Source organism: Erythrolamprus reginae, chromosome 4 (genome assembly GCF_031021105.1).
Source record: "Erythrolamprus reginae isolate rEryReg1 chromosome 4, rEryReg1.hap1, whole genome shotgun sequence".
Classification (NCBI taxonomy): domain Eukaryota; kingdom Metazoa; phylum Chordata; class Lepidosauria; order Squamata; family Dipsadidae; genus Erythrolamprus; species Erythrolamprus reginae.
Window position 1 is genome coordinate 113708034 of NC_091953.1, and position 144179 is coordinate 113852212.

Consider the following 144179-nt stretch of genomic DNA (forward strand, 5'->3'; position numbering starts at 1 on the left):
ATTATGTTAACATCTGTGTTGCAAAGAACTGTAGCTGCTGCCAAAGTCAGTTCCAACCTCTTAAGTGCTGACAAATGCGGCCAAGCTTGTTAGAATATTATAACTTAATAGTAAGAGAGTCTATAAAAAGAAACACTTAACTGAGAAATCTAAATGTCAAGCACCTCAAAACAACTTAATTAATTTATGGAACAATAAGCAAAAATTAAGAAGCTGTGAGTTCTAGTGGACAATCATTTAAATATGAGCCAGCACTATGTGCTGCAGATGCCAAAAAAGCCAACACAGTTCTAGGCTGCATAAACAGATGGATAGAATCAAATTCACTTGAAGCATTAATACCACTTTAAAAGGCCTGGGTAAGGCCAAACTTGGAATACTGATGAATTCCTAAGCAGGGTGGGTGATCATGCGACCGAGTATTTTGGGTTACTCCAATCAAACTGGTGCCAAACTGGTCTAGGTAGAGATTAAGGATTTGGAGAATCATGGCATTTGACTCAGGGGTGGGCTTCAAAATTTTTAGCAAGGGTTTCTCTGCCCAGTTGTTGGATGGGCGTGCGTGACCAGTAAGGGAACCCACCAGGTACGAATGGGATCCGCGATCTCTCATAGGTACTGTTTTTGAGCCAAATTTCACCTAATGGCATTGGGCCAGAATACATCCGGAACCGCCTTCTACCGCACGAATCCCAGCGGCCAATAAGGTCCCACAGAGTTGGCCTTCTCCGGGTCCCGTTGACCAAACAATGTTGTTTGGCGGGCCCCAGGGGAAGAGCCTTCTCTGTGGCGGCCCCGGCCCTCTTGAATCAACTTCCCCCCCAAGATTAGAACGGCCCCCACCCTCCTTGTCTTTCGCAAATTACTCAAGACCCACCTTTATCGCCAGGCATGGGGGAGTTAAGATATTCCTTCCCCCTAGGCCATTACAAGTTATGCATGGTATGTTTGTGTGTCTGTTTGGTTTTATTATAAGGGGTTTTAGTTGTTTTATTAATTGGATTGTTACATGCTGTTTTTTATCATTGTTGTTAGCCGCCCCGAGTCTGCGGAGAGGGGCGGCATATAAATCCAATAAATTAATATATACTTGTACCTTCGTTTTTTTCTGCCCGATTATAAAACCTTGCTTTTCTCCACATTAAATTTCACGTTGTTGGATACTGCATTTCGTGTTGATGTCTAACAAGCATCCAGCACAAAATGCATTTGCATATAGAGAAAATGAGTGGCATGGCATTTATCATTATGATCAAGGAATACAAAATAGGTTCAGCGTTCAGTCATTTGGCACTAAGCAACTGAGCTCAGAACCACATTTGTTCAGGCAAGGAACAATTCATTCTTGCATTGTTAACATCTGATTCTTTTTTATTGCCGTGATTTACAGTCAGACTTTCTGGATCACTAGGTTTGCAAGGCTATAAAAAGAAAATGGGCGACTATGCAGAGATATGTTAGAACAGTAGGGATATATTGCCATGTATACCGTGCAAAGCTGCAGCCCTATAGCCTTTTATCTGGCAACACGTCTATCAAACACTGTAGGACAGTGATGGGAAACCAATGGGACAGGGGCCACAGGTGGCATGCAGAGCTATATCTGCCGGCACGCGAGCAATTGCCCTAGCTCAGCTCCGGCACACATATGTGCACTTCGGCTCACAGGAAGGTTCTGGGAAGGCATTTTCTGGCATCGGACCAGAATACCTACAGGACCCCCTTCTGCCGCACGAATTCCAGCAGCCAATTAGGTCCCACAGAGTTGGCCTTCTCCGGGTCCCGTTGACTAAACAATGCCATCTGGCAGGACCTAGGGGTAGAGCCTTCTCTGTGGCAGCCCCGGCCCTCTGGAATCAGCGCTCCCCGGAGATTTAACATCCGTAAGATGTTAAAGACCCATCTATGCCGCCAGGCATGGGGGGACTAATCCTCCCCAATCTTTCTGACTCTAGCATTTGAGAATGGTGTGATTGTGTAGAATTGAATGGGGTTTTTTTTAGTAATAATGGGTTTTTAAATTAGCTTTAATATTGGAGTTGTATCATATTGTATTTTGTTGCTGTTGTGAGCCGCTCCGAGTCCTCGGAGAGAGGCGGCATACAAATCTAATAAATTATTATTATTATTATTATTCTGGAGGGCATCTGGGGGGGATGGGCTCCATTTTCACTGGCAGAGGGCAGCAGGAGGCCAAAAACCAGGATATCTGCGAGACCACCTTCTGCCGCATGAATCCCAGCGGCCGGTTAGGTCCCACAGAGTTGGCCTTCTCCGGGTCCCGTTGACTAAACAATGTTGTCTGGCAGGACCCAGGGGAAGAGCCTTCGCTGTGGCGGCCCCAAGCCTCTGGAACCAGCTCCCCCAGAGATTAGGATTGCCCCCACCCTCCTCACCTTTTTTAAACTCCTTAAAACCCACCTCTGCCGTCAGGCATGGGGGAACTGAGATATCTCCCCTTGCCTATGTAGTTTAATGTATGGTATGTTGTATGTATAATTTTTAAACAATGGTTTTTTTAGACTTTTAATGTTAGATTTATTATTATAGACCTTTAATATTAGATTTGTCACTGTATACAGTTTTTATCACTATTGTGAGCCGCCCCGAGTGTCTGCGGAGAGGGGCGGCATACAAATCTAATAAATAATAATAATAATAATAATAGTAATAATAATAATAATAATAATGTCTATGCTTGTACTCAGCTGCTGCAAAAAGATCGCACAGACTGACTACAAGCATAGACATGATGCTGTGGCACAGATGATCCACTGGAACTTGTGCCGGAACTACCATTTACCAGTGGCAAAGAACTGGTGGGATCATAAGCCCGAAAAAGTGGTCGAAAATGAGCAAGCAAAACTACTGTGGGACTTCCGACTTCAGACTGACCGAATTCTGAAGCATAACACACCAGACATTGTGATCATGGAGAAAAAGAAAGTATGGATCATCGACATCGCAATCCCAGGAGACAGCAGAATTGAGGAGAAGCAGCTAGAGAAATTAGTGAAATACGAAGATCTAAAAATCGAGCTGCAACGACTCTGGCATAAGCCCGTGAAAGTGGTCCCAGTGGTACTTGGCACGCTGGGCGCAGTGCCAAAGGATCTCAGCGGACATTTGAAAACCATCGGAATTGACAAAATCTCCATCTGTCAATTGCAAAAGGCCGCTTTACTGGGATCTGCAAACATAATTCACCGCTACATCACGCAGTCCTAGGTGCTTGGGAAGTGCCCGACTGGTGATGAAATACGAAATCCAGCATAGTGATCTCGTTTTATTATTTTTATTTTATTTATTTATTATTTGGATTTGTATGCCGCCCCTCTCTGAAGACTCGGGGCGGCTCACAACAAGTGAAAAACAATCCAATACAATCCAATTAATTAAAAATATTACAAGTTTAAGAGAATCCCCAATACTAACATACACACATACAAGCATACCATATATAACTTCAACGTGCCCAGGGGGAGATATTTAGTTTCCCCATGCCTGACGGCAAAGGTGGGTTTTGAGGAGTTTACGGAAGGCAGGAAGAGTAGGGGCAGTTCTGATCTCCGGGGGGAGTTGGTTCCAGAGGGCCGGTGCCGCCACAGAGAAGGCTCTCCCCCTGGGGCCCGCCAACCGGCATTGTTTAGTTGACGGGACCCGGAGGAGGCCCACTCTGTGGGACCGAATCGGTCGCTGGGATTCGTGCGGCAGAAGGCGGTCTCGGAGATATTCTGGTCCAATGCCATGAAGGGCTTTAAAGGTCATAACCAACACTTTGAATTGTGACCGGAAACTGATCGGCAGCCAATGCAGACTGCGGAGTGATGGTGAAACATGGGCATACCTGGGTAAGCCCATGACTGCTCTCGCAGCTGCATTCTGCACGATCTGAAGTTTCCGAACACTTTTCAAAGGTAGCCCCATGTAGAGAGCATTACAGTAGTCGAACCTCGAGGTGATGAGGGCATGAGTGACTGTGAGTAATGAGTCCCGGTCCAGATAGGGCCGCAACTGGTGCACCAGGCGAACCTGGGCAAACGCCCCCCTCGCCACAGCCGAAAGGTGGTTCTCTAATGTCAGCTGTGGATCGAGGAGGACGCCCAAGTTGCGGACCCTCTCTGAGGGGGTCAATGATTCCCCCCCCAGGGTAATGGACGGACAGATGGGATTGTCCTTGGGAGGCAAAACCCACAGCCACTCCGTCTTATCCGGGTTGAGCTTGAGTCTGTTGACACCCATCCAGGCCCCAACAGCCTCCAGGCACCGGCACATCACTTCCGCCGCTTCGTTGACTGGGCATGGGGTGGAGATGTAAAGCTGGGTATCATCGGCATATTGATGATACCTCACCCCATGTCCTTGGATGATCTCACCCAGCGGTTTCATGTAGATGTTAAATAGCAAGGGGGAGAGGACCGACCCCTGGGGTACTCCACAAGGGAGAGACCTCGGAGTCGACCTCTGACCCCCCACTAACACCGACTGCGACCGGCCAGAGAGGCAGGAGGAGAACCACTGAAGCACAGTGCCTCCCACCCCCAACCCCTCCAACCGGTGCAGAAGGATACCATGGTCGATGGTATCGAAAGCCGCTGAGAGATCGAGGAGCACCAGGACAGAGGATAAACCCCTGTCCCGGGCCCGCCAGAGATCATCCATCAACGCGACCAAAGCGGTTTCCGTGCTGTAACCGGGCCTGAAGCCCGACTGCTGGGGACCTAGATAATCGGCTTCTTCCAAGGACCGCTGGAGCTGGAGTGCCACCACCTTCTCGACAACCTTCCCCATGAAGGGAAGGTTGGAGACTGGACGATAGTTGTTAAGTACTGCTGGGTCCAGGGAAGGCTTCTTGAGGAGGGGGCGCACAAGCGCTTCTTTATAGAGTGATGGAAAAACTCCCCTCCCCAAGGAAGCGTTGGTAATCTCCTGGGCCCAGCTCCGTGTCACCTCCCTGCTGGCCGAGACCAACCAGGAGGGACACGGATCCAGTAAACAGGTGGCGGAACTCACAGCTCCAATGGCCTTGTCCACTTCATCAGGTGTCACCAGATCAAACTCTTCCCAGACAGGTGGACAAGTACGTGCCCCAGTCACCTCGACTGACTCGTTGTCAGCCGACTCTGTTTTACAATTGGAGTCGAGGTCGGCCCGGATCTGAGCGACTTTATCAGCGAAAAACGTGTTAAACTCCTCGGCACTACTCTGCAAGGGCTCCCCAACTCCCCCCTGGTTAAGAAGGGAGCGGGTCACCCTAAACAGAGCGGCCGGGCGGGATTCCGCTGATGCAATCAAGGCGGCATGGTACGCGCATCTTGCCGCCTTGAGCGCCACTTTGTAAGTCTTAATAAAAGCTCTTACAAGTGTTCGATCAGATTCAGACCTACTCTTCCTCCATCGCTTCTCTAGACGTCTCTTTTGGCGTTTCAACTCCCGGAGCTCCTCGTTGAACCATGGAGCTCTACGGGGTCTAGCGCCACGGAGAGGTCGCAAAGGCGCAATCCGGTCGAGAGCCTCCGCAGCAGCCGTATTCCAGGCCTCCGCAAGAGACTCTGCCGAACTGTGGATGAGTGCCTCTGGAATAACCCCAAGCGCCGTCTGGAAACCCTCTGGATCCATTAGGCGTCTGGGGCGGAACATCTTCATTGGTTCCGCCTCCCTGCGGGGAAGGATTGGAGCCAGGAAGTCAAGCCGTAGTAGAAAATGGTCTGACCATGACAAAGGCACTGTTTCTAAGCCCCTTAGTCTCAGACCATTGCTCAGTTGCTCGGAAAGGAATACCATGTCAGGTGCGTGCCCCCCCTCATGAGTTGGACCCCGTACTACTTGAGTCAGGTCCATGGCTGTCATGGTGGCCATGAACTCCTGTGCCAACCCCGAGGTTTCGCCGAGTGACGGCAGGTTGAAGTCCCCCAAGACAATGAGTCTGGGGAACTCCACCGCCAACCCGGCTACCTCCTCGAGTAGCACAGGCAGGGCTTTTGACACGCAGCTGGGAGGCAGGTACGTGAGAAATAAGCCCACCTGAACCCCTAAGTCCAACCTCATCAAGAGTGACTCGCAACCCGCAATTTCCGGAGCAATGAGTCCACGTAGGCAAAGGCTCTCCCTGGCTATAATAGCCACTCCTCCCCCCCTTCCCTGGGGTCGAGGTTGATGCCATATCTGAAACCCAGCTGGGCAAATTTCGGAGAGAGGAACACCTCCCTCCGGGCCCAGCCAGGTTTCAGTGATACATGCCAGGTCGGCCTCCTCATCCAGGATCAAATCCCGGATGAGGAGAGCTTTATTTACCACCGACCTGGCATTAAGGAGCAGCAACCTGAGTCCAGGGCCAGAGTTACACTCATCACCAGTACCCAAGATTGGGCTCACAGAGTTGGAACAAGGGACCGTTATTAAGCAACGGTCTCTCGTTCCCCTGGAACGGCTAACTCTGTGACCCCCGCCATATCTGCCTCTCCCCAGCAACACAGGGATATTCCGGCCCTCTGCCACCCCAGAGATCAGTGCCCCTTCCTCCCCTGCCTCCCGAGCGTCAGGTGGGCCAATTCTGTCACTCATACTACTGTCACTCATCCCATCCATACCATATTCCCACCCACCCCAACCATCACACTCATACTCATTCATTCCATATACAGCATTGAATCTACTCCAGTCATCCATTAATTAGAAACCCCCCCCAATATTAAAAGAGGATTAAATTAATAATAGATAAAAATGCTGATAGAATATAGCACAATATAATACATATAAATAGAATAAAAAGTTCACAAGATTAATAATTGATAAAATAGTATAAAATGTTAAAAAATGGTATAAATCAGTTCTTAATATTAATTATTAGCTAATCGTCGGTTAATCAATCGGCCCAGGTGTAGTGTCTTTATAGGTCTTCAATATAACTTAGATCTTTAAAAAGTCTTAAAAAGCTGTTGTTGTTGTCGTTGGCTGTGTTGTACTGACATAATAATAATAATAATAATAATAATAATAATAATAATTATTATTATTATTATTATTATTATTATTATTGTTGTTGTTGTTATAATAATAATAATTATTATTATTAATAATAATAATAATAATAATAATAATAATAATAATAATAATAATAATAATAATTATTATTATTATTATTATTATTATTATTATTATTATTATTTAAAATAAACGGGGCTGGGGAAGGGTGTTTTCACCCTCCCCAAGCTCCAGGGAGGCCTCTGGAGTCTAGGGAGGGTGAAAAACAAGCCTACCAGGCCCACCAGAAGTTGTGAAATGGGCTGTTTCCGGCCTTCAGAGGGCCTCCGGGAGGGCAGGGCAGGCAATTTTCACCCTCTCCAGGCATTGAATTATGGGTGCGGGAACTCCCACAGGCGCGATAAGGCGCACGTGCTTTCGGCACCCAAGGGGAAAAAGGTTCGCCATCACTGCTGTAGGATTTAGCTGTGAATGTTTTTCATTGACGTAACTTGGATGAAACGGACTCTAAAAATGCCCTGTGCCCTAATAGGTATGAGTTTTCTAAAAGGCCAGATTCTTTTCTCTTTTAAAAAAAAAAATTTAAATTTATTTTATAAATGTGATATACAAGACAAAGGAAAAAACATACATAAAAACATATATATACAACATTTGGGAAATGAAAGTTTCCCCCCCTTTTTTTTTTTTATATTTGATCAGAGAATTACACTTCTTTTACATAATATTAATTTTTGAATTCTTTTATTTGACGTTGCTTTGCATAAATTTTTATTTATTTATTTCTTTTAGCCAATCATAAAATTTTGCCCATGTTTTATAGTTTTCTGATTCTTCTTTTCCCTCTAATCTTTTGGATAACCTGTCCATCTCCGCACAGTCTAGTATTTTTTTTTAATTATTATGTTTTCTTCCGGTATTTTATCTGTTTTCCACTGTTGGGCATATACTATTCTGGCAGCTGTTAGTATATGTATAACTAGGTATCTTACTTCTTTTTCTATTTTTTTATTAAAAATACCCAATAAATATAATTCTGGGGTTTTTTTCGATTTCTTCATTTGCTATTTCTTTTAACCAATTTGTTATTTTATTCCAAAACTTTTTTGCCTGTGTGCATGTCCACCATTGGTGGTAGAACGTGCCTCTTTCTTTTTTACACTTCCAACATATTGGAGAGGTTTTTGGGAACATTTTTGCAAGTCTTTCTGGCGATAGGTGCCACCTGTAGAACATTTTTAATTGGTTTTCCTTGAATGCGGTCGGTCTTGTCATCTGCCAATTGTTAATCCATAATTTTTCCCATTTTTCTAGTTCAATTGTCAGATTCTTATTGGTCCTTTTTTTAAACATGGAACTGTGTGTGCTCACCTGCTGATTGCATGGCTGGGTTTCCAATGGGGCATGGATCAGTAGCAGTTCACGGACCAGGGATTGGAGACCTCTGACATCCATTCAGTTTCACCATACTTAGAAATATTTTACCAACAGAGATTTAAAAGATGAGTCACTATATCCTAACTGTTTTGAAATAAAATTATAATTACTAGAAATTATGTTAAAATAAAAACGACTATAAATTTATGGAAAGAATATTTATTTATTTATTTATGTAAAAAAGAGCTTATAAAAAGCAACGTTGCATTAATACTGCACAAAAGAGGGCATCCAGATGACTTCACTCTCAGTAACTTATTACCCTCAGAAGGTGATTAGGTAAATATTTCCATCCACGAGTTTTCCTCTGTTTCATCACAGTTCTTCTTTGACCTGCAAATAAGAAGAAACTTGGGCATCAAAGCTTGCAATATAGATTTATTTAACTTTGTGTGTGTTTTAAATGCAGTGGTGCCTCTACTTAAGAACTTAATTTGTTCCGTGACCAGGTTTTTAAGTAGAAAAGTTTGTAAGTAGAAGCAATTTTTCCCATAGGAATCAATGTAAAAGCAAATAATGCGTGCAAACCCATTAGGAAAGAAATAAAATCAAGATATAATAAGGATAAACAAATACCAGGTATAGCAAATTCCACCCAAACTCTAGACAAGATCTTAACAGGAAACGCTGAAAAACAGATAACCAAACTATACCAGATTTTACTAGAACACGAGAAAGAAAAAGAGATGATTAAAAATCCAATGTTAGCCTGGGAGAAAAACCTACAAAGAAAAATCCATATAGCAGAATGGGAGAAAACATGGAATACAATAACCAAAATTACCCTATCATCAGCCTATAAAGAAAACTATTACAAACTATTCTACAGGTGGTATCTACCACCGGCAAGACTTGCCAAAATTTACCCAGCACTACAAAATGTATGTTGGAAATGCAATAAAGAAAAAGGAACTTTCTTCCATATGTGGTAGTCCTGCCCTAAAATCCAAAAAATTTGGGAAACAATTTACAAATGGTTAAAGGAAATCACGAAGGAGGAAATAGAGTACTCACCGGAGGGGATGCTCCTCGGAATTTGGAAAAAATCTTACTCGAAACAAACCCTTTTTTTAGTGACTCACATAAATACAGCTACAAGAATTGCAATTGCGCAAACATGGAAGAACAAACAGACCCCCAATGTAAATTTAATAATAGAAAAAATATATACATGTGCAGAAATGGATAAATTGACAAACCTACTTAAGGGAAACAGAATCAACGAAACTAAAAGCATGTGGAACAATTGGCACGAGTGGATTCAAAGGAAAAGATTTGTATAACCTTATACAAAATAGCAGTACAAACCTTAAAAAAAAAATATGAAAATACCATTTGAATGTTTTTACCCTGTTTTGCATTGCATAGTATTAAGTTAATATTATCCATACAACAACTGTAACCGGTAAAAAAGTTGGATAAGACCTGTAAACTGCATAAACAAATTGTGATATATGTATCTATAAAACAATAAAAAGATTTGCAAAAAAAAAAAAAAAGGAAAGAAATAAAAGCTCGGAATTTGGGTGGGAGGAGGAGGAAGAAGAAGAGGAGGAGGACAGTCACTGCCAAAGGAAGAGGGTGAGGTGAGGGGAATCAAAAAAATTCAAAACTTTAAAGCTTAAAAAAAAAAAAAAGAGGGACTCTGAGGCAGCGAGGAGGAGCACACGCCTCTCATACACCTGGCGCGAGGCTGCCTACCATACACTGCGCCAGAGAGAGAAACTCAGGGGGAATGGCAGGAAACTGGCCAGGCCTTCGTGCCACTCTCTAATTTCACATGGCAGGGTTTAGCTTATTTATATCTTGAGATTCAGTTTAGATGTATTAGAACCTTTCTTTCTTTCTCTCCTGGTACATGAAAAGCAATGAAAAATTCCATTTTGGCCCGGAGACATTTGTGTTGCGAAGCTAAGAGTGGCATAACAGTGTTCTCATTAACGTCAGGTCAGCATACCCAACACCCAACTTCTAAAATATTAACTTGTACATGCTATACCTTTGTTCGGTGGCAATTACAGGGGAAGAGGTCATCATCAGGCTGTGGCACTTTTTCCATGCCATCTCTCACTTTGGGATCGCTCACTTGTAGTTTGGCATATTCCTAATGAATAAAGTAACCATTAATGTAATGCACAGAGAGGGAAACTTGATCTACTACATAAAATAGTTGTAAGGATAAAAACGAGGAAGAAGAAAATTAGATATACAGTGGTACCTCTATATACGAGCTGCTCCACATGCGAGTATTCCAAGTTACGAGCCACGACGCGAGCGAAATTTCTGTTCGACACCCAAGCTCAAATTCGGGATACGAGCCGAGCTTCAGGATGCTACCGCTAGTTGGCGCATCGCCTCTCTGACCCAGAATCCCCTTACTTCCGCTTATCTCGGGCATTGGCACATGTTAGCGCGCATGTTAGTTTACAAGTTAACAAAGTGTATATTTTTACAGTGTTATACCATTTAACTATGGAATTGTTGTTTTGTTTATGTTTTTGATAGTTTAAGAAAGTGTTGTTTACGTAGCCTACAGTACACAGCTGCACTCGTCTGTCACCAAGGTAAGGTTATTGTACCGTGTTTTATATATTTTCTTATTGTATTTTGTATACAGTCATCCCCCGTTTATTGCGTCCCCGACCATTGCGAACAGGGTACTTCGCGATTTTTCAACCCGGAAGTCAAAATACCATCTACGCATGCGTGCCCTTTTTTTTTTCTATGGGCACGCATGCGTAGATGGCAACTGGGAGATCAGCTGCTGGGCAGCTTCCCTGTGTCTTCCCCTCTTGCTGGCATCAGCGAGGAGTTTCCCCACCGCCCACGCAAACTCCTCGCTGCCGCTCGCCCGCCCTTCGCCTGCCCACGCTATTCGCTCCCCCTCTTGCTGGCGGGAGGGCGAGAAGCCCTCCCCAGCACCCGCTCGCCCGCCCTTCGCCGCTCGCCCGCCCTTCGCCCTGGCGGAGAAATTCCAGCCCCCACCTGGTCCCGCCCGATCCTCCTCCCTGAGGCAGCTCGCCCTCCCATGGCCGCTTCCTCCACCCTCCATCGCAAGCCCTCGCCACCGCAGCCAACGCGCGCTGCGATCTTCAAGCCCGGCTCCTTTCGGCCCAGCATCCCGGGCAAAGCAGCTGCCTTCCGTGACTGAGCCTGGCTGGCCCGGAAGATCGTAGCGCGCGTTGGCTGCAGCGGTGGCGACATTGCTGCCGGCTTGGCTTCGCTCGCTCGCCGCTGAGGAGCCGAAGATTGGGGGGGGCGCGGCGAGCGAAGCCAAGCCGGCAGCAATGTCGCCACCGCTGCAGCCAACGCGCGCTACGATCTTCCGGGCCAGCCAGGCTCAGTCACGGAAGGCAGTCGCTTGGCCCGGGATGCTGGGCCGAGAGGAGCCGGGCTTGATCCGCTGAGCCTGGCTGGCCCGGAAGATCGTAGCGCGCGTTGGCTGCAGCGGTGGCGACATTGCTGCCGGCTTGGCTTCGCTCGCTCGCCGCTGAGGAGCCGAAGATTGGGGGGGGGCGCGGCGAGCGAAGCCAAGCCGGCAGCAATGTCGCCACCGCTGCAGCCAACGCGCGCTACGATCTTCCGGGCCAGCCAGGCTCAGTCACGGAAGGCAGTCGCTTGGCCCGGGATGCTGGGCCGAGAGGAGCCGGGCTTGATCCGCTGAGCCTGGCTGGCCCGGAAGATTGTAGCGCGCGTTGGCTGCAGCGGTGGCGACATTGCTGCCGGCTTGGCTTCGCTCGCTCGCCGCTGAGGAGCCGAAGATTGGGGGGCAGCGCGGCGAGCGAAGCCAAGCCGGCAGCAATGTCGCCACCGCTGCAGCCAACGCACGCTACGATCTTCCGGGCCAGCCAGGCTCAGCGGATCAAGCCCGGCTCCTCTCGGCCCAGCATTCCGGGCCAAGCGACTGTCTTCCGTGACTGAGCCGGCTTGGCTTCGCTCGCTCGCTCGCCGCTGAGGAGCCGAAGATTGGGGGCGGCGCGGCTCTTTTAAAACATCGCCGCCGACATAGGAGGCTTGCTAGCACCCCCCCAAACCCGGGTTGGGGGTTCGGGGGGGTGCTAGCGAGCCCCACATGTCGACGGCGATGTTTTAAAATAGCCGCGCCGCCCCCCAATCTTCGGCTCCTCGCTAGCGCTGCGGAAGTTTAAAACACCATCTGCACATGCGCAGATGGTGTTTTTACTTCCGCAGCGCTACTTCGCGAAAACCCGCTCGTTGCGGGGGGTCCTGGAACGGAACCCTCGCAACAAGCGGGGGATCACTGTATTGTATATTGTATTTCTCTTTTTATTATTTACTTTATTGTTTATTTATACGTGTTGCATGTATATTTATTAATTAAAAACATGTCTTTTTTCATAATTTAGGTTAACTTTGGGACTTTTTTGAGGGCTGGAACCAATTAGAATTATTTGCATTAATTCATATGGGGAAAATTCGTTCGAGATACGAGTTGATCTACTTACGAGCTCAGGTCTGGAACGAATTAAACTCATATGTCGAGGTACCACTGTACAGTAGTACCTCTAGATACGAGCTGCTCCACATGCGAGTATTCCAAGTTACGAGCAGAGAGGCAAGCAAAATTTCTGTTCTACATGAGCTTAAATTCGGGATACAAGCCGAGCGTCCACTAGGTGGTGCAATAATTCCATTTTTTCCAGTTATCTCTGGGCGAAAAGCCAAATCTAAATGAATTGGTTCGAGATACGAATTGATCAACATACGAGGTCGGCTCTGGCACGAATTAAACTCGTATGTCGAGGTACCACAGTATTGTCTTTGCTCTTAGGACAGAATGTGGGGATTGATGGAATTAATAAATGAAGGTAATCAAAAACATGGAGACCTCTTGGAGTTCTCCACTCACAAAGACTTGTTGCCATCATGCAAGATCTTTCAGTGAAAGCTATGACAATTAATGTCAAGAATGGAGAACATTTTTCACCAAAAGGTGACTCTACATCTAATGATAATATTACTAGTATAGGTTGATAATCCATCATTCACAGATAAAAGAACTCAACACTTTTCTTAAAAAGTATCCATTTGCTATTGAGGTCCAATAACTTTTTCTGGAGTTCTACCTAACTATTGAGATACACTTAATTAATTAGTGGGGTCAAATAAAAAATAAATAAATAAAACTGTTAAACCTGTTATTATTTTCTACTAGAAACATAGAAGACTGACGGCAGAAAAAGACCTCATGGTCCATCTAGTCTGCCCTTATACGATTTCCTGTATTTTATCTTACAATGGATATATGTTTATCCCAGGCATGTTTAAATTCAGTTACTGTGGATTTACCAACCACGTCTGCTGGAAGTTTGTTCCAAGGATCTACTACTCCAAGGATCTACTACTCTTTCAGTACTATAAGTTTTCTAAAAAAAATCAGCTCCAAAAGGATGAAATAAATATTTTCTTTTGAGCAATTTTTACTCTTCAAAATGCTACAGAGCCAAGAATCAATTTGCTTTTAAACCTAGGAGTGCTGATCATAATATTAGGAAACCCTGGCGTAAAATTTAACAGAAGCCTAATATGCTTACTTGAAAGTAAATAATGTACGTTTATTGTAATGTGTGTTTATTGTAATGTAATGATAGTAAATAATGGAAGTGATGCAATATATTTCAGCAAAGATTCTCCCCCCTCAAATGAGAATTATTGAAATTAACATTAAAGCTGTAAAGCTTTTCCATTCATTTTTACACACATGGGTTTTTATATTTTTTCATGTGTTATTTTTCATTCCCTGCTTTCACAAATTACTGGGGATATAGAAGAGGCTTCAATAAGCTTATGCATTTGGTAGTTTCACTTTATCATAGAGAAATGAAACAACTCAAGACAAATAGTGCCATAACTGTTAGCAAAATGAAGTACTGATTTTTAATGCTAGGGCCCATTGTTAATCCCCTATCTCAGGATATTTCAATGTTAAATTCAACAAAAGAAAGATAAAACTGACCTGAAATAGTTTGAAATAATAACAGAATATATGATCTCCCATGAGGGTGTTTCTTGCAAATTCTTGTCCAGTTTTTGCAATGTTCTTTGCCTACCAAGAGGAAAATTGAGGTGGGGAGACAGATGGAATAAATACTGAATTAATGTATTTTCATATTTAAACTTTAGTTTTCCTAAATTTCCTTTTCCAACCATTCCCTATCTACATATTAATCAAGTTTCCAATTATCATAGTTTAAAATAAATCAAACTGGAAGAGTTCTTGAAAAAGAAATCTCAAAAAACTAGCATTCCTTAGTTAGCAGTAAGATTTAAGATTTATTAGATTTGTATGCCGCCCCTCCCCGAAGACTCGGGGCGGCTCACAACAACAACAATGCAATACATAGAATATAAATCCAATAAAGTTTAAAAATGAGATTTAATGATAGCAATAGTGGAAAATACATATAGCTCAAAGTTGATCTGTGGGGTTCTTGGTGATAGTTCACGACCATGCCATTTATCGGAAATCCTTGACTTACAACAGTTCATTTAGTGACTATCCAAAGTTACAACGGCCCTGAAAAAGGAGACTGAGAAATGTTTTTCAGTTACAACCTTTGCAGCATCCCAATGATCATTTGATCAAAATTCAGATGCTTGGCAACGGCTTCATACTTATGACCGTTGCTGTGTCCCAAAGTCATGTGATCATCACCTCCAGGTTCAACTACTTCAACGCTCTCTACATGGGGTTACCTCTGAAAAGTGTTTGGAAACTTCAGATCGTGCAGAATGCGGCCGCGAGAACTATTGTGAGGTTACCTAGGTTTGCCCATGTGTCTCCAACACTCTGTGGCCTGCACTGGCTGCCGATCAGTTTCCGGTCACAATTTAAAGTGTTGGTAATGACCTATAAAGCCCTTTATGGCATCGGACCAGAATACCTCTGAGACCATCTTCTGCCGCACGAATCCCAGCGGCCGATAAGGTCCCACAGAGTTGGCCTTCTCCAGGTCCCGTCGACTAAACAATGTCGTCTGGCGGGACCCAGAGGAAAAGCCTTCTCTGTGGCAGCCCCGGCCCTCTGAAATCAACTCCCCTCAGAGATCAGAACTGCCCCCACCCTCCTTGTCTTTCGTAAATTGCTTAAGACCCACCTTTATCGCCAGGCATGGGGGAAATGAGACATCTCCCCTAGGCTTATACAGTTTTATGTATAGTATGCTTGTGTTGTATGTTTTTAAAATAATGGGGGTTTAGATTTTTTTTTTAAATATTAGATTTGTTCATTGTACACTGTTTTATTATTGTTGTGAGCTGCCCCAAGTCTGCGGAGGGGCGGCATACAATTCTAATAAATTATTATTAATTATGATCGGTGCCGCCCAATGTCATTCACTGAGATGGGAGGCTATAAAAATTGAACTAACTAAATAACTAAATAAATAACCAAACCATCTAACATGGCTATAAACACGAACAAGAAAATGCCAGCAAGCTCACAGCGTAGAAGAAGGCCACAATAATGATCCCAAATGAGAATTACGAATCAAAAACTAGACTCAGTTTTACATGATGAGACAATCTTCCACGAATCAAGCTTAACTCATCGGACTTGATGGATGCATTCATATGGTTGGGGACTGCCTTCTTTTTAGCAATGTTTTGACTCCTGGGCTAGCCTACAGACCTGGTATTTCTGGCTATCTTCCATCAAAATACTAACCAAATCTGATCTGCTTATTTCCAAAGCCCATACTAAATCAGACAGATGCCGTCATCTGCTGAAATAAATATAAAACAGTGATATCATTTCAAGATGGGGGAAAAAAAGTTCCTTTAGGCCTGATGTTCCGGAATAAATAAAGTGTTCGGAAACTTCAGATCATGCAGAATGCAGCTTCCCCAGGTATGCCCATGTCACACCAACACTCCGCAGTCTGCATTGGTTGCCGATCAATTTCCGGTCACAATTCAAAGTGTTGGTTATGACCTATAAAGCCCTTCATGGCATCGGACCAGAATATCTCCGGGACCGCCTTCTGCCGCACGAATCCCAGCGACCGATTAGGTCCTCGAGAGTGGGCCTTCTCCGGGTCCCGTCAACTAAACAACGTCGGTTGGCGGGACCCAGGGGAAAAGCCTTCTCTGTGGCGGCCCCGACTCTCTGGAACCAGCTCCCCCCAGAGATTAGAACTGCCCCTACCCTCCTTGCCTTTCGTAAACTCCTCAAAACCCACCTTTGTCGTCAGGCATAGGGGAACTGAGATATCTCCCCTGGGGCTATACAATTTATATATGGTATGTTTGTATGTATGTCTGCTTAATAATGGTTTTTTAAAAAATATTTTAAATTGTAAATTATTAGATTTGTCATGAACTGTTTTATTGTGTTGTGAGCAGCCCCGAGTCTACGGAGAGGGGCGTCATACAAATCTAATAAATAAATAAATAAATAAATAAATAAATAAATAAATAAATAAATAATAAACACACAGGATGGGATGAGGAAGAAAACTCCGCTCACATTACAGAATACCAAATTCGAAGCACTTTCCAGTCTTAAAATGATAATTTGGATAGTTCTTGCCATGCTAATGAATTAATGGCCGGTACATAATAGTTCTGTTTATTTGCTTGTTTCAACTTGGATGCTGACCAAGGAACTTCATAATGATAGTCAGGGTACAAATAAGCAATCAAATCATATTAGAAACCAGTCAATGTAAATTGTAAAGATACAAGCCACAAAGTGCAGTCAGGCAGTAGGAAAAGCAAGTACAATGCTTGGCTGCATAGCTAGAGGTATAACAAGCAGGAAGAGGGAGATTGTGATCCCCTTATATAGAGCGCTGGTGAGACCACATTTGGAATACTGTGTTCAGTTCTGGAGACCTCACCTACCAAAAGATATTGATAAAATTGAACGGGTCCAAAGACGGGCTACAAGAATGGTAGAAGGTCTTAAGCATAAAACGTATCAGGAAAGACTTAATGAACTCTATCTGTATAGTCTGGAGGGTAGAAGGGAAAGGGGGGACATGTTCGAAACATTTAGATATGTTAAAGGGTTAAATAAGGTTCAGGAGGGAAGTGTTTTTAATAGGAAAGTGAACACAAGAACAAGGGGACGCAATCTGAGGTTAGTTGGGGGAAAGATCAGAAGCAACATGAGAAAATATTATTTTATTGAAAGAGTAGTAGATGCTTGGTTGGTAAATCCACAGTAACTGAATTTAAACATGCCTGGGATAAACATATATCCATCCTAAGATAAAATACAGGAAATAGTATAAGGGCAGACTAGATGGACCATGAGGTCTTTTTCTGCCGTCAATCTTCTATGTTTCTACGGTCTAAATCGGGGTACCAAACTCAATCTCATTGAGGGCCACATCAGGGTTGTGTTTGACCTCGAGGAGGTGGAGTGGGCATGGTCAGCTTGACATCACTCACGTTGGGGCACTCGTGGTGGCCTGAGAGTGTGCCAGCAGGCTCCCGAACTCCATTTTCAGCTGTGATGGCTTCCTGCAACACTCTTCCAGTAAAAATGGAGTTCTGGAGGGCCATGGAAGCTCCGTTTTCGGCTGCGGCGGCCTCCTGTAGTCCTCTGCCAGTGAAAACGAAGCTTGGGAAGGTTGCCTCCCAAGCACCATTTTCGCTGGCAGAGGCACCATGGGCCGGTTTTTCCAGGACAGCCCGTTGGCCAGATCTAAGCATTCCACAGGCCGGATCAAGCCCTGGGCCTTGAGTTTGACACTCCTGATCTAAAGTAATTCTGAATAGTCAGATTCCTCTGAATCACAGCCTGTGCTTTGCATTCAGAAAGCTGAGGAGGGAACAATTTCTGCCTCAAACCTTGGACGCCACTGCCAGTCAAGATTAATAACAGTTTCTGAAATGTTCACATCACAGCTATCATTGGCAACTTCTACAGGATAAACTAAATATAACCAACTGCCCTCTTTGCGAGTTACACAATAATCATCTTTCATAATACCAAACTATATAGATTTGTATTATGGCAATCAACGGATTTTTATTAATTAAAAAGCTATAAAGCCCTTCATGGCACCGGACCAGATTATCTCAGGGACCGCCTTCTGCTGCACAAATCCCAGCGACCAGTTAGGTCCCACAGAGTGGGTCTTTTCTGGGTCCCGTCAACTAAACAATGCCGCTTGGCGGGACCCAGGGGAAGAGCCTTCTCTGTGGCGGGCCCGGCCCTCTGGAACCAACTCCCCCCAGAAATTAGAATTGCCCCCACCTTGTACGTTGTACCTTGCCTTTCGTAAGCTACTTAAAACCCACCTCTGCTGCCAGGCATGGGGGAACTGAGATATTCTTTCCCCCTAGGCCTTTACAATTTATGCATGTTATGTTTGTTTGTAGGGATGTTTGGTTTTACAATAAGGGTTTTTTAGTTGTTTTAATATTGGATTTATATTATGTTTTTTTATTACCTAGGCCTTTACAATTTTATGCATGGTATGTCTATATGTATGTTTGGTTTTTATATTAATGGGTTTTTAATCGTTTTTAGTATTGGATTATTATTGTACGCTGTCTTATTATTGCTGTTAGCTGCCCCGAGTCTCCGGAGAGGGACGGCATTCAAATCAAATCAAATCAAATCAAATCAAAAACAAACAAATAAATAAATGCATTTTTACCTCTTCGTCATGATCTTTCGCCCACTGCAGTTTTTCAATAAGATCGCTCAGGTCACTCTTAAATGGAACAAAGTGCTTCCAAGGTTGTAATTCGTTATAAAAATGTTCGTAGTAGATGGAATCCTGCTTCAATACTAAGCTGTTTCCTGCCAGCAAGTATGGTAGCCGATATGCAGCCACTGTGCCATCAATATTAATTTGATATTTAGACTGCAAAATACAAACCATATACCATTAATAAAGATATCATTATACTGGAGGTTCTTACCACATCCACCCAAGAATTAAACTCTTGACAAAGGTTTGTGGAATATTTGGGTAGAGGATATTCCACAGATAGAATCACTCCACTCATTATTTGATTATCAAACTTTAAATTCCTATTGGAAGTGTGGTAAATAAGGAGCTTTTAACCAATTAAGTTCTCTTTAGCACAGGGACAAAAAAATGCATCCATAAGATTTAAGTTTCACAATACCCTGACTTAAATTACAAGTCGGGGTAGAGAACCTGTGGGACTCTAAATTATACCCCATTACTCATCCGTTCTTGCCACAGAGAATAAGTAGAGATGATGGGAATGAATATGACATATGTAAGGGCTGTAAGTTATTGAGCAAAGATAATGTATCTCTTGATTTTAAAAATGCTACCTTTATTAATAGCAATCAACTATAAAACCAAATAAATCAAGTTTCCGATCAGTTTCCGATCACAATTCAAAGTGTTGGTTATGACCTATAAAGCCCTTCATGGCACCGGACCAGATTATCTCAGGGACCGCCTTCTGCTGCATGAATCCCAGTGTCCAGTTAGGTCCCACAGAGTGGATCTTCTCTGGCTCCCATCAACTAAACAATGTCGCTTGGCGGGACCCAGGGGAAGAGCCTTCTCTGTGGTGGCCCCGACCCTCTGGAACCAACTCCCCCCAGAGATTAGAATTGCCCCCACCCTCCTTGCCTTTCGTAAGCTACTTAAAACCCACCTCTGCCGTCAGGCATGGGGAAATTGAGATCCTCTTTCCCTCTAGGCCTTTACAATTCTATGCATGGTATGTCTGTATGTATGTCTGGTTTTTATATTAATGGGTTTTTAATCGTTTTTAGTATTAGATTACTATTGTACACTGTTTTATTGTTGCTGTCAGCCGCTCCGAGTCTCCGGAGAGGGGCGGCATACAAATCCAATAAATAAGCAAGCAAGCAAGCAAGCAAGCAAGCAAGCAAGCAAACAAACAAACAAACAAACAAACAAACAAATATCCAAAGCCCCAGTAATATAGTATAGCATTTCTATCTCTCCCATTTACAGACCTCACAAAACATTATGTGTAGATGGGATAATTGAAATTTATGTATGTGTGCTATGTGTGTATGTTTGCGTGCACACACACATAGAAACATAGAAGACTGACGGCAGAAAAAGACCTCATGGTCCATCTAGTCTGCCCTTATACTATTTCCTGTATTTTATCTTACAATGGATATATGTTTATCCCAGGCATGTTTAAATTCAGTTACTGTGGATTTACCAACCACGTCTGCTGGAAGTTTGTTCCAAGGATCTACTACTCTTTCAGTAAAATAATATTTTCTCATGTTGCCTTTGATCTTTCCCCCAACTAACTTCAGATTGTGTCCCCTTGTTCTTGTGTTCACTTTCCTGTTAAAAACACTTCCCTCCTGGACCCTATTTAACCCTTTAACATATTTAAATGTTTCGATCATGTCCCCCATTTTCCTTCTGTCTTCCAGACTATACAGATTGAGTTCATTAAGTCTTTCCTGATACGTTTTATGCTTAAGACCTTCCACCATTCTTGTAGCCCGTCTTTGGACCCATTCAATTTTGTCAATATCTTTTTGTAGGTGAGGTCTCCAGAACTGAACACAGTATTCCAAATGTGGTCTCACCAGCGCTCTATATAAGGGGATCACAATCTCCCTCTTCCTGCTTGTTATACCTCTAGCTATGCAGCCAAGCATCCTACTTGCCTTTCCTACCGCCCGACCACACTGCTCACCCATTTTGAGACTGTCAGAAATCACTACCCCTAAATCCTTCTCTTCTGAAGTTTTTGCTAACACAGAACTGCCAATGCAATACTCAGATTGAGGATTCCTTTTCCCCAAGTGCATTATTTTACATTTGGAAACATTAAACTGCAGTTTCCATTGCTTTGACCATTTATCTAGTAAAGCTAAATCATTTACCATATTACAGACGCCTCCAGGAATATCAACCCTATTGCACACTTTAGAGTCATCGGCAAATAGGCAAACCTTCCCTACCAGACCTCCCCCTATGTCACTCACAAACATATTAAAAAGAATAGGACATACATACACACATGCCCATTTCACTTGTGAGCAACTCTGGGCAGCTTAAATCATTAATAAAATAGCAGTGTAAAACCATTAGAATGTTAAAACACATTGAGCATTAAAAATGAACAAATAAGTAGAAAAGAAAAGGAACCAACAGAAAGAGTCATCGAGGTACGATCGGAATTGAGCCCAAAATTTGTTGCTAAGTGAAACAATTAGGTGAATTTTGCCTCATGTTACGACCTTTCTTGCCATAGTTGTTAAAGGAACTACTACAGTTGTTAAGCTACCAATAGGGTTGTTGAGTGAACCTAGCATCCCTATTGACTTTGCTTGTCAGAAGGTCGCAAAAGGGAGTCATACGACCGCAGGACACGTCAGCTGTCATAAATGTCAGCCAGCTGCCAAGCATCTGAAATTTGATCGTATGTCTATGGGGATGTTGCAATGGTCATAAGTCTGAAAAACAGTCATAAGCAACTTTTTCAGTGCCGTTATTTCGAATGGTCCCTAAACAAACTGTTATAAGTCAAGGACCCAGAGTGGGATGGCCCTTTGGGTTTTCAGGCCCTTTTCAGAAGGCCAAGAAGATGGAGTGGGCCTCACCTCAAGAGGCATTATGCTTACTTTTATTTATTATTTATTTATTGGATTTGTATGCCGCCCCTCTCCGTAGACTCGGGGCGGCTAACAACAACAATAAAAAACAGGATGTAAATCCAATACTAAAACAACTAAAAAAACCCTTATTGTAAAACTAATCATACATACAAGCAAACATACCATGCATAAAATTGTAAAGGCCTAGGGGGAAAGAGTATCTCAGTTCCCCCATGCCTGACGGCAGAGGTGGGTTTTAAGGAGCTTACGGAAGGCGAGGAGGGTGGGGGCAATTCTAATCTCCGGGGGGAGTTGGTTCCAGAGGGCCGGGGCCACCACAGAGAAGGCTCTTCCCCTGGGCCCCGCCAAACGACATTGTTTAGTTGACGGGACCCGGAGAAGGCCCACTCTGTGGGACCTAACTGGTCACTGGGATCCGTGCAGCAGAATCCCAGCTAACATACCTGATACTGCCTCCTGTTTTCCCCACAACAACTTTGTGAGGTGTGTTGGGCTCAGAGTGTGACTGGCCCCATGTGATTTGTAATCCCAATCTATCACCATCCAAATGCCAACATTTGACAGAAATTTCTTCAGGGTATTACTTGGAAAGGGAAAAGCCTCAAACATTTAGAGATTCAACTGTCACATTTTCTGAGTTGGTTATGACACTATTTCTCTGATGTGGGCAATGTACTTCAATTGTTATTTATTTGTTTTTATTATTTATTAAACAAATTTGTATGCCGCCCCTCTCCGCAGACTCGGGGTGACTAACAACAGTAATAAAACAATATAAACAAATCTGATATTTAAGTTAATTTTAAAAAGAAACCCCAATTTAAGAGACCAATCATACATACAGACATACTATGCATACATTTTTTATAAGCCAAGGGGGAAGGGAATATCTCAATTCCCCCACGCCTGACGACAGAGGTGAGTTTTAAGGAGCTTACGAAAGGCAAGGAGGGTGGGGGCAACTCTGATATCTGGGGGGAGTTGGTTCCAGAGGGCCGGGGCCGCCACAGAGAGGCTCTTCCCCTGGGTCCCGCCAAACGGCATTGTTAAGTCGACGGGACCCGGAGAAGGCCAACTCTGTGGGACCTAACTGGTCGCTGGGATTCGTGCGGCAGAAGGCGGTCCCGGAGGTATTGCCCATTGTGGCATTTATTAATTTAAATTAGCTATTAAACAGCACAGTTTGTTTAGATGCAGTTTAAACAAGTTGCAAATGTAGCTAATGACTTTTATTGTTATCTTCCTTAAGATAATGGTGCTCCTAAGGATACAACAGCAGAGGCTCCCAAACCAGGGCAACCAAAAGACTACGGGTGTTGCTGAAATGTTATATTGTCTCTTTTTAATCGCTTTGCAGAACAGCTGGATTGCAGAGGAATAAAATTCCAGTCACGCCCTAACTAAATTACTAAAAGGAATTTCAGCAACCATGGATACTGCTGATTCCACTTATTTCACAAGATGAGGTTGTGGGGGGAAAGTAATAGGGGCATTAAAAAAAATCCTATCCATTCCAGAAGCCTTCTCAGTCCTGAGAATATGAGAACTAGGAGGCTTGCAATATTTCATTTTATTCCAATATATTTTTGCAATACATTCTGCCAAAATTAAACAGAGTGGGCCTTCTCTGGGTCCTGTCAACCAAACAATGTCAGTTGGCGGGCCCCAGGGGAAGAGCCTTCTCTGTGGCAGCCCCGACTCTCTGGAACCAGCTCCCCCCAGAGATTAGAACTGCCCCTACTCTCCTTGCCTTTCGTAAGCTCCTTAAAACCCATCTTTGTCATCAGGCATGGGGGAACGGAGACATCTCCCCTGGGCATATACAATTTACGCATGGTATGTTTGTTTGTATGTATGTTTGCTTAGTAAATGGGTTTTTAAAAAATATTTTAAATAATAATTTAGATTTGTCATGAATTGTTTTTGTTTTGTTGTGAGCCGCCCCGAGTCTGCGGAGAGGGGCAGCATACAAATCTAAATAATAATTAAATAAATAAATAATAAATATGGATGGATGGACGGACGGACGGATGGATGGAAAGATGGTAGATAAAATAGATTGATTGATGATAGATAAATGCACCTTGAAGAAATCAAAAAAAGAAATATGTTTCACAATTGGGCCGTAGAGGCTTTCATCATGCTTGAAAAAGAAGAAATTTGTAAAAGCTGCATCGATGATTTCTGGGAACTTTCGGCTCATTTTCACAAGTTCAAGCCTCTCTTTTCGACTGTCACGACCCCTCCAGATTGCTGTGGTGTTTTTCTCTTCCCATGGCGGACCAGTATTTGCTTGAACAGACATCATATCCAGGCTGACTCTTAGGGAGGAAAAAAATGGGAAAACTTCATAAGAAAGGGAGTTTGGGGCATAAGTTTCAGGCTATACCTTTCTTCTATTCCTATATCTCTTCTTCTATTCTTTCATTGATATGTTCTATTACTATATCTTCTTTTCTATTCTTTCTTAGATATATTTTACTATGAGTATCTCCTCTATAACCTTCATCATGCATTTTATTATGTGTGTATATATATATACCCACTAAAACCCTCATTGTGTATTGTTATTATATAGTTATTAAAAGATTTTACAATTGAACTAAGGCGTTTTATTTGTTTCCTAATGGATTTGCAAGCATTATTTGCTTTTACATTGCTTCCTATGGGAAAAATTGCTTCTACTTACAAACCTTTCTACTTAAGAACCTGGTCACGGAACGAATTAAGTTCTTAAGTAGAGGTACCACTGTACTGCCATTTCCTTTGTAATTGTCCAGCTTATATTTAACATCCTATTAGTTTCCTCTTGCACCTCTTTCTAGAATTTTTGCACTACTAGACATTCTCAAAACATATGTATCAACACCCCTCTATCTTGGCACCTATGCCAACAGGCACTTTTTAACATTCTGCTGAAAATGCACAAGTTGAGCCGGTGTATTATGATGATGATGATGATGATGATGATGATGATGATGATAATAATTATTATTATTATTTATTAGATTTGTATGCCGCCCCTCTCCGAAGACTTGGAGCGGCTCACAACAATAATAAAAACAATGTTACAGTGGAATAAATCTAATATTAAAAGAAAAAAAGACATATAAAACCCTATCATTTAAAACCAAACAACACATACATACCAAACATAAAATATAAAAGCCTGGGTAAAGTGTCTCAGTTCCCCCATACCTGGCGATATAGGTGGGTCTTGAGTAATTTATGAAAGACGAGGGTGGGGGAGTTCTAATCTCCGGGGGGGGAGTTGATTCCAGAGGGCCGGGGCCGCCACAGAGAAGGCTCTTCCCCGGGGCCCGCCAAACGACATTGTTTAGTCGACGGGACCCGGAGAAGGCCAACTCTGTTGGACCTTATCGGTCGTTGGGATTCGTGCGGTAGCAGGCGGTTTCGGAGGTACTCTGGATGATACTACTTATGTAAAATTTTCCTCCTCATTTCTCTCAGCCCACTATGGGGCCTTGAACCTTTTGGAACCGGGTCACATAAATGCACATCCCCCCTTGCCTGAGCAGTGGGCGGCATGCACACAGTATCCCCATTTATATGAATATTGGGTGACTTCATGCATGCACGTTTATCTGCCGCACCCCCCCAGGGCTATCCCCCCCCCCCCCCCCGGCACGCTGGTGTGTAAAGTTGAAAAAGTTGGGGAACTCTGGACTAAAGAAGAAATGCCACAGACGGGACAACACTTCGAGGAGAGATTTAATACTAGAATAATTTCAATGTGTGCAATAAACCCTGCAGACATAGATTACGATGGAAACCAATCATGCTCAGCTAACAATAATTTTAATGATTTCCTATAAACAATAGTGACATTCTTACCGTCCCATTGTTTCTAACACAGAATCGGTCAGGTCGTAAGTTGGCATTACGATATCTTTAGAATCATTGGATCCACACCAGGAGAATATGGGTTGGATATCCTGGGAAGATTTCCTTTTTTCCAATGGCCAATCTCCCAAATTCACAAAAAACTCTACATCTGGCATTTTCACCTAAAACACAATTTTTAAAAAAACTTTATTTGTATATTAATATTTGTTACTATTTTTTTTCTTATTCAGTTTCTCCCGATGGCAATCAAAAGATTCTTAGAAGGTTACCAAGAATATGATTTTAAATTTGATGAATATGACTTTTTATTTTACTTATTACATTTTTATGCTGCCCGTATCCCTTTTAAGGTGACTCAGAGCAGCCGACTTTTCCCATATATACTTGATTTCTGAAGTGGATTCTAGCTATTAAACAACATTTAAGTGGAACATTAAATGGTATATGTTTCCTGTATGAAAGATCATTAGCGTAGAAGATAATTAGTAAACATATGTTATGTCATGTTGGAATTCCTGAGCTTCACTGACCTTCTATAATTTTCTGGCATTCATTTTTATTCATTTGCCAAAGAAACAATATAAAAAATGTGCATTTGTGCAATAGTAATCGGTACACAGTAAATACAGTAAATGCTGTATGTAAATTACACTTAAAATAGTGGAAACTTTGGCATTTTCTGAATTTGGTTGCTTGCTTGTAGACATTACATAATATCATTTGTGTAAATACGTATTCAGAGAGTACTGAGAACCTCACGTTCAACTTTGAGCTATATATTTCTCTTCAATTGGAACTCTTAGGATAATACCGCAACATACTAGGTGTGTATTACTATTCTCAACTTTATAACTAAATAAAAATGATAATTTTCTTAAATCAATGTATTTGTCAAATCTGCATTTCCCCAACTGTTTTTGTAAAAAAAAAAAAAATTAAAGCATTATTTACTATCTCTTTTACAAACACCAGAACATTTAATTCAAAGCCAAACAATTTATGAGTACAATGCCATCTAGTGGCTTACAGTTCCAATCTATAGTTTTCAGCAACTATGCATCAACATTTCAAAAGTTTTTAAACAGGTTTCCTAAAGTGGAATGCTTCATTTCAAATTTGTAAAGTCCTTTGAAGCTGCTTTCTGTTCAAACAGGGACAAATGTTGGGGTTTGTGCTGGAGCCCATCCTAAGGGAACTTCTCTATGAGTAGTAGTAGTAGTAGTTTGGCCCTGAATGGTATCTTGAGAGTTTCTACAAATCCTGTATTATACTTTTAATTAGGAGATCCAAAAACACTGGTCATAGCCCAGGAAGAACTGTGTACACAGTCTAGCATTGCCAGAATATACAGCTTCAATTTTAAGATCATTATGCAAACTGCCATTCACATAATGTGCTAACTTCCAAAAGCTGTCCTAGTTAGATAAAGAAGCATAGAACTTATTACTATCAAGTCAATGATGATGATTATTTGGATAACAAGGGATAACTCAATGGGTCAGGCCCAAAACAGCTACCAAAATAATTCCTTTAGTAACAGGGGAAAGGACATCTTTTTCAGGACTGAAGTGAGGAGTGGGCTAAGACAGCAGAACAAATTGGCTAGTGGTTATTTTCTACCATCTAAATACAGTGTTCCCTTGCTTTTCGCGGGGGATGCGTTCCGAGACTGCCCGCGAAAGTCGAATTTCCACGAAGTATAGATGCGGAAGTAAATACATTATTTTTGGCTATGAACAGTATCACAAACCTTCCCGTAACACTTTAAACCCCTAAATTGCAATTTTCCATCCCCTTAGCAACCATTTAGATTATTACTCACCATGTTTATTTATTAAAGTTTATTAAAAAATATATTAATTAAAAGCAGACGAAAGTTTGGCGATGACATATGACGTCATCGGGTGGGGAAAAAACCCGCGAAGTATTTTTTAATTAATATTTTTGAAAAACCGTGGTATAGACTTTTCGCAAAGTTCGAACCCGCGAAAATCGAGGGAACACTGTATGCCCATTTTGGGTCTTGAGGCTACAATACATCAAAGCAGCATCTTTCATTGTCAGGTATTCAGTCATGGAGATACAATTGGGCTTTGGGGCGAATACATCTTTAGGCAACTTTAACGCGGACTTCGAAGACTTAGGAAATAGAAGGGATGATTCTTCATGCGTATTAAATACTAAATAAATACTAATAATAAAATGATTTATAACATACTTAAAGCAGATACTCACTTTTCTTGTCAAAGAAAGTAAAATAGCATCCATGAAAATTCTGAAGCCAACATGTTCACCATGGGTCTTTATATAAATCTAAAGTAATTCAAGAATCACAAATTAGGGATTTGTTTTTCCTTTTCCAAAAACAATATTAGGTCATTTCCATTCTCTTACTCCCCCCCCAAACCCCCGCCCCAAAAAACCATAGAGTTCACTTTCTATAACTTTGGATCGTGAAACTCTTTTTTAGAACTATTGTTTATCCTTATCCAATTGGTACTTTTTACAATAGCCATGGAGCATAGTTCTTATCATTCCCAGCAAGAATGACTTTGCTGGCTAAGGTGATAGATATTATCATGCTGCTCCATAGGATTAGAAAGGATCCAATCATCAAGGAATAAAACTAGTTCCATATTTCCTGGAAGTTTAAATAACTTCTATTATTCTTATTATAATGCCTTTAACTTAGAACGGTTCTTCAGTTTATGGCCAATATATTGCATGAGCTTCATAATTGCTTAGTGTTTATTGTTGCAAGCTATAGCGATGGCCATTATACCAAAAGACTTTGCAGACACCTATGGGAGAGGGGTATAGGAGTAACTATATAAGTGCAAAACCTCTATGTACAGATTTTGCATCCTGTTCATCTGCCAGCTTCCTTGAATCCAAAAAAATTATACTGCTCAAAAAACTAAAGGGAACACTTAAACAACACAATATTATTATTATTATTATTATTATTATTATTATTATTATTATTATTATTATTATTATTATTATAGTTTACACAGCAAACGAGATCACTATGCTGGATTTCGTATTTCATCACCAGTCGGGCGCTTCCCAAGCACCTAGGACTGCGTGATGTAGCGGCGAATTATGTTTGGCGATCCCAGTAAAGTGGCCTTTTGCAATTGACAGATGGAGATTTTGTCAATTCCAATGGTTTTCAAATGTCCGCTGAGATCCTTTGGCACTGCACCCAGCGTGACAAGGACCACTGGGACCACTTTCACTGGCTTATGCCAGAGTCATTGCAGCTCGATTTTTAGATCTTCGTATTTCACTAATTTCTCTAGCTGATTATTAATATTATTATTATTATTATTATTATTATTATTATTATTATTATTATTATTATTATTATTATTATTTAGATTTGTATGCCGCCCCTCCCTGTAGACTCGGGGCGGCGCACAACAATAATAGTACAATATATAACAAATCTAATAATTAAAAGTCATTAAAAAAACCTTATTTAAAAAGAAACATACACACAAACATACCATGCATAAACTGTATAGGCCCAGGGGAAACGTCTCAATTCCCCCATGCCTGGCAGCAGAGGTGGGTTTTAAGAAGTTTACAAAAGGCAAGGAGGGTGGGGGCAGTTCTAATCTCCAGGGGGAGCTGGTTACAGAGGGTCAGGGCCACCACAGAGAAGGCTCTTCCCCTGGGTCCCGCCAAACGACATTGTTTAGTCGATGGGACCCAGAGAAGCCAACTCTGTGGGACCTAACCGGTCGCTGGGATTCGTGCGGCAGAAGGCGGTCCTGGAGATATTCTGGCCTGATGCCATGAAGGGCTTTATAGGTCATGACCAACACTTTGAATTGTGACCGGAAACTGATGGGCAACCAATGCAATATAATTCCAAGTAAATCAAACTTCTGTGAAATCAAACTTAAGAAGCAACACTGATTGACAATCAATTTCACATGTTGTCAGCACATTCAACTTTGTACAGAACAAAGTATTCCATGAGAATATTTCATTCATTCAGCTCTAGAATGTGTTATTTGAGTGTTCCCTTTATTTTGTTTTGAGCAGTGTACTTTCCCCTCGTGCTTTGGGCTTCTTCTTTAAAGACATTAACTTGCAGGACAGCCATTATTATTTGTGGTACTGTAGCACAGGGTGTACCTTGTTGTCTTTTAGGGTATAATGGCACAAGCTTTGCCTCTGTCCAAACCGTTGTGGAATTTCTTCGGCGATTTTATCCGGATCAATGGTGGGGAAATGAGCCAAATCCTTTTGAATCTGCTCAATTTTTTGAGGACAGCTCATGACCTCCAGCCAAGCGCTCCCATCTTCCTGAGGGCAGTCACAGTTTTCATGATAAACAGGTCCTGGGCACAATACAGGGTTATTCAAAAAGAGTGAACTGATTTTGTGATGCGATATTTTATTAAGGAAAAGTAATACAAAACTCCAGCCAAGTCACAAGGGTTCGGTGTGGCCACCACCTGTAGCATGAGCAATATCAATGCAATAAGAGAATCCCTCAGATTCTCACAATCCACTGAGTTGACTGCTGTTGCTATTCGATGTTTAAGGTCATAGAAACATAGAAGACTGACAGCAGAAAAAGACCTCATGGTCCATCTAGTCTGCCCTTATACTATTTCCTGTATTTTATCTTACAATGGATATATGTTTATCCCAGGCATGTTTAAATTCAGTTACTGTGGATTTACCAACCACGTCTGCTAGAAGTTTGTTCCAAGAATCTACTACTCTTTCAGTAAAATAATATTTTCTCATGTTGCTTTTGATCTTTCCCCCAACTAACTTCAGATTGTGTCCCCTTGTTCTTGTGTTCACTTTCCTATTAAAAACACTTCCCTCCTGAACCTCATTTAACCCTTTAACATATCTAAATGTTTCGATCATGTCCCCCCTTTTCCTTCTGTCCTCCAGACTATACAGATTGAGTTCATTAAGTCTTTCCTGATACGTTTTATGCTTAAGACCTTCCACCATTCTTGTAGCCCGTCTTTGGACCCGTTCAATTTTGTCAATATCTTTTTGTAGGTGAGGTCTCCAGAACTGAACACAGTATTCCAAATGTGATCTCACCAGCACTCTATATAGCGGGATCACAATCTCCCACTTCCTGCTTGTTATACCTCTAGCTATGCAGCCAAGCATCCTACTTGCTTTCCCTACCACCTGACTGCACTGTTCATCCATTTTGAGACTGTCTGAAATCACTACCCCTAAATCCTTTTCTTATGAAATTTTTGCTAACACAGAACTGCCAATACAATACTCAGATTGAGGATTCTTTTTCCCCAAGTGCATTATTTTACATTTGGAAAGATTAAACTGCAGTATGCGGAGAGGGGCGGCATACAAATCTAATTAATAAACAAACAAACAAACAAACAAATAAATAAATAAATAAACTGTTCAAGCAAAGACCCCAATTGTGTTTCCATTTGGCCTCCTACATTTGGGCTCAATCAACAGGTAGTTCTTGACTTAGAACAGTTCACTTAGTTACCGCTCAGAGTAAACCACAGCATTGAAAAATGTGACTTGCGACCGTTTTTCACAGTTACAACCTTTGCAACATTCCTGTAATCCTGTGATCAAAATTCAGATGCTTGGTAACTGGTTCATATTTATGATGGTTGCAGTGTCCCGGGGTCACATGATTCCCTTTTACAACTTTCTGACAAGCAAAGTCAATGAGGAAGCCAGATTAATTTAACAACCAGTTTACTAGCGTGTCAACTGCATTGATTTACTTAACAATTGTGGCAAGAGGCAAGGTCATAAAATGGGGCAAAACATTGAAGAAATAGTGGAACAGAATCATAACAAAGGATACCAAAGAAGTGACAAAATGAAATATGAATGACAAAAATTAAAATATTTTTAAAATTATTTCAAATACAGTGATACCTTGTCTTACGAACCCCTCGTCATATGAACTTTGGATACAAACCTGGGGTTTAAGATTTGCCTCTTCTTCCAAACTATTTTCACCTTACAAACCCACTCCCGCCGCTGGGAAACCCCACCTCTGGACTTCCATTGCCAGCAAAGTGCCCGTTTTTGCGATGCTGGGATTCCTCTGCAGCATCGCAAAAACGCAGAAGTCCAGAGGTGGGGTTTTTCATGGAAGGGAGCCTCACGGGAATCCCACCAGCGCGAAAAAGGGCGCTTCGGCTGGCAAAAGGAGTGAATTCTGGGCTTGCAGCATTAATCACTTTTCAATTGATTCCTATGGGAAACATTGTTTCATCTTACAAACTGTTCACCTTACGAACCTCGTCCTGGAACCAATTAAGTTCGTAAGACAAGGTATCACTGTAATTAAATTGAATTGTTGAATGAGTTATCCCATGGAAAATTGCCCACGGTGAGTTGTACCACATTGAATTGGTCACAATGAGTTGTCTCGTTCCTTAGTAAATGCCGGTATTGGCAGAAACATCATAAATCATGGTCTTATGACCCCAAAATATTACCAACAGCCATAAACACAGACTAATTACTGATCACCTGAAATGTGATCATGTAACTGTAGGAAGGAAATTTAAAACCAGCTCGTAATAACCTTTTGGAAGATCCACTGTAATTTCAAACAGTCACTAAGTGACTAGTAGTAAATTTAAAGACTACCTAGTATTCCTTTCTGTTCTTTTCTTTGTTCATGCATAAAAATTAATACTTCTGCATTTTCAGTACCTCTCAAGATGTAGTTTCACTCTCATCCTCTCTTGGAATGGAAATTAGCAGGGGACCAGGAAGATTAAAAGAAAATATTGATTCTAAACAAGACTAATTGAACTGCAAAACATTTGCACATCCTTTGACTGAAGGTTGCATTGAATTTGGTTTTCAAGGTAGTATTACACCATTTCTGTACCTTTTAAAATATATGGAGATTCAGCAACCTGATTGCCTTTTGCCAAAACCTCAATTCTCAAGTTTTTGTAGCTTGCATACATTCTATATCGCACGATAAAGGTGCCATCTTTTCTGTCCAATACTTGCACTCCGACGCGTGTGAATTGCTCCTCAGGTGCTGTGATCTTCACCTGAAATGCTTTTTCTCCAGGGGAGGTGGTAAATCTATCCAAGGGATTTAAAAAAGACAATTATTTGGGGTGGGGGGGAATGACCCACCTAGGGTTTTTTTGGAAATTCATTTCCACACATGGAAATATTTCAGAATTCTTACCAAAAGAATTTATTTATTTATTTATCTATCTGTCTGTCTGTCTGTCTGTCTATGTATCTATCTATGTAATGTATGTATGTATGTATGTATGTATGCATGTATCTATCTATCTATCTATCTATCTATCTATCTATCTATCTATCTATTATCTATCTATCTATCTATCTATCTATCTATCTATCTATCTATCTATCTATCTATCTATCTATCTATCTATCTATTAGATTTGTATGCTGCCCCTCTGCGGAGACTCGGGGCGGCTAACAGCAACAATAAAACAGTGTACAATAGTAATTCAATACTAAAAACGATTAAAACCCCATTAATATAGAAACCAAACATACATACATACATACATACATACATACATACATACATACATACATACATACATACATACATACCATGCATAGAATTGTAAAGGCCTAGGGGGAAAGAGGATCTCAATTCCCCCATGCCTGATGGCAGAGGTGGGTTTTAAGTAGCTTACGAAAGGCAAGGAGGGTGGGGGCAATTCTAATCTCTGGCGGAAGTTGGTTCCAGAGGGCCGGGGCTGCCACAGAGAAGGCTCTTCCCCTGGGTCCCGCCAAGCGACATTGTTTAGTTGACGGGACTCGGAGAAGATCCACTCTATGGGACCTAACTGGTCACTTAATTTTAATTTTAACTCTATATTTTTGATATTAAACTTATTAGTTAAATTTTTTTACATTTTAAAATATTCTATGCTTATACAAACAAAAAAAGAAAAGAAAAAAGTTATTAGTAATACTATTTACTATTTCATTCTATATTATAGTTAATTGTTAATACCATTTTTAAAATTCCACCAATCATATACTTTATCCCATATTTTATAATATTCTGTTTCAGTTTGATTGTTTAAACGTTTAGTCATCATATCTAGTTCTGCACATTCTATAATTTTTTTAAATACTTCAGTATCTTTTGGTATTGTATTTTCCTTCCATTTCTGTGCAAATACTATTCGTGCCACAACCAATATATGTATTATTAGATAATAAGTTTCTTTTTTATACTTTGTATTTGAAATACCCAATAAAAACAGTTCAGGAGATTTTTTAATCTTCTCCTTTGTTATTTCATTTATCCAATTCTCTACTTTGTTCCAAAATATTTTTGTCTCAGGACATGTCCACCACGCATGATAATATGTACCAATTTCTTTTTTACATTTCCAACAAATAGGCGATACAGACGGAAACATTTTAGAAATTCTATACGGTGGAAGGTGCCATCTAATCTCTGGGGGGAGTTGGTTCCAGAGGGCCGGGGCCACCACAGAGAAGGTTCTTCCCCTGGGCCCCGCCAAACGACATTGTTTAGTTGATGGGACCCGGAGAAGGTCCACTCTGTGGGACCTAACTGGTCGCTGGGATTCGTGGGAGGCAAACAAATGTAATAAGTAAATAAATAAAAATAAGTGTTTGCAATATTGATCCTTTTAGCTCACTATATTTCAAGCTTATTGCAATAAAGGAAAAGCAATTTACTATTATTTCCATGATTTCTTAATCCTAAATTAGGATGCCTAACAGGATCATCTCATTCCCTGCATTTTAGATACTTCAGGTGGTCCTCGACATACAAGAGTTCGTTTGGTGACTGTTGAAAGTTACAACGGCACTGAAAGAAACATGACTTATGACCATTTTTTTGACAGTTACAATCTTTGCAGCATCTCCATGATCTTGTGATCAAAATTCAGGGGGGGAAATCTTGTATTTCCCCCACTGTATTTGTTCTATCTGTGTATAACTTCTTTTGTTTTCTTGGATGTAATATAATGTATAGTTGTAAGTCAATCTATTTTTTTTCAATAAAATATTTTTAACTTTAAAAAAAAATTCAGTTGCATTGGCTGCCGATCAGTTTCCGGTGACAATTCAAAGTGTTGGTTATGACCTTTAAAGCCCTGCATGGCATTGGACCATATTATCTCTGGAACCGCCTGCTACCGCACGAATCCCAGCGACCGGTTAGGTCCCACAGAGTTGGCCTTCTACGGGTCCCTTCTCTGTGGCAGCCCCGGCCCTCCGGAATCAACTCCCCCCGGAGATTAGAACTGCCCCCACACTCCTCGTCTTTCGTAAATTACTCAAGACCCACCTATACCGCCAGGCATGGGGGAGTTGAGACACCTTTCCCCCAGGCTTTCTTTTTTTATATATTTATGTTTGGGTATGTATATGTTGTTCGCTTTTTAAAATATGATAGGGTTTTATGTGGTTTTTAATATTAGATTTGTTTTCGCTGGAATATTGTTTTTATTATTGTTGTGAGCCGCCCTGAGTCTTCGGAGAGGGGCGGCATACAAATCTAATAAATAATAAATAATAGTAATACAGTGTTCCCTCGATTTCCGCGGGTTCAAACTTCGCGAATAGCCTATACCACGGTTTTTTAAAAATATTAGTTGAAAAATACTTCACGAATTTTTTTCTATACCATGGTTTTTCCTGCCCAATGACATCATATGTCATCACCAAACTAATAATTTTTGCAAATAAATAACAAAAAAAAAATTTATTGTTAATAAATAAATAAATCAGGATCACTAAGTGTCTTATTCAATGGTGAGTACCAGTAATAATGATGAGTAAACGGTTGTTAAGGGAATGGGAAATGGTAATTTAGGGGTTTTAAATGTTAAGGGATGGCTTGTGATACTGTCCATAGCCAAAAATGGTGTATTTACTTCCGCATCTCTACTTTGCGGAAATTCGACTTTCGCGGGCGGTCTCGGAATGCATCCCCCGCGAAAATCGAGGGAACACTGTAATAATAACTGGTTCACACTTCTGACCAATGCAGCAAACCAGGGGTCAGGCCATCGCTTTTTGTAACCTTCCACACAAGCAGGGCTGGGCTGCTAGCCGGAACGCTAAATTGGGCTCGCCACCACAGGTCATGAGCGCTAGCGGGACCAGCGTGATTTTGCTTCCGCACCTGTGGAAGTAGCAAAATCAGGCATGGAGCCGCAGGTGCACCTGGGTTTCGGCATGCACAGAAGCAAAAAGAACTTGCCGAAACATGGGAGCACCTGCAGTTCTGTGCACAATTTTGATACCTCCACAGGTGCAGAAGCAAAATTGCAAAATCGCGCTGGCCCCACTAACACTCACAAGCCGCAGCAGTATCCTGTTTAATATTAAAATAAGGCAGCTGAGTTAAACGTTGACTTAGTCCTGTTTGGAGTAGATCTATTTAAATAATTGGGAGGAATTAGTGTGACTATATTTAAGAAAACTTTCTGGCATTAATATATTGCCATAATGAACATTTCTCCAATTCTTTGCTATTTCTATGGGTCAGGTATACTCATGCACAGAAAGGTGAACAGTGTATATCATCTGTATTGTTTGCTGTTTGGCAAATTGCTGGGAGGCAGAGGTCTTTTTTCCTTGTTTTCCTCCCCCAAAACTAAGGTGCCTCTTATACTCTGGTGCGTCTTATACTCGGAAAAATACGGTAATTAATTGATGGTATGTTGATCAATGGAAATATTGTTCAATTTAAGTTTAAGCTATTTGAGTTGGTAGTTTGAGTTGGCAGTTAATAGTTAATAGGCAGGAAACCTAAAGAAAGATAAATAACTATCTGTTTATTTTAGAATTGGTCTAGTATAAACACAAAACACCACTGCCAGTCATATCCTTTGTGTGTGACCTGAATTCAGCTCCCAGTTGATAAAAAAAAACCTTACACTCATTTCATATGGTTATCCAGTAAATACCAAAACTTTCTGTGGTGGGCTGCCGTGATTTCTTGTAATATTTGAATTCTCTTTCATTTCACAACTTTGTTTGATTGTTGAGGAAGATGTTTAAGTGCCCAAATAAACTGGCAGCCACAGCAATATACCTCTTCAAAGCATTCTTTGTAACTACTTTTGTCAAATGATCATATCAAATAGTTTTATTTGGACGTATAATATTGGTTCTCGCGGAAAAACCATTTTAATAAAAGCGGTCTTTATCCATTGATAAAGCCCAATTTAGCGTTACGGCTAGCAAGCCCACCCCTGCTCACAAGCAAAGTCAAGGGAAAACCAGATTCCCAACCAGGTTACTAACTTATCAATTGCAGCGATTCACTTAACAACAGAAAATTTGGGCTCAGTTGTGGTTGTAAATTGAGGACTACCTGTGTAATGAGTTTAGGTAACTATACGAACATAGAAGCTGAAATGATATACACTTGTTAAGCTACAAAACAAGTCCTACCCACATAGTCAATCGCAGGTCAATGTGGAATCATATTATCCCTGTATTCTTTTACAGCAGTGTTTCCCAACCTTGGCAACTTGAAGATATTTGGACTTCAACTCCCAGAATTCCACAGCCAGCGAATGCTGGCTGGGGAATTCTGGGAGTTGAAGTCCAGATATCTTCAAGTTGCCAAGGTTGGGAAACACTGTTTTACAGACTTTCCTAGATCTCCCCATCATTTAAAAAGCAGTTATCTAAGGAAACCGTGCTTACCTTTTCCCTTCAGTGTCCACAGCCTGGATATAAAAATACCGAGCAGGAAGAACAATTCCTGCTCTCAGTCCAGGTCCCCATAGCAAACTTCTTTCCGGACTTAGCTGGGTTCCGTGAAGTGATTCACATACTACAGAGATTATCCCCAGAGGTAGAAAGCAAGTCAACCAAATGCTAAACATTTACAGGATTTCCTTTTGAAGAAACAAAGCAAACCAAATGCCAGCAGAGGAGCGGGTAGCCAAACCGTATTGCTTTGTTAGGTGAAAGTAAGCAGAAGTTTGCACTGTGTGGTTCTCTTTAAATATTTCCTCAGTCAATACATCATTTTCGGATGCTTTCTTAAATGCACGCTCCAATCCTTCCAAGCGTCCTTTGAAAAATTCTTACCCAATCATTTCAACTTTTAAAAAAAAGATCTAAAAGTGAATGATCTGGCTTTGCTCTGGATAATTCAAGAGAAAGAGGGAGGGGGCAGGGAGGAACAAAAGCTGTAGCCCAATTCCTTTGTTTTTGCCTCTGCAGCCTTTCACTCTTTTTTCTTCAGTAACATCTTACAATTACTGCCAAGCCCAAAGGGGTGGAGAAGGGGAAAGGGATAGCATCATTGGTCCAAGAAAACTTCTTCCGAATGAAAAATCACATGGGAGCCACTTCCCAGGTTCATCAGTAATGCTGGGAATTGTAGTCCAATGGTATGCGGAAATTGGGAACAGTTTACAGGCAGAAAAAAACTGATGGAATGTAGCGAAAGTGATGGAATGTAGAAAAATCAGATTTTTTTAAAAAAAATCCAAGCACTTGAATATAACAAAAAAAGCATCTTACTGCTTTAAAATCTCCCAATTGTCAGCACTGTAAGAGATGTTAGAGAATCTCATGTTGATTTAGTTTATTAACTACATTATAATTAGCTTATATATTTTATATATAAAATCACAAGCACTACATGCTTGATGTAATTTGTGTTTTAAATTCAAAGCATATTTGCAAGATCTTATAAAAGCCTGGAATTAAGACTGATTGTTGCAAGTATGGTTTTATAATGCATGTGATTTTAGTGATGTTTTTATTAGTTTTTTTTAACTTATATTGCATTTATACTTGTTGTTAGCCACTTAGTGTCCGTTTAGAGTGAGCGGCATTTATTTATTTTTATTTATTTATTTATTTTGTCCAATACGCGATACACATTGACGAGGATAGACAAGTAATAATATATATAAATAAAAGGATAGAAGAAAAGATATAAAAATAGAGAAGATATATGAAAGGAAGAAAAGATAAAGGAGATAAAGGAGAGACAATTGGACAGGGGACGGAATTTATATGCACACTAGTGCATATAAATGCAATCAATCGATCAATCAATCAATAAACAAAAGGTTACTGTGTTTGCATCTTACCACCAAGCAGTTTTGCATTGCTTGCAGGTTAGGAAATATGGCGTTCATCAGGTTGGGTCTCTTTAAAAATGAATATAATGGTTTAAACAAACATGTTACAATCCGGATCCCTCCTTTATCTCTTCAGCTTCTCTTTGCTCTTTAGTTTATAACCCTAACCTGATTTGGGTGCACTGAATTAGCTGTTTTTCAAGTAGCCACAAAGGGGATCGTGCTTAAAAAATATAAAACCCGATGTAAAGTGCCTCTAAATATCTTTAAATTGATTCCCCCCCCCCCTAGACAACACTGCAGCATTGGGAAATTCAATTGATCCTACCGCACTCTAATTGCATTGATATGCAGTTATTAAACGAAATATTTACACCGCCCCAAAACAAAGCGATTCTTGCCATCCGGCTTCCTCCAATGACTGGTTTACCTCCCCACCCGAGGAACCACCGACCATCATTCGAGGAAAAGAGAGTGCGGGAATCCTTTACGTTTAAAAAGGGATCTCCAAATTGGCCACTTGAAGACTCGCGGACTTCAATTCCCAGAATTCCGCAGCCAGACATCTTGGCAGGGGAATTCTGGGAGTTGAAGTCCACAAAGTTTAAAACGACCGAGGGGTTGGAGAAACCACCAACACGCATGACACATGGACTCCCCCCCGGGCAAGCCGAAACCAATCAGGTTCCGGCTTTTTCAGCACGTGCCAGAAGGACAAGCAAGGTAATTCGCCAAGCGGTCCGACCTACGTCCCTCCTCCGGCCAATTAGAAGCAGTCCTATCCTGGGGATGCCAATCAAGATGCAAAATAGCCACCCCGGGGAAAAGGGCGTGGTTTATACGGGGAAGAGAGCGCGCGTGGAGGTGAGAGCTCGGTGACGCGGGCGCGCGCGAGCTTGGACCAATTGGAAGGGCTTTTGCCGCTAGGAAGCAGGTGAAGATGGACAAGGCCCCATAATCCTAGATACGGTACAAGATCTTGAGAGCTTGTTTGTTTATTTATATTTATATGCATGTAAATTACGGAGCCCCTGGTGTTAATCCTCTACAGAAAAGGGCAAGAGAAGCAAGGCGCAGCGCCTGGAGCAAGTAAGGACAGACGGGTTTATTGTATTTCTATATTTTTTTGCTGGAGCAGAAACCCGGGATGCAATTTTCAGGGAAGAATCTCATAAAAGTAAATAGACGGCGCCTCCTCTGAATAACGGTAATACAACTTGCAGAGCAAATGCAAGAGCAATGCACAACCTGCTGATTGTGAGATAAGAACTCCACCTCTAGGCCATGACAGTAAGCCTCTAGTTGATAAATAAGCAGGTCCTGTTGCTTTGCTGGTCTGGAAAAGTTTCCTTTTTTTAAGATTGTTTTTTGTGTATGTGTGGTCTCATTTATGGGGATGTTCATTGGTGTCTGCATGGTTGAAAATAAAATGCTGGATCTGATCCCCTTGACTGTTCTAATTGGAAGCCATAGTCCTTTGTTAATTCTACTATGACAGTGCTTCCCAACCTTGGCAACTTGAAGATATCTGGACTTCAACTCCCAGAATTCCCCAGCCAGCATTTGCTAGCTGGGGAATTCTGGGAGCTGAAGTCCAGATATCTTCAAGTTGGATAGGTTGGGAAACACTGATCTATACAGTGGTACCTCTACTTAAGAACTGTTCTAGATAAGAACCAGGTGTTTAAGATTTTTTTGCCTCTTCTCAAGAACCATTTTCTACTTAAGAACCCGAGCCCAGAAAATTTTCCCAGGAAATTTGAGAGCAGCACGAAGGCCCGGTCAGTTTCCTTCCATTCCACCTTTAATCCCGGCCATCTCGGGCTTTTCTGGGCTGCCAGAGGAGCCTTTGGTGGCGCTTAAGGAGGCTTTGGCAGCCCAGAGCGAACAAAGCATTTTACTTTCTCTGGGCACTTGGAGAGGGAATAAACCTCTGCCAGCGCCCAGAGAAAAGAAATGCTCCCTTCGCTCTGGGCAGTGACTGTCCTCCTCCTCTTCTTCCTCCTCCTCCCACCCAAATTCCGAGCTTTTATTTATTTCCTAATGGGTTTGCACACATTATTTGCTTTTACATTGATTCCTATGGGAAAAATTGCTTTTACTTACAAACTTTTCTACTTAAGAACCTGGTCATGGAACGAATTAAGTTCTTAAGTAGAGGTACCACTGTATTCCCTTTCTGGTTGTCTAGCCATGCAGTGTTAAACTGAGGAGGAGATGTAATTTCAGTTGATTTAAAGCAAATAATTAAATAGATATCTTCACTTGATTTTTGCACCTTCTTAGTTGGGCCTGAAATTCATTTAAGTTCCTCTCAAAACATGTATAAGATAAGAGAAAACTGATGATGAGGACAAGCCCTAAACTTTGTACTTTGGATCTTTAGCTAAAAAGATGTTTTCTTTTTCATTTCAGGAAATTGGAAATACATCTTGAAAATCTCGAATAAGTGTAAATTATGTTTGAGTGCATAAAAAACATTTGATGTACCTTGATCCTCTGGGAAGAAAAAAAACCTACAGGTCATTCAATGCCTAACGTCGAAGACACTCAATTGGAGAGTGATTCTGAAAAAAATGGGCCCAAAACTGGAAGGAAGACTTCAGAAGTTAATCTTCATGGTACTATGAAATCATTTTGTGCTCCAGGTACCTCGGGGCCCCCTCTGAGTTCTGGTGGGAGCAGGCATTATCCATGGGCATGTCCTGTGACTCACACCCGGGAAAAGTTTTATACTATTTGTTCAGACTACGCTTTTTTAAATCGGGTAACATCTATTTGCAAAAGCCCAAGTGCTACAGTGAGTGCCTGCTTACAAGACAGTGCTGCCTTAAATGATGGAAATAATTCTGCTTTTATTAGTGTTCGAACTGGACCTTCGGATATAGTTTACAATGATGATTCTGACCTGGAAAGTTTATCTATTAGTCTTGGAAATCTGCCATTGGCGTGGGAAATTGACAAGTCGGAATTCAGTGATACACCCCCAGATTTGAAGAACCAAGCAGGTACATTTGTCTTTGTATTTAAGCATCCAGATCAGGGTCCTTAAACTTGGCAATTTTAAAGCATATGAACTTCAACTTCCAGAATCCTGGAAGTTGAAGTCCATATAGAAACATAGAAACATAGAAGACTGACAGCAGAAAAAGACCTCATGGTCCATCTAGTCTGCCCTTATACTATTTACTGTATTTTATCTTACAATGGATATATGTTTATCCCAGGCATGTTTAAATTCAGTTACTGTGGATTTACCAAACACGTCTGCTGGAAGTTTGTTCCAAGGATCTACTACTCTTTCAGTAAAATAATATTTTCTCATGTTGCCTTTGATCTTTCCCCCAACTAACTTCAGATTGTGTCCCCTTGTTCTTGTGTTCACTTTCCTATTAAAAACACTTCCCTCCTGAACCCTATTTAACCCTTTAACATATTTAAATGTTTCGATCATGTCCCCCCTTTTCCTTCTGTCCTCCAGACTATACAGATTGAGTTCATTAAGTCTTTCCATGCCTTAATGTTGCCAAGTTTGAAGACCTCTAATCTAGAGCATCTTTCTTATTCTAAAAATGAAAATATTTTTATTCTGCCATTTGTTGTAGTGTATACATTAGGTACTACAGTAGTACCTCTAGATACGAGCTGCTCCACATGCGAGTATTCCAAGTTACGAGCCGAGACGCGAGCAAAATTTCTGTTCGACACCCGAGCTCAAATTCGGAATACGAGCTGAGCTTCCACTAGGTGGCGCAGGAATTCCATGCTTCCAGTTATCTCGGCGGGAAAAACAAAGTCTAAAGGCATTCGTTCGAGATGCGAGTTGATCGACATACGAGCTCGGGTCTGGAACGAATTAGACTCGTATGTCGAGGTACCACTGTATTACAGTTTCAATATTTAAGAAACAACTGTAGTTATATAAATAAAAGATTTTTTTAAAATTTGCCAAAACCTTGAACTTAATTTTATTAATTTACATGCTAACAATTCATTCGCAACCACAGTGTTCATGGGAAATTCAGTTTTCTTTTCTATTCCTGGCATTATCGACTTACTATTTAGATAGAAAATAATATTGCTATGATTCTAGCAATAAAGTGCCTCAAATCCTTAAAATGGTGAAGAAATAAAATAGGATCTTGCAAGTCAATAAAATTGGATTGCAGTCGTGAGCAGTATATGCAAGTCACCATTTGTGCGCGACCTCAAAAGAAAAAAAGCGAAATGATTGCCTTAAAATATGTTACTGCAATTTCTAAATTTATGGGTATTTTAAATAATCAAGTCACGTCCCAAGGAGCTTTCAGATTCAAATTTGACAACAGAAGACCCAATAGAAGGAGGAAAGGGTGACTGAAACAGTACAGGGTAAAAATATACCATAGTTTTTGCACTATAAGATGCACAAGACCATAAGATACATGTTAGCTTTAGAGGAGGAAAACCAGAAAAAAACCTGCCTCTGCCTCCCAGCATCCATCTAGTATTCCAGGGTTGGCCTTCTCCGGGTCCCGTCGACTAAACAATGTCGTTTGGCGGGACCCAGGGGAAGAGCCTTCTTTGTGGCGGCCCCGACTTTCTGGAACCAACTTCCTCCAGAGATTAGAATTGCCCTCCAACCCTCCTCGCCTTTCACAAGCTCCTTAAAACCCACCTCTGTCATCAGACATGGGGGAACTGAGATAACTTCCCCAGGCCTATATTGTTTATGTATGGTATGTTGTGTGCATGTTTTTTAAATTATGGGTTTTTAGTTTTAATTATTAGATTTGTATTGTATATTATTTTTCTATTACTGCTGTGAGCCGCCCCGAGTCTACGGAGAGGGGCGGCATACAAATTTAATAATTAATTAATTAATTAATTGATTGATTAATTCATCTGGCTATCATCCTTGCAGCAAAGAGCCTGGTTAGCTTCAGCACTTTGTTGCAGCTCCAGCACGTGGCTCATCAGGGCTCCACTCCGTTGTGCCCTCCGCTGGTCAAATGAGCTGAGCTGAGCAGTTACTGCTGCCCGGAACACTGGAGCTTTCTCCATCAGTGGCAAACAACGGCAGCGGTGACAAGTGCTGCACCAACCCCCTCCCCCCACTGCACTATTCGTTCTATAAGACACCCAGACATTTCCACTAGGAAAGGCCTGCCGTCTTCAGTGCTATCATAAGAACATAAGAAGAGCAATGCAGAATCAGGCCAAAGCCCATCGAGTCCAGCATTCTGTGTCACACAGTGGCCCACCAATTGTCCATGGGGATCTTGAGCAGAAAGAGAAGGCAAGACCCTCCCTTTCCTTTGACCCCCAACAAGTGGTACCCAAGGGAATCCTGCCTGCCTCAACCAACATAGAGGTGGCACATGGACATCCTTTTCAATAACCACCGATACACTTGGCATTCATGAATCTGTCTAATCCTGCCTTGAAGCTATCAAGGCTGACAGCTGTCATGACCTCTTCTGGAAGTGAATTCCATAAACCAACGACCCTCTGGGTGAAGAAATATTTCTCTTTATTTGTCCTCGCTTTCTTACCTATCAACTTTTATTGTGGTTAGCTCTGGCACAGCTCCTGACCCAAGGAATGTGGAGGTGGATGAGGGGGGCTTGGCTAACAGCCCAGGAGGAGATCAATCTTCCTTATCTTTGTTGAATTCCGATGAGGAACTTATGACAGACCCACGCATGCGTAGAGCTATGCATAGGAGAGAACAACATAAGTTATATTATAGGAGATAAGAGAGGCCACCTGTGGTTGGGTGGGGCTCCAGTAATTAGAGCTGCTGATAAAAGAGCAGCGTGCTGGCTTATCCGTTGTGGAAGATTATCTGATCGTAATTCGTCAAGACAGTGCCTTGCTGTATTCAAGACTCTAGACTAAAATTCATTGTGTTTATCAGCGTTTGGACAACAGTAGCTGTGAGCCAATTCCCAGTTACTGGGTTAGTAATTGGATTTATTACGGGACATCGTTCTTGGATTGTATTCCAAGTGTGCCTTCTTTGTCCAAGAAATCCCTTTGAAGTTTAAAAGGGAGTTTTTTCTTCTCTTCTGTTGATAAAGAACATGTATTTGCATTCTATTCTGTGTGTGTTTCTGCTTGGATTAATTATCCTGTAATTAAGGGCGTGTGGTACATGCCGGCAGAACAACTTTAGGGAGTGCCCCCTTGTCCTAGAATTGTGTGATAGAGAAAAGAATTTTTCTCTATCCACCTTTTCTATCCCATGCATGATTTTATACACTTGGATCAAGTCACCCCATAAACGCCGACTTTCAAGGCTGAAGAGACCAAGGCGTTGCAACCAGGTTTCATAAGGGAGGTTCTCCATTTTCTTAATCATACCTGTTGCCCTTTTTTGCACCTTTTCCAGTTCCATTATATCCTTCTTGAGGTGCGGTGACCAGAACTGTACACAGTACTCCAAGTGTGGTCTCACCATTGATTTGTATCAGTGCACCCTCCGTGGCTGTCGCTGGAATGCGTTTGTCAGTGCAAGATTTGGCTTCTGCACTTGCACAGCAAGCAAAATCTTGTGTGAGGATGTGCACGCGAGCGAGAGTTCAGCAATTATCGCCGATATTTTTCTTGCATGCATGCACAGAAGCAAAAATTGCCAAATTCTCGCTTGTGCGAGCATCCTCATGTAACATTTTGCTTTCACATGCATGGAAGCCAAATCTTGCGCAAGCGCACATCAGGTGCGCATAGCTGTGCACGCATCATGAAACTCACTTCCAGAATGTAACACCTCCGGTAGCAGGTCATCACTGATTTTCACCCACTTTTGGGGGAGGGGGATATGTCTTCTGGTGCAAAAAATACAGTACATTAATCCCTCACTACTTCACGGTCCATCTTTCACGGATTCGTTACTTCACGGGTTTTCAAAGGGGGCTTAAATCCATTAAAGTGTTGGTCTTGACCTATAAAGCCCTTCATGGCATCGGACCAGAATATCTCCGGGACTGCCTTCTGCCGCACGAATCCCAGCGACCGATAAGGTCCCACAGAGTTGGCCTTCTCCGGGTCCCGTCGACCAAACAATGTCATTTGGCGGGTCCCAGGGGAAGAGCCTTCTCTGTGGCGGCCCCGACCCTCTGGAACCAGTTCCCCCCTGAGATTAGAACAGTCCCCACCCTCCTTGCCTTTCGCAAACTCCTTAAGACCCACCTCTGTCATCAGGCATGGGGGAACTGAAATATCTTCCCCAGGCCTATACTGTTTCTGTATGGTATGTTGTGTGAATGGTTTTTTTTTGTTTTCTTTTTTTAATTATGGGTTTTTAGCTTTCTAATTATTGAATTTGTATTTTACACTGTTTTTCTGTTGCTGTTGTGAGCCGCCCTGAGTCTGGGGAGAGGGGCGGCATACAAATGCAATTAATTAATTAATATTAAAAAAATTTAATCCATTAAAAATTCATAAAATTCTTCTACTACTGTACTCTATTAACTGGTAGGATATCACATGTAGTTCCAGCTGAGAAACATTTCAGAATGACTGTTTAATGCAAAGGGTGGGTTTTAAAAGTCCAAATACTCGTTAAATACATTTAAAAAATCTTTCCTCTACTTCACGGAAATTTGCTTTTCATGGGTGGCCTTGGAACGCATCCCCCGCGAAAAACGAGGGATCACTGTACATGCAATACAGTGATCCCTCAATTTTCGCGATCTCGTTCTTCGCGAAACGCTATATCGCGATTTTTCCCACCCGATGACGTCACTCTCTTCCTTCCTTTCTCATCTTTCTTTCTCTCTCTCTTTCTCTATCTTGCTTCTTCCTCTCTCACACTCTCTTCCTCCCTCTCTCATCTCTTTCTTTCCTTCTCTCTCTTTCTCTATCTCTCCCCCTCTTGCTGGCAGGCGGCGGGCGGGCGAGCGGGGGCATCAGCGAGGAAGACCCAGGGAAGGTTCCTTCCGCCGCCCAGCAGCTGATCTGCTCGGCAGCGCAGCGAGGTGCCGAATCGGGGTTTCCCCTTTGCGTGGGCGGCGGGGAAACCCCGATCTTCGTCTGCTCGCTGCTGCTGCGCTGCCGAGCAGATCAGCTGCTGGGCGGCCGCAGCAGCAGCGAGCAGACGAAGATCGGAGTTTCTCCGCCGCCCATGCAAAGGGGAAATCCCGATTCGGCTCCTCGCTGCGCTGCCGAGCAGATCAGCTGCTGGGCGGCCGAAGGAACCTTCCCTGGGTCTTTCCCGCCGCCCACGCAAACTCCACCATCTGCGCATGCGCGGCCATGAAAAAAAGGGTGCGCATGCGCAGATGGTGGTTTTACTTCCGCAACACTACATCGCGAAAAACCGATTATCGCGAGGGGTCTTGGAACGGAACCCTCGTGATAATCGAGGGATCACTGTATTATAGAACACATGGAGGCATTGGATATGCTGGAAAGGGATATGCAACTCTTCAGAATTGAACTGGAAAATAATATATTGAGGAAGACGGTTTGAAAAACCGTAAGCTTCTTTAATATCCCGAACATTTAGAAATAATTTCTTTCATTCATTTACAGGAAACATGAAGAAACAAGGAAGCAAGAAAACGGTTGTGGATAAAAAAAGCAAACAATACAAGGAATGTCCACAGTATTACACGCTTGAAGAAATAAAACCACGGAAAGTTTTAGATCTCCGGAGATGGTAGTATTTGAAAACATTAGTATTACTATAGTTCTGTATGGCTGAACACTTTAATAATCGGGGAGTCATCATGTCATATATTTTTTTAGCACTGTGGCATCTAAGTGCCTTGATGGGAAGGGCTGAAAACATTTTTGTGGGAGGAAATTTAGATGCATTAAATGCAACATGCTTTAAAGCAGTCTGCAACCTTGGCAACTTTAGGACTTGTGGACTTCAAATTCCAGAATTCCTGAACCAGCAAAGCTGGCTGAGGAATTCTGGGAATTGAAGTCCACAAGTGTTAGAATTGCCAAGGTTGAAGACCCCTGCTTTAAACCACCTGTTTTGCATTACAACATATGAAAATTTGCCTATGAAACATTTGTTTTAAAGGTACTGCATAAGTCGCCCCCAATATAAGACTTCCTGTGGGATTTCGTCTCTAGTCTCATGCTGGAACTTCCTATATAGCACAATGGGAACTGGAAAGTAAGTTATTCTTCAGTATATTAAATGTGTTCTTTTGGGGATCCAGTAAAGCTTTCATTCCCATTTAGTACAGTAGTACCTCTAGATACGAGCTGCTCCACATGCGAGTATTCCAAGTTACGAGCCTTGAGGGGAGAGAAATTTCTGTTCCAGACCCGAGCTCAAATTCAAGATACGAGCCGAGCGTCCACTAGGTGGCGCAAGAATCCTTGCTTCTGGTTATCTCGGAGGGGAAAAACAAAGTCTAAAGCCATTTGTTCCAGATACGAGTTGTTCGACATACAAGCTCCCTTCTGGAACGAATTAAACTCGTATCTAGAGGTACTACTGTATGTTTAAGATGCAACTTAGTCTTTGTTTTCTATAGTTGCCTATATTCTGAACTTTTAAATTTCTAAATCCAGTTTACCACCCATTACTCAAGAAGAGGCTTTGCACATATTGGGCATTCAACCACCTTTTGAAGAGATAAGATTTGGTCCATTTACTGGAAATACTACTTTAATGAGGTAAAAACTTGTTCCTTTTTATATTAGTTTATAAAAAAACAAAAATACAAAAGCAAATAATAGGAAAAGTAAGGGAGGGAAAAAGGAAGAGAAAAATGTAGAAGAAGGTATTGATTTCCGACTCCCTTTGGTACAGTAGAATAAGCAACATCGAATCTCGACTTTTTTGTTTTACATAATAGTATAAATAAGCTGTTTCTATAATAACAAATCAGTCTAATCCGAAAAAGCCAAAATCAAAGTTTATTTTTTCCCCCACATCAAGCATAAAGTCCAGAAGTGGTTTCCCAGTAAAAACAAAAGTACAGTAGTACCTCGTGATACGAACTTTCTGAGATATGAACCTGGGGTTCGGAATTTTTTTGCCTCTTATGAACTTTTTCCGCCTTATGAACCCGCCCGAATGCCGAACCCAGAAGTTCGGCAAAAGTTCGGGTTTGGGTTCAGGTGGCCGCCGATAAGCCCCGCCACCCGGCTGTCGCCTTTTGAAACAGCTGGGGGGCTTCTCAGCATTCTCCAGAATGCCGAACCCAGAAGTTTGGCAGAAGTTCGGGTTCGGGAGGACGCCGAGAATCCCCGCCGCCCGGCTGTCAGCCAGTTGGGAGGCTCAAACGGAGTTGGGGAATCCCAATAGGGAATTCCATGGTCGGAGCTTTGACGTCACAAAGACGTCCTTCCTGGAATCCATGTTTCGGCTGGCCAGGAAGGACGTCTCCGTGATGTCAAAGCTCCGCCCTTGGGATTCCCCACCTCCGTTTGAGCCTCCCGACCGGCCAACAGCTCCGCGGCTCTTTTGCAAAGCTGACAGCTGGGCGGCGAGGCTTCTCGGCGCCCACCCGAATGCCGAACCCAAACTTTTGCCGAACTTCCGGGTTTGGCATTTGGGAGAACGCTGAGAAGCGCCTGGCTGTTTCAAAAGGTGACAGCTGGGCGGCGGCGGCCAGCGGAGTGCCGTTTTTGCGTTGTTGTTTTTTTGCTTGCACACATTAATTGATTTACATTGTTTCCTATGGGAAACATTGTTTCGTCTTACGAACTTTTCGCCTTACCAATCTCCTCCGGGAATCAATTAAGTTCGTAAGATGAGGTATTACTGTACTTGGATTTTTTTTTCTTCTACTAAAGCAGTCAATTTAACCATTTCTGCTAAAAAGTGTTTTTGAACTGTCTCATTCTCCTAATGTGGAATGTTCTTAGACAGTGTGTGTGTCTCCAGCTGTATAATGCATCATTTAGGGCAGCGTTTCCCAACCGGTGTGCCGCGAGACACCGTCAGGTGTGCCGCGGCGAGAGGTGGCGGAGGAGAGTGGGCGGATCGGGCGGGCAATGGGGCAGGGCGGAGAAGCCAGGGGCGCGTTTGGCCGGAGGCACCTACTGCCGCACCTCCCTGTCCCTGCCTCCCCACGGTGCCTCCGGCCAAACGCGCCCCTGGCTTCTCCGCCCTGCCCCATTGCCCGCCCGATCCGCCCACTCTCCTCCGCCGCCTCCTGCCTTGGGGCGAGCAATCCGGGAGTCCGGGACTGTGTGGCTTTGCGCCATGAAGAGAAAACGGCCGACTTTTCCCTGCTGCCGTTTTCTCTTCATGGCGCAAAGCCACACAGTCCCGGACTCCCGGATCGCTCGCTTCTCCGGTCAGCAAAGCCATCTGCCTAGGAAAGCGCCACGCTGGCCGGAGAAGCGAGCGATCCGGGAGTCCGGGACTGTGTGGCTTTCAGCCGGGCTAACGGGAGGCGGCGCGAGGCCGGGTGCTGGGGACGTCTGGGAGGGCGAGGAGGCTGAGGGCTGCTGCGCACTCCACTCTCTCTCCGGCTCTCTCTCGCTCTTTCTTTTTCTCTCTGTTGCTGGCGTGGTGAACGAGAGGGAAAGAGAGAGAGAGAAAAAGGAGGGGAGAGAGAATGAGAGAAAGAAAGCAAGAGAAAGAGAGGGAAAGAAAGCAAGAGAGAGAGAGAAAGAAAGGAGGGAAGGAGGGAGAGGGAAAGACATAGAGGGAGGGAAGGAGGGAGAGAGAAAGAGAGCAAAAATGAGAGGAAGAAAGAAAGAAAGAGGGATGGAGAGAAAGAAGGGAAGGAAGGAAGAGAGAGAAAGAGGGAGGGAGAAATAGAGTGAAATGGAGGAAGAGATATTTTTTTTGTCCAAACTTTTCTTTAGCCCCCACGCTCCCCCCCCCCTTCAGTGTTCCCCAGAATTTTGAAAACATGAATAATGTGCCGCGGCTCAAAAAAGGTTGGGAAACACTGATTTAGGGGACTGGAGGCTAAAACATGAAAAGTTGCAGGAACTGGGTATGTCTAGTTTAATGTGTTCCAATATCTCAGGGGCTTTCACAAAGAAGAGGGAATCAAAAGCACGTGAGGGTAGAACAAGAAGCAATGGGTTGGAAACTAATGCAGGAGAGAACAACTTAGAACTACGGACAAATTTCCTGACAGTTAGAACAATTAATCAGTGGAACAACTTGCCTCCAGAAGTTGTGAATGAAGGGGGAAAGGATGTTGCAAAATCTGCATTCCCACCCACCCACCCATTTGCGGGGAGGAGAAGTGGTATTTGGTTCTCCAAACTACTCAAAATTTCCACCACTGGTTCTCCAGAAGCTGCTGAATTTTACTCCTGGTTTATTAGTTTATTGGTATTAAAGCTGGAAGAAGAAATAACTTTAAAACAAACACAGATTACAATCCTAGTGATAATTGTTCTATATATATGATTAAGCCATAGTAGGAATATTAGCCGTATCACATGTGCCTGGCAGGAAAAATACTGTTTTATTGTTTAATTGCTAATTTACATTTAAAATACACAGTTCTGCATTTTGTGCTTTTTAGGTGGTTCAGACAAATTAATGACTATTTCCACGTAAAAGGATGCTCCTATTTTCTCTATAAACCTCATGGGAAGTATAAGACTGCTGGAGAATCTGGTAAGAAGGCAGTTTTAATGAGATAAGTAATTCTTTGTAACTGTTAAAACAGTTTTCAAACTTGGTAACTTTAAGACTTGAGGAATTCAATTCCCAGAATTCTCCAGCCAGCGACAGGCAGCCTATGGTAAATGATTTAGCTTTACTAGATAAATGGTCAAAGCAATGGAAACTGCAGTTTAATGTTTCCAAATGTAAAATAATGCACTTGGGGAAAAGGAATCCTCAATCTGAGTATTGCATTGGCAGTTCTGTGTTAGCAAAAACTTCAGAAGAGAAGGATTTAGGGGTAGTGATTTCTGACAGTCTCAAAATGGGTGAACAGTGCAGTCAGGCAGTAGGGAAAGCAAGTAGGATGCTTGGCTGCATAGCTAGAGGTATAACAAGCAGGAAGAGGGAGATTATGATCCCGCTATATAGAATGCTGGTGAGACCACATTTGGAATACTGTGTTCAGTTCTGGAGACCTCACCTACAAAAAGATATTGACAAAATTGAACAGGGCCAAAGACGGGCTACAAGAATGGTGGAAGGTCTTAAGCATAAAACGTATCAGGAAAGACTTAATGAACTCAATCTGTATAGTCTGGAGGACAGAAGGAAAAGGGGGGACATGATCAAAACATTTAAATATATTAAAGGGTTAAATAAGGTCCAGGAGGGAAGTGTTTTTAATAGGAAAGTGAACACAAGAACAAGGGGACACAATCTGAAGTTAGTTGGGGGAAAGATCAAAAGCAACATGAGAAAATATTATTTTACTGAAAGAGTAGTAGATCCTTGGAACAAACTTCCAGCAGACGTGGTAGATAAATCCACAGTAACTGAATTTAAACATGCCTGGAATAAACATATATCCATCCTAAGATAAAATACAGAAAATAGTATAGGGGCAGACTGAGGTCTTTTTCTGCCGTCAGACTTCTATGTTTCTATGTCACTCCTGCAAAGGTCAAATATGCAGCCAATGTTCATAAGATTGCGTTTTTTTAACACTGCTGAATAATTCAGTCACTAAGCAAGGACTACCTATGTTACTACATTGTTTTGCTTTATACTGATTAGACTTCCTGAAACAGAGTTAGTAGTTTATAATTTAAAAAAAATAAATCTAAAAGTGTGTGTCTTAATATCCAATAAACCTTTGTAATGTTTTGATTTCTTTTTAATTTGTAGCTTCGGGAGCTTTAACAAAATTAACACAAGGACTGCGAGATGAATCAATGGCATATATTTATCATTGCCAAAATCATTATTTTTGTCCAATTGGATTTGAAGCAACTCCAATAAAGCCAAGCAAAGCATATAAGTAAGATCCTCAAAATCTACTTGATTTCATTAGTGGGACCAATACAGTGCAATTATCTTATAAAAAGTGAACATTTAATTGTTCATATTAATATAGCTTTATCAGCAGACATGGGGTGTAGGATCATATAGTACAATTACGTGGATTGTTCATCTGTATTAACAATCACTAGGTGGCAATATTTTTTCATATAAAGTTTTTCAGAATAGGAGCAACATTAACTTAAACTGTAAATTTTGTTCTAAAAGAACTGTCTCTCATGCAGTTTCCCGGATAAATCTGCTTGTCACCAAATACGTCTGAAAGACCATGCATTTGTATAATAAATGGATTGATTTGTTTATTTCAGTCTAACATTAGTTTGACTTCTTCAAAAAAATAGATATATTAGTTTGCACGAAGCCATATTTGTGGGAATTGCTATTCTTTCCTTATAAGTATAGTGTTCCCTCGATTTTCGCGGGTTCGAACTTTGCGAATAGCCTATACCACGGTTTTTCAAAAAATATTAATTAAAAAATACTTCGCAGGTTTTTTTCCTATACCACGGTTTTTCCCACCCAATGACGTCATACGTCATCGCCAAACTGATAATTTTTGCAAATAAATGAAAAAAAAAGTTAATAAATAATTATGTTTATAAATATCAGGATCACTAAGTGTCTTATTCAATGGTGAGTACCAGTAATAATAGTGAGTAAATGGTTGTTAAGGGAATGGGAAATGGTAATTTAGGGGTTTAAAGTGTTAAGGGAAGGCTTGTGATACTGTTCATAGCCAAAAATGGTGTTTTTACTTCCGCATCTCTACTTCGCGGAAATTCGACTTTCGCGGGCGGTCTCGGAACGCATCCCCTGCGGAAATCGAGGGAACACTGTACATATGAATGGGATTTTACATTTCCTTTAACTGATTAAAGGTGCAAAGAACAGTATTGGGACACTTGTTCTAAAGATGATGTTCATAGTCTTTATAATACAGTAGTACCTCTAGATACGAGCTGCTCCACATGCGAGTATTCCAAGTTGCGAGCCACGACAGGAGGGAAATTTCTGTTCCAGACCTGAGCTCAAATTCGGGATACGAGCTGAGCTTCCACTAGGTGGCGCAAGAATCCTTGCTTCTGGTTATCTCCGTGGGGAAAAATAAAGTCTAAAGCCATTTGCTCCAGATACGAGTTGATCGACATACGAGCTCCATTCTGGAACGAATTAAACTCGTATCTAGAGGTACTACTGTATATATTTTAGTCATGTTTAATACAAAGGTGGGAGGCTCCCTGGTAGTGGGAATTTGCCCCCACTCCCCAGTGATCACCTGCTAGCAACGCTCCTGAACTGGCTCTCTTGGCAGTGCCATGTGCAGAAGCTGTTGTTTGCTTCTGTGCATGTGCAAAAGCTTGGCTTTTGGCACTGCACATGTACACATACATGCTCACGTGCGGCCGCACCATGTGCAGTGCACATGTGCCCAGGCAGCATGGGAAGAAGCAAACTGGCAGTAAGGTAAGTTAGAAATCACCTCTGGTTTAATATTATATTTGATGTAACCATACAACAACTGCATATTTATAAAACTTACTACGATAAACATTTTGTCTTATCATTTTGTGCATCAGAGGATGTCTCTTACAGCAAGATGTCGAATACTGGATACTCATTGGAGAGCCAAGCAGAAAACACCCCACTATTCACTGCAAAAAGTAAGTTACTACACAAGTTCATCTAATTTTAAAGATGTTCAAATTCAGAGTATTCTTTATTCTGGCCTCCACAAATACTCATGCACACTGATCCCTAGATGAATAAGTATAAGATACAAATTTCCAAATAGACTAGAAAATGTATTGGAAACTTCAAAATTTGAATGTTCTAGGTGAGATTTCTTTTCTAGAGGGCTAACATTTTATCCCAAAGTAAGTGCTTTTAAGATTTGTGTCTTCTAACTGAAAGTCAGATCAGATTTTGAGGACAAAAAATACGCTTACCTTTGGAATGGAAGAAAATGGACATTCGCTTTAGATGCTAATGAAATTGTTAACTTTGCTGAAACTTGAAAACAATTCTTCATATTTGCTTTTGGGTGTATATTAGGATTCAATGTTGAACCTCAGTTCCCAGATTTGTGTTATTAATATTAATGACATTAACTGAGACCATTTATAGAGATATAAAAACTTCAGAAAGTTGATCATAGCCCATTCTTGATAAACCAGATCATTGTGGGATGGATGGTCATGCTATTGGGTAGATTGACAGCTGGTTGAGCAAGTATATAACATCTTTGAGAATGAAAATTTTGGGTTCCTACCAAGATCAAAAGTATATTTGGTGATAATGTATGGATGGAAGTTTTTGCATCTCTTTGGTGGCTTTGGGACTTCTTTAAAGTTAGGCATCTATATTAATCTTTTCGTATATAAAGCTTAAACAAATCTGTGAAAAAAGAGGAGGATAATAAAGTAATATTACTTACAAAATGAATCAAAGGAGCAGAACCTTTGAATTTCATTTCAGAAAAAAAGTATTTACTAGATATTGTGCAGGTTAGTTTATTTAAGTAGAATTTATGTATCTAGGATTAACTAGTAAACACAATATTCCAGATATTTGTTGCATTTGTAAACTTCTTTCCATCTTACTTTGTAGGTGGGCAGACATTGTAACAGATTTAAACACTCAGAATCCTGAATACTTAGATATTAGGCACTTGGAAAGGGGTCTCCAGTATCGGAAGACAAAGAAGGTAAGAATGCTTCATATTAAAGCAGAGTCGCATGTTTGACCTGAGTTAGCATTCATAAAGCACATTCATTCGTTCATTCATTCATTCATTCATTCATTCATTCATTCAATTTTTATGCCGCCCTTCTCCTTAGACTCAGGGTGGCTTACAATATGTTAGCAATAGCACTTTTTAACAGAGCCAGCCTATTGCCCCCACAATTCGGGTCTCCTTTTACCCACCTTGGAAGGATGGGAGGCTGAGTCAACCTTGAGCCGGCGATGAGATTTGAACCGCTGACCTTCAGATCTACAGTCAGCTTCAGTGGCCTGCAGTACAGCACTCTACCTGCTGCGCCACCCCGGCTCCTATTATTTAGAATATTTAGATATTCTCCCATTATAGTAATTATGAGATGATTATTTGGCATTCACAAAATATGTTTTTACTTGTTAAAAACAGAAATGGCTTCATTAGAATTTGTATACAGTGCATAGGCTCATAGTGTGCATATAAACAGCAAGTAATAGGTGATTGATGATAAATCATAGTTATAATCTATCATAAGTTACAACAGTTGATAAATCATAAGAAACTAATAGGAGAAGATAGTAGGGAAGATGAGAAAAGTATGAGAAATGAGATGGTATTGTGGGAATTAAGTGTTCAGCAGAGTGTTAGCATATGTCTATTTTTTTTTTGGCATGCAATGCTCTCTAGTGTATCCAAAGCAGAGAAATTGAAATAAATTATATCCAGGATGTTACGGGTCTTTAGATATTTTCTCAGCCCTCTTTCTAGTTTCTATTCAGATCTTCAATGGAAGACAGGCTGATTACTATTGTTTTTTCAGCAGTCCTAACTATTGAAATCTATAAACTACTCTGTTTGGTTGCTGTGCCGAATCAGACAATTATTAAGGTACAAATGACAGACTCAGTTAATTCCTCTGTAGTGATGGGTGAACCCAACGGTGTTCGGGTTTGGCAAGTTTAGACGAACTTTACACAAAATTCGGCTGAACCCGAATGGGGAATCCCACCAAGAGATTCCAGGGGCGGAGCTTTGACGTCACGTATACCGGCAGGTTGCTAAGGATGCCAAGGTGATCACTTCCTGGATTCCATGGAATCCAGGAAGTGATCACCTTGGGGTCCTTAGCAACCTGCTGGTGACGTCAAGGCTCCGTCCCCGGAATCTCTTCATGGGAGGGATTCCCCAGCTCCTTCAAAGGGAGGTCTTCACGTAAAAATAAACATTGTTATTTCTACGTGAAAGGACCGCCCTTTGCTTGCAGCGCCGCTGCAGCGTCCTTTCACGTAAAAATAACAATGTTTATTTTTATGTGAAAACCTCCCTTTGAAGGAGCTGGGGAATCGCTCCCACGAAGAGATTCCGGGGACGGAGCCTTGACGTCACCGGCAACTTGCTAAGGACGCCAAGGTGATCACTTCCTGGATTCCATGGAATCCAGGAAGTGATCACCTTGGCGTCCTTAGCAACCTGCTGGTGACGTCAAAGCTCCGAATGCCGAACGCGACCCCAAACTTTGCCCGAAGTTTCAAAAAATTTCGTGTTCGTGTTCGGCATACCGAACACCACAAAATTTGGTACAAACCCGAATTGTGCGGGTTCGGTTCGCCCATCACTATTCCTCTGTAGAACTGTATCAGCAGATCCTTGTTCAATCTGACCTTTCTGAGTTAATGCAGGAAAAACATTCTTTGTTGTGCCTCTTTAATTATGATTTTCGTGGTAGGTGTCCATTTCAAATCTTTGCAGATAATAGAGCTTACTGTTAATACAGTGTTGCCTAATATCATAGGAGGTAGTGGAATAGCAGAGCTTATTGTAAAATCTACTAACTACTATCATCTAATGTCACACGACTGCATTCTGTGAAACCGGGCTACATTTTGAAAATATTTTCACTCGATTTCCTCGATTTTCCTCGAACCAACTAAATACCTCGAACCAACAATGGATGATGAAAAGATATAGCAGTTGTGCTGAAAAAAAGTTAGCTCAAAAATCTGAAATGGGGAATGACCATATAAACCTGCTAATTAAAATAACGTTGGACTCTTAACATAGAATAAATTGTTATTGTAACTGTTTATGGAAATTCTCTATCATCCACTTCACAATTGTCTCAAAGGTGCTTTTGGAAAAGGCAACTGGACTTTCTTATTCTTTTCTCCCTTGAAAATGTTTCACCACTTCCTCAATTCAGCTTCCTCGGTTTTATTGTACCCACAGATTGTATTCAGAAAAGAATTCCAACCCGTGCAAAATACAAAGAAAGCATTAATTCAAATGAATAGTGAACTTACTATATTTTGGAGTATAAGACGCACCTTCCCTCCCCCGCCCTTAAAAGAGGGTGGAAATGTTGGTGCATCTTATACACTGAATACCGCTATTTTCTGAAGTCCGGCCCACACATCCCATTTTTGTGAAAAATGGGAGGAAAACAGGCCACATTTTGCAAAAACAGGTGTTTATGCTTTCCTCCAGTACTCAGGAGCTCTCTGCAGGCCTCCCAAATCTGCCCACCCAATTTTTGCAAAAAACAGGTGGAAAATGGGCCCTGGGCCTTTTTTTTTCCTTTTTCCTTTGGCAAAAACAGGGTTCACAAAGGATTTGGGAAGCTTGCAGAGTGCTCCTGAGGCCAAGCAGGACAAAACCTTTTTTTTTCTTTGAAATCTTGGTGCGTCTTATACGCAGGTGCATCTTATAGTCAGAAAAATGTGACAGCTCTTATTGAAACATAGAAGACTGACAGCAGAAAAAGACCTCATGGTCCATCTAGTCTGCCCTATACTATTTCCTGTATTTTATCTTACAATGGATATATGTTTATCCCAGGCATGTTTCAATTCAGTTACTGTGGATTTACCAACCACGTCTGCTGGAAGTTTGTTCCAAGGATCTACTACTCTTTCAGTGAAATAATATTTTCTCATGTTGCTTTTGATCTTTCCCCCAACTAACTTCAGATTGTGTCCCCTTGTTCTTGTGTTCATTTTCCTATTAAAAACACTTCCTTCCTGAACCTTATTTAACCCTTTAACACATTTAAATGTTTCGATCATGTCCCCCCTTTTCCTTCTGTCCTCCAGATTGAGTTCATTAAGTCTTTCCTGATACATTTTATGCTTAAGACCTTCCACCATTCTTGTAGCCCGTCTTTGGACCCGTTCAATTTTGTCAATATCTTTTTGTCGGTGAGGTCTCCAGAACTGAACACAGTCTTCCAAATGTGGTCTCACCAGCGCTCTATATAGTGGGATCACAATCTCCCTCTTCCTGCTTGTTATACCTCTAGCTATGCAGCCAAGCATCCTACTTGCTTTTCCTACCGCCCGACCACACTGCTCACCCATTTTGAGACTGTCAGAAATCGCTACCCCTAAATCCTTCTCTTCTGAAGTTTTTGCTAACACAGAACTGCCAATGCAATACTCAGAGTATATCAAGAGTGTTATTTTAACAAACTCTTCTATACGTTTTAGGTAGGAGGGAATCTCCATTGCATCATTGCTCTTCAGAGGTTTAATTGGCGTCGATTCGGACCGTGGAGCTTCCCACTTGGAAATGTTCGGCCAGAACTCCAGCCTCCATCTCCAACTCAGGGCTTAGCCAAATCTGAGAGCGAAGACAACATTTCCAAGAAGCAGCCTGGGCGCCTTGGGCGATCATTCAGTGCTAACTTCCACCAAGTTTCGGTTTGGAGGAAGCTGTCCCATCTGCATGAGAGACGGAACAGTGCCCTTCAACATTACGCCAACTGTGATGGGAAAGACTAAAAAAAGGAGCAATTTTCCTCTGTGCTACTGTAATACATACATTCCCAAAGCATGATAAGAACTTATTATGCACAGAAACAGGAATGTAGGGAAATTTCGTACAAAATTCTTAGGAACATTTGTTATTTCAGTATGTAATTGGTACATAATACTAATGAAGATGTTGTAGTTGTTATATATTGGGAATAACAAAAAAAGTTATTTAAAAGATAAGCACAGAATACCAGTGATGGGCAATCTAATGGCTAATGGGTTTATGTTTTAGACTATGAAATCAAATTCAAATTCATTTGTGGGCAGGAGAGTTCGTTATTATGTGATACAGGTTATAGTTAAAGCATGAGATTATTACCTTCCAAAATTACTAATGGCAAACTATATAATAATGACAAATGTATAAAATATACTTGCTTTTAGGTTTTTTCAAAAATGCAATAAATTATGGTACAATTCAGAACTGACAAAACACTAAATGTCGATATATACTGTATTTTCCGAAGTATAAGACGCACTTTTTTAGCCCCAAAAAGAGGGTCAAAACTTGGGTGGGTCTTATATACCTAGCTACCCCCTACCCTTTGGCCCCTGCCTCCCAGCAATTTAATTCCTTGCAGCAAAAAGCGCAGAGCCTGATTAGCTCAAGCAATTGATTTTCAGCCTCCGGACACACAGCTGATTCAGCACAGGCAGACCAGGTGCTAGAACTGAAAGTGAAACTAGCTTCAAGGAGGCAAATTGCTGAGAGGCGGACTGCTGGCAATGTGCTGAAATTGCAACGAAGTAAATCAACAACTATAAATGCCCATAGAATGTTCAAATTATTAGACTTATTTTTTAAAGGCTGCTTAGCAATTAGACAACTTAGCAAAATGAAGAAGCTTTTTAAAATAAATGCTTGATCTGAAGAGGCCCAGTGCTATTGTATCTTCTTTTAAATGGCAGAGAATAATGTATACTTCCAGAAAGCCACATCAGATTTAAAAATCTGCACAAGTATAATCTGAAATGTAACAGTGTCCTGTTTAATGTTAAGATAAGGCAGCTGAGTTAAACCCTGACTTAGTCCTGTTTGGAGTAGATCTATTTAAATAATTGGGAGGAATTAGTGTGACTATATTTAAGAAAACTTTCTGGCATTAATATATTGCCATAATGAACATTTCTCCAATTCTTTGTTATTTCTTTTTTAAAAAAATATTTTTATTGATTTTCGAAAAGACAAACAAAGACATACAACACTAAACATTTAAGGAGCTACCATTGCTCCGCTTGCCGTAGAAGTCTAACTAATACAGAAATATAAAAAACCTAACTGTAGTCAGATCAAAGCAGAAATGCCACACATGTAAGATACATTCTTATTGAATTTAACTCTATATTTGTAATATTAAACTTATTAATTAAATTTCTTTATATTTTAAGATATTCTATACTTATACAAAAGAAAAAGGGAGAGGTTATTAGTAATACAAAAGAAAAAGAAATGAAAGAATATACCCTTCTAAGTTAGTTATACTATATACTATTTCATTCTATCTTATAGTTAATTGTTAATACCATTTTTAAAATTCCACCAATCATATACTTTATTCCATATTTTATAAAATTCTGTTTCAGTTTGATTATTTAAACGTTTAGTCATCATATCTAGTTCTGCATTTTTTAAATACTGCAGTGTCTTTTTGTATTGTCTTTTCTTTTCATTTCTGTGCAAATACTATTCTAGCCGCAACCAATATATGTATCATTAAATAATAAGTTTCTTTGCTATTTCTATGGGTCAGGCACACACATGCACAGAAATACACAGTGAACAGTGTATATCATCTGTACTGTTTGCTGTTTGGCAAATTGCTGGGAGGCAGAGGCCTTTTTTCCTTGTTTTCCTCCCCCAAAACTAAGGTGCCTCTTATACTCTGGTGCGTCTTATACTCTGAAAAATACGGTAATTAATTGATGGTCTGTTCATCAATGGAAATATTGTTCAATTTAAGTTTAAGCTATTTGAGTTGGTAGTTTGAGTTGGCAGTTTGTAGTTAATAGGCAGGAAACCTAAAGAAAGATAAGTAACTATCTGTTTCTTTTAGAATTGGTCTAGTATAAACACAAAACACCACTGCCAGTCATATCCTTTGTGTGTGACCTGAATTCAGCTCCCAGTTGATAAGAAACCCTCACACTTATTTCATATGGTTATCCAGTAAATACCAAAACTTTCTGTGGTGGGCTGCCGTGATTTCTTGTAATATTTGAATTCTCTTTCACTTCACAACTTTGTTTGATTGTTGAGGAAGATGTTTAAGTGCCCAAATAAACTGTCAGCCACAGCAATATACCTCTTCAAAGCATTCTTTGTAACTACTTTTGTCAAATGATCATATCAAATAGTTTTATTTGGACGTATAATATTGGTTCTCATGGAAAAACCATTTTAATAAAAGCGGTCTTTATCCGTTGATTATCTGCCTGTTCTTTAAATGTGTAGTTTGACTTTTGGATATGCAAAACTGGAGACGATAAAAATGTAGGATTATTTTATTCAAGTTTTGGATAAACTTTTATCTATGCTTTTAGAAACCTGGTACAGTGTTCCCTCGATTTTCGCGGGTTCGAACTTCGCGACTAGCCTATACCACGGTTTTTCAAAAAATATTAATTAAAAAATACTTCGTGGTTTTTTTCCTATACCGCAGTTTTTCCCACCCAATGACATCATATGTCATCGCCAAACTAATAATTTTTGCAAATAAATAACAAAAAAAATAATTATTGTTAATAAATAATTATGTTTATAAATAACAGGATCACTAAGTGTCTTATTCAATGGTGAGTACCAGTAATAATAGTGAGTAAATGGTTGTTAAGGGAATGGGAAATGGTAATTTAGGGGTTTAAAGTGTTAAGGGAAGGCTGTTGTGATACTGTCCATAGCCAAAAATGGTGTATTTACTTCCGCATCTCTACTTCGCGGAAATTCGATTTTCGCGGGCGGTCTCGGAACGCATCCCCCGCGGAAATCGAGGGAACACTGTACATATGAATGGGATTTTACATTTCCTTTAACTGATTAAAGGTGCAAAGAACAGTATTGGGACACTTGTTCTAAAGATGATGTTCATAGTCTTTATAATACAGTAGTACCTCTAGATACGAGCTGCTCCACATGCGAGTATTCCAAGTTGCGAGCCACGACGGGAGGGAAATTTCTGTTCCAGACCTGAGCTCAAATTCGGGATACGAGCTGAGCTTCCACTAGGTGGCGCAAGAATCCTTGCTTCTGGTGTATTTACTTCCGCATCTCTACTTCGCGGAAATTCGATTTTCGCGGGCGGTCTCGGAACGCATCCCCCGCTTAAATCGAAGGAACACTGTACTAACAATCAGTTTTTCATGTCATATCCCTCTGTAAGATAACAAGATTTTGCCTGTTGGCCCAAATGAGAAAAACATTATCAATCATTTCTACTTTTCTGCTTCACAAAAACATAAACTAATTAAAACCTGGTTTGGGTGTATTTGCCAACAAACTGTCTTAATTATCGTATTCATTTCTAACATTTTATGAGATGCCCCTATAGCAACAGGAAAACATGCATTATTGTAATATGTAGCATGTGTTCAAAAGCAGAAATAAGCTAATATCTTCCTTTATTCTAGTTCTATTTAGAAGGGTAATAACTGCGTGAAGATTGGCACAAAACATATGTGCCTTCCTTGATTAATTCTTATGCAAAGATTGACTCATTCAGATTTGGGAATGGTTCATCTTCCTTCCAACACAATGGATTAAGCCGAAGATTAACCTCTTTAATGCAGAATATAAGTAAGATCAGTGTCTGTTTGAGCCTTCTTTTGGAACTAGGGTTTATGTCTGAGCAAATCTTTTCTTAGCTGGCGTGAAGGAGGAAAATAACGTCCAACTGCTGACAGTATTCATTTGAGACTTTAGCCAATTCCTAATTGAACCCACATATTTTATGATAAAAATGCTCCAGAGTTGTGTTCCTCCTCAACTACAGCCTGCTACATCTTTTTGCATCAGAGATGAGGAATCACTAGTGGCCTAGAAGGCCACAACACACTTGGTCCTGCAAAAAGGTGAAACTCGAAAAATTGGAATATCGTGCAAACGTTCATTTATTTCAGCAATGCCCAGGTTCGCCTGGTGCACCAGTTGCGGCCCTATTTGGACTGGGAGTCATTGCTCACAGTCGCTCATGCCCTCATCACCTCAAGGTTCGATTACTGCAACGCTCTCTACGTGGGGCTACCTTTGAAAAGTGTTCGGAAACTTCAGATCGTGCAGAATGCGGCCGCGAGAGCCAACGTGGGGCTTCCAAGAATCGCCCACGTTTCTTCAACACTCCGTGGCTTGCATTGGCTGCCGATTGGTTTCCGGTCACAATTCAAAGTGTTGGTCTTGACCTTTAAAGCCCTACATGGCATTGGACCAGAGTACCTCCGGAACCGCCTGCTACCGCACGAATCCCAGCAACTGATAAGGTCCCACAGAGTTGGCCTTCTCCGGGTCCGTCGACTAAACAATGTCGTTTGGCGGTCCCCAGGGGAAGAGCCTTCTCTGTGGCGGCCCCGGCACTCTGGAACCAATTCCCCCATGCCTGACGGCAGAGGTGAGTTTTAAGGAGTTTATGGAAGGCAAGGAGGGTGGGGGCAGTTCTAATCTCCCGGGGGAGCTGGTTCCAGAGAGTCGGGGCCGCCACAGAGTAGGCTCTTGTACTCAGTACTTCATTTGGGCCCCTTTTGCAGCAATTACTACCTCAATGCAGCGTGGCATGGACACTATTAGCCTATGGCATGGCTGAAGTGTTATGGCAGACCAGGATACTTTAGTAGCGGCTTTCAGCTCTTCTGTATTGTTTGGCCTCATGTCTCTCATCTTTCTCTTGGGATTCTCTATGGGGTTCAGGTCAGGCGAGTTAGCTGGCCAATCAAGGACAGTAATGCCACGGTCATTGAAACAGGTTTTGGTGCTTTTGGCAGTGTGGGCAGGTTCCAATTCCTGCTGGAAAATTTAAGTCACCATCCCCATAAAGCTCATATGCAGATAGAAGCATAGAGTGCTCCAAAATCTGGTAGACGGCTGCGTTGACCCTGGACTTAATGAAGCACAGTGGACCAACACCAGCATATGACATGGTTCCCCAAATCAACAGAGTGGAAACTTTTGCATCTCATTTGGAAACCAAGGACCCAGAGTATGGAGGAAGAATGGAAAGAGACACACTGCAAGATGCTTGAGGTCCATTGTAAAGATTCCACATTAGCCACTTGGTGGAGCCAACAGCACTTTCTCATTATATTTCAACTTCAATAGTATTCCCAACAGCTTAGCAATTAGATCTAAGGCAGTGTTTCCCAACCTTGGCAACTTGAAGATATTTGGACTTCAACTCCCAGAATTCCCCAGCCAGCATTTGCTGGCTGGGGAATTCTGGGAGTTGAAGTCCAGATATCTTCAAGTTGCCAAGGTTGGGAAACACAGATCTAAGGGGTCCCCAAATTTGGCAACTTTAAGACTTGTGGACTTCAACTCCCAGAATTCTCCTGGCTGGAGAATTATGCTCCCAGAATTAAGCTGGCTGGAGAATTCTAGGGGTTGAAGTCCACCAGTCTTAAAAGTTGCCAAGTTTGAAGACCTGTGAATTAGATCCTGCTTCTCACATGACTAGATTTCATCCTATGCAACAAGAAACCAGCATGTTGCAAGCGTGACATTTATTTGAATTAATATTTTTACAGGAGATTTGAAAGACTTGTACTGTATTTCTCACTTTTATTTTGCAGCATTTTTTTAAAAAATGATACATTGGGAGTTTGATATAGTTACTGTTGTGGTTAGCTCTGGCCCTGCTCCTGCCCCAAGGACTGTGGATGTGGGGGAGACATCCACATGCTGCAGGCCTGTTTTGTCCCTGGTGGAATCTGCTGATGAAGGCTCCTCTGACCAAGAAGACATGAGTGTCAGGGAGGAGGAGAGTGTGGCAGACAGCTCAGAAGGAGATCAATTATCTAGCTCTTCCTTGGATTCAGAACAAGAGTTAATGATACAGCCACACATGCGGAGAGCGATGCATAGGCAACAACAACTGAGAGATTATTATCAAAGAAAATGAGGCCACCTGTGGTTGGGTGGGGCTGTGGTAATTAGTGAGGCTGCTATAAATAGCAGCCTGTGGGTTTGGCCATTGTGAAGGATTGTCTGATCCTTGTGTTTTGTGACTGCTTTACTGACTTTGACTTTTTGTGTGCTGATTTTTCCCCGCTTTGAAACTAAACCAGAGCAAAGTGTGTTTCACTTTGTGAAAGAAGAAGAAAGACTGTGAATTGCCTCACAGCTGCAAGCTAAGTATCTCAGAACTGATAAGGGACTTGTACAAATTACCAGTTTGTTTGGAGACGAGTGCTCTTTGCTATACCAAAAGAGGGCTTGGTTTAAGTGAATTTTCATTATAAAGAACATTGTTTTGAATTTTCAAACGTGTGTGTGTGTCTGAAATTTGTACCTGTGAATTTTTGGGAGGATTCTACCAGAGAGCCCGACAGAACAAGTTACCATTACCAAAACTTGATGGGATGAAACTAAGGACTGGAATGTAGTGATGGAAGGATACAAACTATTCAAAAGAAACAGAACTAACAAAACAGGAGGCTGGAGTTGCGTTCTATATAAAAGACCGCTACATCTCTTTAGAAATGCACAAAACTAAGGATGAAAAACCTCCTGGGAGGCATATAAAAGGAAAAAGCAGGGGTTTGGGCTAGAAGACCTTCAGACAAGACGGAGTGGCTGTGGGTCTTGCCTCCCAAGGACAATTCCATCTGTCCGTCCATCACCCTGGGGGGGGGGGGAATCATTGACCCCCTCAGACAGGGTTCGCAACTTGGGCGTCCTCCTCGATACACAGCTCACATTAGAGAAACATCTTTCAGCTCTGGGGAAGAGGGCGTTCGCCCAGGTTCGCCTGGTGCATCAGTTGCGACCCTATCTGGACCGGGAGTCGCTGCTCACAGTCACTCATGCCCTCATCACCTCGAGGCTCGACTACTGTGACGCTCTCTACATGGGGCTACCTTTGAAGAGTGTTCGGAAACTTCAGATCGTGCAGAATGCAGATGCGAGAGCAATCATGAGCTTCCCTAAATATGCCCATGTCACACCAACACTCCGCAGTCTGCATTGGTTGCCGATCAGTTTCCAGTCACAATTCAAAGTGTTGGTTATGACCTATAAAGCCCTTCATGGCACCGGACCAGATTACCTCAGGGACCGCCTTCTGCCGCACGAACCCCAGCGGCCAGTTAGGTCCCACAGAGTGGGTCTTCTCCGGGTTCCGTCAACTAAACAATGCCACTTGGCGGGACCCAGGAGAAGAGCCTTCTCTGTGGCGGCCCCGGCCCTCTGGAACCAACTCCCCCCAGAGATTAGAATTGCCCCCACCCTCCTTGCCTTTCGTAAGCTACTTAAAACCCACCTCTGCCGCCAGGCATGGGGGAATTAAGACTTTTTTTCTCCCCCTAGGCCGTTACAACTGTATACATGGTATGTTTGTATGTATGTTTGGTTTTTATATATTAAGGGGTTTTAATTTGCTTTTAGTATTGGATTTTATTGTATATTTTCATGATTGTTGTTAGCCGATATAAATCCAATAAAACTAAACTAAACTAAACTAAACAAGGTCCTTTCCAGCTCTCTTCTGATTAATAAAAATCCTTTCCCCACATTCTATGGTTTTTATTCTGCTTTTCCAGTTAAAACAAGGGAGGGGACATCTGAGAAATTCTGCTCAGCTGGAGAAAGGAAATGGGGTGTAAGAAATTCGAGTTTGATGCTTGTGTGCTGAGCTTCCTGTTAGCTATTAAAGCACTCTCTTCGGGGAAATGAAGATGCCTCATCCTTTGCCTAGGACGATAGTGACTGATGCTTAAGCCAGATTCAAAGACCAGATAGCAGGGACAAACTGAATCAACATTCCTGATGTAAGACTTTCCCCTTGCCTGCATATTCAATGTTTTTTATTTATTTATTTATTCTTTGTCCAATATACAATACATATGGAAGAGAGTAGGCATTAAATAATATATATAAAGATAGAAGGAAAAAGAGGATATATATGATATAAGAGATAAGGAGAGAATATATATGATATATGTATATATATATATATGCAGATAGATAGATAGATAGATAGATAGATAGATAGATAGAGAGATAGAGAGATAGAGAGATAGAGAGATAGAGAGATAGAGAGATAGATAGATAGATAGATAGATAGATAGATAGATAGATAGATAGATAGATAGATAGATAGATAGATAGATAGATAGATAGATAAGGTAAGGAAAGACAATTGGACAGGGGACGGTAGGCACATCAGTGCACTTATATACGCCCCTTACTGGCCTCTTAGGAACCTGGAGAGGTCAATTGTGGAGAGTCTAAGGGAGAAATGTTGGGGGTTGGGAGTTGACACTATTGAGTCCGGTAATGAGTTCCACGCTTCGACAACTCGATTGTTAAAGTCGTATTTTTTACAGTCAAGTTTGGAGCGGTTAATATTGAGTTTGAATCTGTTGAGTGCTCTTGTGTTGTTGCGGTTGAAGCTGAAGTAGTCGTTGACCGGAAGGACGTTGCAGCATATGATCTTGTGGGCAATACTTAAATCGTGTTAAATGTGCCAAATGCTTGAAGCTGCTGCAAGCACTAGTTAATGATATCACACACGTTTAAAGTAGATATGATTTGAAAACTTTTTAAAGTTAATTCTATTTGTTAAACAGTTCAAGTGTTGGAGTGTTAGGGGATTCTAAGAAAGTTTATTGAGAGACGTTTTTAAGAGTTAAAAATATTTTTCTTTAGCTTTTAAATATTCAGATTTGTTTAATACGTGGAATGTTGGAGAGATTAATTTATGAAAATTTAATTGAATACAGAAACAAAAGATGCTCCATTAGGATGTATTAGAAAAGAAAATTTTAGATAGGTATATTGTTAGACCAGTGTTTCCCAACCTTGGCGACTTGGAGGTATCTGGACTTCAACTCCCAGAATTCCACAGCCAGCATTAGCTGCCTGGGGAATTCTGGGAGTTGAAGTCCAAATATCTTCAAGTTGTCAAGGTTGGGAAACACTGTGTTAGACAGTGAAGGGCTGCAAAAAAATTTACTACCACACTGTGGGTGTGGCTTGATGGTCATGTGACTGAGTAGGAGTGGCTTGCTGATCATGTGAACAGGTGGCAGTGGCTTGACAATCATGTGACCAGGGGTGGCTTAAAGGTCATGTGACTGGATGGGTGTGGCTTACCGACCAAGATAAGTTTTCAAATAGGTGCTTGGACTCTTTTTCAGTTGATTAAGTCACATTATTTGAATAGCCACAAAAAAGGACTAATGATAGACAGCATTATTTGTTGAGGAGCACAGTAACATTTTAAGGTTTTGTACTGAACCCACAAGGTTCAGTATGATAACAGATTAGGCAAGTAGCTCAATTTTCTTTAATTGCTATAAAAGTTCAGTTCTAGATAATGATTAAAATGATTAAAGCATTTATGGGTAAAAACATACTATTTAATTATTTCCTATTTTAAAATTAATTAAGGATCATACTATGGTACTAGAGAAGGAAAGACAATAAAAAACTGAGTATTAATAGTGCATAAACCAACTACCCCCACTGCATCCCCGTTCCCCCCCCCCCCCAATTACTGTTGTTAGGTAATGATTATGTGCTTTGTATCAATGTATGTTTTATTTTTAAGGCAGAGAAAAAATTATACCTGTAAGAAATTCTGCTCTAGAGCAGTGTTTCCCAACCTTGGCAACTTGAAGATATTTGGACTTCAACTCCCAGAATTCCCCAGCCAGCAAATGCTGGCTGGGGAATTCTGGGAGTTGAAGTCCAGATATCTTCAAGTTGCCACGGTTGGGAAACACTGATCTAGAGAAAGGAACTAGGAAGTAAGAAATTCAAGTTTGATGCTTATGTGCTGAGTTTCATGTTTGCTTTTAAAGCATTCTCTTGGAGGAAATGAAGATGTCTCATCCTTTGTTTAGGAAAGATAGTGACTGATGCCTAGGCCAGATTCCAAAGACCAGATAGCAGGAACAGACTCCTGAATCAACATTCCTGATATAAGCCTTTTCCCTTCTCCTTGACTGCATATTCAATGTGCAAAATGCTTGCAGCTGCTGCAAGAAACAGTCATTATCTTGGAGCAAACAATATCAGTAAACATACTTCCCCCAGAGAGGAAAGCCAAGCAGATTGTCTTGAGAGGAAGTTTGCTTTCTGCCTATTAATTCGGGGTTTAAACTGAAAGAAGCTGGATAAAAGCTACACAATCCCAGTTCCTTGAAAATCTTGAATCCTTGGTTACTATAACCAGCAGCAGCAACCCTACATCAGCTTTTTCTCCAATTCAATTACTTACTTACTTACTTACTTACTTACTTACTTACTTACTTACTTACTTACCTTACTTACTTACTTACTTACTTACTTGTTTGTTTGTTTGCTTGCTTGCTTTTTCTCCAATTCAATTACTTACTTATTTTTTTAATTAATTTATTTATTTGTTTGTTTGCTTGCTTTTTCTCCAATTTAATTACTTACTTTTAAAAAAAAATTATTTATTTATTTATTGATTGATTGATTGGTCAAGTATGTATTGGTAGTTTGCAAATATATAACAATGTTTATATACAATGTCATCTGGCGGGACCCAGGGGAAGAGCTTTCTCTGTGGTTTCCCCGACCCTCTGGAACCAGCTCCCCCCAGGGATCAGGACTGCCCCCACCCTCCTTGCCTTTCGTAATCTTCTTAAAACCCACCTCTGCCGCCAGGCATGGGGGAACTGAGACATTCCCCCCTTTGCCTATGTAGCTGTATATATGATATGTTTGTGTGTATGCTTTTTTAATATACTGGGGGTTTTAGGCTTTTTAATGTAAAATTGTTATTTTAAACTTTAATATTAGATTTGTTACTGTATATTGTTTTTATCATTGCTGTGAGCTGCCCCGAGTCTGCAGAGAGGGGCGGCATACAAATCTAATTAATTAATAATAATAATAATAATAATAATAACAACAACAACAACAATAACAATAACAACATGATACTAGTAAGAGAGAAACATTAGTAGACATGCTGGTGCACTTATGCACGCCCCTCTTAGGAATCGGAAGAGGTCAACAGTGGATAGTCTAAGGGTAAAGTTTTAGGGCTTAGGTGATGATAGAAACATAGAAACATAGAAGACTGACGGCAGAAAAAGACCTCATGGTCCATCTAGTCTGCCCTTATACTATTTCCTGTGTTTTATCTTAGGATGGATATATGTTTATCCCAGGCATGTTTAAATTCAGTTACTGTGGATTTACCAACCACGTCTGCTGGAAGTTTGTTCCAAGGATCTACTACTCTTTCAGTGAAATAATATTTTCTCACGTTGCTTTTGATCTTTCCCCCAACTAACTTCAGATTGTGTCCCCTTGTTCTTGTGTTCACTTTCCTATTAAAAACACTTCCCTCCTGAACCTTATTTAACCCTTTAACATATTTAAATGTTTCGATCATGTCCCCCCTTTTCCTTCTGTCCTCCAGACTATACAGATTGAGTTCATTAAGTCTTTCCTGATACGTTTTATGCTTAAGACCTTCCACCATTCTTGTAGCCCGTCTTTGGACCCGTTCAATTTTGTCAATATCTTTTTGTAGGTGAGGTCTCCAGGACTGAACACAGTATTCCAAATGTGGTCTCACCAGCGCTCTATATAAGGGGATCACAATCTCCCTCTTCCTGCTTGTTATACCTCTAGCTATGCAGCCAAGCATCCTACTTGCTTTTCCTACTGCCCGACCACACTGCTCACCCATTTTGAGACTGTCAGAAATCACTACCCCTAGTGTAGGTAGTGAGTTCCAGGCATCAACGCCTCAGTTACAAAAGTTGTATTTCCTGCAGTCGAGTTTGGAGCAGTTTACTTTCAGTTTGTATCTGTTGTGTGCTCATGTGTTGTTTGGTTGAAGCTGAAGTAGTCGTTGACAGGAAGGACCTTGTAGCAGATGATTTTATGGGCTACGCTTAGGTCGTGTTTAAAGCGACGTAGTTCTAAGCTTTCTAAACCTAGGACCCTAAGTCTAGTTGCGTAGGATATTCTGTTGCAAGTGGAAGAGTGGAGGGCTCCTTCTAATAAAGCATCTCTTGGACATTTTATGTCCGAAATGCGATGTGGGTTCCAGACAGATGAGCTGTATTCAAGGATTGGTCTGCCAATTCAATCGTGTCTCAAGTTATTTAAGATAAACACCATAAATGGCAATCCCTCAGCACTGCAATAACTTTGTAACAATATTGTCCCCAAAGGTGCTTTTTCAAGAGGAAACTGGACTTTCTGGTTTGTCTTTGAAGTTTTGCTTCTTATCCAAAAAGCTGCTTTAGCTCTAACTGGAAGAGAAATGTCTTCAAAGAAAAACCAGACAGTCCAATTGCCTCTTCAAAAAGGACCTTTGGGACAAAGGACTGAGAATCTCCATAGAAACATGTAACAATATTATTTGCATGCTACACATTACGCATTTCAGCTGAACTTTTTTTGAGATTAAGAGATTAAAGAGATTAAAAAACTGTATAGAATGGTTGGGTAGTTGAAATCCAGATGTGCTATCCCTATTGCTTGCTAAGTTGTCACGCTTGCAATCAGCAGGGGTTCTTCTCCCTATTTGTCATAAATTGCACAAAATATTTGAGATGGAGTTACGTCATGCCCCACGAAAAAAATTAACATTTGTTTAACATGTTAAACCAATGTTTCTATCAACAACCAGCTGTCAAATTCTTTACGGAACAAAATATTTGAGATGGAGTTAGGGAAAAGGAATCCTCAATCTGGGTATTGTATTGGCAGTTCTGTGTTAGCAAAAACTTCAAAAGAAAAGGATTTAGGGATAGTGATTTCTGACAGTCTCAAAATGGGTGAACAGTGCAGTCAGGCGGTAGGGAAAGCAAGTAGGATGCTTGGCTGCATAGCTAGAGGTATAACAAGCAGGAAGAGGGAGATCGTGATCCCCTTATACAGAGTGCTGGTGAGACCACATTTGGAATACTGTGCTCAGTTCTGGAGACCTCACCTACAAAAAGATATTGACAAAATTGAATGGGTCCAAAGATGGGCTACAGGAATGGTGGAAGGTCTTAAGCATAAAACGTATCAGGAAATACTTAATGAACTCAATCTGTATAGTCTGGAGGACAGAAGGAAAAGGGGGGGACATGACCGAAACATTTAAATATGTTAAAGGGTTAAATAAGGTCCAGGAGGGAAGTGTTTTTAATAGGAAAGTGAACACAAGAACAAGGGGACACAATCTGAAGTTAGTTGGGGGAAAGATCAAAAGCAACATGAGAAAATATTATTTTACTGAAAGAGTAGTAGATCCTTGGAACAAACTTCCAGCAGATGTGGTAGATAAATCCACAATAACTGAATTTAAACATGCCTGGGATAAACATATATCCATCCTAAGATAAAATACAGAAAATAGTATAAGGGCAGACTAGATGGACCATGAGGTCTTTTTCTGCTGTCAGACTTCTATGTTTCTATGGATATTTTTCCTCCATGGATACACACTGGTAATTTTTCTAAAGACGTTCATCAAGATGAAGTTTGCCTATGTGATGTCAAAAGGTTCAAACAATTTTACAGGGAATACTATAAAAAGAACAGCAGGTAGAGTGCTGTACTGCAGGCCACTGAAGCTGTCCGTAGATCTTTAGATCAGCGGTTCAAATCTCATCACCGGCTCAAGGTTGACTCAGCCTTCCATCCTTCCAAGGTGGGTAAGATGAGGATCCAGATTGTGGGAGCAATAGGCTGGCTCTGTTAAAAAGTGCTATTGCTAACAAGTTGTAAGCCGCCCTGAGTCTAAGGAGAAGGGCGGCATAAAAATCGAATGAATAAAATAAATACATTTTTTTAAAAAAATATGGAGTTATTCATCTTTATATGATTCCTCCAACCTGATTTAATTGAAGATATTATTGACAACTACACTGAATCTGTTACACTGAATAATGAAATTACCATATTTTTTGGAGTATAAGATGCACCCTTTCCTCCCTAAAAGAGGCTGATAATTTGGGTGTGCCTTATACTCTGAATGTAGCTTTTTTTTCCAGCCCTAACTAACTCCTAACAATCTTCCCAGCTCTTACTTTAATAACGTTGTGGTTAGCTCTGGCCCAGCTCCTGCCCCACGGACTGTGGATGTGGGGGAGACATCCACATGCTGCAGGCCTGTTTTGCTCCTGGTGGAATCTGCTGATGAAGGCTCCTCTGACCAAGAAGACATGAGTGACAGGGAGGAGGAGAGTGTGGCAGACAGCTCAGAAGGAGATAATTATCTAGCTCCTCCTTGGATTCGGAACAAGAGTTAATGATACAGCCACGCATGCGGAGAGTGATGCATAGGCAGCAACAACTGAGAGATTATTATCAAAGAAAATGAGGCCACCTGTGGTTGGGTGGGGCTGTGGTAATTAGTGAGGCTGCTATAAAGAGCAGCCTGTGGGTTTGGCCATTGTGAAGGATTATCTGATCATTGTGTTTCGTGCCTGCTTTGCTGACTTTGACCTTTGTGTGCTGATTTTTCCCCGCTTTGAAACTAAACCAGGGCAAAGTGTTTCACTTTGTGAAAGACGAAGGACTATGAATTACCTCACAGCTGCAAGCTAAGTACCACAGAACTGATAAGGGACTTGTACAAATTACCAGTTTGTTTGGAGATGAGTGCTCTTTGCTATACAAAAAGAGTGCTTCGTTTATTTGCATTTTCAGTATAAAGAACATTGTTTTGAATTTTCAAACGTGTGTGTGTCTGAAATTGTATCTGTGCATTTTCGGGAGGATTCTAACAGAGAGCTCAACAGAACAAATAATAATAATAATAATAAATAATAATTTATTAGATTTGTATGCTGCCCCTCTCCGAGAACATTGCAGGCCCTATCATTGTTTCTCTTGGCGAAGAATGTTTTCCAAGCCCTAAGTCTTTGCAGGTTTCATTTCCATTGCTCTACTTATTCTGAATGTTTCTTTCCAGGTGCTAACAATGTTCCCAGCTCTTACTGGCTTGCAAGCTCTTTCATTGTTACTCTCTCTGAATAAGGGGTTTTTTTTTTAAACCCTAACCTGGAGATAAAATAATGTGCTGAAGCGGACCAGACAAAGGATGCTAGCTAGATGAATATCTGATAAGCAGATTCTTTCCCCTATTCCCCAAAAACTAAGCTGTGTCTTATACTCTGGTGCATCTTATACTCCAAAAATATAGTAGTAAGGTGTAGATGTGGAAGTGAAAATTTTAATTTCTTCCCACACGGATTGAATCCCTTCCCTATCTACAGCAGTTGGACATTGTACAACTAGGGGTTGCAGCTGTAGGTAAAGGGGAAACTCTGTATAAAAGAGTTTTTTTAAAAAAAAATTATAGATCATTAGTTTATTCATAAAAATAAGGCAGGATTAAAAAAACTTTAAAAATCTAGAAATTCCAATTTCTACACACACATTCTATTGTTATCTGAATGTCATACTTCATATTACTACAAAGTTTTCATGATAGAAAAAGAAATGACATACCCTATTAAAATATTGGGGGAAATGGAATATATACATATATATTTAGTATGAACAAATAGTTAAAATTAGAAACACAAATCCTCTGGTTCTGCTGTATAAGCCTAACTAAATTCTATTTCATGTTTAGACAAATTGTTACATAAAAAGAAATGTGTGAAACCTCTGCACTGGATAAACACAAGTTACAAACTACAAAAACAATATTTTTTTAACAGATTTGAACCATAACATAGTGCATTGTAAAAATACAGCAATACAATTTAAAAATGCAGCTCAATAATACTATCTATATTATAAAAAGAATTACAAGGATATGTGTACAGTACTGTAACGCTATAGCCAATAGCAGTACTACTGAACAGATTAATGGAAATTAAAACTACTGAACAATTGTCAGTGTTAAGCACAAGATCAACACCAACTTTACCACCTGTATAAATACTTTCATCTCAAAGTTTGAGAACAGGACTCCAGGTTGCCTAAATGACACCTAAGAACTTTGCACAGCGTTACCATATCATGTAACATTTTTGATCAAAACTAAAAATCTTACTATGTAATCATTTATTACATAATTTGTTTAGTGAAGACTTGGATCAAGGACTTAATAGCTACAAGGCCCAAGGTTGTGCACCCATGAATTAATATGTAAGAGAACTTTTGAAAATAATAGTTGGCTGTAAACATAAGGCAATAAACTTGTCACATTTTGTTACTCCAAGTGAAGTGGCTGATGTTATAACAATGTAAACCCTCATAGGAAAAGATCAGCTTTAGGAGTACAGTAATACCTCATCTTACAAACGCCTCATCATACAAACTTTTCGAGATACAAACCCGGGGTTTAAGATTTTTTTTGCCTCTTCTTACGAACTATTTTCACCTTACAAACCCACCACCGCCACTGGGATGCCCCACCTCCGGACATCCGTTGCCAGCGAAGCGCTTGTTTTTGCGATGCTGGGAGTCCCCTGCAGCATCGCAAAAACACAGAAGTCCGGAGGTGGGGTTTCCCATGGAGGGGAACCTCAGGGGAATCCCAGCAGCGCAAAAACGGGCGCTTCGGCTGGCAAAAGGGGTGAATTTTGGGCTTGCATGCATTAATTGCTTTTCCATTGATTCCTATGGGAAACTTTGTTTCGTCTTACAAACTTTTCACCTTAAGAACCTCGTCCCGGAACCAATTAAGTTTGTAAGACAAGGTATCACTGTATCTCCTGACAGTTGGAGAAATTTCAGGTGGACTTTCCTTCACAATGCAAATCTATGTTTGTTTGTTTAGAAGTAAACCTGCAATGCAGGTATCTAATCTCAAAAACTGAGGTATGAGCAAATGCATTTAAAAAACAAAAAATTAATTGTCCTATTTTCACTTTTCTATGCAAACCATGGGTCCTCTGAGTGATACTTCACTCTATCAGGTTCATTAGTGATAGTGGATCCTGCCACAATGTTAACCTGAAGACCTTTGAAGGAAGCCTTCAACAATCTATTCTCGTCTAGATTTTCTGGACTGCAGGATAACAGGTTGGAGTGGTTATTATACAGCCTCTTTGATAACTTAAAACGATATTATTTATTACTGATACTAAATTTACGTCTGTGTTAACTAGCAATATTAACACAAGAACTCCACTATTTGTGGAGCAAAACACCACTGTATTTATCTCTCTGACTAATGAATGGTATCAACTTTGGGACCAGCCCAGATTTTAATGTTTATTATTATAGCTTTCATTGTGGCTTAATGGAATATTTACACCGATGCAATTAAATGTCCCATAAGGAAAAGTGAGGGATACTACCAGAGCTATAGCCAGTTTAAAAGATTAAGAGGACCAAAAAAAGTACGGAATTTCTTACTGCCTTTTTAAGACAGATTTAGAAGAAAAGGAAGAAATAATAGGGGGGAACCCCTGCCTTCCTTTTGAATGCAGATCTGTCCATGTTTCTACATATAACTCAGACTAATACTGATGGTAGTTAATTCCTGTGCTTGAAAGCTGTGAGTTGCTCCCAGTTTGGCCTGGTTCTGCGAACTGGTAGCAGTGGCCAGAGGCTCCGCCTACCCACCCAAGACGCTACTGCGCAAACTGGAGGCAACAGGTTTTAGAACCCGCTACTGGTGCTTGGTCTGCCATAGCAACAGCAATGCATTGTTAAAAATCTACAGAAAGAGAGCTATATATTTCTCTGTCGAGGGAGCAAAGATTTGAAAGCTCGGTAACACTATCTGGTAAAAAAGAGAGAGAGAGTGAAAGTCTATGTGCTTGCTATTTAATTGTGATGAGGGGGGAAAATCTGTATTTTGCATAAATTAAGCAGGCCTGCACAAATGTTTTAATTTTAGGTACATCACAGGTTCTTATTTTGCATAGTTAGATCAGTTTAACCAGCACCGACAAAGGGTAAAGTAAGTTGGCAGAGGACTGAAAACTTATTTTATTTCCTTTTCTGCTTATGGAACTTTACTATAAGATTTAGTATAAGATTTAGAAAGACTTTTCCCCAGGAAGAACAAAATAAAAGCCTGATATTTACACTATATTAATTCTAAAGCGGGTATCATGTGTTGCACTTACGCCATACTAATGCTGCCTGTTTTTTAATTGCTTGATTCTCCACCAGTATTGGATTGCTACTAGTTTGCACTGGTTCAGGTGCAAACTAGTACCGTGGCAGCGGCAGGAGGCTCCACCTACCCAAATGACATCAAAAATGCTCTGCACATGTGCAGAAACCTGCTTACGGGTGAAGCATGCTCCCGCACCCTTCCATTCCTGAACTGGTAGCAAAGATAAGTGAAACCCACCCATGTCCTCCACAGCTTGCGACACACCATGCCAAAGAGTACTGCTTGTTTAAAATAGGGCCTAGAAAGCAGTCCTGGATCTATAATGACTTTCAGAAGGACATAGTCCTCCTCGATCCACAGCTCACATTAGAGAAATATCTTTCAGCTGTGGCGAGGGGGACGTTTGCCCAGGTTCGCCTGGTGCACCAGTTGCGGCCCTATCTGGACCGGGACTCACTGCTCACAGTCACTCATGCCCTCATCACCTCGAGGTTCAACTACTGTAATGCTCTCTACATGGGGCTACCTTTGAAAAGTATTCGGAAACTTCAGATCGTGCAGAATGCAGCTGCGAGAGCAATCATGGGCTTCCCAAGATATGCCCATGTTACACTAACACTCTGCAGTCTGCATTGGTTGCCGATCAATTTCCGGTCACAATTCAAAGTGTTGGTTATGACCTATAAAGCCCTTCATGGCATTAGACCAAAATATCTCCGGGACCACCTTTTGCCGCACGAATTCCAGTGACCGGTTAGGTCCTACAGAGTTGGCCTTCTCCGGGTCCCGTCGACTAAACAATGTTGTTTGGCGGGACCCAGGAGAAGAGCCTTCTCTGTGGCGGCCCCGACCCTCTGGAACCAGCTCCCCCCAGAGATTAGAACTGCCCCCACCCTCCTTGCCTTTCGTAAAGTTGTTAAGACCCATCTCTGCCATCAGGCATGGGGGAACTGAGACATCTCCCCTGGGCCTATACAGTTTATACATGGTTTGTTTGTGTGTATGTTTGCTTTTAATAATGGGGTTTTTAGTGTTTTTTAAATTATTAGATTTGTTCTTACATTGTCTTTGTTATTGTTGTGAGCCGCCCCGAGTCTGCGGAGAGGGGCGGCATACAAATCTAATAAATAATAATAATAATAGTGCAAGATTATCCTTAAAAACTTAAGTAGAACTGGAGATGACCCAGATATTAATGACTGGTGGATATTTTTCCAGCCTTTAAAAAGTTCATTTATCACTCCAGAGGAAAAGTTTATGTAAAAAAAAAAATTAAATTGCCTTACGGCTGATTGTGACTCTTTAAGTTCCTTCATTACTAGGGGAAAAATTCTTACTGATTCTATTTTATACCAGCTATTTTATACCTGGATGCACCCTGCTACAAACTTGCATATTTCAGGTGGAATAATTTTTTACACTTACATGCTTACCTATGAATTTTACTGGCAAATAAAACTTTTTTTTAAATAATAGAAATGGGTGGTATTGCCCACAACATAATCATCATTCTACCGCACGAATCCCAGCGGCCGATAAGGTCCTACAGAGTTGGCCTTCTCCGGGTCCCGCCAACCAAACAATGTCGTTTGGCAGGCCCCAGGGGAAGAGCCTTCTCTGTGGCGGCCCCGGCCCTCTGGAATCAACTCCCCCCGGAGATTAGAACGGCCCCCACCCTCCTTGTCTTTCGCAAGTTATTCAAGACCCACCTATATCGCCAGGCATGGGGGAATTAAGACATCTCCCCCAGGCTTTCTTATATTTTATGTTTGGTATGTATGTGTGGTATGGTTTTTAAATTGTTGGGGCTTTTTAATATAATTTTATTATTAGATTTGTTCCATTATTATACTGTTTTTATTATTGTTGTGAGCTGCCCCGAGTCTTTGGAGAGGGGCGACATGCAAATCTAATAAATTGAATTGAAAATTGAATTGAATCATACAATTCTATATTAAGAGTTCCTTGGTAAATACAATTATTTCATGTACAGAATACAAAAATGATTTGGCAATTACTGTTTTGGAGTATTTAAGTGCTTAAACAACTACAGTTCCTCCCCAACCCTCCCAACAAGATTGACTCAAAGGATTAGGAACCCTGGGTACGGTTAAGATGTCGGCGTGCTCAGTAAATATTTAGATTTCTGTAAAAATCTCCAACTTCCTTCCCAAATAGTTCAATTTCCTCTACTATGCAGAATCTCTTGTCTTCAGCTTAAGTGTCCTCGTCTTTACAGTCTGGCAAGATCCCACAATAGCTGAGTCTGAGCTTTCTTGCTTAAGATGAGCTGTACTTGTTACTTGAGCGGAAATTGTCATATCCGTTGTCGTTTGCTCTGAACTTTAAACAGGACTGTTTCTCCTCCAGGGATAGCATGTCTTTGGAATGACACCAGCAACAAAGGCACGACTGAAAAGGAAATGGATTCTCCATTAGAAAGGCTGTTTGTATGTGCATTTATACATCTGTCCTCTTTAAGACAGTGGCAACCAACTTTTTGGGCCCCAGGGACTGGTTTCATGGAGAGAGATTTTTCCGCGAAATGGTGGGGGGGACGTGGTTTCACATGCCGCTTGCATCCCGTGGATGGGGCTGGGCTTATTTGTGCAGCCCGGATGCTGGCATGCCACGGATCTATGCCAGTCCATGGACTGGAGGTCAAGGACCCCTGCTCTAAAATACAGAACCATTATTCCCGGTTCTTTCACAGAAATCAGAACCTGACATTTCCAAGGGAGTCAAGCATAGGAAAGTGAACACAAGAACAAGGGGACACAATCTGAAGTTAGTTGGGGGAAAGATCAAAAGCAGCATGAGAAAATATTATTTTACTGAAAGAGTAGTAGATCCTTGGAACAAACTTCCAGCAGATGTGGTTGATAAATCCACAGTAACTGAATTTAAACATGCCTGGGATAAACATATATTCATCCTAAGATAAAATACAGAAAATAGTATAAGGGCAGACTAGATGGATCATGAGGTCTTTTTCTGCCGTCAGTCTTCTATGTTTCTATGTTTCTAAGCAAGTAAACAAGCAATAAAAAAATATCCACCCACTCACCCTGTCCAGCTACAAAAATCTTCACGGCCTTCATTTGATTATGAAAGAGCGAAGATGATACATACTCTTTCCAGAATCTTTTTGTGGCTACGTTTAAACTTTAACTTGAAAGTTTAAACTTTGAACAGCAACAGTACTGACAATCTCTTTCTGAACTCTCGCATGGGTTTTTCACTTTCTCACAGCCTTTAACACAGATAGCCTGTACTACATGAACTCTATATTCTTGTGAGTGTCGTTTTTGGGGGCCTCTCAATAGTTACCAATTGTTGTGGTTAGCTCTGGCCCAGCTCCTGCCCCAAGGACTGTGGATGTGGGAGAGACATCCACATGCTGCAGGCCTGTTTTGCCCCCAGTGGAATCTGATGATGAAGGCTCCTCTGACCAAGAAGACATGAGTGTCAAGGAGGAGGAGAGTGTGGCAGACAGCTCAGAAGGAGATCAATTATCTAGCTCCTCCTTGGATTCGGAACAAGAGTTAATGATACAGCCACACATGCGGAGAGCGATGCATAGGCAACAACAACTGAGAGATTATTATCAAAGAAAATGAGGCCACCTGTGGTTGGCTGGGGCTGTGATCATTAGTGAGGCTGCTATAAATAGCAGCCTGTGGGTTTGGCCATTGTGGAGGATTATCTGATCCTTGTGTTTCGTGACTGCTTTACTGACTTTGACCTTTTGTGTGCTGATTTTTCCCCGCTTTGAAACTAACCAAAGCAAAGTGTATTTCACTTTGTGAAAGAAGAAGGACTGTGAATTGCCTCACAGCTGCAAGCTAAGTATCACAGAACTGATAAGGGACTTGTACAAATTACCAGTTTGTTTGGAGACGAGTGCTCTTTGCTATACCAAAAGAGGGCTTAGTTTAAGTGAATTTTCATTATAAAGAACATTTTTTTGAATTTTCAAACATGTGTGTGTCTGAAATTTGTACCTGTGAATTTTGGGGAGGATTCTACCAGAGAGCCCGACAGACCAACAATATTGTTTATACTTATGATGGAGGAAGCTGTTTCTTTATATATTTCTTTTTCTTCACTATATTTTTCTATTTTCTTTCTTTCTAATTTTCCTTTTTATCCTTTTAGGGCCTTTTCAGTTTAGATTAGTTTTTATCTTTTTATGTGTAGCATTTAGTAACATTCACCAAAATAAGAAAATATTGCCCTGAAAAGAACAAAATGTTATGGTATTATATGTATTTTTGGTGTATTGAGAAAAACTCCTTTCAGAGGTTTTACTACACTTGGTGTCTGTCATTTTTTTACAACATTTTTGTATATTTCAGACTCATAATCAAAAAGATTATGACCTCACATTTAGACCTCTTCCTGCACTGGCTGGTTATAATCCAAAACAGTGTTTTTACACAAAAAGGCATTATAAATGTGATTCTGAGCTTCTAAATGTTGATATTGTTCAGTTAGGGAAGAACTAGAGGATATCATTTTGTCATATTCAAACCTGTAATAAGGTTTCAGATTAATAGCAAAAACAAGAAAATAGTAGATTTTATAAATTTCTTCTCATTTATTCTATTTTCTACTGAGGATAATCCAAGAGGAATTATTTAGCTTTCATTTTTTTCCCAGCTTCATTCAAAGAAACTCTGGTTATTTTAGTTTTCTACTGAGGTATAAATAAGTTTATTCTTAGCATCTTCTACTTCCTCTACAGAAAGCTACTTCCTAAATTGACTACTTCAATTTCCTTTGGCTTACCCATAGCCAATTCAATCTTTGTGCCAAACATTGTCCATCAGGCAAGGAAATTACAAAAACTCAATTGTCCCAGTTTTCAGTTACAATACTAAAACATATCAAGAGCACAAAATGCTATATCCATTTCATCCTTATTTCAATATTGTGGACAATGTCCTGTAAACTACATTATATGGAAACATATAGAACTTTCCTCGGACTCAGAATTAACAATTATTTAAATTTATAAGAGAATATAACGTTTCAATGGGTATTGGAAATACTGGACATACATGTGAATTAGGCCTGTCATTTATTATCTTTGGCAGGGGTCTCCAACCTTGGCAAATTTATGACTTGTGGACTTCAACTCCCAGAATTCTCAGCCAGCACGCGATATTTAATATTTGTCATCTCTGTTTCTAAGTCCAAACATCCTCTCCCTGTTGATTCTATCAGGATGTTATGAATGAAAAGTACTATTAATGTTTTTTCCTAAGTCTGAGGTAGGCAAAGTTGGCTCTTCTATGACTTGTGGACTTTTAACTTCCATAATTCCTGAGTTAATCATGGCAGCTCAGGAATTCTGGGAGTTGAAGTCCACATGTTACAGAAGAGTACCCTTCATGACACCGGACCAGGGTATCTACGAGACCGCCTTCTGCCGCACGAATCCCAGCGACCGGTTAGGTCCCTCAGAGTTGGTCTCCTCCGGGTCCCGTCAACTAAACAATGTCATTTGGCGGGACCCAGAGGAAGAGCCTTCTCTGTGGCGGCTCCGACCCCCTGGAATCAGTTCTTTCCAGAGATTAGAACTGCCCCCACCCTCCTTGCCTTTCGTAAACTCCTTAAAACCCACCTCTGTCGTCCAGCGTGGGGAAACTGAAATATCTCCCCCTGCCTATGTAGTTTTCTGTGTATGATATGACTGTATGTATGTTTTTTATATACAGTGGAACCCCGACATACGAGCAGCTCTACTTACGAGCTACTCGAGATATGAGCTGCGAGATTAGAGAAATTTTTGCTCGACTCACGAGCTCACATTCGAGATACGAGCCGAGAAGACCCGGGCTGGCTTGCTTTGCTTCCGAGCGGAAAAGCCGTGCATGTGTTTTAAAACATCGGAGCCGGCATGGGGAGGCTTTTAATCAGCCCCCGAGCCCCCAACCCGGACTCGGGGGTTGATTGAGAGCCTCCCCATGCCGGCTCCGATGTTTTAAAACACACGCGCGGCTTTTCCGCTGACTCCTAAAGCGGGGAAGTTCGCCAGGAGGCAGCGGAAAAGCCGCGCGTGTGTTTTAAAACATCGGAGCCGGCATGGGGAGGCTCTCAATCAACCCCCGAGTCCGGGTTGGGGGCTCGGGGGCTGATTAAAAGCCTCCCCATGCCGGCTCCGATGTTTTAAAACACGCGCGCGGCTTTTCCGCTGCCTCCTAAAGCGGGGAAGTTCGCCAGGAGGCAGCAGAAAAGCCGCGTGTGTGTTTTAAAACATCGGAGCCGGCATGGGGAGGCTTTTAATCAGCCGGAGAAGGCCAACTCTGTGGGACCTTACCGGCCGCTGGGATTCGTGCGGTAGCAGGCGGTTCCGGAGGTATTCTGGTCCAGTGCCATTTATGGCTTTAAAGGCCATAACCAACACTTTGAATTGTGACCGGAAACTGATCGGCAGCCAGTGCAGGCCACGGAGTGTTGTAGATACGTGGGCGAATCTGGGAAGCCCCACGATGGCTCTCGCGGCTGCGTTCTGCACGATCTGAAGTTTCCGAACACTTTTCAGAGGTAGCCCCATGTAGAGAGCGTTGCAGTAATCGAACCTCGAGGTGATAAGGGCATGAGTGACTGTGAGCAATGACTCCCTGTCCAAATAGGGCCGCAACTGGTGCACCAGGCGAACCTGGGCAAATGCCCTCCTTATTATTTTATTAATAATAATAAAAAAGAGCCAACTTTGCCTACCCTGGTCCTAAGTCATTACATTCTACCTGAGCTTGGTTCATCTTGTTTGATCATTTAATCCAGGGGTCTCCAACCTTGGCAACTTTAAGACTTGTGGACTTCAACTCCCAGAGCTTTGCTGCCTGAGAAATTCTAGGAGTTGAAGTCCATAAGTCATAAAGTTGCCAATGTTGGAGATCCTTGATCTAAGGCACAGCAACTTTTCCCTATTCTTGCCCTCTATGATTCGCTATTGCCTGATTGCAAAGAACATTTTTTTCTGAAATAAAGCTTCTGCTTTTAGTTATGTGACCGCTTATGACTAAAACAAATGGGCATTTAAAAACAAACAAACATAATTTAATTTCTTCAGCAAGAGGTTTCATCTGATGCTATTCAGCTTCATTTGTAATAAGATTTAATGAACAAATCTTACCTTAAAGCAGTTTTTGAATCTTTTGCTCACCAAATAGAGAGCAATTGGGTTGATGCAGGAATTCAAAGATGCCATATTGATCCCAATGTAGTTCATCACCAGCAAAAAACTGTACCAAAACCCAAAAGATTGAAGGTTTATTATAATAAGGATTACAAGATGACCAATGCAACATAATGTTATCACACAGATATAGTAGGCTTTAGGGGAAATGACTTGGAAAACCCAAATGCTCCCTTAATCATGAAACACGGCGAATCAATTATGACTTTGTTGTGAAAATAATAAAAAGTAGGGAAGGGTCAAAATTGGAAAGGTAGCATTAGAAAAAAGTAAATGAAAACAGCTATCTTTTAAGCAATCATCTGATTGAACTCTGTTGGGAAGAAAGCTAATTCCATTGTTAATAAAAATAAATGTATGGATCAGTACGTAACCAGTTTATCAATGGAGAGGAAACACTTAGAGAAACTTCTTTTCAGAAGATACTATTTTGAAGGCTCCAAGGTGCATTCAATGTTGCTATTCAATTTTGTGCAAATGTAATTCGAGCTGCTGTAATTATGCGAATAATTAAATGTGTATCTTCCTTATTAAATTTCCAATCTTTCACGCAGAAACGCATTGCGTTCCTACACTTATGTATCAATCTTATTTTAAAAGTTATATCCTTGTGATTATTACTCAGGAATCTTCCAGGAATCAATTGCATCTATGTATATCTTCCAGACAGCTCTTTATAGCATTGGCAAGATCTGACCATCAATACTAGAATGAAATACTAAGAAGTATATATGATGTCTCAGATTTAGTAGTGAGCAATAATAGTTTTTTAGAACATATATCATGTCCTTTTTAGGAGAACAGATGGGAATTTAAGATGAGTTAGATGCATCTCCTAAAGATGTATCTCCTATAGGAAGCATAGGAATTGCACATGGAACTACTGACGTTCAATATGATGTTACCCTGATTTTTTTATCTCCTGAATTTTAAAGGATTTCCTTTGATTTAAGAGAAAATAATTTTTCTAAAGTCAGATTTTAACACAGAATTAATTTAACTTGTTTTTGACAGATTTGACAGATTCTTGTTGGGAATTCTGCAATCATGTTTTTGCAGTGATTGCATACCACTTATAGTACACAAAATCTGGCTCCGCAGCATCATTTAAGAAACATAGAAGGTTGGCAGCAGAAAAAGACCTCATGGTCCATGTAATCTGCCCTTATACTATTTCCTGTATTTTATCTTAGGATGGATATATGTTTATCCCAGGCATGTTTAAATTCAGTTACTGTTACATCTGCTGGAAGTTTGTTCCAAGCATCTACTACTCTATCAGTTGTTGTGGTTGGCTCTGGCCCAGCTCCTGCCCCAAGGAATGTGGAGATGGAGGTGGGGGAAACATCCACATGCCCCAGGCCTGTTTTGCTTCCAATAGAATCTCCCGATGAAGGCTCCTCTGACGAAGGAAGCGTGAGTAGCAGGGAAGGGGGGAGTTTGGCAGACAGCCCAGGAGGATATCAATCATCCTTATCATCCCTGGATTCTGAACAAGAACTTATGACAGACCCACGCATGCGTAGAGTGATACATAGGAGGGAACAACTGAAGGATTATTACAGGAGATACGTGAGGCCACCTGTGGTTGGGTGGGGCTGCTGTAATTAGTGCTACAGATAAAAAGAGTGGCGTTCTGATTTAGCCTTGTGGAAGTTTATCTGATTCATAGTTTCGTCAAGATCGTGGTTTTGCTGTTTCCCTGTTCAAGATTGTGTGTGGACTTTCTGGACTTTGTAATTTGGACTCAATTTCCCAGTTACTGGGTGAGCAATTGGATTGCATTTAACCTGTGCCTTGTGTGTACCGGAAAATCCCTTTAACATTTAAAAAGGGAGCTGTTTCTGCTTTTCTGTTGATAAAGACTTTTGGTTTTCCTTCTATTGTGTGGTGTGTGTCTTTCTGGCCTAATTACCCTGTAATTACGGGCGGTTGGGACACGCCGGCAGAACATCAGTAAAATAATATTTTCTCACATTGCTTCTGATCTTTCCCCCAACTAACCTCCTTGTTTTTGTCTTCAATTTCCTATTAAAAACACTTCCCTCCTGGACCTTATTTAACCCTTTAACATATTTAAATGTTTCGATCATGTCCCCACTTTCCCTTCTGTCCTCCAGATTATACAGATTGAGTTCATTAAGTCTTTCCTGATCCGTTTTATGCTTAAAACCTTCCACCACTTATGTAGCCCGTCTTTGGACCCATTCAATTTTATCAATATCTTTTTGTAGGTGAGGTCTCCAGAACTGAACACAGTATTCCAAATGTGGTCTCACCAGCGCTCTATACAGTGGGATCACAATCTCTCTCTTCCTGCTTCTTATACCTCTAGCTATGCAGCCAAGCATCCTACTTGCTTTCCCTACCGCCCGACCGCACTGTTCACCCATTTGGAGACTGTCAGAAATCGCTACCCCTAAATCCTTCTCTTCTGAAGTTTTTGCTAACACAGAACCGCCAATACAATATTTTCAAGCTGTAAGAGTCTTACCTAAGAAGATCACACCTGTTTGGGCTGCGAGGATCATAGAAAACAAACTTCAATATGCTACTGAGATAAAGAGGCAGCCAGCACAGGGCGAAAACAACCACTAAACAGAACACTGTTTTGGCAACCTCACGTCTCTGAAAGCAAAGAAAGACACAATTGGGAATAAAGGTAAATAAATATTTGGTTATATTAATGGCTATTATTATTATTATTATTATTATTATTATTATTATCATCATCATTATCGTTGTTATTATTATTATTTATTAGATTTGTATGCCGCCCCTCTCCGCAGACTCGGGGCGGCTCTCAGCAATGATAAAAACAATATACAGTAACAAATCTAATATTAAAGTTTAAAATAACAATTTTACATTAAAAAGCCTAAAACCCCAGTATATAAAAAAGCATACACACAAACATATCATACATACAGCTACTTAGGCAAGGGGGATGTCTCAATTCCCCCATGCCTAACAGCAGAGGTGGGTTTTAAGATGTTTATGAAAGGCAAGGAGGGTGTATCACAGCCATACATCACATTTATTGGCCAGGGGATCTAGATCTAATTGCCCCAAGCCTGGTGACGTAAGTGAGTCTTGAGACACTTGCGAAAGGTGAGGAGGGTGGGGGCAGTGTGAATCTCTGGGGAGAGCTGATTCCAGAGGGCTGGGGCCCCCACAGAGAAGGCTCTTTCCCTCGACCCCGCCAAACAACATTGTCTGGTTGACGGGACCTGGAGAAGGCCAACTCACCGGTCGCTGGGATTCATATGGCAGAAGGCGGTCCCACAAGTAATCTGGCCCAATGCCATGTAGGGCTTTGTAGGTCATTACCAACACTTTGAATTGCATCTGGAAACCAATCGGCAACCAATGCAGGCCATGGAGTGTTGGAGAGACATGGGTATGTCTGGGGAAGCCCATGACTGGTTGTGCAGCTGCATTTTGCATGATTTGAAATTTCCAAACACTCTTCAAAGATAGCCCCATGTAGAGAGCATTGCAGTAGTTGAACCTCGAGGTGATAAGGGCATGAGGGATTGTGAGTAGAGACTCCCTGTCCAGGTAGGGCCGCAACTGGTGCATTTGTTAAACGAATCAATTGAAGTGATTCGTTTAACAAATGTGGCAAGAAAGATCGTAAAATTGGGCAAAATATTATTTTACTGATAGAGTAGTAGATGCTTGGAACAAACTTCCAGCAGACGTAACAGTAACTGAATTTAAACCTGCCTGGGATAAACATATATCCGTCCTAAGATAAAATACAGGAAATAGTATAAGGGCAGACTACATGGACCATGAGGTCTTTTTCTGCCGCTAATCTTCTATGTTTCTTAAATCAGTGTTTCCCAACCTTGGCCACTTGAAGATATTGGGACTTCAACTCCCAGAATTCCCCAGCCAGCATTTGCTGGCTGGGGAATTCTGGGAGTTGAAGTCCAAATATCTTCAAGTGGCCAAGGTTGGGAAACACTGTCTTAAATGATGCTGCAGAGCCAGATTTTGTGTAGTATCAGTGGTATGCAATCACTGCGAAAATATGATCGCAGAATTCCCAACAAGAATCTGTCAAATCTGTCAAAAACAAGTTAAATTAATTCTGTGTTAAAATCTGACTTAGCTACAGAAATTTGGGGTTCAGTTGCAGGCGGGGATTCCCCGTCGCCCATGCTACAGGTGTGCTCCTGGTGATTTTGTGCGGGTGTGCGCCCGTCGGCACGAGATTCATCTTCTTTGCATGCGCAGGAAGGCAAATCTCGCACGAGGATACTCTCTCGCACGAGATTTTGCCGATTTTTGCCGATTTCTTTGCTTTCGTGCATGCGCGGAAGCAAAAAACACTGAAAATGGGTGAAATCTCTCATGCGCCAGCATCTTCACATGAGATTTGGCTTCCTGCGCATGTGCAAAAGTCAAATCTCACATGGACGCATGCAGCTGTCCACTATTCATGTGTTGATTATGACCTATAAAGCCCTACATGGCATCCGACCAGAATACCTCCGGGACCGCCTGCTGCCGCATGAATCCCAGCGACCGATTAGGTCCCACAGAGTTGGCCTTCTCTGGTTCCCATCGACAAAACAATGCCGTCTGGCGGGACCCAGGGGAAGAGCCTTCTCTGTGGCGGCCCCGGCCCTCTGGAATCAACTCCCCCCGGAGATTAGGACTGCCCCCACCCTCCTTGCCTTTCGTAATTTTGTTTGAAACTGCACCCACGATACCAGTATTATACACCTTTCAAATAAGACAGAGGTTTCATTCCTGCTTTTACCTGTTTCAGGTGGTCGTTTAATGCGATCTGCATCCCACTCTTCTTTCTTAACATTTCACAGGTCATCAGAGTATAGAAAAGAGCAGTGATTAAGAGCGGCAAACAGAAATAGAAGCTAAAAATCCACCAGTCTTTAGCTACCTGGTAAAACTGAGAGAAGGGAAAGGGAGGGAAGAGGGGGGAAAAAATCACAAGGGTTAAGACACTGTTTTGTAATTGGTGGTAAATGATAGATGCAAATTAAAAATTGACAAAATACTGAATGCCCTCCTGAGATTTTCAGATATTCCTGCCATTTATGGCATGACAACATTGCTGCTTTTGTTGTTCTCTTCTTTGTGGTAATGGAGGAGATCTTGTTGGGTCTTTTTTTGGATTTCATAAAGTTAGGACAATTGTTTAAGAGCCTCGGTGGTGCAGTGGTTAGAGTGCAGTACTGCAAGCTACTTCTGCTGACTACCAGCTGCCAGCAGTTTGGCAGATCGAATCTCAGTAGGCTCAAGATTGACTCGGCCTTCCATCCTTCCAAGGTCGGTAAAATGAGGACCCAGATTGTTGTAGGCAATATGCTTACTCTCTGTAAACTGCTTAGAGAGTGCTTTTGAGCATTGTGAGGTGGTATATAAGTCTAAATGCTGTTGATTGATTGATTGATTTACTGACTGACTGACTGACTGATTGACTGATTGATTGACTGATTGTATTTATATGCCACCCCTCTCCAATTCAGCAATATTGCTATTGATAAATGCTAATCTCAAGTTCTGAGGGATTCCTTGAACTTTTCTTTCTTTAAACCCAAAAATATTGAGGGGACAGCAATCTTAATAATTTTAAATGGAAAGAATTGGGCTACTTTAAACAGAGTGAACAAATTGGATTTTATATTAAGATGAAATTTTAAGATTAAGAAATGTTATGCTTAAAAATTTGAAAACCCACAATTTCTTTTATCTACTTTAAAAAGGTAAAGGTTCCCCTAACACATATGTGCTAGTCGTTCCTGACTCTAGGAGGCGGTGTTCATCTCCGTTTTAAAGCCAAAGAGCCAGCATTGTCTGTCGTCTTTGTAATGTTGTTACTTTTCCACCTAAGTTGGTCCCTATTTTTCTACTTGCATTTTTACCTGCTTTCAAACTGCTAGGTTTCCAAAAGCTGGGACAAGTAACAGGAGCTCACCCCGTTACGTGGCGCTAGGGATTCGAACCGCCTACCTGCCAACCTTTTTGATCAATAAGCTCAGCTTCTTAGCCACTGAGCCACTGCGTCCCTTATTTACTTCTCTGCATGGAATTAATGTATTATTACATGTCTAATGTCTCTGAATCACTTCAGACATTTGAATAGAAGAGTATAAATATTTTAAATAAATAAATTCAGTTCAAGCAATAGAGTTACGTTTTCAATTTGATTCCAAAAAGGTGACTTAAAGCACATGGAAGTTCAAATGTAGCATATGCCTCCTACTATTGAAAAGAGTCATGTCTTCTTCCAGGGCTAATCAAAATACTTATCTGCAACTAAATCCTAAACATTACACAGCACTAATATTCAATTACAGAAATAGATGATTGCACGTTACCTTCATAAAAGATGATTCTTGGTGGGGATTAAGTAAACACGTGGACAGACTCTGCCCTTTGTATGGTATAGTAACAATATCAAAGCCTATAGCTTCAGGGATAGCTAAAACAAAAGACACCACCCAGATCAAAGCAATTTCAATTGCTGTCCATTTTGGTACGCCGATTCCTTTGATACGGCTCCATGAAGCAACAGCGCGATACCTAAATATGAAAAAAAGAGAGATCCTGGTCAGTTTAGACAGAACCTTTCTTAATGTGGTTCTCTGTGAATATTTTGCTATAATTCTGGGCCATTGATTAAACTACTATGTGACAGATAAACAATAAACCAGATAATTTGGGAAGAACCATTAGTTAGAAGGTGTATTCTTCTGATGTTGATGAATTCCCATTCTACGAATTCTAGTCAGCACGGACAACAGTGAAAGGTGACAGCAGATGGAATTCAGAAATATCTGTGGGATGGCATGTTTCCATTCCATACGCACGAATCCCAGCGGCCGATAAGGTCCCACAGAGTTGGCCTTCTCCGGGTCCCATCGACTAAACAATGTCGTTTGGCGGGCCCCAGGGAAAGAGCCTTCTCTGTAGCGGCCCCGGTCCTCTGGAATCAACTCCCCCCAGAGATTAGAACTGCCCTCACCCTCCTTGTCTTTTGCAAATTACTTAAGACCCACCTGTCTCGCCAGGCATGGGGGAACTGAGACACCTCCCCCAGGTTTTTACATTTTATGTATGGTATGCGTGTGTTGCATGGTTTTTAAATGATGGGGTTTTTAGCTGTTTTTTAATATTAGATTTGTTTCCATTGTAACATTGCTATTATTATTGTTGTGAGCCATCCCGAGTCTCCGGAGAGGGGCGGCATACAAATCTAATTAATAATAATAATTATAATTATAATTATAATTATAATTATAATTATAATTATAATTATAATTATAATTATAATTATAATTATAATTATAATTATAATTATAATTATAATTATAATTATAATTATAATTATAATTATAATTATAATTATAATTATAATTATAATTATAATTATAATTATTATTATTATTATTATTATTATTATTATTATTATTATTATTATTATTATTATTATTATTTCAGTACAACACAGCAAACAAGATCACTATGCTGGATTTCGTATTTCATCACCAGTCGGGCACTTCCCAAGCACCTAGGACTGCGTGATGTTTGCCGATCCCAGTAAAGCGGCCTTTTGCAATTGACAGATGGAGATTTTGTCAATTCCAATGGTTTTCAAATGTCCGCTGAGATCCTTTGGCACTGCGCCCAGCGTGCCAAGTACCACTGGGACCACTTTCACGGGCTTATGCCAGAGTCGTTGCAGCTCGATTTTTAGATCTTCGTATTTCACTAATTTCTCTAGCTGCCTCTCCTCAATTCTGCTGTCTCCTGGGATTGCGATGTCGATGATCCATACTTTCTTTTTCTCCATGATCACAATGTCTGGTGTGTTATGCTTCAGAATTCGATCAGTCTGAAGTCTGAAGTCCCACAGTAGTTTTGCTTGCTCATTTTCGACCACTTTTTCAGGCTTATGATCCCACCAGTTCTTTGCCATTGGTAAATGGTAGTTCCAGCACAAGTTCCAGTGGATCATCTGTGCCACAGCATCATGTCTATGCTTGTAGTCAGTCTGTGTGATCTTTTTGCAGCAGCTGAGTATGTGATCGATTGTTTCATCTGTTTCTTTACAGAGTCTGCACTTTGGATCGTCTGTTGATTTTTCAATTCTTCTTCTTCTTCTTCTTCTTCTTCTTCTTCTTCTTATTATTATTATTATTATTATTATTATTATTATTATCATCATCATCATCATCATCCATTCATGGAATGTTGAACTTCCACTATTACTGAAGTAGCAGAAGAATATCCTATTACTGTAGCAGTAGCTAAAGAAGGCACAGAGCTTCGAGAGAGACATGAAAGTAATTTAGCTAATTCAGACTGCCCTCTGTTGAATCCTAGCAGGCTCTGAGCAATTCCTTTATCTATCCTGATGCTCTCTTTTATCTCCAACTCTACAACTGGGGTGATCAGAGATCTCAGGCATGGCTATGAAAGCCATAAAGCCTGGGAATTATATAGCAATATCTTGGAAGGACAATTAAGGGACCAGGACAGGAGTTAGGCAGAGAATCCAACTAACTCTGGAATATGGAATGCTAAAATCAGGATATATTTCATGCCCAACATAAAATGTACCATAAAAACACCATTAATTGTTTATCACATTAATCCCTTTCATGAGAAAGAGATAAGCAAGGCCCCTCTGTCATGCTCCCTACTATTTGGGGTGGGGCATGACAATTTCCAGTTTTTTATTATTATTTATTATTATTTATTAGATTTGTATGCCGTCCCTCTCCGTAGACTCGGGGCGACTCAGTGGTGCTCCAATTAGCAAAAGTTTTTCAAATGTCATCAGAAGTCAAACAAGTCTTTCCTTGGTAGTAGTTCTATAGTTGGGAAAAAAGTACTTTATTTAAATTACTTAAATAGATAACAGCGTTAATCTCCAAGTCCAATGGACAAAGTTACAAATATTTATCTAGCGGTTAGTGAAATAAATGGAAGGGAAGAATGCACTACCAATATTTTCCACATTTATGTTTTATTAGCAATTTTTTAAATCTTCTATTTACTTTTGGGATCTTTATTTTTGTGTGAGTTCTATTTAAATAATTTCTCAAAGCTTATTTTCCCCCCCAAACAAACAGTATTTGTAGAAAGGTATTGAATCTCCAGGGAGAAAATGGGAAGATTATAAAAATTCCATTCTCATGTTTGTTATTCCTTCTACTTAATACAGAGGATTATCTCTTCCTTTTTTTAATTCCACGCACCCATTTATTTCGTAAGGTACCCTGTTTGGTTAAAGAGATGAGAAGAAAAATCTTACATAAATGGTATTATACACCAGCACAACTTGCACACTTCCAGGGGAAAGAGAAAGGTAATTGTTGGCACGGTTGCCAAAAGAAAGGAATTTTCATGCATATGTTCTGGGAGAGTGTAGAAATTCAGAAATTTTGGAAGGAAGTGCAGAACGAAATAAATAAAATGTTAAATATTAATTGGACAATTACAAAAGAAATAGCGATTTTAATTAAACAAAGAGAAGTAAGAGATTTTAAAGAAATAAAAACTGCAGCACTGGAAAGTACTCAAGCAGTAGTGGTATTGGGTTGGAAAGAGTCTATAAAATGGACACTACAGAACTGGTACTGGTACATAGTGGATCACATACATTTTGAAATCATGGAAATAAGATTAAACAATTTTGATGAAAATAAACTGGAGAAGCTGATGGCACGATGGAATAAGGTGAAAGGTTAGATGCTGAGTAGAATCTGTGATGCAAATGTGAAAAATAAACTCCAATCACTCTTTCAACAATAACAAATGCAAAGTAGAGCCAAGGAAATATATATATATAAACTAGTAAATATTTGAACCCCCCGCAATTGGTGGTGGTGGTGATGGTTATTGTCGGTCGGGTGATGGGCACATGCACTGTGCACTGTACACCCCTGTTTGGTGTGCATCTACATTATTCTGTGTCTATAATTTCACATACAATAGTCACATTATTTAACAAAGACAAAAAGAACTGTTTTCTCACCTATCAATACTGAGAGCACATAAACTTAACACGATGATGCCAACAGCCGTCTTTTGAAAGTAGGGGAATAATTTACATAATTCAACTCCAAAAGGCCATTTTGCTGCATGAAGCTGCGAAGAGAAAAAAAAGATGTGCTGAGCATTTCAAACTCCAGAATAGAAAGACAACACATGCTAAACTAATCTTATGCTAAGAATTACCAATTCTTGGAAGCTTAACCTTGGCATCTGAAAACAAGGAAATCATTTTTGAAATCTAGACGATACTATTTTCTCTTCATAAAACAGCACCAACTGTTTAGAATTATTCTTTTGCAGTGCAAAATATCATGCATATAATTAGGCTGAATCTGGAAAGATCTATTCATACAAGTGTCCCTGGGATTTGCATTAATCTCAATAACTCTGTCACAAATTTGGATGATGGAAGAAAAAATTCATAATGTTTTGGAAGACGTCTGCATCCACCAATCTGAGGTCATCCGTTGCTATGGGACGAAAGTGTATTGGCCCAGTGTATTTAACCTCCTTTGGCTTTTGAAAACAACATAGTGCCATTCTCAGATGGCTCTTCACTAAGAAAGGAAGACAGAGCTAGGATTGATTCTGGAAAGCTAATCCTAAATTCTGAGTTTGTTTGTTTGTTTGTTGAACATAAGAACATAAGAACATAAGAACATAAGAACATAAGAACATAAGAACATAAGAACATAAGAACATAATTTAATTTTAATTTAATTTAATTTAATTTATTAGATTTGTATGCCACCCCTCTCCATAGACTCGGGGCAGCTCACAACAGTAATAACACAGTATATAACAAATCTAATGATTAAAAGTCACTAAAAAACCCTTATTAAAAGAGAACATAAGAACATAATTTAATTTTAATTTAATTTATTAGATTTGTATGCCGCCCCTCTCTGTAGACTCGGGGCGGCTCACAACAGTAATAACACAGTATATAACGAATCTAATGATTAAAACCCCTTATTAAAAGAAAACATAAGAACATAAGAAGAGCCATGCTGAATCAGGCCAAAGCCCATCGAGTCCAGTATTCTGTGTCACACAGGGCCCACCAATTGTCCATGGGGATCTTGAGTAGAAACAGGAGACAAATCCCTCCCTTTCCCTTGACCCCCAACAAACGGTACCCAAGGGAATCCTGCCTGCCTCAACCAACATAGAGGTGGTACATGGACATCCGTTTCAATAACCACCGATACACTTGGCATCCATGAATCTGTCTAATCCTGCCCTGAAGCTATCAAGGCTGACAGCTATCACAACCTCTTTTGGAAGTGAATTCCATATTTGCTTATTTGATTTCTATGCCGCCCTTCTCCTGAGACTCAAGGCGGCTTACAATATACATGTATTAGAAATCTACATAAAAACATGTTCTAAAAAACCCACAGTTAAAACTAAACAAACAGGCTCACATATCACACATCCAACATTCATTCACTAGGTTGGGCAAGAAGTTAAAGTTTCAATGGCCCCAAGCCTGCTGGCAGAGGTGGGTCTTCAAAGCTTTGCAGAAGGCAGGGAGAGTGGGAGCAGTATGGGTGTCTGGGGGGAGCTTGTTCCAAAGGGCCGGGGCAGCCACAGAAAAGGCTCTTCCCCTAGGCCCCGCCAGACAACATTGTCTGGCTGATGGGACCTGGAGAAGGCTGACTCTGTGGGCCTTGACTGGCTGCTGGCATGTATAAGGCAGAAGACGATCCCGTAAGTAATCTGGTGGCATGCCGTGCAGGGCTTTACAGGTCATAACCAACATTTTGAATTGTGTCCAGAGACCAATCGGTAACCAGTACAGCACACAGAGTGCTGTAGAGACATGGGCATATCTTGGAGTTTTGGCAAACTCTATAGCTTTTCATTCTCTATCCATGGATTCTTTTTCTGCTGATACAAATATGACTACCCTGAACTAGCAAAACTTCATAATGATTCCAAGGGCTGAGGGATAGAAGAGTACTATTAGGTGGCTTAAAAACCAAGCTGGGAGTAATGGCCAACACCATTTATTGTTCATGAATACTACATGTTCTTCAACCAGCTTGCTTTCCTTAACAATTCTACTCCAATATTTCTTTGATATTAATGTAAGTCTTGTTCTACTCCAATATTTCTTTGGTATTAATGTAAGTCTTTTCTGTTGTGAGTTGACTGTGGTCAGTTGATCATGGTGAGTTGACAGTGATGAGTTGGCTGCAGCTCGTTGTTGTAGACCCAACCCAAGCTATGTAGTGAAGTGTTTTGGGTCTGAAAGGAAAGTCTGATATGGAGCAAGCAAGGACAGCCATATAATATTTGGCCGCAACTTCTTTAATTAAACATTTCACATATCACATATTGCAACATGTAACATGGTTCTATTGCTCCCACTTACAACTGCTTTGTAGAGTTGCCAGCAGATGCAACGTGAGAGTTTCATGTGCTCCAAATACCTTTACCCCTTCATATCTGAAATATTGCATAGTGCCTAATACTAACTATACTTGCAGATAGATGGATATCAGCAGTGGGTTGCTCCCGGTTCTGCGAACCGATAGCGCTGGCAATGGGAGGCTCCGCCCACCCGCCCAGAATGCTTCTGCACATGTGCAGAATCAGACACGAACCAATTGTAACAAATTTTAGAACCCACTACTGGTGGAGATCTTTAGCATTTTAGATTCTGCAAGAGAACAATTATAACTGAAATATTTTCTATGGTAACTTGTTTTAATACAACATTACCTATGTTTTATTTTCAAGATTTGCCTGACTATCCAAATTGCCCTTCTTGCCTAGATCTGATGTCAGATTATTGGTCTAGTAAAGCCCATATTAAATCTTTGGTTGGATTGTAATAATTATTCCATTTGTAAGAGTGTCAGCTTCATACCGTAATATCAATCCTGAATCATTATAATAGTCCCATTGTAGTACCATCAAATTTGTAATAACAGTCTTGGAAATAAATAATTTGGGACATGCCTTGGAAGATCTATGTGACTTGGCCACATGCATCTGGCTCGGAGTACTGTGTACAGCTGCGCATATCTGGAGGACTATTGGGAAGATTTGCTTTGGATCTTGCCCAAAGATTAAAGCTGATATAAATCTTAAAGCAGTGACATCATTTACCATCCTCTGCGCCAAGAATGCTGAAAGGGCAGCTTTGATGGATGGTAGAGTATTATTGTGAATACTGTAGATTCAAATAACTTCTGGATAATTTTTGAAGGATAGTCTTCAATTACGCTGTACATGTGAAGTGGGCCTCTTATTTACCTCAATATCAATATAACTGTGAGAAATTTGAATTGTGATTACAACTGTTGCTATGATGTATGCCTGGTGAAGACAGAGCAATTTCAAAGTAGACTTGATTATTTATTTATTTATTTGTTTGTTTGTTTGTTTGTTTGTTTGTTTGTTTTGTCCAATACACAATACATATAGAAGAGAATAGACATGAAGTAACATATATAAAGAAAAATATAAAATAGAGGAGAAGATATATGATATATGAGAAAATATATATGATATATGAGATAAAGGAAAGACAATTGGACAGGGGATGAAAGGCACACTATTGCACTTATGTACACCCCTTACTGACCTCTTAGGAACCTGGAGAGGTCAATTGTGGATAGTCTAAGGGAGAAATGTTGGGGGTTAGGGGTTGACACTATTGAGTCTGGTAATGAGTTCCACGCTTTGACAACTCGATTGTTAAAGTCATATTTTTACAGTCAAGTTTGTAGCGGTTAATATTAAGTTTGAATCTGTTGCGTGCTCTTGTGTTGTTGTGGTTGAAGCTGAAGTAGTCTTTGACTGGTAGGACGTTGCAGCATATGATCTTGTGGGCAATACTTAAATCGTGTTTTAGGCGTCGTAGTTCTAAGCTTTCTAGACCCAGGATTGTTAGTCTATTTTCGTAGATTACCCACTGAATGACATAAATACAAATAATTATTAATTAGCAAGCCAGTTTGGTATCATGGTTAAAATTCTGGCCACAAAATCAGGAGATTGAGTTTTGTCTCACCACAGGCATGAAAGGTGGCTGTATGATCTGGATGATCAATGGGTGGAAACCAAACAAGGAGAGAAGTAACTTAGAACTAAGGAGATATTTCCTGACTGTTAGAACAATTAATCAATAGAACAGCTTGCCTCCAGAAGTGAATGCTCCAACACTGGAAGTTTTTAAGAAGATGTTGGATAAGCATCTGTCAGACGTAGTGTAGGGTTTCCTGCCTAAACAGAGGGTTGGACTAGAAGACCTCCAAGATCCCTTCCAACTCTGTTGTTGTTATTTGTTATCCTGGGCCAGTCATTCATTCTCAACCAAACCCACCTCACGGGGGAAACTTGTAGAGAAATTGGGAGGAGGAAGGAGTTTTGGGTATGCATGCCACCTTGAGTTGTTTATTTTAAAAAGAAATAATAAAGGTGAGAATACAAATCAATTCCAATTCGTGAAAGTTCTCGTAAGACAGCTCTTTCCCCCAAAAAACCAGGATCCTTCAGTTGTTTTGCACTGCAAATCCATATTTCTCCTCTTCTATACTAACTGGAGATTATAGAAGTTGACACTGAATACCTTTGAAGCACATCCTAGAATACTGCTCATCTGTCTGGAACCCATACCACATCTCGGACATCAACACCCTTGAAAACGTCCAAAGATATTTCACCAGAATTGCCCTTCACTCCTCCATTCGAAACAGAATACCCTATGAAAATAGACTAACAATCCTGGGTCTAGAAAGCTTAGAACTACGGCGCCTAAAACACGATTTAACTATTGCCCACAAGATCATATGCTGCAATGTCCTACCGGTCAATGACTACTTCAGCTTCAACCGCAACAACACAAGAGCACGCAACAGATTCAAACTTCATATTAACCGCTCCAAACTTGACTGTAAAAAATATGACTTTACGAATCGAGTTGTCGAAGCGTGGAACTCATTACCGGACTCAATAGTGTCAACCCCTAACCCCCAACATTTCTCCCTTAGACTATCCACGGTTGACCTCTCCAGGTTCCTAAGAGGTCAGTAAGGGGCGTACATAAGTGCACTGGTGTGCCTTTCGTCCCCTGTCCAATTGTCTTTCCTTTATCTCATATATCATATATATTTTCTTCCTTTCATATATCTTCTCCTCTATTTTTACATATTATCTTTATATATATTACTTCATGTCTATTCTCTTCCATATGTATTGTGTATTGGACAAATGAATAAATAAATAAATAAAAAATGAATAAAAATTGGGGAAAACTCTTTTAGGACCTGAAGCCTTAATAAAAGGAGGATAAAATGAGGCAAGGATATCTTCATGATCCAAGTATGAATTAGATTAAATCAGGGGTCTCCAACTTTGGCAACCTTAAGACTTATGAATTTCAACTTCCAGAATTCCGCCTCTAGTCATGCTAGCTCAGGAACGGGAGTTGAAGTCCACAAATCTTAAAGTTGCCAAGATGAACCAAGCTCAGGTAGCATGTAATGACTTAAGAAAATACATTAATAATACTTTTCATTCATAACATCCTTATTATTATTCTGATAGAATCAACAGGGAGAGGATGTTTGTACTTAGCAAACAGAGATGACAAATATCCAAGGTGTAGTCACAGTGACCCTAATCCTGCTAAAATATATTAGGATTGTGTGGTTCATTGAAGCATAAAGAAATGAGAACAAACTTTTCTGCAACTTTTAAAATCAACTGCTGGTTACCACAAACCATGCAGCTGTTTTGACCAGCTTCTACTGTATGCCATCCCTGAAAGCATCCTAACTACTTTAAAGATTTGCAGACAAATGCCGTATTTTTCGGAGTAAAAGACGCACCAGAGTATAAAACACAGCTAGATTATTATTATTATTATTTATTAGATTTGTATGCCACCCCTCTCCGCAGATTTTCAAGGTGGAAAACAAGGAAAAAAGTATTCTAAACCAAATGGTGTAGTAATATATTATTTAATAAAATACCAGTGTAGTGGAATACTTTTTATAAACATGTATACGTTTTACAACCATGTGGACTTTTTACAAACTTCAAACTTGACAGCTCGAAGACTTGTGGACTTCAACTCCCAGAATTCCTCCTCCAGCTCAGGAATGGGAGTTGAAGTCCACAAGTCTTAAGTCTGTCAGATTTGAAGACTCTTGCATCCCTAACCTGGGGTCTTCAAACCTGACAGCTTTAAGATTAGCAGACTTCAACTCCCAGAATTTCTCCTCCGGTCATGCTAGATGGGGTAATTAGAAGGCAAAAACAGCCCCATATTTGCAAAAAAACAGGCCATTTTTCACAAAATGGGAGCATTTTTACCTTCCCCCAGCACCCAGGAGCTCTCTGCAGGCTTCCCAGACTCTCTGTCCAAAAATGGGATGTGGGGGCTGGTCTTCAGGACAGCAATAATGGATGTTTTCAGTATATAAGATGCACCGACATTTCCACTCTCTTTTAGGGGGGGGGGAGGTACGTCTTATAATCTGAAAAATACGGTATCACATTTACTGTCCAGATGCTCTGAAACGCCATTTTTAAAATTCAATCCTGGGCCTAGAAAGTTTAGAACTAAGACGCCTTAAACAATATCTAAGTATTGCCCACAAGATCATATGCTGCAACGTCCTGCTTGTCGGCGACTACTTCAACTTCAACCACAACAACACAAGAGCACACAACAGATTTAAACTTAATATTAACCGCTCCAAACTTGATTGTAAAAAATATGACTTCAGTAACCGAGTTGTCGAAGCGTGGAACTCATTACCGGACTCCACAGTGTCATCCCCAAACCCCCAACACTTTACCTTTAGATTATCCACGGTTGACCTATCCAAATTCCTAAGAGGTCAGTAAGGGGCAAGTACAAGTGCACTAGAGTGCCTTTCGTCCCCTGTCCTATTGCTCTCCTATATCTCCTATTCCTTTCTTCTATTGCTATATCTCTTCTTCTATTCTTTCATTGATATGTTCTATTACTATACCTTCTTTTCTATTATTTCTTAGATATATTTTACTATGAATATCTTCTCTATAACCTTCATCATGTATTTTACTATGTGTATACCCACATAATATACCCACTAAATCCCTCATTGTGTATTGGACTGACTGACTGACTGACTGACTGACTGACTGACTGACTGACTGACTGACTGACTGACTGACTGACTGACTGACTGACTGAATGAATGAATGAATGAATGAATAAATAAATAAGTATCATACAGCCCTAAAGAACACGATAAGTCACCTAATATTTTCTGGTAGATTGGCTTATGCCAATACAGCACAGTGGTATAGTCCACACCGGTTTCCCTTCGGTTGGATTTCCAAAACTGCGCAAAATAATTAGATCACACACTGATCTATCTTTGTGTGCAAGGTAGTACTTGACCTATGACCACAATGAAGCCCAAAATTTATGGTGCTGAGCAAGGAAGTTGTTAAGTGAGTTTTGCCCCATTGTTTGACCTCTTTTCCACAATTGTTAAACAAATCACGAGTTGTTAAGCAAATCATATGGTCATTAAAGTGAATCTGGCTTCCGTCAATGGCTTTGTTCGTTGGAAACTAGTCCTGGGAGAGTAGAACTATCCTAACCATATGCCAGTTGCCATGTATGTGAATTTTGACCATGCGATCATGGAGATGCTGCAATGGTCATAATTATGAAACCTGATCATGTCACTTTTTAAAATGCCATTGAAGCTTTGAATGTTCCTTAAATGAATGTTTGTAAGTCAAGTAGTACCTGTACTGAACACAGTCAAAACAGTAGAAATGTTGGTAGAGTTTGTTTGTTTGTTTGTTTGTTTGTTTATTGATTGATTGATTGATTGATCGATTGATTGGATTTGTATGCCGCCCCTCTCCGTGGACTTGGGGTGGCTAACAACAGTGATAAAAACAGCATGTAACAATCCAATACTAAAAGAACTAAAAAACCCTTATTATAAAACCAGACATACATACAGACATACCATGCATAAATTGTAGAGGCCTAGGGGGAAAGAATATCTCAGTTCCTCCATGCCTGATGGCAGAGGTGGGTTTTAAGGAGCTTACGAAAGGCGAGGAGGGTGGGGGCAATTCTGATCTCTGGGGGGAGTTGGTTCCAGAGTGCCGGGGCCGCCACAGAGAAGGCTCTTCCCCTGGGCCCCATCCTACCATCTCTCACAATACTAGACCACAGAGTATCAACAGTAGAGACCTTCAAATTTCTAGGGTATATCATATATCAAGGCCTAAAAGACCTAATATCAAAAACATCATCAAAAAAGCACAATAAAGAATGTTCTTTCTTTGCCAACTCAGGAAGCTCAAACTGCCCAAGGGGCTGCTGACACAGTTCTACAGAGGAATTATTGAGTCTGTCTTCTGCACCTCTATAATTGTCTGGTTTGGTGCTGCAACCCAACAGGACCGACACAGACTTCAGAGGATAATCAGAACTGCAGAAAAAACAATTGCTGCCAACCTGTCTTCCATTGAGGACCTGTATACTGCACGAGTCAAAAAGAGGGCCTTTGAAAATATTTACTGACCCCTCACATCCTGGACACAAACTGTTTCAACTCCTACCCTCAAAACAAGATACAAGAATAGTTTTTCCCAAATGCCATCACTCTGCTAAACAAATAATTCCCTCAACACTGTCAAATTATTATTTTAAGTCTGCACTACTAGTTTTTCCTCATCATTCCCATCACTCATTTCCTGCCACTTATGATTGTATGATTGTAACTTGTTGCTTGTATCCTTAAGATTTTTATTAATATTGATTGTTTCCTGATTGCTTATTTGTACCCTATGACAATCATTAAGTGTTGTACCTCATGATTCTTGATAAATGTATACATTTTCTTTTATGTACATTGATAGCATCTGCACCAAAGACAAATTCCTTGTGTGTCCAATCATGCTTGACCAACAAAGAATTCTATTCTATTCTGTTCTGTTCTATTCTATTCTGATCTGTTCTATTCTACTGTGTTCGCATCATAGGCTATATAAATATGTCAGGAAGAGCAAACAAATAGTCACAATTTTTTATAAATACTTGGAGGAGATATAAGAATAATTTGAAAAAATAGAGCACTCTAAATATATGTAAAAGTCACCATATACTTTTATAAACATCACCTGAATGCTAACCATCAGCACTGATTTATACAGATGTGAGACAGCAGATAATTTAAGAAAAATAAGGCGGAGAAATTTGAGCCTTTTAATAAAGTGACCCAGATTGTTGGGGGCAATATGCTGACTCTGTAAACCACTTAGAGAGGGCTGTGAAGCAGTATATAAGTCTACTGTCAGTGGTTCCCAACTTGGGGCCCATGCTCCACAGAGGGGCAATTTGATTTTTAATGGGGGCAACTGGAACCTTGTTTAAACCAAGTTAATGGCCTCTTAGGCTTCCTCTGCATGAGTTGGAGTTAACTTTTTAAATAGTAAGAATTATATTTATTTTTATTTTTTATTTATTTATTCATTTGTCCAATACACAAATACATAGGAAGAAAAATAGACATGTGGTAATATATATAAGGGTAAAAGTGAACTTAGAGGAGAGGATATATGAAAGGAAGAGAATATATATGATAGGTGAAAGAAAGGAAAGACAATTGGACAGGGGACGAAAGGCACACCAGTGCACTTATGTACGCCCCTTACTGGCCTCTTAGGAACTTGGAGAGGTCAATCGTGGAGAGTCTAAGGGAGAAATGTTGGAGGTTAGGGGTTGACACAATTGAGTCCGGTAATGAGTTCCACGCTTCAATAACTTGATTGTTGAAATCATATTTTTTACAGTCAAGTTTGGAGCGGTTCGTATTAAGTTTGAATCTTGTGTTGTTGCGGTTGAAGCTGAAGTAGTCATTGACTGGTAGGACGTTGCAGCATATGATCTTGTGGGCAATACTCAAATCGTGTTTTAGGCGCCGTAGTTCTATGTTCTATATATGTTGAGAGGGCACCAGGATCTTTTGCTATTGCTGTTATTAATCATCAGTTTATCCAGGCAATTTTAGCACGAATGTAACATAAATACAAGATGCAAGTTAGCATTGCAAAATGTGGTGTTTTGTAAATACATGCCTTCTAATCCACAAGAAATAAACAACTAACATTTTATTAAACTTTTCAGAAAGAGCAGCCAATGGGCCATTTGGCCAAGAGCTGCTTTTACCAAATGTTGGGCTCTTAATTTGCAGTCCCTCAGATATTTGCATAAAATATTACCCTGCACCCTAGACTGAAATGCACTCTTGCAAAGTAACCCAGAAATCAAAATCCAGTGATAGAAAGACATGAAGGAAAATGTAACACAGCCATAATCAGTAGTAGGTATAGGACAAAGAATATTTGGCAGCAGCCACACAGAAAAAAACCCATTCATTCCAGACAAACTTTGCTAAAGACTGAGAGCTTTGGTAAATAGATACAAGGCTGTTAAGGGCAAAATGCAGAAGACACAGAGATAGGAAAAACTGATAGCAAATACACTTATCTAGAGGGAAGCAAGAGCACATAAAAGATTTAAGAGCTCTGAAACCCCCCTGAAGTCAACTAAGACTTCAATCTGAATAGTAACAAATATCAGTTCATAATGAATGTAGCTTGGTTTAAAATGTATTAGTTTCATTGATTAGTTTAATTCAATTTATTGGTTTCATTTAATTTAAAAATTATTAGTAGTTTGAATTTTTTAGGAATACTGTAAGTTGTCCTAGTCTTCTTTTAATAATAATAATAATTTATTGGATTTGTATGCCGCCCCTTTCCGTAGACACGGGGCGGCTAACAACAATGATAAAAACAACATGTGACAATCCAATAATAAAACAACTAAAAACCCTTATTTATAAAACCAAACATACACACAAACATTCCATGCATAACTTGTAATGGCCTAGGGGGAAGAAATACATTGTACATTGTGTTGTGAGCCGCCCCGAGTTTTCGGAGAGGGGCAGCATACAAATCTAATAAATTATTATTATTAAATTATTAATTAAGAACTTGTGTGTCTGAAGATACGACTCAATCCTAATTCCTGTAGCCTTAGCCAGTTTAACTAGCTGGTGAGAAAAGATGCTGGATATTATAATTAAGCAACTTGAGAAGATTCAAATTCAAATAGTATCATTCATTCAGTACTTTCCAGTTGGTCAATTTAACTTGGTATAAAACAAAAAAGCTTCTAGAGTTGTTAACCTGATCCTACGCAGCTTCTGCTCAGACAATCTGACACTACTCACAAGAGCCTACAAAACTTTTACCAGACCCATCCTAGACTACTGCTCATCTGTCTGGAACCCATACCGCATCTTGGACATTAACATCCTTGAAAATGTCCAAAGATATTTCACCAGAAGAGCCCTTCACTCCTCCACTCGAAACAGAATATCCTATGAAAATAGACTAACAATCCTGGGTGTAGGAAACCTAGAACTACGGCGCCTAAAACACGATTTGAGTATTGCCCACAAGATCATATGCTGCAATGTCCTACCAGTCAATGACTACTTCAGCTTCAACCGCAACAACACAAGAGCACGCAACAGATTCAAACTTAATAGGAACCGCTCCAAACTTGATTGTAAAAAATATGATTTCAACAATCGAGTTATCGAAGCGTGGAACTCATTACCGGACTCAATAGTGTCAACCCCTAACCCCCAACATTTCTCCCTTAGACTCTCCACGATTGACCTCTCCAGGTTCTTAAGAGGCCAGTAAGGGGCGTACATAGGTGCACTAGTGTGCCTTTCGTCCCCTGTCCAATTGTCTTTCCTTTCTTTCATCTATCATATATATTCTCTTCCTTTCATATATCCTCTCCTCTAAGTTCACTTTTACCTTTATATATATTACCACATGTCTTTTTTTCTTCCTATGTATTTGTGTATTGGACAAATGAATAAATGAATAAATAAAAATAAATAAATATCCACCCCGAATCTCCGGAGAGGGGCGGCATACAAATCCAATAAATAAAAATAAATAAATAAAAATAAAAGTAATAAAAATAAAAATATCATCCCCTAACCCCCAAAACTTTACCCTTAGGCTATCCACTGTTGACCTCTCCCGATTCCTAAGAGGTCACTAAGGGGCGTGCATAAGAGCACCAGAGTGCCTCCCATCCCGTCCTAATGTTTCTCTCTTACTAGTATCATGTATATAAATATTGTCATATCTTTGTATACCACCAATACGTACTTGACAAAACAAATAAAAATAAAATAAATAAATGTCCCATGAATTTTGCATCTTGCAAACTCATAAGCACACCATTTTGCCTGTGTTCCCTGTCCTACTATTCTATTGTCCTCTTTTATCATTACTTTTTACTTATGTTATGTTTATGCAAACTACTATCCTACACATGTTTGACAAATAAAATAAATAAATAAATAAAATAAATAGTCAATTTCTGTAAGAGGGAGGGTTTTTACTAGAGTAGACTAGACTTGGCTATTTATGTGCAGTTCCCAAAGTTTATCTAAGGTACCTTTGTAGCATTTTAAAAAGCATTTTAAATGTGAGATAAGGTACACCGAAATTCCCCATTATAGAAAGAAAACTTTATATTATTTGTTGTGGTTGGCTCTGGCCCAGCTCCTGCCCCAGGGAATGGGGAGGTGGATGCAGGGGAAACTTCAACGTGTCACAGGCCTGTGTTATTGCCGACAGAATCAGTTCAGAGTTTAGTTTCCTCGGACAAAGAAGAAGGCGGGAGTGACCCGGCAGAGGAGGGCTTGGCACACAGCCCAGGGAGTCAATCTCCCTTATCTTCCTTTGATTCAGATGATGACATTCTGGACCCACGCAAGCGCAGAATTATGCATAGAAGAGACCAAGTAAGAACATATTACAGGAAATAAGGGAGGCCACCTGTGTTTGGGTGGGGCTCCAGTAATTAGGGCTGCTACTATAAATAGCAGCATGTGGATTTGGCCGTTGTGGAAGAATATCTGATCAGAGTTTGTCAGGAATCCTGTGTTTTCTGGACTTTGTTGCTTTTTCACGCCTTGGAAACCAAAGCAGAGCAACATGTGTGTGTGTGCTTAAGGAAAATTGTACAGACTACACGGTTGTTTTGGGAAGAGTGCTCTTTGCAATACAAAAAGAGTGCTTTGTTAATTTTGAATTTTGTGATAAAGAACATTGTTTTGAATTTTCAAACGTGTGTGTGTCTGAAATTTGTACCCTTGAATTTTCGGGAGGCTCCTACCAGAGAGCCCGGCAGAACATTATTGGTCCTCATTTTTTAGACTTCCAAGGATTTCATATTGTTCTTTGAGATATTATTATTCTTATTATTTGTGCAATTTGGTTCTTGTTTTTTTCAGTGATAGGCTCCATTATGTGCGATTTGTGACTAATATTTGTAATATTTCCATGTTCTTTAGCACAGGATCTCCTCAGGGCTGTGTCCTATTGTTCACTTTGCTGACCCATGACTGATGTGCAAGGTTTACTGCCAACCATATAGTGATGCAGGACGATGATACAGCAGTAGTGGACCTTATTGAGGAAGATTTTGAGTGAAACAGGCATAGCAGGGCCAGTATTTTCTCCATCATATGGGAAAAGCCCATCTTCCTTTCCCTGTCCTTCTATAGAGAGACGACTGAAAGCCTCCTGTGATATTGTATTACTGTTTGGCTTGGGTGTATTACCATTTCAGACAGGAAGACTGCATAGAGTGGTAAGGATGACCAGAAAATATTATTAGAAGTTCACTTCCTTATATCCAGGATATGGCATATAAACGATGCTTGACCAGGCTCCAAACTTTAGCATGGGACACTACACGTTCCAGTCAATGAAGCAGTGGAAGTGATGTGCCGGTGTCTGGAGGCTGTTAGGGTCTGGATGGGTGTCAACAGACTCAAACTCAACCCTGATAAGACGGAGTGGCTGTGGGTTTTGCCTCCCAGGGACAATTCCATCTGTCTGTCCATAACCCTGGGGGGGGGGAATTACTGACCCCCTCGGAGAGGGTCCGCAACTTGGGCATCCTCCTCGATCCACAGCTTATATTAGAGAACCATCTTTAAGCTGTGGCAAGGAGGGTGTTTGCCCAGTTTCGCCTGGTGCACCAGTTGCGGCCCTATCTGGACCGGGACTCACTGCTCACAGTCACTCATGCCCTCATCACCTCAAGGTTCGACTACTGTAATGCTCTCTACATGGGGCTACTTCTGAAGAATGTTCGGAAACTTCAGATTGTGCAGAATGCAGCTACGAGAGCAATTATGGGCTTCTTTAAGTATGCCCATATTACTCCAACACTCCATAGTCTGCATTGGTTGCCGATCAGTTTCGGTCACAATTCAAAGTGTTGGTTATGACCTATAAAGCACTTCATGGCATCGGACCAGAATATCTCCAGGACCGCCTTCTGCCGCACGAATCCCCGCGACTGGTTAGGTCCCACAGAGTTGGCCTTCTCCAGGTCCCATCAACTAAACAATGTCATTTGGCGGGACTCAGGGGAAGAGCCTTCTCTGTGGCGGCCCCAACCCTCAGAAACCAGCTCCCCCACAGAGATTAGAATTGCTCCCACCCTCCTTGCCTTTCGTAAACTTTTTAAAACCCACCTCTGCCGTCAGGCTTGGGGGAATTGAGACGCCTCCCCCGGGCCTATACAGTTTATGCATGGTATGTTTGTGTGTATGTTTTTTTGCTTTTTAATAATGGGTTTTTAGTGATTTTAAATTATTAGATTTGTTATACTGTACATTGTTTTATTGTTGTTGTGAGCCACCCCGAGTCTACAGAGAGGGGCGGCATACAAATCTAATAAATAAATAAATAAATGAATGAATGAATGAATGAATGAATGAATGAATGAATGAATAAATAAATAAATAAATAATAATTCTCTCCATGACCAGTTTTCTTTGTTACTATGTGTGTGTGTGTGTGTGTGTGTGTGTGTATGTGTGTGTGAATAGTCCTCAACTTAGGACTACAATGGAACCCAAAATTTCTGTTAAATGAGACATTTGTTAAGACAGTTTTGCTGAAGTTTAACACTTTTCTTGTCACAATTGTTAAGGGAATCACCACAGTTGATAAGTTTGTAACCTGGTGGTTATAAGCGAATCTGGCTTCCCCATTGACTTTGCTTGTCAGAAGGGTATCACGTGACTCTGGGACGTGGCAACCAGCCACAAATGATAGTCAGTTGTCAAGCACCTGAATTTTGATCACTTGATCATGAAGGATGCTGCCACGGTTGTAACTATGAAAAGTGGTCGTAAGTCAGATTTTTCAGTGCTGTTGTAATTATGAATGGTCACTAAATGAAGTGTTGTAAGTCGAGGACTAAATGTAAAGCACATGTATGTGTATGGGGATAGATATAGAGATGGAGATGAAGATGGAGATATATAGAAAGACTGGACTGGACTGGACTGGACTAGAATAGAATAGAATAGAATAGAATAGAATAGAATAGAATAGAATAGAATAGAATTCTTTATTGGTCACGTGTGATGGGACAAGGAATTTGTCTTTGGTGTATATGCTGTCAGTGTACATAAAAGAAAAGATACATTTGTCAAGAATCATGAGGTACAACAATGATTGTCATAGGATACAAATAAGCAATCAGGAAACAATCAATATTAATATAAATCATAAGGATACAAACAAGTTATAGTCATAGAGTCAGAAGTGGGAGGAGATGGGTGATAGGAACAATGAGAAGACTAATCTCTATCTCTATCTCTATCTCTATCTCTATCTCTATCTATCTATCTATCTATCTATCTATCTATCTATTTATCTGTGTCCATGTGTGTGTGTGTGTATTCCTTTTTCCGTATTCCTCGATCTTCCTTTTCATTATCAGCAAAAGTATAAAAGTATTTTGCATATACAGTACATATATAAATACGTTGCATGTATATATACATATAAACACACACACACAAACACTGCTCAAAAGAATAAAAGGAAACACTTAAACAACATAACATAACTCCAAGTCAATCAAACTTCTGTGAAATCAAACTGTCCACTTAGGAAGCAACACTGATGGACCATCAATTTCACAGGCTGTTGTGCACATTCAACTTGGTACAGAACAAAGTATCCAATGAGAATATTTCATTCATTCAGATCTAGGGTGTGTTCTTTGAGTGTTCCCTTTATTTTTTTGAGTAGTGTATATATATCTGTGTGTGTGTGTGTGTGCATGCATGCATGTGTGTATATGCATGTATCTGTGTATATGTATGTATATATGTGTGTACACACACACAAATATACATACATACAAACATACACACACACACTTTTGAGAGCAGGAATCCGAATGTCATTTTTTTAACCTGTAAGTCACATTTTTCAGTGCTGTTGTAATTATGAATGGTCACTAAATGAAGTGTTGTAAGTCGAGGACTAAATGTAAAGCACATGTATGGGCATGGGGATAGAGATAGGGATGAAGATGAAGATGGAGATAGATAGAAAGACTGGACTGGACCAGAATAGAATAGAATAGAATAGAATTCTTTATTGGTCACCTGTGATGGGACAAGAAATTTGTCTTTGGTGTATACGCCCTCAGTGTACATAAAAGAAAAGATACATTTGTCAGGAATCATGACACAAGAATATGTGTGTGTGTGTGTGTGTGTGTGTGTGTATACACACACACACACATACACACACACACACAAATATACATACATACAAACATACATATAGACACACACACACTTTTGAGAGCAGAAATCAGAATGACATTTTTTTAACCTGTGCCAGAAAAAAAGTGACAACGGAGATCATTTTATTAATATTGCAATTTAAAAAAAAAAACCCTCTGGGATCCGCGCTCGTCGCCGCCTTACCTTGTACAAGTTGATGGGGATGTCGATGAGGATGAGCAGCAGGTCGCCCAGGGCGAGGCTGGCGATGAGGATGTTGGGCCCGTTCCTCATGCATTTGTTCTTGTAGATGATCCGGAGCAAGGTGGAGTTGCCGATGATGCCCAGCACGAAGACCACGCAAGCCACCACCGTGTTGATGTATTTGAAAGTCTTCTTGATCTCCGTCGGGCGGGTGCACGCCGGGTAAGCCGGGGAAGGCGCTCGGCCGGCCCCGCTGCCAGGCGATCCCGGGCGAGAAGCGTTGGCATCCCCGAAGCTTTCCTCCACCGCCGCGGGAACCGCGCTCGTCCAGGAGGAGGAGGAAGAGGAGGCGGCCGCCAGACTCTGCGCCGTGATCTCGGCCAGGCGCGGCGAAGAGTCGCCCAGCTCCAGCGCTCGGGTGCCGCCCGCGCAGCACACCAGGGCGGCCGGGATCCAGAAGCTCCACAGGATGCGCCCAGCCATCATCGGCCGAAAGAAGCGCAGACGGTGACAGGAGGGGGAGTGATGAAAGAAGAGCCACCCGTAGGATAAGGCGCAGCCCCCTTAGGATAAGGCGCAACTTGCTAGGGAATCCCTCGCATCGGCTAGCGAGCGGGTTCCACCTAATAGCACGTGCGCCCAGTCGGAGCCAGCGAGCCCAGCCGTCTGACCGGCGTTGCGCGCTGTCGAGGAGGACCCGCGGAGAGGCGGATGCCTGGAAAGAAGACGATTCGCTCGGGCCCAGCAACGTCGCTTCCTGTAAATAAACGCGACTCTTTTTGAAGAGGCTTGAAGCCAGCGCTGGGGTGAAGAGGAGGGGGGCGCACGGGACTTGTGGCTTGACTAGACACACTCATTTATTTGACATGGTGTATAGGTTCTGCTGCTTGACCTGGGGGGACAGGACTGGTCTAGAAGACCTATAATAATAATAATGATGATGATGATGATGATGATGATGATTATTATTATTATTATTATTATTATTAATTAGATTTGTATGCCGCCCTCTCCGAAGACACAGGGCAGCTCCCAACAATAATAAAACAATATTACAATGAAACAAATCTAATATTAAAAACATATAAAACCCCATCATTTAAAACCATGCAGCACACACATACCGAACATAAAATATAAAAGCCTGGGGGAGGATGTCTTAGTTCCCCCATGCCTGGCTATACAGATGGGTCTTAAAGTAATTTGCGAAAGACAAGGAGGGTGAGGGCAGTTCTAATCTCTGGGGCGAGTTGATTCCAGAGGGCCGGGGCCACCACAGAGAAGGCTCTTCCCCTGGGGACCGCCAAACGACATTGTTTAGTCGACGGGACCCAGAGAAGGCCAACTCTGTGGGACCTTATCGGCCGCTGGGATTCGTGCGGTAGAAGGCGGTTCCGGAGGTATTCAGGTCCGATGCCATGTAGGGCTCTAAGGTCCCTTCCAGCTCATTTGATATTTATTTTTATTTATTTATTATTTAGATTTGTATGCCGCCCCTCTCCGTGGAAGTCTGCTTTTCCCAGGCTCTCTGGGAGAGGGAAAATAATAATGATGATGATGATAGAATAGAATAGAACTTTATTGGCCAAGTGGTATTGGGCACACAAGGAATTTGTCTTGGTGCAGATGCTCTCAACCTACATAAAAGAAAAAGATACATTTGTCAAGAATCATGTGGTACAACACTTAATGATGCTCATAGGGGTCAACTAAGCAATGAAGAAACAATCAATATTAATAAAAATATTAAGCATACAAGCAACAAGTTACAGTCCTAAGTGGGAGGAAAAGGATGATAGGAATGATGAGAAAAACTAGTAGAATAGAAGTGCAGATTTAGTAGAAAGTCTGACAGTGTTGAGGGAATTATTTGTTTAGTAGAGTGATGGCATTTGGGGAAAAACTGTACTTGTGTCTAGTTGTCTTGGTGTGCAGTGCTCTGTAGGGATGTTTTGAGGGTAGGAGTTGGCACATGACCCGTTGCCCTAGCTCAGCTCCAACATGCATGTGTGTGCTAGCCAGCTGATTTTTGGCTCACAGAGACTCTGGGAGGGAGTTTTTGGCTTTCAGAGAGCCTCCGGGGGGATGGGGGAGGGCATTTTTACATTCCTTCAGCTCCAGGGAAGCCTTTGGAGCCCGGGGAGGGCAAAACACGAGCCTACTGGGCCCACCAGCAGTTGGAAAACAGGCCGTTTCTGGCTTTCAGAGGACCTCCAGGGGACAGCAGAAGCTGTTTTCGCCCTCCCCAGGCATTGCATTGTGGGTGTGGGCAGTCACGCATGTGCAATAGTGCACGCCCATGCTTTTTTGGCACGTGAACCAAAAAAAGTTCGCCATCACTGCACTATAACAGTGTGGGGCTCCTATGGGTACGGTCAGGGGTGGGCAGCAGGCAGGACGGGGTGTAATGCAGTTCCACTGGTGGAAATGAAGATGCGTGTGCAGCTCCAGCTGATCAGCGGCTGTTACTTCCTGGATTACTGGTCTCGGTTCGGCTCTCCTTTTTTTCCCCTGCTGCTACTGCTGTGTCTGCACTCCTTGCTTCTTTCCTCTTTCCTCCTGCCTGGCCTCGGACGAGCTTCCCTTTCTTCTGCCCAGCTCCCCTCCAGCCTCACGCGGCCACCTCCCGCCTGTGGTGCAAGCAGAAGGGTTGGATGGAAGCAACGCTGGCAGCATTCATGCTTCTGGCAGCACCCGTTCCCCCAAGCTGAGGCAGGGGGGCAATCCAGGAAGTAGAGCGCAGGAAACACATAGCAAATTGTCACCCCAGCGAGCGACACTGGTAAGGTAGTAAATCAAGGACTTAACAGTTCACTTGAACGGTGATGATCGTTCAAGTCACTCCCACCTGGTCAGATGGCTAGCAAGCCACTCCTATCCAATCACATGACCATTAAGCCACACCCACAAAATAAGCCACACCCACAGTGTGGCAGTAAAAATTTTGGCTGCCCATTACTGGGTACAGTCAGATACACAGAACTTGTAGAAAAATTTTGGTTAGGTACGCAGAAAGCTTGGGTACCAAGACGGACAGTTCATCCTCCTCAGAATCTCAGACTAATTGATCCGGTCATGGACCACTCACAACACATATTGGTTGGTGTTCTGTCGGGTTCTCTGGTAGACTCCTCCCAAAAATTCACAGGTACAACTTTCAGACACACACACGTTTGAACATTCAAAACAATGTTCTTTACAATGGAAATTCACTTAAACCAAGCCCTCTTTTGGTATAGCAAAGAGCACTCGTCTCCAAACAAACTGGTAATTTGTACAAGTCCCTTATCAGTTCTGTGATACTTAGCTTGCAGCTGTGAGACAATTCACAGTCCTTCTTCTTTCACAAAGTGAAACACACTTTGGTCTTGTTTAGTTTCAAAGTGGGAAAAATCAGCATACAAAAGGTCAAAGTCAGTAAAGCAGTCACGAAACACAACGATCAGATAATCCTCCACAATGGCCAAACCCACAGGCTGCCATTTATAGCAGCCTCACTAATTACCACAGCCCCACCCAACCACAGGTGGCCTCATTTTTTTTGATAATAATCTCTCAGTTGTTGCCTATGCCTCGCTCTCCGCATGCGTGGCTGTATCCTTAACTCTTGTTCTGAATCCAAGGAGGAGCTAGATAATTGATCTCCTTCTGAGCTGTCTGCCACACTCTCATCCTCCCTGTCACTCATGTCTTCTTGGTCAGAGGAGTCTTCATCAGCAGATTCCACCGGGGAGGGGGGCAAAACAGGCCTGCAGCATGTGGATGTGTCCCCCACATCCACAGTCCTTGGGGCAGGAGCTGGGCCAGAGCTAACCACAACAGGTTGGAAACATGCAGAAGTGTAGTAGACAGGCAATGGCAAGAATGATAGAAACATAGAAGACTGACGGCAGAAAAAGACCTCATGGTCCATCTAGTCTGCCCTTATACTATTTCCTGTATTTTATCTAACAATGGATATATGTTTATCCCAGGCATGTTTAAATTCGGTTACTGTGGATTTACCAACCACGTCTGCTGGAAGTTTGTTCCAAGGATCTACTACTCTTTCAGTAAAATAATATTTTCTCATGTTGCCTTTGATCTTTCCCCCAACTAACTTCAGATTGTGTCCCTTTGTTCTTGTGTTCACTTTCCTGTTAAAAACACTTCCCTCCTGAACCCTATTCAACCCTTTAACATATTTAAATGTTTCGATCATGTCCCCCCTTTTCCTTCTGTCTTCCAGACTATACAGATTGAGTTCATTAAGTCTTCCCTGATACGTTTTATACTTAAGACCTTCCACCATTCTTGTAGCCCGTCTTTGGACCCGTTCAATTTTGTCAATATCTTTTTGTAGGTAAGGTCTCCAGAACTGAACACAGTACTCCAAATGTGGTCTCACCAGCGCTCTATATAAGGGGATCACAATCTCCCTCTTCCTGCTTGTTATACCTCTAGCTATGCAGCCAAGCATCCTACTTGCCTTTCCTACCGCCCGACCACACTGCTCACCCATTTTGAGACTGTCAGAAATCACTACCCCTAAATCCTTCTCTTCTGAAGTTTTTGCTAACACAGAACTGCCAATGCAATACTCAGATTGATTATTCCTTTTCCCCAAGTGCATTATTTTACATGTGGAAACATTAAACTGCAGTTTCCATTGCTTTGACCATTTATCTAGTAACGCTAAATCATTTACCATATTACAGACCCCTCCAGGAATATCAATCCTATTGCACACTTTAGAGTCATCGGCAAATAGGCAAACCTTCCCTACCAAACCTTCCCCTATGTCACTCACAAACATGTTGATCTTGATTCTTTTGCTAGGCATGGAATCTCTGCAAGGATCCAAATGAGAACTTAAAAGTCATAAAATGTAATAATCCAGGGAGGGAAAATATCCTATTATGAATATAAAAAAGAAAAAAATGAAGAGACTCAGAAGGGTAGCTTGATGGCTTCCCAAAGGTCAGGATAGGAAGGCCATTTCCTGTTTAGCTAAAGTAACTTAAGAGTAGTTTAAAAATTCCCATTTCGAATACGGTTAGGAGGATCTTGTTTTGAAATCCTCAGTAGCACAGGATGTACACACGAACAAAGAAGTTTCAGGGAAAAATTAAAGTTTCCTGAGGGTTTTTTTTTCCAACTTGCTTATTATAAGCAGCCAGGAGATCTTTAAATTTCCACCAAAATAAATGAAGAATTAACTCCCAAACCAATGAAAAGTGTGACTCATTTGCAGCTGCTGAAGCGTAGACATCAGAGAGTTATTGTTAATGGCGAGTATTCTGAGCAGAGACAGGTTACAAATGGTGTGCCACAAGGGTCTGTTCTGGGTCCTATTCTTTTTAATATGTTTGTGAGTGACATAGGGGAAGGTTTGGTAGGGAAGGTTTGCCTATTTGCCGATGACTCTAAAGCGTGCAATAGGGTTGATATTCCTGGAGGCATCTGTAATATGGTAAATGATTTAGCTTTACTAGATAAATGGTCAAAGCAATGGAAACTGCAGTTTAATGTTTCCAAATGTAAAGTAATGCACTTGGGGAAAAGGAATCCTCAATCTGAGTATTGTATTGGCAGTTCTGTGTTAGCAAAAACTTCAGAAGGGAAAGATTTAGGGGTAGTGATTTCTGACAGTCTCAAAATGGGTGAACAGTGCAGTCAGGCGGTAGGGAAAGCAAGTAGGATGCTTGGCTGCATAGCTAGAGGTATAACAAGCAGGAAGGAGGAGATTATGATCCCGCTATATAGAGTGCTGATGAGACCACATTTGGAATACTGTGTTCAGTTCTGGAGACCTCACCTACAAAACGATATTGACAAAATTGAACGGGTCCAAAGACGGGCTACAAGAATGGTGGAAGGTCTTAAGCATAAAACGTATCAGGAAAGACTTAATGGACTCAATCTGTATAGTCTGGAGGACAGAAGAAAAAGGGGGGACATGATCGAAACATTTAAATATGTCAAAGGGTTAAATAAGGTTCAGGAGGGAAGTGTTTTTAATAGGAAAGTGAACCCTTTGACAAGAACAAGGGGACACAATCTGAGGTTAGTTGGGGGAAAGATCAAAAGTAACATGAGAAAATATTATTTTACTGAAAGAGTAGTAGATCCTTGGAACAAACTTCCAGCAGACGTGGTTGATAAATCCACAGTAACTGAATTTAAACATGCCTGGGATAAACATATATCCATCCTAAGATAAAATACAGAAAATAGTATAAGGGCAGACTAGATGGATCATGAGGTCTTTTTCTGCCGTCAGTCTTCTATGTTTCTATGTTTCTAAGGCCAATTTCCCATCTCTTGCTTGGCAGGAATTGGTGCGAAGATTGACCAAAGCCACACATCTGAATTACATGCATCACTAGTTAACTGGTGAAGTTTTACTTTTTTAAATTATAGAAATACTGTATAGTACATTAATAAAGACATATCAATTGAATAGTACTATTCAAAGGTTTTCAAGATTTTAGAATACATAAGCATTCTAACCCCTGTGCCACCCATCAATAGATAGATCAGACCAAAAAATCAATACCATATATGTCTAAAATTGCAGGTAGTCCTCACCTTACAACTACAATTGAGCCCAAAAGTTATGTTGGTGAGTGAGAAATTTGTTAAATGAGTTTGCTCCACTTTATGACTTTTCTCACTCCGTTCGTTAAAGGAATCACTGCCGTTCTTAAATTAGTCACATGGTCATTAAGTGAATTTTCCTTCTTCCTTCACTTTGATTGTCAGAAGATCACAAAAGGAGATCACATGACTCCAGAATACTGCAACCATCATAAATGTGAGTCAGTTGTCAAACATCCAAATATAAATCACATGATTGGAGGGTGAAAAATGGACATAAATTAAAAAAAATAAAGGGAACACTCAAATATCAGAATATAACTCCAAGTAAATCAAACTTCTGTGAAAGCACATTCAACTTTGTACAGAACATTCATTCAGATCTAGTATGTGTTATTTGAGTGTTCCCTTTATTTTATTGAGCAATGTATATATACTTTGTTCTGTACAAAGTTGAATGTGCTGACAACAGAATGATATTGACTGTCAATCAGTGTTGCTTCCTAAGTGGACAGTTTGATTTCACAGAAGTTTGATTTACGTGGAGTTATATTCTGATGTTTGAGTGTTCCCTTTATTTTTTTGAGCAGTATATTTGAAATGAAGAATATATGTCCGACATCAGAAAGCAACATTTTGCAAGTGGTTTCTATGTATTATCCAACATTCTCCTTAATTGGTCTTAGTGTTTACTCAGAATGTCGTGTTTCTTGTGAAATTAATAATGTTTTATTTTTTGTTATTGCAGTTACTTGTCTGTAGAATTAATTGCTGTGATCCCTTGTTCTCAGACTGATAAAGATGCAGCCAGGAACTGAACAGAAGTAATTTATCAATGTTTGCAAAAGGTTCGTGTTACACAGAAATATGTATAATTGGATTCAAGGCTGGACAGGCATAGGCCTTGAGATGTCAAAGAAAAGAAACAGACTTTCTCACTTGGCCATTAGCTGCTTGGATAAGAATACAGTGGTACCTCTACCTAACAATGCCTTTACTTATGAACTTTTCTAGATAACAACTGGGTGGTTTTTTGCCTCTTCTCAAGACTCATTTTCCACTTACAAACCCGAGCCTCTGAAACTGTAATTGGAAAAGGCAGGGAGAAGCCTCTGTGGGGCCTCTCTAGGAATCTCCTTGGAGGAAACTGGGCCAGAAAAGGTAAGGAGAAGCTTCCATGGGGCCTTTCTAGGAATCTCCTGGGAGGAAAAAGCACTAGAAAAGGTAGGGAGAAGCTTCCATGGGGCCTCTCTAGGAATCTCCTGGGAGGAAACAGAGCCAGAAAACGCAGGGAGAAGCCTCTGTGTGGCCTCTCTAGGAATCTCCTGGGAGGAAACAGGGCCTCCACCCTCCTTGTGGTTTCCCCAATCGCACGCATTATTTGCTTTTACATTGATTCCTATGGGAAAAATTGCTTCTTCTTAGAAACTTTTCTACTTAAGAACCTGGTCACGGAACAAATTAAGTCCATAAGTAGAGGTATCACTGTACTTAAGAAAATGACTAGCCATACTTAAATTGTTTGTATATCCAGTAGTGGGATGCAGCCAGTTTGGGGCAATATGGTGTCCCGGTAGCAAAAATGGAGCTACAGATTGAATCTGCGCATTGGCATAAGATTCGGCTTCTGCGCATGCGTCAAAAGCGAAATCCTGTGTGAGGACACACGCGCAAGCGAGATTTTTGCTATTTTGCTTCTGCACATGCGCGGAAACCAAAAACCAGCAAAAATCACCAAAATCTCGCTCACTTACACGTACTCATGCAAGATTTGGCTTCCAGCGCATGTGCAAAAGCCGAGTCTCATGCCAATGCATGCGTGCCCACTCACTGGATGTGCACGGACCCACACCGGTACCGGGAGCATTCCAGCAGCGCTGGTGACAGGGAGCCCTTCACTGCACACATCAGATCAGTAGTGAGCAAACTTTTCTGAACTCCGAACCTGCACGTCACTTTTACTGCCTTGCTGTAGCGGATCATCAAGGGCCAGTTCTACTTACCTTCTCCACCAATTCGCATCACGACGGAAGTACATGTTGCGATTGAAATGCAGAAATCCTTTCCAGAAATCCTCTGCGCATGCGTCGTACTTTTAAAAAAGCTTCTGCACAGGAGCAGAAGCAAAAAACAAAATGGCGCCACCTATGGTGCTATCAAGAGAGCTGGCCTAGGGGCGTGGCAGGGCTGGGTTGCTGCTCGTTCCAGTGTTTATTTTATTTATTGGATTTGTATGCCGCCCCTCTCCGCAGACTCGGGCTCCAGCCAGCTAATGGTTCTATAAAACCGATCCGAACTGGCAGGAACTCACGTGTGCTAATCATGCTATGACATCATCTAAGTAAGTGGCCCCCAATCTTTTGGGCACCAGGGACCAGTTCCATGGAGAAAGATTTTCCCGCAGACTGGAGTGGATGTGGTTTTGTGTGCTACCTACATCTCACAGATGGGGCTTTGCTTGCTTGCATGGCCCAGATGTTGGCATGCCGTGGCCCAGTATTGGTCCATAGACCAACGTTTGGGGATCCTTGATCTAAGTGAATGCAGTTGAAATATTTGGATCTTTTCCTTTTGCATTATTATTATTATTATTATTATTATTATTATTATTTATTAGATTTGTATGCTGCCCCTTTCCATAGACTCAGGGCGGCTCACAACAATAACAAAGACAATGTAAGAACAAATCTAATAATTTAAAAAAACACTAAAAACCCCATTATTAAAAGCAAGCATACAAACAAACATACCATGTATAAACTGTATAGGCCCAGGGGAGATTATTGAAGGATTTTAAGGGTGAAGTTGTTCAACGTTGGGCAGTTTTGAGGTTCCGTTTTTATTAAGAGGGTTCAGGTCTTTCACTTTCTTTGTTGTTTCTCAAATTCAGAAAATAACAACAATCTCACAATTCAGTCCCTCCATCTCTGTGAGCTAGAACTGGAATGTTACATTCAGCTTATGTTTTGTATGTTACCCAGTGGTGGGCTGCTCCTGGTTCAGCCCGGTTCTGCAAACACACAGCTGCATTTTGCACAATTTGTAGTTTCTGGACACTTTTCAGAGGTAATTAATGTTTCATTAATTGCTCTCCCAAGCATTCTTGACTAATTCAGAGTCATCATAACAATTCATTTTCCCTTCAAGGGCTCCAGTCCTATTCATAGGTGTTGGAAATGTGCCCAAGTGAAACTTCCCCCAGGGAAGAAGATCAAAATGTAAACACTTAACCTGATGCTGGAAACATTTGTGAAGTATAATCATTGATGGGCAGCAGCTGGAACCGTCAGGCGCTCCATTCCCGGTAGGAAAAATTGGAATGTGAATGCAATTTCCAGATAACAATTGGAAGCGACTCCGACAGATGCTTCCCTAATTCACTGAACTATAAGAAGTAGGAGAAGATACAACATAATCAAACTTGCAGGATTCTGTTGTTACAGTCAATCTCACTAAAAATAGTTTTAGTCTTGGTTTGATTGTCACCTGATAAGGCAGACAACTGTCACTAAGGAAATTTATTTGTTGGTTTGTTTGTTTATTCATTCATTCATTCATTCATTCATTTATTTAATGTTAGATTTGGAAGGGACCATGCAGGTCATCAAGTTCAACCCCCTGCCTAAGCAGGAACCCTGTAGTATCCCAGCCAAATGGCAGTTCAATTTCCTCTTTAAAATGTCCATAGTATTGGAGTTCACAATGTCCGCTGGTAGGTTGTTCCACTGGTTGATCGTTCTGACCGTCAGGAAGTTCTTCCTTATTTCCAGGTTGAATCTCTCCTTGGTCAGCTTCCAGCCGTTGTTCCTCGTCCGGCCTTCCGGTGCCCTGGAAAATAAAGTGATCCCCTCCTCTCTGTGACATCCCCTCGTATACCTGTAGACTGCTATCATGTCCGCTCTGGCCCTCCTTTTCCCTAGGCTATCAATGCCCAGTTCCCGTAGTCTCTCTTCGTAAGTCTTGGTTTCTAGACCCCTGATCATTTTGGTTGCTCTTTTCTGCACCTTCTCCAGAGTGTCAATGTCTTTTTTGAAGTGTGGTGACCAGAACTGAACACAGTACTCCAGGTGTGGTCTGACCAGGGCATAGTAGAGTGGTATTAATTAGATTAGATTGGCATGATTTGATAAACTCACTGGAACATCAGTTCTGGCTATATCTGCTTTAAATCTTACCTCTTAAAGAGACCAGATAGCTACAAAAACATTGTTTGTTTTGTGATCGTTTAACATTTCAATTTTTTTTCCATTAATACAAGAAAAGGCAAATAAAAAAAGGCAAAAGCCACACAAAGTATAAATCAAAAAGTATAAAGAACCCCAAGTAAAGCTAGCATCAGCACCATAAAACAAGGGTTTTTTTCTGGGAGGGCATTGTTTAACCCTCTGGGCCTTTTTAAACTTTCTCTCCCTTAGACAATCAAACTAATTAAAATTCTTGCTTGAATCTCTAGCCTTTTGCTTTAAAGATTTTAAGTTCTGGCATGATTTGAGTTGTCTCTATATTATTTATTTCATGCTTGGTGGCAAACCATTTTAGTGGCTTAGTAATGAAAGACATGCTGCATTATCACTGTATTTTATATAAATAATCATCTCTTCTGAATTCTGAAATGTTTCTAAATTTCATATTTTTACCAACATTATTTTTGACTTTTAGAGTTGCATGATTATTGGGATACAGCTAAATATATAAGAATACATACTTGATTGGAGGCATTCTCTGTTTTAAAGGCTCTACCATGTACCATTATTAAAAAATAAATTCTATAATTTTTAAGGGTATTTTGAAAGGAGAAGTATCTACATATTTATGGTTTCCCACAGTAGAGTGTTTTAAGCACAGCTATATATGGTTATTGAAATAAAACAAAAGAGGAAAAAATATACTGACAATGGTGTTATACCTCCTTTTCTCCTTGTATGGTAAAGGCTCAAGCTATGCGTATTTGGGCTGTACACATATCTCTATATTTAGGATAAAGGGATAATAGGTTTTCTCAGCCAACTTGGAACAGGAATTCTGTCTCTTGATGATATTTTTATACAAAGTGATCCCTAAAGTCCAATCTTCTATAATATTGATATTAAAATGACAACTCTGATTTCATTTGTTACTCTTCTGGAAGCGAGTTGTATTACAGATCTACAGCACACCCCTTCAAAAGGGAATAAGACTATATATGCATTTCCATCATTATGGAATGACTTTAGTTTCTTGTTCTTATCCTTGGAAATCAAATACAAGCACTGTGGGCAGCTGTGTTAGATATTTTTAATGTTTACTGCTTCTCCTGGCAGAGGTAATCTGCCCTAAGTAATGTTGATATAGCTGGGACCTCACCAGTGGTGGGCAGGAGGTGATACGGTCAGGTGCTCCATCCCAGTAGGAAATTCTGGGATGCGCAAACAGCTGCGTGTCCCCAATGCATGCATGTGCATCCGTCACAAGATTTTGCTCCTGCGCATGCTCAGCAAACAAAATCACGCACGAGGGCACTTGCGTGAGTGAGAATTCAGCAATGTTCGCCGATATTTTGCTTCTGCGCATGTGCAGAAGCAAAAATATCGGTGAAAATCGCTGAAATTTCACTCGCACGCGCATCATCATACAAGATTCCGCTTGCTGTACATGCACAGAAGCCAAATCTCATGCTGATGGGCACACGCCTGCCTGCCAGATGCGTGCGCGCCCGCAACAGCCTCTGAGGGTGCACTGCTTGTGCCGAAGATGAGCAACCCTTCACTGGACTTCATCATGAAGTTATTGTCACAGTAGTTAGAACAAACTCTCCCCTCCCCCCTCATTTATGGCTAAGAGCATGCCAGGAAGTGCTAGATATTAGCAATGGGGAAATGATAATAGAATGAAATAGCTACAGTGATACCTCTACCTAAGAACGCTTCTACTGATGAATTTTTCTAGATAAGAACCGGGTGGTCAAGATTTTTTTTCCCTCTTCTCAAGAACCATTTTCCACTTACATACCCGAGCCTCTAAAACTGTAACTGGAAAAGGCAGGGAGCAGCCTCCGTTGGGCCTCTCTAGGAATCTCCTGGGAGAAAACAGGGCCGGAAAAGGCAGGGAGAAGCCTCCGTGGGGCCTCTGTAGGAATTTCCTGGGAGGAAACAGGGCCTCCACCCTCCCTATGGTTTCCCCAATCGCACGTATTATTTGCGTTTACATTTTTTCCGATGGGAAAAATTGCTTCTTCCTAAAAACTTCCCATTTTATTGTTTTTAACCCTCTGTGCATGCACAAAACCTTCTGTGCATGTGCAAAGTGTGAAAAATCTTGAACGATGGGTGTGTGTGTGTGCTTCTGAACCAGTAGGGAAGGTAAGTAGATTTTACTGCTGCTTTAGACCCACATTAAGGGGCGTCTGTAGGGAAAACCAGTATTTTGCAAATGAAGATAACTCCTGAGCAGTAGCAGGTTGCATCTGGTACGGCTGGGATTGGGGTTCCAGTAGCGGAAATTGAGATGCGCATACATTTCTGCGCCCTCCAACGTGTGCACGCAGCAAGGGAAATCTCATGTGAAGATGCTTGCGCGTATGAAATTTTGCCAATTTCCTGCAAATTTTTTGCTTCTGCGCATGCTCAGAAGCAAAGAAATCACCAAAAATCGGCAAAATCTCACATGTGCGAGCTTCCTTGTATGAGATTTTGCTTGCTGCACATGCACAGAAACCAAATCTCATGCCAACAGGCATGTGTGTGCCCACCAGACACGCCCGCACCCACAACGGTCCCGGAGAGCGCCCCAGTAGCAGCCGGTAAGTGCAACCCCTGCCTGTTTCTGAGGTTACTTATTGTTCTGTTGAGCTCTCTGGTAGACTCCTCCCAAAAATGCACTGATACAATTTCAGACACACACACGTTTGAAAATTCAAAACAATGTTCTTTATAATGAAAATTCACTTAAACCAAGCCCTCTTTTGGTATAGCAAAGAGCACTCGTTTCCAAACAAACTGGTAATTTGTACAAGTCCCTTATCAGTTCTATGATACTTAGCTTGCAGCTGTGAAGCAATTCACAGTCCTTTTTCTTTCACAAAGTGACACACACTTTGCTCTGTTTTAGTTTCAAAACGGGGAAAAATCAGCACACCAAAGGTCAAAGTCAGTAAAGCAGTCACAAAACACAATGATCAGATAATCCTCCACAATGGCCAAACCCACAGGCTGCTATTTATAGCAGCCTCACTAATTACCACAGCCCCACCCAACCTCAGGTGGCCTCATTTTCTTTGATAATAATCTCTCAGTTGTTGTTGCCTATGCATCGCTCTCCGCATGCGTGGCTGTATCATTAACTCTTGTTCTGAATCCAAGGAGGAGCTAGATAATTGATCTCCTTCTGAGCTGTCTGCCACACTCTCCTCCTCCCTGTCATTCATGTCTTCTTGGTCAGAGGAGCCTTCATCATCAGATTCCACCGGGGGCAAAACAGGCCTGCAGCATGTGGATGTCTCCCCCACATCCACAGTCCTTGGGGCAGGAGCTGGGCCAGAGCTAACCACAACACTTATTATTTTTCATAAAATGACTTCAACATCAATCCAATCGGCACAGGGAATCTGACAGGTCTCCAGGGAGGTGCCTCTGGTAAGAGTCCAGGGAACCAGACATGCATGGTCACAACAATATATTGTTGCTGGAAACATCTGGTCACTGGACTACGATGGAGAAGACAGCAATGCTCAAAGGAACCAGGTGTAAGGCCGAAGCCATCGTTTTGAGTTACAGGCTTTGGCCTTCCACAAGTAGAATAGTACTGTGGGAATTGGGGAAGGGTGGTTAATTGGAACGCTGACACAATGGCAAAAAATGGCATAGTAAAAACACAACAACAACCAACCCATGCTGCACTGGAGCGTTCCAGCACTTAAATTTGAATTTGTAGGAAGGGATTGCTGCAGCTGTTCTGTGAACAACAACAACAACAACAAAAATAGACATCTGTGTTTTCCTTCCATTCCTGAGATAAATAAAATAAAAAAAATCTATTTCTCTTGAGTATGACTACCAGCCTCTTGCAGTTTACAAGAACCACCTTATCTTTATTTTAAGTGCTAGGTTAATGGGAAGATGGGCATCAGTGTTGGGTTTCAAAAATTTTTACTACAGCTCTGTGGGCGTGGCTTGATTGGTAAGCTTGGTTTGGTGGTCATGTGACAGTTGGCATGGCTTGGTGGTCATGTGACTGGCAAAATGATGGACAAATAGACGAAAGTGAAATGAAAGAAATAGTAGAAAATATATATAAGATTAAGAATACAAGAGTTAAAGAGATGAGAAGAAAATTTTTACATAAATGGTATTATACACCAGGACAACTTGCACACTTTCAGGGGAAAGGGAAAGGTAATTGTTGGCATGGTTGCCAAAAGAAAGGAATCTTCATGCATATGTTCTGGGAGTGTGTTGAAGTTCAGAAATTTTGGAAGGAAGTGCAGAATGAAATAAATAAAATGTTAAATATTAACTGGATAATTACAAAAGAAATAGCGATACTAATTAAACAAAGAGAATTAAGAGATTTTAAATAAATAAAAACTGCAGCATTGGAAAGCGCTCAAGCGGTAGTGGTATTGGGTTGGAAAGAGTCTATAAAATGGACATTACAGAACTGGTACTGGTACATGGTGGATCACATTCATTTTGAAATCATGGAAATAAGATTAAACAACTTTGATGAAAACAAATTGGAGAAGCTGATGGCACGATGGAATAAGGTGAAAGGTTATATGCTGAGTAGAATCTGTGACGAAAATGTGAAAAATAAACTCCAATCGCTCTTTTAATAATAAATGCAAAGTAGAGCTAAGGAAATAAAAGAATATAAACTAGTAAATATTTGAAACCTCCGCAATTGGTGGTGGTGGTGGTGGTATTGCCAATCGGGTGATGGGCACATGCACTGTGCACTGTTTTATGTTTGTTTATGTAACTTTATGTGCAAAACCAATAAAAAATATATTTTTAAAAAAATCATGTGACCCTTTACTGGGCGCGTGACAGAGGAAGGATACTGCAAAGTCTCCATTTCCTACACATGCACGGAAGCAAAGAAATTGCCAAAAAGTACCAAAAAACGGCGAAATCTCGCACGTAAGTGTCCTCATGCAAGATTTCACTTCCTCCATATATACAGAAGCCGAATCGCATGCCGGTATGCACATGGATGCACACTGGATGTATGCGCCCCAGCACCGGTCACCAGGAGCACACTAGTAGAGCTGGTGACCGGCAGCCCTTCCCTGGACAATAGGGATTGGTAGGATTTATACTCCTTCCAGACAGCTGGTCATTGAGGGCCACCTAGAGGTTTATTTATACAGTGTTCCCTCGATTTTAGCGGGTTCGAACTTCGCGAATAGCCTATAACACGGTCTTTCAAAAAATATTAATTAAAAAATACTTCGCGGGTTTTTTTCTATACCACGGTTTTTCCCGCCCGATGACGTCATACGTCATCGCGAAACTTTCATCTGCCATTGTTGATTGGCTGAAATCTCAGCCAATCAGCATTGTTATCACAAAAAATAATTATTATTGTTAAAAAATAATTATGTTTATTAATATCAGGATTACTAAGTGTCTTCAATGGTGAGTACCAGTAATAATGGTGAGTAAATGGTTGTTAAGGGAATGGGAAATGGTAATTTAGGGGTTTAAAGTGTTAAGGGAAGGTTTGTGATACTGTTTATAGCCAAAAATGGTGTATTTACTTCCGCATCTCTACTTCGCGGAAATTCGACTTTCGCAGGCGGTCTTGAAACGCATCCCACATGAAAATCGAGGGAACACTGTATTTATATCCTCAGGGTCACCTTGAGTTTTACAGTATGGAGCAGAGGTAGGTTCCTCCCAGTTTGGGCCACTTTGCCCAAACCAGTGGCAAACTACTTTCGATGTCACAATGACATCAGGGAATCAGTTTGGTCAGTGCCAATCCATGGGCACCGCCATTGCTTTAAAAATAAATTGGAATTTTTTTGAGGGGGAAAATATTTTTTTGAATTTTTTTCTGGGTTGTTTGGTGTTTTTTTTTTGCTATATGCACAGAAGCTGACTTTCTGGAACTGTGCATGTGTTTTTCATCTTGTTTTCAGCTTTTGGGCGGGGGGGGCCGGTGTTTTTGGATTTTTTGCCACTGCAGCCATGAGGTGCAGCCATGTGGCACGGGAGGAAGCAAATTGGCAGCGAGACACGTTAGGACTCACCCCTGGTATGTAGTCTTCTTGGAACTGCTAAAAGGACTGTGTTATAACTGGAGATAGATAGATAATGTATCCCTCCCTTTCTTTAGAGAGTGGGCTGTTCAATTATGACATAGACGGCTTCTTTGTCCCCTCTTTCAAACCATCCATATTCTTAGTCCAAAAGGCAGACTTTTCTGTCTTCAGAAGAGTGGGCTGTGTTATTTAAATGCAGATGGACTGGTGTGGTTAGCTCTGGCCCAGCTCCTGCCCCAAGGAATGTGCAGGTGGATGTGGGGGAAACATCCACATGCCGCAGGCCTGTTTTGCTCCCGATGGACTCTGCCGACGAAGCCTCCTCTGACCAAGGAAGCGTGAGTGACAGGGAAGAGGGGAGTTTGGCAGACAGCCCAGGAGGAGATCGATCATCCATAGCATCCTTGGATTCTGAACAAGAATTAATGACACATCCACACATGCGTAGAATGATGCATAGGAGACAACAACTGAAGGATTATTACAAGAGAAAATGAGGCCACCTGTGGTTGGGTGGGGCTGCTGTAATTAGTGCTACAGATAAAAAGAACAGCGTGCTGGTTTAGCCTTGTGGCAGTTTATCTGATTCATTGTTTCGTCAAGATCGTGGTTTTTGTGCTGTTGAAGATTGTGGGTGGACTCTCTGGACTTTAGAATTGGACTCAATTTCCCACTTATTGGGTGAGCAATTGGATTGCATTTCACCTGTGCCTTGTGTGTACCAGAAAATCCCTTTGACATTTAAAAAGGGAGCTGTTTCTGTTTTTCTGTTTATAAAAACTTTTGGGTTTTCCTTTTATCATGTGGTGTGTGTCTTCCTGGAATAATTACCCTGTAATTACGGGCGGTTGAAACACGCCGGCAGAACAACTGCTGAATTTGTCCTGATGGGTTTGTTCCCCTATATTGTGCCATGCATTTATGCAGTGGTTGTTTTGTTTCTCCAACTTACAAATCTGCCAATGGCTTATTGCATTGTACTGCATATACCACTTTGCTCAGTTTGTGTCTGTTTTATCCTTGGGTTGGACAAACTTCTGCCTTAGTGAATTCTTTGGTTTGAAGTGTCCACATATGTTGTGTTGGCTGAAGACCCTCCTGAGCTGTTCTAATTTATGTATTATTTAGATGATTTATCTAGCCACCCACCATTTATAATCATGCCTATAAGTGGCATGCATGAAATAAAATCTCCCAGAAGTAATGTTTCAATAAAATCCATGTAATTTCAACACACACACACACACACCCGAAAGAAAGAAAGAAAGAAAGAAAAGAAATCCAAAAGCTTAACGTATCAACAGTATAAAGCTGTTCCACCTCCCAGAAGGCTCATCTATTGTCTTGGCCCAAAGCCTGGAAGATGAGCCCGGTTTTGAAAGATTTTGAGATCATTCTGCTTACATTTCATGTGCGCAAAGCAATATTGGGATAATACATAATTATCTATTTCCCATGAATTAAATAGTTAGAGAATAAGAGAGAGAAAGATTCAGTGATTGAGTCTGCTGTGTTTCTATGCAGATGTAATAGACAGAAGGAATAATCTTAAGAAATAGGATTGGATTTTGCCCCAGGCATGATTGTAGCCATCAAATTCTTGCATGAACGTCCTAACTGGACAATGGATTCCAAAGGATAATGAAAAATGTCTCTACTTTTCTTCTCGACAGCCTAAGATACTGTACCTTTTTGTAACTCCATTACCTTGAATCCTTGATTGACGACATCTTGAGTAACAGGTTATGTTCAGGTTTTCACATAATTCAATCAAGGCAGATATCCGAAGTTGAATAATTGATCATCCAGATCATGGGAATATGGACACAGAGCAAATGGAAAGAGGAGAGAACACCATTTCCCTACTTACAGTAATGAGCTGCACCTGGTATGAGTGGGATCGGAGATCCGTTAGGAAAAAATGGAGATACATGCGCATCTCTGTGCTCCTCTCACCGATTTTTCACTTTTACGCATGCGCGGGAGCAAAAATATCCCAAAACCGCATGAGATTTCATCTCAGGTACATGTGCAGAAGTGAAATCTCACAACCGGGGTGCATACGCGGTGGGGGTGCACACACCTACACTGGCCCCAGGAAGCACCGAGGAGGCATACCGGAAGGGGCCGGCGACGGTGGCCCTTCACTGCCTACTTATACAGTGATACCTTGTCTTACGAACCCCTCTTCATACAAACTTTTCGTGATATGAACCCAATGCTTAAGATTTTGTTGCCTCTTCTTCTAAACTATTTTCACCTTACGAACCTGAGCCGCCGCCGCTGGGATGCCCCGCCTCCGGACTTCCATAGCCAGCTAAAGTGCTGGGATTTCCCTGAAGCTCCCCTTGCTGGGATTAAAAGCAGCCTGCAAAAATGAAGGTAATCCCGGAGGTGGGGTTTCCCAGCGAGGGGAGCCTCAGGAGAATCCCAGCACTTCGACTAGCAGTGGAAGTCCGGAGGTGGGGATTCCCAGCAGCGCAAGGCAAAAGGGGGTGACTTTTGGGGTGGGGTTGCACACATTATTTGCTTTTACATTGATTCCTATGGGGAAAATTGCTTCGTCTTACAAACTTTTCATCTTACAAACCTGCTCGCAGAACAAATTAAGTTCATAAGACGAGGTATCCCTGTATAATTATTCATCACTTGTAGTGATTAATTTTAATCAAACGGAAAAACATTTAGGTTGAAGATTAGGAGTTAGGGTTAGGTCTACACATCTATGCAACCATTTGAGACGATGTTCTGGATCTGTTTTTTTCTTACCATTCCAGATGGTTCATTTCATCTAATTAAATAATCCAGTGAAGAAGTATGTGAACCATGTTCTTTCCTGCCATCGTGTTTGGGTGTTCTGCTCGGGATTTCATGATCCCGTGAATCTCCTTTCCCAGACATAATGAGGGGAAAGGGGAAAAAGAATCGGAAAAAAACAGATCCAAAGGCAAAGCAAGAGAATTAAGCTGAAGAAGATAAGCCCGGATACCATAACTTGGAGGAATGCAATGTTTGGAATACTTTGAGAGGTTCCAGCGATAAAGACCTTAACAGCCATCTTGGCAAATGAGAAAGAAAATAGTTGCATATAGCAAACAAAAAGAGATTTTCTCTTTGGCTGCTTGATGAAAGCTAACATATTGTTTTGTGATGGTTGAAAAACCACACACTGACAAGCTGGGACAAGATGAAGCTAGGAGAAGAGGAAGGGGTGGATAAACCCTCTTTATTCCTCACTTCTGAACTTGGCATAATTTCCCCCTTAAACCTGCAGTGGGTATAAAAAGTCTACATAGCCGTGTTAAAATGTCACGTTTCCGAGATGTAAAAATAAGTGTCAGACCAAGATTTTCAGAATTTACATTTCACTTTGGAAATCTTTTTTCCACCATTTATTTACTTATTTACTTATTTACTTATTTACTTATTTACTTATTTACTTATTTACTTATTTACTTATTTACTTATTTACTTATTTACTTATTTACTTATTTACTTATTTACTTATTTACTTATTTACTTATTTACTTATTTACTTATTTACTTACTTACTTACTTACTTACTTACTTACTTACTTACTTACTTACTTACTTATTTACTTATTTACTTATTTACTTACTTACTTACTTACTTACTTACTTACTTACTTACTTACTTACTTACTTACTTATTAGATTTGTATGCCACCCCTCTCCGTAGACTCAGGGCGGCTAACAACAGTAATAAACAGCATGTAACAAATCTAATGTTTAAAATAATTTTTAAAACCCTTATTAAAACCAAACATACACACAAACATACCATGCATAAATTATATAGGCCTAGGGGGAAAAGGGTAGTTCAGTTCCCCCAAGCCTGATGATAGAGGTGGGTTTTGAGGAGCTTACGAAAGGCAAGGAGGGTGGGGGCAATTCTGATCTCCGGGGGGAGCTGGTTCCAGAGGTTCGGGGCCGCCACAGAGAAGGCTTTTCCCCTGGGTCCCGCCAGATGACATTGTTTAGTTGACGGGACCCAAAGAAAACCGACTCTGTGGGACCTAACCAGTCGCTGGGATTCGTGCGGCAGAAGGTGGACCCAGATGTATTCTGGTCTGATGCCATGAAGGGCTTTATAGGGCATAACAACACACAAGTGTACAAGTCAATTGAAAAACAAACTAAAATATTTTAGAGGGGAAAATGACAATAAAAATATGCAATAGTCAGTGAAGGGCTGCAAAAAAATTTACTACCACATTGTGGGCCTGGTTTATTTGACAATCCCTGTTTCTAAGAGGTCTGTAAGGTGCATGCTTAAGCGCATCAATATGCCTACCGTCCCTATCCTACTGTCCTATTCAATGATGGGCTGCCAAATTTTTTACTGCCATGCTGTGGGTGTGGCTTATTTTGTGGGTGTGGCTTGATGGTCATGTGATCGAGTAGGAGTGGTTTGCCGGTCATGTAACCAGGTGCGAGTGGCTTGACCATCATGTAACGGGTGCCTTAAAGGTCATGTGACTGGGTGGGAGTGGCTTACCGACCAAGATAAGTTTTCAAATAGGTGCTTGGACTCTTTTTCAGTTGATTAAGTCACATTATTTGAATAGCCACAAAACGGACAGATGATAGACAGCATTATTTGTTGGGGAGCACAATAACATTTTAAGGTTCTCAATTGAATTCTACAGTTGTTGAGAACAAAGCTTATCCCACACATTTGGGATTTTCTGGTAGACTGTTAAGAAAAATAATATTAGAACCACCTAAGTAAATCTTTCTCACTCACTCATGCATACTTATATTCATGGTGAAAAAATCTAAAAACAACACCCTTATCTTTCTTTCTCCTAGATTTGTTCCTACATTATTTAGATTATAGCCCTGATATCAATAAGATAATTAATTCAAGTTTTGTTGAAATTTGTGGATTCAGGTAGGATTGCATCCGGATCCAACATCTCATTTTTATAGGAGAATATGGGAAGATTGAAAACTGATGCACACTTAATAGTTTAGTACCTATACTAGCTGAGCAAATAATGTGTGTGTGTGTGTGTCTTTTCAAACATCACAAAATAATGTGTAACTTATGTGACATTAGCTTGTATGATTCTGATATTTTCTTCTTGTTGCATTTTTGGAACAAAATAAGAGGAAAGCGGTTATGCATGTTTACTAGACCATTTTTTCTTGTATTATAATAAACAGATTCTTTTTAAAAAACATTATATCTTCTTTGAAGTCTATTTTCAATAATTTACTGGCATGAATGGCGAAGCTAAACCTTACCCTGCTAAACGCCATTATTTAGCAGGCTAATTTACATTAAACTAGTAAGGATTTTTAACTTTCCCACAATTGTCAAGGAGCAGTATACAATAAGATAACTCTCCCACCCTAAAGGAGACACCTAAGGTGGGGAAAAAAGTGAGTATAAAGAAGTATAAGTTGTGTCAAAGGACAATGAAACAGTTGAATTTTAATATCCAAAGACATTCCAGGATGCCTTAAAGAAAACATTCTCAATAAGTAAAACACGATTTGAGTATTGCCCACAAGATCATATGCTACAACGTCCTACCCGTCAATGACTACTTCAGCTTCAACCGCAATAACACAAGAGCACGCAACAGATTCAAACTTAATACGAACCGCTGCAAACTTGACTGTAAAAAATATGATTTCAACAATCGAGTTATTGAAGCATGGAACTCATTACCGGACTCAATTGTGTCAACCCCTAACCCCCAACATTTCTCCCTTAGACTCTCCATGATTGACCTCTCCAGGTTCCTAAGAGGCCAGTAAGGGGCGTACATAAGTGCACTGGTGTGCCTTTCGTCCCCTGTCCAATTGTCTTTCCTCTCTTTCACCTATCATATATATTCTCTTCCTTTCATATATCCTCTCCTCTAAGTTCACTTTTACCCTTATATATATTACCACATGTCTATTTTCTTCCTATGTATTTGTGTATTGGACAAATGAATAAATAAATAAATGATCTAAGTATTGCCCACAAGATCATATGCTGCAATGTCCTGTCTGTCAAAGACTACTTTAGCTTCAACCACAGCAACACAAGAGCACATAACAGATTCAAGCTTAACATTAACCGCTCCAAAGTTGACTGTAAAAAATACGACTTTAATAATCGGGTTGTCGAAGCATAGAGTTCATTACTGGACTCTATAGTATCTTCCCCTAACCCCAAACACTTTACCTTTAGACTATCCACGATTGACCTCTCCAGATTCCTAAGAGGTCAGTAAGGGGTGTACATAAGCGCACTAGAGTGCCTTCCATCGCCTGTCCTATAGTCTCTCCTATATCTCCTATATCTTCTCTACTATATCCTCTATAACCTTCATTGTGTATTATTGTGTATTGGACAAAATAAATAAATAAATAAATAAATAAATAAATAAATAAATAAATAAATAAATAAATAAATAAATAAATAAATAAATAAATAAATAAATAAATAAATAAATAAATAAATAAATAAATAAATAATAAAGTTGATAGTTTACTTGCCAACATTTGAGCTCCCAATCAGTAATACCAATGGTGTGTATCAGAACAGTGCCAGCTTGGGCATTCAGGAAGGAAAGACCTCAACTCTGTTTGTTGTGAAAGGTGTACTTTTACTGATGCCAAGTAGTTCTATAGTCTCTCCTATATCTCCTATATCTTCTCTACTATATCCTCTATAACCTTCATTGTGTATTATTGTGTATTGGACAAAATAAATAAATAAATAAATAAATAAATAAATAAATAAATAAATAAATAAATAAATAAATAAATAAATAAATAAATAAATAAATAAATAAATAAATAAATAAATAAATAAATAAATAAATAAATAAATAAATAAATAAATAAATAAATAAATAGATAGATAGATAGATAGATAGATAGATAGATAGATAGATAGATAGATAGATAAATAAATAAATAAATAAATAAATAAATAAATAAATAAATAAATAAATAAATAATAAAGTTGATAGTTTACTTGCCAACATTTGAGCTCCCAATCAGTAATACCAATGGTGTTTATCAGAACAGTGCCAGCTTGGGCATTCAGGAAGGAAAGACCTCAACTCTGTTTGTTGTGAAAGGTGTACTTTTACTGATGCCAAGTAGTTACCGTATAGCAGTGCTTCACAAATAGTGGAGGAGCCCCCTGGGGGGTACGGAACGATGCCGGGAGGACGCGTGACCCCAGAGAACGTAGGGGGGGGGGTGTTGCACCAAACAAGGGGTGAGTACAAGTGCACTAGAGTGCCTTCCATCCCCTGTCCTATTGCTCTCCTATATATCCTATACCTTTCTTCTCTTCCTATATCTCTTCTTCTATTCTTTCATTGATATGTTCTATTACTATACCTTCTTTTCTATTCTTTCTTAGATATATTTTACTATGAGTATCTCCTCTATAACCTTCATCATGTATTTTACTATGTGTATATAGATATATACCCACTAAAACCCTCATTGTGTATTGGACAAAATAAATAAATAAATAAATAAACAAACAAACAATAGCACACAGCACAGATGAGGAGATATGAAGTACAGACAACAAACTAAGATACATCATGGAAAAATATTTAACAGATTGTTAAATCTGCAGATTGATCCAACAAGCCCAATTTCAATTTTTAATTCTAAGATTGTTGTGTTTTTTTCCTTTTGCATCTCATTCCAGGTGATGGTTTTCAATTTGGAAATCTAAAACAGATTCCTTCAGGCTTCAAGGCTGTTCTTCTCAATGAAAGATCAGCATCTTTGGACCATCATCTTTCGGCTGTGGCGAGGGGGGCATTTGCCCAGGTTCGTCTAGTGCACCAGTTGCGGCCCTATTTGGACAGGGAGCCTCTACTCACAGTCACTCATGACCTTATCACCTTGAGATTTGACTATTGCAATACTGTCTACATGGGGCTACCTTTGAAGAGTGTTCGGAAACTTCAAATTGTGCAAAATTCAGCCGTGCGAGCGGTCATGGGCCTCCCTAGATATGCCCATGTTTCTCCAACACTCCGTGGACAGCATTGGTTGCTGATTGGTTTCTGGACACAATTCAAAGTGATGGTAATGACCTATAAAGCCCTACATGGCATCAGGTCAGATTACTTGTGGGACTGCCTTCTGCTGTATGAGTCCCAACAACCGGTGAGGTCCCACAGAGTTGGCCTTTTCCAGGTCCGGTCAACCAGACAATATCACTTGGTTGGTAAGATGGTAAGAGCCTTTTCTGTGGTGGCTCCAGCCTTCTGAAATCAGCTCCCCCCAGAGAGTCGCACTGCCCCCACTCTCCTTGCCTTCCGCAAGAGTCTTACGACTCATTTATGTCACCAGGTTTGGGGCGATTAGATCTTGGTCCCCTGGCCAACAAATGTTATGTATGGTCGATGTCTGAGTGGGTACGATTGATTTTTTTAACGTAATTGGGGGTTTTAGATTAATTTATCTAGTTTTAATTACTAATTGGATTTAGCCATTGTATTTCATTGTTGTAAGCCGCCCTGAGTCCTCAGAGAGGGTTGGCATGTAAATCAAATCAAATCAATCAATCAATCTATGCTGGGGGGAAATGAAATGTATGCAGGTCTGTGCAACACTGTGTCCCAAGCTACTGGTAACTAAAAGATTTAATCTTAGAACCAGTAATGTTCTTCTTGCGTGAAAAATTGTAATATGCTCGAGTTATTTATTTACTTTATTTATTTGTTTATTTTGTCCAATACATAGTACACATTGAAGAGAATAGATATGTAGTACTATAAATAAACAAAAGGATAGAAGAAAATATATAAAAGTATAGGTGAACATATTTGAAAGGAAGAAAAGATAAATGAGGTAAGGAGAGACAGTTGGACAGGGGACGGAAGGCACACTGGTGCACTTATGCACGCCCCTTACTGACCTCTAAGGAACCTGGAGAGGTCAATCATGGATAGTCTAAGGGAAAAATGTTGGGGGTTAGGGGTTGATACTACTGAGTCAGGTAATGAGTTCCACGCTTTGACAACTTGGTTCCTGAAGTCATATTTTTTACAGTCAAGTTTGGAGCGGTTAATATTAAGTTTGAATCTGTTGCGTGCTCTTGTGTTGTTGTGGTTGAAGCTGAAGTAGTCATTGACAGGTAGAACGTTGCAGCATATGATCTTGTGGGCAATACTTAGATCGTGTTTTAGGCATCGTAGTTCTAAGCTTTCTAGACCTAGGATTGATAGTCTGCTTTCGTAGGGTATTCTGTTTCGAGTGGAGGAATGAAGGGCTCTTCTGGTGAAGTATCTTTGGACATTTTCAAGGGTGTTGATGTCCGAGATATGGTATGGGTTCCAGACAGATGAACTGTATTCAAGGATGGGTCTTGCAAAAGTTTTGTAGGCTCTGGTGAGTAGTGCGAGATTGCCAGAGCAGAAGCTGCGTAGGATCAGTTTAACCACTCTATAAGCCTTTTTGGCGATATTGTTGCAGTGGGCTTTGGCACTTAGGTCATTTGATATTAGTATTCCAAGGTCTTTTACTGAGTGGGGGTTGGCTGTGAGAATTTGTTTATTCAGTTTATATATGAGGTTCGGATTCTTTTTGCCGATGTGTAGGGTAGAGCATTTGCTGGTTGATATTTGAAGTTGCCAGGTTGATATTTGGAGTTACCTAGAATCTTTGCTGGGCTCAGGATCAGAGGACGCAAGCTATCTCTCAAAAGGAGATATGCACCATGTGAAAATGGACAAGATCAAAAACAGCATCATGGTAATACTGAGAAACATAGAAAACATAGAAGACTGACGGCAGAAAAAGACCTCATGGTCCATCTAGTCTGCCCTTATACTATTTCCTGTATTTTATCTTACAATGGATATATGTTTATCCCAGGCATGTTTAAATTCAGTTACTGTGGATTTACCAACCATGTCTGCTGGAAGTTTGTTCCAAGGATCTACTACTCTTTCAGTGAAATAATATTTTCTCACGTTGCTTTTGATCTTTCCCCCAACTAACTTCAGATTGTGTCTCCTTGTTCTTGTGTTCACTTTCCTATTAAAAACACTTCCCTCCTGAACCTTATTTAACCCTTTAACATATTTAAATGTTTCGATCATGTCCCCCCTTTTCCTTCTGTCCTCCAGGCTATACAGATTGAATTCATTAAGTCTTTCCTGATACGTTTTATGCTTAAGACCTTCCACCATTCTTGTAGCCCGTCTTTGGACCCGTTCAATTTTGTCAATATCTTTTTGTAGGTGAGGTCTCCGGAACTGAACACAGTATTCCAAATGTGGTCTCACCAGCGCTCTATATAAGGGGATCACAATCTCCCTCTTCCTGCTTGTTATACCTCTAGATATGCAGCCAAGCATCCTACTTGCTTTTCCTACTGCCCGACCACACTGCTCACCCATTTTGTGACTGTCAGAAATCACTACCCCTAAATCCTTCTCTTCTGAAGTTTTATAACTTTATATATAAGTAGTTTGGGGGGCTCAGCAATAATCAGTTTGCATTCTGCACATAGTCTCCATTCCACAAAGTCAGAATTCAGCCAGCGGTAATTGAAGGATGGGAAAGCAACTACAGTACATGACATTTTCAGCTGCTTTTTATTCTGACCATGTCATCCCTGCTCTCATTAATATTTCAGCTGTGTTCTGTTGTTAGTCATTTATTAAAGTGTAAACCTTTAACCTTTAAGATATTTTCAGACGGCTTCTTACACAACTAACCAGGAAGCATCGTACAGCTTTCTTTTTTTGGCTTAATGAATGTTTAAAGGAAAGTGTAAAAAAACCCAGAAAAGAACCAAAGTTGAGAAAACATCAGAGAATTCTACGCAGAAAAGAACATTCATTTCCTGTAAAATTCCATGACCAGGACAGGAATGATTGCATAATCAAAGCCTAATTTGAGAACCATTTTAGCCTAATGTTTTTTTATCTGCACAGAATCACATTCAAGTGGGAAGATCCGAGGGTCATGAAATAATATTATCCATAATTAGCCTTTGTAATGTGCATCTATCAGAATACACTCAAGATTTGTGGGGAAATGTCATTGTCGAAGCATTCTTTCACATGATTAAATATGTAACTGGGAAAATTAAAAAAAAAAACATTTTTTGTATGATTGTGATGGAAGCTGCCTGTTGGAGACTAGCGAAGTGATATTAAGATACATAGCCCTTATATGTGTCAGAGAAGAGGACAGTAGTACACTATGTAGAAGTTCATCCACTTCTTAAATTTCAGAAATTGTTCTTCATAAGCAGAGAGGAACTCAAGGGAATTTACCTGAAACTTTATTTCCCAAAAGCCATTGGCCTCTGGATGATCTTTCTACCCTACATTCTTACCACAAGTTTTATCTAAGTCTAGAATGCTGTTTGAAGCCAATAACCTATCCATATAAATATCTCTGGGGGCGTCATGTATATAAAGAAATAAATTCATATAATTGGAAGGAAAGCATTTTTGTATTTTGTGTAAAAAGTGACCAATGAAAGTGACATATTAAAAATGAATTATAACTAAAAGGAAAACAAATTCCAAACCCCAAAAGGAAGAGGAATCAATTTCAGAAAGTTTGAGAGATGGAAAACTGTTTAAAATGTTAGCAACAGGTTCTGTGGTTGAAATTGGCCACCAAGGTTTGCATGTTAAAGTGTTAAGGGATGGCTTGTGATACTGTTCATAGCCAAAAATGGTGTATTTACTTCCGCATCTCTACTTCGCGGAAATTCAACTTTTGCAGGCGATCTCCGAACGGATCCTCTGTGAAAATCGAGGGAACACTGTATCCCAATACTTGAGGGGATGACACACAGAGGAGAGAGTCAGACTGTTTTCCAAGGTACCAGAAGGCCAGAGAAGGAATAATGGATGGAAACTGACCAAGGAGAGACTCAACCTGGAAATAAGGAGAAACTTTGTGACAGTGAGAATCATCAACCAGTGGAACAGCTTGCCTGCAGAGATTGTGAAAGCTCCAACACTTGAGACTTTCAATAAGAGGTTGGACTGCCATTTGTCAGAAATGGAGTAGGGACTACTGCTTGGGGGGGGGATGCCTGGATGACCTACAAGCTCCCTTTCAACTCTAGTAATCTAATCTAATCTAAACTAAACATCCCCAGGTGGATAGCCAAATAGATGGAGATTCAAAAGACCTCTGATTGCTTGTTAGCAGTTTGACAGTGGCTAGTAGCTTCTGCTCTGGCAATCTCACACTACTTACCAGAGCTTACAAAACTTTTGCCAGACCCATCCTCGAATACAGCTCATCCATTTGGAACCCATATCGCATTTCAGACATTAACACCCTTGAAAATGTCCCAAGATACTTCACCAGAAGAGCCCTTCACTCCTCCACTCGAAACAGAATACCCTACGAGACTAGACTTTCAATCCTGTGCCTAGAAAGCCTAGAACTAAGATGCCTTAAACAAGAGCTAAGTATTGCCCACAAGATCATATGCTGCAACGTCCTGCCTGTTGGCGACTACTTCAGCTTCAACCACAACAACACAAGAGCACACAACAGATTTAAACTTAATATTAACCGCTCCAAACTTGACTGTAAAAAATATGACTTCAGTAACTGAGTTGTCGAAGCGTGGAACTCATTACCGGACTCCATAGTGTCATTCCCAAACCCCCAACACTTTACCCTTAGATTATTTATTTTATTTATTTATTAATCAGATTTGTATGCCGCCCCTCTCCGCAGACTCGGGGCGGCTATGGTTGACCTATCCAGATTCCTAAGAGGTCAGCAAGGGGCGAGTACAAGTGCACTAGAGTGCCTTCCGTCCCCTATCCTATTGCTCTCCTAAATCTCCTATACCTTTCTTCTATTCCTATATCTCTTCTTCTATTCTTTCATTGATAATATATCTTCTATATCTTCTTTTCTATTTCTTAGATATATTTTACTATGAGTATCTCCTCTATAACCTTCATCATGTATTTTACTATGTGTGTGTATATATATATTTTATATTTACTATGTATATATATATATATATATATATATTATATATTTTACTATGTGTGTGTGTATATATATATATATACACACTATGTGTGTGTGTATGTGTGTGTATATATATATATATATATATATATATATATATATATATATATATATACCCACTAAAACCCTCATTGTGTATTTGACAAAATAAATAAATAAAATAAAATAAATAAATAATATGGACAGATATAGACAGATGATCCAGTCTTGTCTAAAGTAGCGTCTTGTGTTCTGCTTCATCTTTTGTGACTTTGTTCCCTGGCCTATTTGCAGGATGTTATTATATTTATAACTTGAAGAGGTAATCTTGTGAATTTTCCTCTCATTCAGTTTTTTTTCTTTGTTTTTTTAAAAGACTGGCTGGGAAGGGAGTAGAATGAAACGAATTTGGCAAATCACCCGTTGTCGTCACCTTGAGTGTGTTAGGAAGTGTATGAAAACAATGACATTTATCACAAGTTATTGAGCATGCTCGCCCTGATTTATGGTCAAGTTTGCTCTGCAAAAAATACACTCCATGATTTTAAGGGCTTGTGAATGACCTAGAGATGATAACCTCAAGCTCCTTTCAGAATTTGGGGGCTACAGCAATATACTCCAAAGTACAATGGCAGGAATTAAGCTAGCGTGGAGCAGAGTATCCATTTCCCCACCTATACACAGGGGAATATTACGGGAAGTATGATGATGTCTTTTGTGCTATATTTATAGCTGGTGTCAGATCCGCCCTTCATGTTTGAAAATGCTGCTAGACTTTTTACTATCCCATGAAAAACCGCACACCTTCAAAATGCAGTACATTTTTAGTCTGTAGTACAACAGTACATTTTTTTCTAATGGTCCTTGCCAATGTGTTAGGTGATGCTTTATTTATTTGATTCCTCATCATTTGGATTAACTCAGCTTTTTGTTTTGCTTTGGGTTTTTTTAATTTTTTATTTTTTGTAACAGCTCATTCATAGGCAAGCCAAAAGTTGTCAAAGGATTTGTGGCATAGGAATGGAATGGAATGGAATGGAATAGAATAGTGTTCTGTTGGGCTCTCTGGTACACTCCTCCCAAAAATTCACAGGTACAAAGTTCAGACACACACACATTTGAAAATTCAAAACAATGTTCTTTATAATGAAAATTCACTTAAACTAAGCCCTCTTTTGGTATAGCAAAGAGCACTCGTCTCCAAACAAGCTGGTAATTTGTACAGGTCCCTTATCAGTTCTGTGATATTTAGCTTACAGCTGTGAGGTAATTCACAGTCCTTCTTCTTTCACAAAGTGAAACACACTTTGCTCTGGTTTAGTTTCAAAGCAGGCAAAAATCAGCACACAAAAGGTCAAAGTCAGTAAAGCAGTCATGAAACACAGCGATCAGATAATCCTCCACAATGGCCAAACCCACAGGCTGCTCTTTATAGCAGCCTCACTAATTACCACAGCCCTCACCCAACCACAGCTGGCCTCATTTTCTTTGAAAATAATCTCTCAGTTGTTGTTGCCTATGCATCGCTCTCCGCATACGTGGCTGTATCATTAACTCTTGTTCTGAATCCAAGAAGGAGCTAGATAATTGATCTCCTTCTGAGCTGTCTGCCACACTGTCCTCCTCCCTGTCACTCATGTCTTCTTGGTCAGAGGAGCCTTCATCAGCAGATTCATCAGGGCAAAACAGGCCTGCAGCATGTGGATGTGTCCCCCACATCCACAGTCCTTGGGGCAGGAGCTGGGCCAGAGCTAACCACAACAGAATAGAATAGAACAGAACAGAATAGAATATAATTCTTTATTGGCCAAGTATGATTGCACACACAAGGAATTTGTCGGTGCATATGCTCTCAGTGAGTGTGCATAAAAGAAAATATACATTTGTCAAGAATCATGTGGTACAACACTTAATGATTGTCATAGGGGTCAAATAAGCAATGAAGAAACAATCAATATTAATAAAAATCTTAAGCATACAAGCAACAAGTTACAGTCACACAGTCATAAGTGGGAGAAATGGATGATAGGAATGATGAGAAATAACTAGTAGTGATAGTAGTGCAGACTTAGTAAATACAGTAGTTTGACAGTGTTGATGGAATTATTTGTTTAGCAGAGTGATGACATTCGGGGAAAAACTGTTCCTGTATCTAGTTGTCTTGGTGTGCAGTGCTCTGTAGCAATGTTTTGAGCGTAGGAGTTGAAACAGTTTATGTCCAGGATGCGAGGGGACAGCAAATATTTTCCCCGTCCTCTTTTTGACTTGTGCAGTATACAGGTCCTCAATGGAAGGCAGGTTGGCAGCAATTGTTTTTTTCTGCAGTTCTGATTATTCTCTGAAGTCTGTGTCGGTCTTGTTGGGCTGCAAACCAGACAGATATAGAAGTGCAGATGACAGATTCTGTAGAACTGTATCAGCAGCTCCTTGGGCAGATTTGCTCATAAAGCCAAACCATGGACCCAACTGACTTAGAAGGGTGTGAAATTTGCACATCCAACACCCTTAGAAGAGTTAAAGCAACTTGGCTTGCAGGACGTCCCAAGCGACGGATTTGGCTGGCAGCGGATCGGTGAGTGTCTGGGCGAGGTCGAAGATT

General features: G+C 40.8%; 3 protein-coding genes across 7 annotated transcripts; 1 reads left to right on the plus strand and 2 right to left on the minus strand.

The window, feature by feature from the left end:
* Window positions 1–8564: 8564 nt before the first annotated feature.
* Window positions 8565–39440, minus strand: POGLUT2 (protein O-glucosyltransferase 2). The gene is made up of 11 exons (XM_070751246.1): window positions 38983–39440; window positions 37577–38431; window positions 32757–32962; window positions 30020–30225; window positions 28106–28183; window positions 25859–26031; window positions 24087–24324; window positions 19056–19265; window positions 14399–14488; window positions 10421–10525; window positions 8565–8754 (listed from the first exon to the last, which is right to left on the minus strand). Exons 2-11 carry the CDS (start codon window positions 37756–37758, stop codon window positions 8737–8739), a joined length of 1506 nt encoding a protein of 501 aa, XP_070607347.1. The 5' UTR covers window positions 37759–38431; window positions 38983–39440; the 3' UTR covers window positions 8565–8736.
* A 352-nt stretch (window positions 39441–39792) lies between these two features.
* On the plus strand, window positions 39793–61817 carry BIVM (basic, immunoglobulin-like variable motif containing). Of its 5 annotated transcripts, none has more exons than XM_070751248.1 (11): window positions 39814–39942; window positions 41389–41621; window positions 41836–41981; window positions 47491–47617; window positions 47993–48088; window positions 48493–48597; window positions 51423–51517; window positions 52694–52826; window positions 54445–54528; window positions 55475–55571; window positions 59066–61817. In XM_070751248.1, the coding sequence occupies exons 4-11, from the start codon at window positions 47496–47498 to the stop codon at window positions 59357–59359; spliced, it is 1026 nt and encodes a 341-aa protein (XP_070607349.1). In that variant the 5' UTR covers window positions 39814–39942; window positions 41389–41621; window positions 41836–41981; window positions 47491–47495; the 3' UTR covers window positions 59360–61817. The 5 variants fall into 5 exon arrangements, with proteins under 5 accessions (XP_070607348.1, XP_070607349.1, XP_070607352.1 ...); XM_070751251.1 differs by having other exon boundaries at window positions 39848–39942; window positions 41389–41594; XM_070751249.1 differs by having other exon boundaries at window positions 39877–40062.
* Window positions 61818–75214: 13397 nt separating this feature from the next.
* On the minus strand, window positions 75215–112499 carry EDNRB (endothelin receptor type B). Its single transcript, XM_070751252.1, has 7 exons — window positions 111748–112499; window positions 94836–94948; window positions 91171–91375; window positions 89589–89738; window positions 87309–87442; window positions 84752–84860; window positions 75215–80019 (listed from the first exon to the last, which is right to left on the minus strand). The coding sequence occupies exons 1-7, from the start codon at window positions 112231–112233 to the stop codon at window positions 79888–79890; spliced, it is 1329 nt and encodes a 442-aa protein (XP_070607353.1). The 5' UTR covers window positions 112234–112499; the 3' UTR covers window positions 75215–79887.
* Window positions 112500–144179: the final 31680 nt, after the last annotated feature.

Bases quoted from the DNA above. Each gene is read 5' to 3' on its own strand.
- BIVM (XM_070751247.1), top strand. From the start codon at position 41,504: ATGCCTAACGTCGAAGACACTCAATTGGAGAGTGATTCTGAAAAAAAT. The intron at 48,598-51,422 runs GTAAAAACTTGT...TGTGCTTTTTAG, and splicing joins GGAAATACTACTTTAATGAG to GTGGTTCAGACAAATTAATG. The intron at 51,518-52,693 runs GTAAGAAGGCAG...TTTAATTTGTAG, and splicing joins TAAGACTGCTGGAGAATCTG to CTTCGGGAGCTTTAACAAAA.
- EDNRB (XM_070751252.1), bottom strand. From the start codon at position 112,233: ATGATGGCTGGGCGCATCCTGTGGAGCTTCTGGATCCCGGCCGCCCTG. The intron at 94,949-111,747 runs GTAAGGCGGCGA...TTCTCTTCGCAG, and splicing joins TCCCCATCAACTTGTACAAG to CTTCATGCAGCAAAATGGCC. The intron at 84,861-87,308 runs GTAAGACTCTTA...GTTTTGGTACAG, and splicing joins AACAGGTGTGATCTTCTTAG to TTTTTTGCTGGTGATGAACT.
- POGLUT2 (XM_070751246.1), bottom strand. From the start codon at position 37,758: ATGTTTAGCATTTGGTTGACTTGCTTTCTACCTCTGGGGATAATCTCT. The intron at 32,963-37,576 runs GTAAGCACGGTT...TCCCTTGGATAG, and splicing joins GTGGACACTGAAGGGAAAAG to ATTTACCACCTCCCCTGGAG. The intron at 28,184-30,019 runs GTACACCCTGTG...GAATTACTTTAG, and splicing joins ATACCCTAAAAGACAACAAG to ATTTATATAAAGACCCATGG.